At 49.7% G+C, this 144,179-nt stretch overlaps 4 protein-coding genes across 4 annotated transcripts in view; 3 read left to right on the top strand and 1 right to left on the bottom strand.

Moving 5' to 3' along the window:
- slc5a5 (solute carrier family 5 member 5) overlaps window positions 1-3,133 on the top strand; it is a 33,999-nt gene extending 30,866 nt beyond the window's left edge. Inside the window, exons 14-15 of the mRNA XM_055658681.1 lie at window positions 781-881; window positions 1,578-3,133. Coding sequence (XP_055514656.1) covers window positions 781-881; window positions 1,578-1,769 — 293 coding nt within the window. The 3' untranslated portion in view covers window positions 1,770-3,133. The remainder of the gene's footprint in view (window positions 1-780; window positions 882-1,577) is intronic.
- A 35,740-nt stretch (window positions 3,134-38,873) lies between these two features.
- Window positions 38,874-48,585, top strand: LOC129711206 (nuclear receptor subfamily 2 group F member 1-B-like). Its single transcript, XM_055658680.1, has 3 exons — window positions 38,874-39,276; window positions 45,174-45,695; window positions 46,601-48,585. The coding sequence occupies exons 1-3, from the start codon at window positions 38,877-38,879 to the stop codon at window positions 46,873-46,875; spliced, it is 1,197 nt and encodes a 398-aa protein (XP_055514655.1). The 5' UTR covers window positions 38,874-38,876; the 3' UTR covers window positions 46,876-48,585.
- A 6,973-nt stretch (window positions 48,586-55,558) lies between these two features.
- hapln4 (hyaluronan and proteoglycan link protein 4) lies at window positions 55,559-66,993 on the top strand. Its single transcript, XM_055658679.1, has 5 exons — window positions 55,559-55,761; window positions 58,739-58,832; window positions 62,986-63,348; window positions 64,320-64,619; window positions 66,700-66,993. The coding sequence occupies exons 1-5, from the start codon at window positions 55,759-55,761 to the stop codon at window positions 66,987-66,989; spliced, it is 1,050 nt and encodes a 349-aa protein (XP_055514654.1). The 5' UTR covers window positions 55,559-55,758; the 3' UTR covers window positions 66,990-66,993.
- A 5,579-nt stretch (window positions 66,994-72,572) lies between these two features.
- ncanb (neurocan b) lies at window positions 72,573-143,309 on the bottom strand. Its single transcript, XM_055658678.1, has 16 exons — window positions 143,040-143,309; window positions 136,860-136,939; window positions 132,990-133,391; window positions 122,943-123,117; window positions 116,850-116,977; window positions 115,644-115,937; window positions 104,804-105,393; window positions 104,704-104,743; window positions 100,446-102,314; window positions 89,159-89,275; window positions 82,641-82,754; window positions 80,648-80,806; window positions 79,670-79,752; window positions 77,654-77,798; window positions 76,605-76,787; window positions 72,573-75,613 (listed from the first exon to the last, which is right to left on the bottom strand). The coding sequence occupies exons 1-16, from the start codon at window positions 143,108-143,110 to the stop codon at window positions 75,498-75,500; spliced, it is 4,566 nt and encodes a 1,521-aa protein (XP_055514653.1). The 5' UTR covers window positions 143,111-143,309; the 3' UTR covers window positions 72,573-75,497.
- Between the last annotated feature and the right edge of the window lie 870 nt (window positions 143,310-144,179).

The following is a 144,179-nucleotide window of genomic DNA, read 5'->3' as shown; positions in this document are numbered from 1 at the left end:
AGACTGCGATGGAACACAGAGTGACCCTGGGTGGAACCATCAATGGGGCATGTGGGGGGCAACCAATGGGGTTCCCTGGGGTTCTGGTGTGAGAGGTGAGAGTTAGAGGGGCTGGGGTGTAGGAGGGGGGGGGGGGGGGGGCTTCAGTGGGGGTGGGATCAGTGAGGAGGTGTTGATGGGGTGTCTATGGGGGGGGGGGGGGTCCATAAGGAGGGTTAGGAGGGTCAGTGAGTGGGACTGGGGGGGTCAGTCAGTGGGCATCAGTGGAGGGGGGAGTATGCTCTGTAGAGGTCAGTGAGGGGTTCATGGGGGTCAGTGGGGGATGTAGGGGGGAGTCAGTGGTTCATGGAGGGTCAGTGGCGGTCAGTGGGGGGTGGAGTGGGGTCCATGTGGGGGGAGTGAGATCATGGGGTTCATGCGGTTCATGTGGGGGGGGTCAGGGGGGGTTCATGTGGGGGGGAGGGGGTGCATGGGGGGTATCAGTGGGGGGGGGAGGAGTGAGATCAGTGGGGGGGTCAGTGGGGGGAGTGGGGGAGACCATTTGGGATGTGGGGGGGTCAGTGCGGTTCATGGGGGGGTCAATGGGGGTTCATGGAGGTGGGGGGTCAGTGGGGGGTCATCAGGGGGGTTGGGGTCCATGTGGGGGGTCAGTGGGGGGGGGTATCATGTGGGGGGGTGGGGGGAGTGGGGTCAGTGGGCGAGTGGGGTCCATGTGGGGGGGTCAGTGGGGGGAGTCAATGGGACAGATGTGCCACACTTTACTCTTTCCCCTGCACCCAGGGCCAACGAGGAGGGAAGACATCGGCGCGGGCCTCCTCTGGTGGGATCTTTCCAAAGAGAAACCGTCCTGTGCAGAAACCAAGAAACTACAAGTGAAAAATGTGAGTTCAGCAGCTCCACTGTCGCCATCACATGGACTCCAGCCATTGCTCACACTTACCTGCTGCTCACACTCAGCCCATCATTCACGCTCAGCTCCTTGCGCACACTCTGTCAACTGCTCACAATCAGCCTACTCACAGTTAAGTGCTGCTCACTCTTACCTCCTGCAGACACACAGCTCATTCACACTTAGCCCATTCATATTCAGTCCACTGCTCACACTCATCACTGCTCACACCCAACCGCTACTCACACTCCCCACTTCTGACCCTCATCTGCTCACACTCAGCCCAATGCTCACTCTTCTTACTGGTCACAAGCAGTCCACTGCTCACACTTCTTACTGCTCGCACTCTTCACCGCTTAAATGCATTTCGTTGTCTCTGTACTGTACACTGACAATGACAATTAAAATTGAATCTAAAATTGAATCTGAATCTTACACTCCTCACCATTCACGCTCATCCCACTGCTCACTATCCTCACTGCTCACACCCACTTTCTTTGGACTGAAGAAGGGTCTCAACCCGAAACGTCACCTATTCCTTTTCTCCGGAGGTGCTGCCTGACCCACTGAGTTATTCCAGCTTTTTGTATCTATCTTCGGTTTAAACCGGCATCTGCAGTTCCTTCCTACACCTTGCGGCAGATGTGATCAGTGTACTCTTCTCATTGACTGCTCACCTTATCTGCAGGTAAAGCACGGTTCCTCACCAATGCAAAAACAATCGGCAGCGTCAACTCTTCCATATAAGGACGAGACGGACATCGATAAGCCAGGCTCACCGGCCAAGGAATGCTCGCAAAGGAATTCTATCACAGATGAAAGCAACTCCTTAGCCGAGGCAGAGGTTTACCTGCCCCCACTGGCGGAAACCTGTGTGTGAATCAGAAGCTAAGCTGTGGAGAGTTCACTGAGACCTTGCGGGTCTACCAGATGTATTAGTACCCACTTAGTGCCACCCTGCGGGGCACTTATTCCTCATGGCCCCCCTCGGTCCTCCAGTCTGAACACTACATGTCCCGTGCTCTTTAAGAAAGCTGCTTGGGTTGTTCAATGCTCTATTAAAGGATATAATTTACATAGTATTCAAAGTAAATGTACAGGAATGTTCGTCTCCAAGCCAGCAGGCTTTTGAGATTATTATCCCATCCAGGCTCATCTCAAAACTCATGGAACTTGGAGTCAGCACTCACCTCTGCAACTGGATCCTCAACTTCCTGACCAACAGACCACATTCAGTGAGGATAGGTGACGAATCATCCTCTACATTAATCCCCAATACTGGTGCCGCACAGCGATCCGTTCTCAGCCCCCTTCTCTACTCCTTATACACTCATAACTCTGCAGCCAAATACCAATACAACTCAATTTACACATTCGCAGACAACACCACCATTGTGGGCCAGATATCAACTAATGACGAGATGGAGTACAGGAAGGAGATTGAGAACGTCCTAACCTAATGCCAAGGCACAGTAGATTGTGATCAACTTCGGGAAGCAAAGTGGCACACTTAAACATTGGTGGTGCTGAATTAGAAATGGTTGGAAGCTTCAGGATTAAGACTATATATCACCAGCAATTTGTCCTGCACCTAGCCACAATAAAACAATGGCCAAGAAAGTACACCCACGTCTCTAATTCCTAAGAAGGCTTAGGAGGTTTGGCAACAAACATCACCAACTTCTACAGATGTGCCGCTGAAAGCATTTTAATCAGATGTATCACAGCCTGAATTGGGAAAAGCTCCATCCAAAACCACAAGACATTGCAGAGACTTATGGACATAGCCCAGACCATAACATCATCAAACGCCCTTCCATTGTCTCCCTTTATTCTTCACGCTGCCTAGACACCAGCATAATCCATTGTCTCACCTTGGTCACTCTCTCTTCTCCCCGCTCCCACCAAACAACAGGTGCAGAAGCTTGTGAACGCATACCTCCAGATTCAGGGACAGTTTCTTCCCTGCTGTTACCAGGCAACTGAATCGTCCTCTCACCAACTAGAGAGCAGTTCTACCCACCCGTCTACCTCATTGGAGACCTTCAAATGATCTTTAATCAGACTTTACTGGACTTTATGTTGCACAAAACGTTTATCCTGTACATTTATACCCGTTATCCTGTAGCCGTACACTGTGGATGGCTTGATAGTAAGCATGTATAGTCTTATCGCTGACTGGATAGCACACAACAAAAAGCTTTTCACTGCACCTTGGTACACATGTCATAAATAAACTCAACTTTAAATTCTAACTCTAAATATCAAGAACGATGCACTAAATGTATACAACTGCCATTATTATAGAGCCTGCAATATTTCTGATGCACCTCACCAAACACATTACCACAGTACACCTTTAGATATCAAAGTTCAGTGGGAGGTTATCACAATCTTGGCTGTGCTTCACATTCCAATCTACTAAACAATGCCCAATGTGGGATTGGAACCGCTCCCCTGCACTCACAATGCAGCCAGGGTTAGGTACATTTGGGCCCCATATCTGAGGAAGGATGTGCTGGCTCTGGAGAGGGTCCAGAGGAGGCTTACAAGAATGATTCCAGGAATGAATGGGTGAGCATACGATGAGCGTTTGATGGCACTTTGCCTGCACTCACTGGAGTTTAGAAGGTTGGGGGGGGGGGGGGGGGGGGGGGGGGGGGGGGGGGGGGGGGGGGGGGGGCGGGGGAGGGGTGGTGGGGGGGGGGGGGGGGGGGAGTGGAGGCTCATTGTAATGTACAGAATAATGAAAACACATAGATAGAGTGGATGTGGAAAGGATGTTTCCACTGATGGGAGAGTCTAGGACCAGAGGTCGTAGACTCTGAATTAAAGGGAGCTCTTTTGGAAAGGAGGTGAGAAGGAATTGCTTTAGTCAGAGGGTAGTTAACCTGTGGACACCATTGCCACAGAGGGCTGTGGAGGCCATGTCAGTGGATTTTTTTAAGGCAGAGATAGACAAATTCTTGATTAGAAGGATTATGGGGAGACGGCAAGAAAGCGGGATTAGGAGGCAGATATCTGCCATGATTGAATGGCAGAGTAGACTTGATGGGCGGAATTGCCTAATTCTACTCCTATAACTTGCGAACTTGTGAATTTGTGTGCGGAGATCCCAGGCTAGGCACTGCCCATCTTGGGAAGCAACCTTAGGCCAAGCCACATGAAAGCATCCTGACCACTGGTTAGACCAGGGTAGGAAGTAGAGGCCTTGCTTTCATTTGACCATTGACTCTCGCTGGATCATAAGCAGTATATTCTCAAATGCTTCTCAGCTTCCACAGACAAGGGAAGGGAATCAGGTTGTCTGTGTGGGAGTGTTAAGTTGATATGTCAATGATCACCTGGATGACGAGTGGATCTGCCCTGTTATGTTGCGTTCAAACAGATGCAGTTTCTTTTCAGCAGCAAGGGATAAGTTATTTGCAAATTACTTTGTGGCATAATCTTTTCACTTGCAGCGACACATTTCAGCCTTTATTTAACCCGCCAAAAAAATTCAAATGTACTACGTGAAATTACATAACAATGTGGTCTGATTTAGCCACTCAACAGTGTTGTCTATTGCAGCGAGAGTGTGTGATGCAACAGTGTAGAGGGAGCTTCACTCTGTATCTAATCCGTGCCCTGGGAATGTGTGATGGGACGGTGTGGGGGGAGGTCGTGATGACATTGACATAGGAGAATAGGCTCCCGTGAACATTCACCAGGCACGGTGGCGCAATGGTAGAGTTGCAGCCTTACAGTGCTTGCAGTGCCAGAAACTGGGTTCGATCCCGACTACAGGGGTGCTGTCTGTATGGAGTTTGTACATTTTCCCCATGACCGCATGGGTTTTCTCTGAGACCTTCCGTTTCCTCTCACACTCCAAAGACAAACAGATTTGTAGGTTAATTGGCTTAGGTTTGTATACTTGGTATAAGTGTAAATTGTCCCTAGCATGTGTAGGGTAGTGTTAATGTGTGGGGATTGCTAGTCGGCAAGGACTCGGTGGGCCGAAGGGCCTGTTTCTGCACTGTATAAACTAAACTAAACTAAACTAAACCAGCCATTGGAATGCACTCCTGGGTTTTATAGTCCTTGCCAACATTAGGGTGTGCAGGAGGCTTCAGAATGGGTTCGGGTCAGACTGTTCTTGAGAAGCATTTCACTGTTGCACAAGCTGCCAACATTTTGTCTTCTACACTGGCACATAAAGATGATTTGCTGGCTCAGGGAACAGCAAGTTGCAGGTCTGCTGCACTCAACGGGCATACGCAGCGCCTTGATGCCGGACGCAACGTCTTGACGCCATACGTCACGCGCGAACTTCCCGCGGACTTCGCCCGAACTTCACGTCACTCACTCGACCTCCGCGCAACCCCTGATTCTGTTTGGTCGCGCTCTCCGCATGCAGTCGCATGCTGGTGGGACCGGCCCTGTACGGGGATCACTCGACCTCCGCGCAACCCCCGCGCGGCCCCCGCTTCCGGTTTGGTCGCGCTTGCCGCACGCTGTCGCATGCTCGTGGGACTGGCCCTTCAAGGGCCTGCCCCACGAGCATGCGACTCCATGCGGCAAGCGCGACCTAAGCGACTCCATGCAGCAAGCGCCACCTAACCAGAAGCGGGGGCCGCGCGGAGGTCAAGTGAGTGACTTGAAGTGCGAGCGAAGTTCGCGGGAAGTTCGCGTGTGACGTACTGTGGCTGTGGGTCGGCAGGCCGTTGCCATGCGGAATTTTTGAACGCGGTAAGTTTTTCTGAGCACAATTCCATACGGCTCCGGCGATCGAAGTGGGACCGGCCCTGCGAGGTAGCGCTTGCCACATGGAGTCACTTAGGGTCGCGCTTGCCGCATGGAGTCGCATGTTTGTGGGACAGGCCCTTGACTTTTCCTGACCAATGTTAAGAACATTAAGCACACAACGTCTGTGCCAAACATAATGCCAAGCTAAACTAATCTAATCTGCCTGCACGTGAACTGTATACCTCCATTCCCTCTCATCCAAGTGCCTTTCTAATAGCCTCTTAAATACCACCAACATATCTGCCTCCACCACCATCCCTGACAGTGTGCTCCAGGCAACCACCACCCTCTGTAAAATGCTTGCCCCACACATCTTCACTGCTGCGCCACTTGCCTGCCCAAGATCCCGTGTGATCCAACCTTCCAGACCAGCCTACCAGGCACCAGCTCACCCAAGCCCGTCTCACGACGGTAGACCCAAGCAGTCTCACACTGCTCTATTTTTCTTACACCCATCTGCAATCTCCCCTTACATCTTCCCCAGTTCCCGACCATTCATGTCTTTGACCACGGGTTATTTTGATTCATTGTTGAATCAATGCCATTAAAATGCAAGTTGCAGTTGTCAATAGCAAGTGGGAGGGCTGCCAGGACAAGCTGGAAGGTAGCCAATGCGTTGCCAGTACCTGGCCAATCTCTCCATGAGTCAGTGCTAAGGCTAATCCTTTGCTGGAAAGGTTTAGCTTCCGGGAATGTGTCTCGGAGTAGGTGCTGCCCTGAACACAGGTTCACAGCCAAGGGATGACAGTGCAAAAACCTTTGAAGGGGCACTCCCACAGTGGGTATAGGGTGGAGATGGAGAGGCCCATATTCCTCTAAACCATTCCTATACACGTGCCGGTCTAAATGCCTAAGATATTATCTCCAACTTGTTAATATTAACTGCAAACAGCCATGGGCACAGCACCATTCCCTGAGGCACACCATTAGTCACAGGCCCCCAGGCTCTGCTTCCTTCCATGAAGCCAATTCCTGAGCTTTCTAACTTTCTAACTTTCCTGAGCTGCTCACTTGAGTACCTTTGTGCATATGTGTGTGTGAATGTGTGGATGAGGATCCATATGTAATCACCTGTGTGTGTGTGTCTGTGTGAATAAGTATGTGAGTGTGCGAATAATGTGTGTTTATGTGTGTGGATGAGTGCCTGTATGTACACGTGTGTGTGGGTGTGTGAATAGGTACCTGTATGTACCGTGTGTGTGGGTGTGTGAATAGGTACCACGTGTGTGTGGATGAGTGCCTGTAAGTACACATGTGTATGGATGTGTGCATTAGTGCCTGTATGTACACATGTGCATATGAATGTGCGGCTACCTGTATGTATACATGTGTGTGAGTGTGTGAATAAGTACCTGTATGCACACGTGTGTGTGTGTGTGTGTATGTATGAATAAATAACTGTATGTACACAGGTTTGTATGTACGTGGATGAGCACGTGCTGTGTGGCTCTACATGTGCGCCCGACTATTTGTAAGCGTTAATACCTGTACAGCACAGCCCAGAGTCTAGTTGCTTGAGAAAGTTGTGTGTGGGCACTGATGTGTATCATCTCGTCTACATACTGTAAGTAAACCATGCAGGGAACCTCTGCTCCACACTGTGGAGCCTGACACCAGCCAGCTCAGAACATGCTGGACAATCACAACAGCTCAGCTCCCCGTTGTAGCTGGGGAACTCCAACATCACTGCCCTGAGTGAGATACATCAGGCAGGAGACTCCCGGTTTACACAACAAGCTGGTGGTTCACTGCCTTCTAACTGCTCACAGTGTGAGCTTCACAGTCGAGGGTGAACTCATCTGGTGTCTCAGCTGCTCCCCCTGCAGGATTCCTGCACACCTCATCACTTTCAGTCTCACTCTAAAGCAGAACAAGTTGTATGAGAATATAGGTGGCATGATTAATAATTTTGTGGATAACACCAAATCGAGTGGTGAGGTGGGCAGTGAAGAATGCTGTCTGAGGTTACAATAGGATCTAGATCAACTTGGAAAGTGGGGCAAGGACTGGAAGGTGATATTTAATTCAGAGAAGTGTGAGGTGGTGGATTTTTGGAGGTTGAACCAGGGTAGGACATACAATGTGAATGGCAGGGCCCAGGGGGGTGTTGTAGAGCAAAGATACCAAGGGGTACCAAAACAAAGTTCTTCAACAGTGGTGACACAGATGGACAGGGTGTGAGGAAGGTGTTTGGCACACCTGCCCTTCTTTGGTCAAGGCATTGCGTGTAAGAGTTGAAGCACCGTGTTAAAGCTGTACAAGTTGAGGGTGAGAGCATAATTGGTGTTTTGTGTAGAGTTCTGGTTGTCCAGCTGTAGGAAAGATGTAATTAAGATAGAGAAGTTGCAGAAGAGATTCACAAGGGTGTTATGGTGTTTGAAGGGCTAAGTTGTACGAAGAGTTATAACTGGGTATAATTGGGTGATTATAGACATTTTCAAGTCCATATGTCCCTGAAAGTGGTAACACAAATGGATAGTAGTCAAGAAAGTATATGATATGTTTGCTTCAATTGGTCACATCAATGAGTACAAGAGTCCTAATGTCCTGTTGCAGCTTTATAGAACTTTGGTCACGCTGCTTTTGGAATATTGCGTGCATTTCCGGTCGTTCCATTTCAGGACAAATTGTAAAGGATGCAAAGAAAGTTGACCAGAATGATGCCAGGATTAGGGGGCATTTAGCTACAAGTAAGTAAGTAAGTAAGTAAGTAAGTTTTATTTATATAGCACGTTTTAAGTCAACTCGCATTGACACCAAAGTGCTTTACATAAAATAGATAATAAGTTTCCATACAAACCATAGAAAAAAGGTTAAAAAAAGAAAGAAAATTGACACAACACACTATAGAGACTCAACACAAACGTCCCCCCAAAGCAGAATCAAAAATTTTCACTGTGGGGAAAGGCACCAGAAAGTTAAGTCCTTTTCCTCTGTGAAACACCTGAGGTCGGGGCCCATTTGTGGCCTTGCAGCCAGTCCGATAATTTTCAGGGCCCTCTTGCCGTAAAGATGGAACTCCGGCGTCGGGTGAAACATTCCTCAGCGGCTTGGAAAGTCTGGAGCGGCTGCCTCCTCCCCGGAGACCGGAGACCGGAGCACTCGTAGCCCTTCAGGCCGCGCTGGTTGGAGCTCCGATCACGGCGAACTCGATCCCAGGCTCCGCGGTGCTCCAAATCCAGCGCCGCCCATGGCCGGACACCCGCAGCCACAGCTCCGCGATGTTGGGATTCGGTGACCACAGCTCTCTGGCGACCCGTGCGGTAAGGAGAGGTTGGACAGATGCGGATTATTATCTCTGGAATTCCGGAGGTTGCCCTTGGTTAAATTTGATAAGACTAGGGGAAAATTTATTGAACATTTTCATACAACATAAATTGCTCCCTCTTTAACCGTTATAAAAATTATTTTACCTCGATAGGGTGGAATGGACTTGACGACAAACAGACTTATATTGTTGAAATTCTCAGTTCAGATTCGGTTTTGCTTTGCTTTGTTTTTTAATCTATTTTATTTTTATGCGTATTTTATTATCAATAATTCTCTTTTTTTCTTTCTTTAGTTTAGGGGGGTTTTGTTTTTTTCCTATTCTTTTTCTTTTTGTCTTTTTATCTTTGTGCTTTTTTTGGGTTTTTTTTACATTTATGTTTCCTTTTAAAGATTTAACTATATTTACATAGAGACCAGGAGGTCTATATTCATTGTGTATTTTGACACTGGTCTCATATTAGGTTATACCTGTTATTAATGTAATCCTGATCCCTATGTATCAATATCATTGTTATGTTTATCATTATTCTTTTTGCTCTGTTTTTTATGTTTTATTTTTGCTTTTTTTGGAAAAAAAACAATAAAAAGATTTTAAAAGAAAGAAGTATATTAAATGATGAGAGGCTCAGGCAAGGTAGCCAGTCGGTACCATTTTCCTAGCATTAAAAAAAATCAAATACTAGTTGGCATAGCTTTAAAATGAGAGGGGCAAAGATTAAAGGAGATGTGCAGGGCAAGTTTTTTACATAAAAGATGGTCAGTGCCTGGAACTTGCTGCTCGGGGTGGTGGTGGTGGCAGATAAGATAGTGACATGTAAGAGACTTTTGGATAGGCACATAGATATGCAGGGAATGGATATGCACCATGTGCAGGCAGAGCAGATTAATTTATGTTGGTATCATGTTCAGCATTGGACATTGTGGGCCATAGACTGTTCCTATGCTGTACTGTTCTATGTTCTATGAGAGGCTGAATAGGCTGGAAACCTTTTTTCCATGGAGCTCAGAAAGCTGAGGGTGACCTTATAGAGGTTTATAAAATCAAGAGGAGCATAGATAAAGCGGGCAGCCACTGTTGGTTTCCCTCGAGTTGGGGAGGCTAACCCAGGGGGCACAAAGGAAAGATGTGAAAGGGGGTCTTATAGAAACTTACACAATTCTTAAGGGGTTGGACAGGCTAGATGCAGGAAGATTGTTCTCGATGTTGGGGAAGTCCAGAACAAGGGGTCACAGTTTAAGGATAAGGGGGAAATCTTTTAGGACTGAGATGAGAAAAACATTTTTCACACCGAGAGTGGTGAATCTCTGGAATTCTCTGCCACAGAATATAGTTGAGGCCAGTTCATTGGCTATATTTAAGAGGGAGTTAGATGTGGCCCTTGTGGCTAAAGGGATCAGGGGGTATGGAGAGAAGGCAGGTACAGGATACTGAGTTGGATGATCAGCCATGATCATATTGAATGGCGGTGCAGGCTCGAAGGGCCGAATGGCCTACTCCTGCACCTATTTTCTATGTTTCTATGAAAGGGACACAAGGGGCGCTGTTCTCTCAGAGAGGATGGTGTGGTATTTGGAATGAGCTGCCAGATGGGCCTCATACCTCCTCCAAAAGAAGGGAGTGATTGATGGACGCAGAGGAGAGGCCAGAAAGCTGCAAAGGGGAATGTTTCTCTGGGTTACTGAAAGAGGACAAGATGTGACTGCTGGTGGAAATGCACTGTGGATGGAGGCCATTGTGAAGGATGAGGCATTGAATTTTCAGAGGTGGGACGCATTATTTATTCAGAAGAAGAAAGGTTGGTGACTCTGCCATTCCTCACCTCTCTCATTTTCTCTAGCTACCTATTCACCCCATTCACTCCCCTGCCTCACCCCAGGTCCCCAGGCGTAAATGATTGATGCAGGGGCAGGTAAGGATGGGAGGGGTTCACCGGAGCTTCAGTCTGAAGCTAAGTCCACACAGGAGTTGACGTGGAGCTGAGCTGGGTGGGGGGGGGGGGGGGGGGGGGGGGGGGGGGGATTGATCCGTCTGCGATCCTGTCTGTGCTCCCCTGACACTATTGCATGGTGCAGACCAGATGTCAATGCAGCCACCTACCATGGCTTGGAGTTAGCAGTTCGAGAATCAATACAAAGGGCAGGCTGTTACTGCAATGCAGCCCTGAGGGAGCCGTGCAGCAGCAGAGGTGTCGTCTTGCCGATGGGATGTTGATCCGATGTCTGTCGGCCCATTCCCGATGGGCGTAACAACCCACCACATGCTACAAGGGGTGCGGGGAATTCTCGCTGGATCCCTGCACTGGTCCTCCCTCCATCGCACTGTTCCATGGGGCCATTGCAGTTCTGCTCTCCTGATCAAGTGAAAAGTTCAGCAAACACACAAGTTCTTTCCACACAGCTCTGCTCGGTGAGCTGAGCCAAATCAAATGAGCAGTGAATGCCAATATTGTTAGTGTTTAAAAACCCAAGAGAGGGGAATTGTTGATGGTCGGTGGTAATGCAAATAAGACCAAAAAAGATGTGATTAATATCGATGAGATAAATCGACAGAAGAGACTATACTCTTAAATAATATCTCGTGATTATTCAGGTGAATATTCATCCGATTGATCGGACTATTGAATACACATCTGTGCTGGTGGGCATTGGAAAGCAGCTCCCATTTTTCATCTGAAAGACAAAAGAATGGAGGGGTCAAAGGTGCATCAGGAAAGACTGAGATGATTAAAGTCCAGATATCGCCAAAGCTATTAAATGGCTAGACAGCCTCTAATTCATTTAACCCTCAACAAATGACTGCTCTTGATCCCGGCGAGGTCAAGTGTCAGAGCTCAAATGTCAAAGAGTGAGTGACCAAGGTCACCGCCTTTAACATCTCAATTACAAAGCTCAGCTGGCGAGGCCCATGGTGTCCGTGCTGAGCTTTGCTCTGTGATTACTACTGCATGTTTGCAAACAAGTAGACAATTGATTCCAAAATAACCACCACGAAACACCAAAAAATCAAATGTCGAGGCATGGTTTAAAACGATAACTCAGTTCATAGTCTCTCATCGCACAGCGACCTAGATTCTGGTACAGAGGGAGCACAGTTAACCCATCGTGTTACATATCATGCTTTTGTGGAAAGAACATCCTGTTTGTCCCGCCCTTCCCCGTCGTTTCACAAAGCTCTGTATGCGTCTCCTTCCCTGTATCTCTCCAAGATCATCCCACTCCTCCGATTGCAGCCTCTGACACATCCCTGATTTCTGTTTCTCCACCACTGTTGGTTTGAGGCCCGAGCTCTGGAATCCCCTCCCATGTTGCTCCCTTCTTTCACCTCTCTTTAAAATGTTCCTTCAGTCATACCCTTTTAAAGGAAACAACAGCTAATAGTAAGATTAAACGGGAACTTACCAGTTTGAAGTTTGATCTGTATTTTATGAGGAGTTACGATGAGGGATTACGTGAAGAGCCCGCTCAGCATGCATGCGCGACATACTTCAAAGCAGCGGTGTGGAATCACAGGTAGACACAGGTATTGAAATAAAAATAGTAAAGAAAAGGAGACCTCAGTTATCAGTTTGACCCATATTATTGAGGGAGCGGAGGGCACGTAATCCCTCATCGTAACTCCTCATAAAATACAGATGAAACTTCAAACTGGTAAGTTCTCGTTTAATCTTACTATTTTATTTCGGAGTCGCGTGAATGACTACGTGAAGATTTTAAAGCTCTGTGATTTCAAACCGTGTAACAGTTCTTACTTCACTCACTGCCGAAGTCCTTGAGGGAGGAAGTGTGTTATCGTAATCAACCAATGAATCTGTTTGTAAAAACAACAACGGTCTTTATTAACAATAACAGCAAAGAAATTAAATTGCTCCCCTGGGCTTAAATTAAATATGTAAAACTGTAAAATTTTCTCTGCAAATAAAGCAGGTTTTGCCAACGGCTTATTATAGAAAGTTCGGAACGTTCTTTCCCCCGACCACCCTGCTGTAGCCAGGATGTGGTCTATAGACATGTCCATTCTTTTGGCCGTCGACGTGGATGCTGCCCTGGTGGAGTGAGATTTGTACATGTTAGTGTTTATACCAGCAGCTTTTAGCACCTGCTTGAGCCATCTCGAAATGGTTTGGCTCGTCACCCGACCATAAGGTTTTTTGTAACTGACCCATAAGGCTTTTTCACTCCCTCGAATTATTTGGGTTGTGTCTATGTAGGACAGTAGGTGGGTCATGGCACATAACCGTGGTTCTGGCGGGTAAGCCCGGAATTCCACGACTGGATTAGGTGTTCCTGGTCTGCTCTGTTTGATCAGTCCCTGGATAATGAAAGAGACCTGGTCTGGAGCTATGATCATGTTGTCCAGTCGCAAAAGGTGTAGTGACTGGACCCTCTGTGCAGATACAAGTGCCATCAGCATGATAGTCTTGAGCGTAGATTGTTCCAGGGTGAGGGACCTGGCTGGTGGCCATCCCGTGAGGTATGTCAGGACCACACTGACATCCCATATATGGGTGTACCTTGGTCTGGGGGGGGGGTTAGAGTTGTAAATTCCCTTCATTAGTTTGACCACCAGCGGGTGGGACCCCATGGCCTGATGTCCTGGTGCCTGAGTTAAATAGGCAGACAGAGCACTTCTAGCTGTGTTGATGGCACTGTAGCTGAGTCCTTCATCGTGGTGAAGGGCTGCCAGGAACTCCAGTACGTTGGTAACTGTTGCGGTTGAGTAGGTGGTCCCTGTATCCAAGCAGTACTTCTCCCACTTTTTGATGCTGGACAAGTACTGTTTTCTTGTGGATGTTCGGTGGGATGCTGACATGGTGTTGACGGTTTTTTCTGACAATCCCAGTCCCAGTAATGGTCTTTTCAAAATCTGCAACCCAGGAGTTTGATTTTATCATGGCATGGGTGGCTTATGCCAGATACTGGGTGGGTTAATAATTCTGGGTTACTGGGAAATATCATCGGGGTTTCAACAACCATGTCGTGGAGTAATGGGAACCATGGCTGTGTAGGCCAGTTGGGTACTATCAAAATACCTGAAGCAGAATCCATTTGTATTTTGCATAGTACCCGGCTGATGAGGCAGAAGGGAGGAAATGCATAGAAGAAGAAATTTCCCCAATCCAGCGCAAACGCATCTACCGCTGCTGCCTCAGGGTCTGGTTCCCAAGCGACATACATAGGTACCTGGTGATTTAGCCTTGACGCAAATAGGTCGATATCTGGCGTGCCATATTGCTTGATAATTTTAGCAAACACTTTGGGGTTTAACATCCATTCGGTGTTGTCATTAAATTTGCGTGACCTGGTGTCTGCCACTGTATTTAGCTTACCTGGCAGGTAAGTTGCTGATAGCCAAATATGTCTTTCGACACACCATTGCCAGATTGTGTTGACCAATTTGTCGCATGATATCGATTTTATGCCGCCCATGTGGTTAATATAGGCCACCACCGTAGTATTGTCTATTTGTAACCGAACATGCAAGTGATGCATATTTGATGCATATGCTTTTAAACCGTAAAAGGCACCCAACATCTCTAGATAGTTAATGCCCAGTGTAAGTAGTAACGATGACTCTGGGTTAGTCCATCTACCACCTGTGCTGGATATGGAGTTAGTTGCTCCCCAGCCTTGAGCACTGGCATCTGTTTGGATAGCTAAAGTAGGGTTAACGATGATGATAGGGCTGGAACGATGATGATAGGGCTGGAACTATGCCAAACATTTTCTGCCCACCACTGTAGCTCTGATATTGCCTCAGTGGGTAATTTCTTGATACAATCATAATGACCTGCATGTCGTTTTAGTGCCTGTACCGTTGCTCTTTGTAAGTTTTGATAGTGCAAAGGTCCAAATTGTGTAGCCGGAAATGCTGCTACCATTTTCCCAATTACTCTTGCCACTTGTCGAATAGTTGGTCGCTCGTTGACCATTAAATTGTTACATGATTGTGCCAATTCAGTTGTTTTGTCTTTTGGCAAAGTTACAGACATGTGGACTGAGTTAATAGTGAAGCCCAAGTAGTCCATGGTTGTGGATGGCTACAACTTAGATTTATCTGGATACAAGACAAATCCCAAGGTTTCAAACAATTGTTTGGTAGCTGACACAGCTGATATAGCCAATCCATGGTTTTGCCTACTATTAAGGTATTATCAAGATATGCCATGACAATATGTTTTTGTCTCCTTAATATTGCCAGGGCTTGTTTTAGTATCTTGGTGAATAATCTTGGGGCTGATGTTAACTCGTTGGGTAACGCTTTAAACTGCCAAAGTTGCCCCATCCAGGTAAATATCAGGTATATGCGATGATCCTTATGAATGGGTACTGAATAATAAGCATCTTTGAGGTCAATGCTTGCCATAAAGTATCCTTTGGAAATCAGTTGTTTGGCAGTAACAAACGTTTCCATTTTGAAATGTACATACTTAACAAACATATTTAGTGAAGTTAAGTCAATGATGATGCGACATCCACCATCTTTTTTAGTTTTAGTAAATATATTAGACACAAATTCCAAGGGTTCATGTTTTGTTTTTTCAATGATACCCTTAGTGATTAGTCTCACCAGTTCAGCCTGTCCCTCTCGTTTTTCTTTAACTGAGAGGGAAAAGCCCTCTGGGGTGAATGCTGAACTGGTGGCAATTTTTCTAGTGCAAACTGTATTTTGTATCCACGAATGCTATTGAGTATATACTTGTCACTCGTGATAGACTCCCATGCTTCCTTAAACAGATGTAATCTCCCCCCTGTTAGTATAGCGCCCCTACTTTCTATATGCTGGTAGGAACCAGACCCACCTACCTCCATGGTTATAGGTGTTTCTTCTGCTTCTTCGCAGGATGACGAATCTTGTGCGTTGTCTGACGTGTTGGTGAGGTTTGGGGTTGGCGCATTTTCCATGGGGTCTGCTCTGGGCCTTGGCCTAAAAAAGGCTTCCGGTGGTGATATGTGGCACTTTGAGCGATTCACAATTTTCAGAAGCCGTATATTGTTCTAAGACCTCATTAACCACCTGCTCCTGTAGGGGCCTGTTGGATAGGTGGTTAATGCTGGCCACTAGTTTTGGCTCTAATGGCTGTCCTTCACGTCGGGCTGTCACGTAGTGGTCCACCACACCCAGCAGCTCTTCCTGTTCCTGTACCCCTGACATACTCCCGACTTCTTCAGCCATTAACCCCTCATCTTGACCAGTCCAGCCCTGGTCGCCACAGCTGTCCTCGGATGAGGGGGAAGCGATGGTCAGTGCATGAGGCGCTTTGGAGGGAGTGCCTGAACTCCCCCTGCGAAAATGCTCCTCACGAATCACGTCTCGCTGGAGCATACACTCCACGAGCCGCTCCATGCGGCTCAGGCGGCTGTCTCTGCCCCCAGTGGGCGGTGAGACGTCCCCGTCCGACGAATCAGAAACCACCGGCCGGATGGTCTTCTTAGTGGCTTTACATCCAGTCCGCTGCTCAGGCGTTAGCAAGACTGGGCTCGGCTCGGTGTCGGGGATAGCAGAGCGCTGGGTTAACGGTCCTACCGCTCGTGCCCCCTGCTGATGGAACGCTCCTCCGTTGGAGTCGAACGGGGGGTCAGGCTTCTTGGAGAGCCTTGTTCTGCAGGAGAATGGGGTTGAGAGGGAAAGATAGATCAGCCATGCTCAAGTGGAGGATTAGACTCGATGGGCCGACTGGCCTAATTCTGGTCCAAGGACATGAATTTCTCGTGTCTTTCTCTGTCTGTGACAGTTCTACACCCTTGTTTTCCGGTTCCTGCTCCAAGCCATCTCTGAAGATCGATGTCCTACGAGGGTAAGGGTGTAAAGGATGGTGTGATATTTCCTGGGGCTAATTAGAGTGAGAGGCGATCTGATTGAAACATTGTTCTTCAGGGGTTGACTGGGTTGATGTGGCCCGGCATGGAGACCCTGGGGCTGGGAACTCGACATCACAGTAAGGGTTTGGAAGAGTAAAGCTGAGACAAGAGAAAGGCCTTCCTTCCATGTTTGAACCCCTCTGGTAGAGGGCAGCTGCCCAGTCACTGAGATTAAGGCTGTGGTCAGAGGGTGTTCGGATACAGAGTGAATCGAACGTTTCAGGTATAGGATCAGCTCTGGTCAATCGAGTGGTGGACCAGGGTCTGGGCTCTGTTTACTTGCTTATTATGTTACCTTTTTATTTCTTGTGTAACATTTAAAAGTACCGTATTTCCCAGCAATGAAGACGCACCTGCGTCTAAGACGCACCCCCATTTTGAGTTGCTAAATTTTGAATAAATGCTAGCGGGACAGATCAAGGGTTTGGTTTAGTCAGTAGAAAGGAAGATGTGAAACTCCTTCAAGGAGGCAATGAGAACCAGGGGAGCCTCCATCTTCGCCTGTCACACAATGCGCTGTGGGGTTCAGTTCTGAGGGACGGGGACTTCCAGGCTCAGGGAGATCACATAACGGGGAGAGAGAGAACCCGGGACGGAGCAGCCAGCCTTCCGCCCAGTAGCTACCCGCCAACCACCACCTCCACCGGTTGCACCTGTGCCGAAGGCTGGCGGGCGGGCGGGCAGAAGGCGCTGAGGTGACGGCCGGTTCCGCTGTTCGGTCCCGGCGGCTGCTCGCATCCAACCGAGCTACTTCTCTCCCCAGCCACAATGCGGCGGTTCTGTGCCTGGAGCGTTGCGGCAGCAGTAAGTGAGTGAGTTGCTGCCATGATCCACAACCCCCTCCTTCTCAATGCTCCTGCCCTCCCCGCAACTTTACCCCTGGTGGCCCAGCCAAGTTTACTACTTTGTGCAGGCCATGTTGACCCAGGCCAGATCCCCGCACGCTGTGATAGGAACTCTCTCCACCCCCCACCCCCCAGCGGCGCTGTCCTTTTGCAGCCGCCTCCCACTTCACAGCCGCTTCCCATCAGCTGCCAGCAATGAGGGATAGACTTGGCTATATCTCAGTGCAGCAACATCGTTCTTTATGTTGCTGTACTGAGGGATCGCCAAGTCTATCTTTCTTGGCTAACAACCTAACTTTCAACCTCCGACGCAGGTAAAATGTTGTGCCTTATTTTTGGGTAAAAAATAGCGTCTTCATAGCCAGGAAATATGGGTATGCACTTTCCTGCCTCCCTGTTTCCTCCATACACCCACAGCATTCCATGGCATAAGACATAGGAGCAGAATTAGGTCATTTGGCCCATCGAGTCTTCTCCACCATTCGATCATGGCTGATCTATTGCACCCTCTCAACCCCATTCTCCTGACTTCTGCCCGTAACCTTTGATGCCTTTAATAATCACGAACCGATCCAATGACTTGGTCTCCACTGCCGTCTGTGGCAATGATTTCCACAGATTCACCAACCAGATCGCATGGATTCACCATGGATTCACCGCCATCTTTCCCTGCTGCTCACTTTCCCTCAGATCCACTGTCGCTCGCCTCCACTGTGTCCCGTTACTGAAGTTGACGCCTCTGCTTCTGACTCGTGGCCTGTGGGAGTAATCCCACTAAATCACGAGCAGCTGAGAGGAAGGTCCTTGTCCCATCGTAAGGAATAAAGGATGGAGTATACGATGATCCGGGAGAGAGAGAGTACTGGCACAAATATATATAATGAGGCTTTAAGAAATATTGTGGAACATTCGGTCATTACCAGCTTAACAGATAGCCCAAGGAGTAACCCAAGGAGAAAGGAGGAATTTTCAGAAGGTAGACTAAAAGGCAAGATTTATTCACTGAAGCCTCTGGCAACAGACTTTCCCCCATCACTGGGACTATGTACTGGTTACACTGTGAAGCACCATGCACTCAGAGTGTTGGTGACAAGAAAGAGTTAACCTTCTCCAGCATTACTAAATGAACTGATGATTTCCATAAGGGAATCATGTTGTGCTAATCCTTTCCAATTTTTCACCTTTCTGATATGTTTCTCAGGGATTTGAGCTAATTGATTGAGTTGAAAAGCGGGTGTCTGTGTTGGCAGATGGAGTTTGCGTATGCTGATGATTAGAAGGATGTATATATGACTAAATGTGCTCGGCTTGATTGTACTCGTGTATGGCATTAGACTGGACAGCGCAGCACAAAGTTCCTCACTATCCCAGTGCACGTGACAATAATGAACCAAAGTAAGCAAAACCACTAACATCCTTTCCACTTATTTGAGTCCTATGATGCAATGTCCACTGTCTTCATTTTGAAAATTCCTATTAAAGGCTCACTGAATCTTACCACCACTATCACCAATAAGGCACTGGCCTGTCGGATTACTGATAGACTCACAGTTAATATATCATTGGGATATTCCCTCATCTGAAAGAATCAGTCTGTGCTCTCCCCACTCGGACAAGCAATAGCTTGGCCCTTAGTGTGGAAAGAGTCAGTGGGGCAGTCACTTTTCACACACACACACACGCGCATTACACAAATGCATTACACGCACACACACACACACACACACACACACACACACACACACACACACACACACACACACACACACACACTCACGCAAACACATGCACACACACACACACACACCCACACACACCCACACACATGCACGCACACACACACACACACACACACACACACACACACACACATGCACACGCACACGCACACATGCATACGTGTATACATGCACATGCACATACATATGCATGCAAACCCATACAAATGCACATGCACACTAATACACAGTGACACACATTTTCACAAATACATGCATACACACATACAAACACACACATGCACATACATGCACACACATATATACATGCAAACACACACACACACACGCACACACATGCGCACACACACACACACATACACACACACACACACATGCATATGCATGCACACATACTCACACACGCTCTCGCACATTCACACACACACATGAGGTTATATGCATGTGCATGTGTATGCATGCACATACACACACATATGCATACAGACTCGTACAAATGCACATGCACACTAATACACCGAGACACACATGCAAAAAACACACACGTGCGCACACACACACATGCGCTTGCATGCCCACACAAACACATGCACATTCATATACATATGAGCATACATATACATATGAGCATACACACACATACAGACAAATACACATACACACACAGAGATACATATTCACAAACACAGACGCACACATGGACAGACAAGGTACATGAGTACATACACAAACACACAGGCACACATACAGACACACAAAAACATTCATGCATATACACAGATGCACACACACATACATGCACACAGGCAAATACATATACAGACATAGAGACACACGTGAACTGCATACACAGGCACACACATCCATGTGCATGCACACATGAAAACACACACGTATGCACACATGCACATCTGGACATGTACACATGCACATGCACCCACATGCACACAGGCACACATACAGACACATATACCTGCGTTTGCACAGACACACACATACACATAAAAAGCACAGAGAGAATACAGAAACACATATATTCACGCACACAAAAAACCCCACACATACACAAATACATACAAACATGCCTGAGCTCATATGCAGGAAGATTCCTGATATCCAACAAGAACCAAATTTTAAAAGTGCAGATGTTGTAAACCCAAAATAAAGCAGAACATGCTTGGCAGATCAGGCAGCATCTGTGGAGAGAGAAACAGTTAATGCTTCAGTGCTCTCTGGAATTATCTGCTTTCCAGGCCCACCAGCCGTGTCCGCCTTGGGTACCATCCGCAAAGGTCACCACACTTGCTAATCCCGCCCTCATCCATACGTTTACAGCTGTGGATGACAGGAGGAGGTGTACACTCTCGCCTAACCCCCACCCCCACCTGCTGTCCTCCACCCCAATCAGCGATTTCCCCCATCCCCACCCCACCCTCACATTCACCTCCATCTGCCTTCCCCCTTATCAAATGAAGTTCATATGGACAATGTCTATGGTCTTGCCCTCACTAACCTTTTTGATCACTTCTTTAAAAAACATAATCAGATTAGTGAGACATGATCTCCCATGTATAAAACCATGCTGTCTATCCTTAATCAGTCCCTGTCTCTCCAAATGCATGCATATCTTATCCCTCAGAATAATCTGCAGTAAACTATCGACCACAGATGTTGGGCTCACTGGTCTAGAGTGGCGGAAAATAGAATATAATGGTGGCTCTTAAAGGTGGCGTTCCCATGCCAACCACATAAAGGCCGCTACGAAGAGACCATTGATTCAGGGACAAGAGAAGCAGCTCAAACACTCACTCGAGGAACGCAGAACTCAATGTCAGCAAGATACATTATGTTACAGTTGCACAAGATGTTGGTGAGGCCGCACCTGGAATAACATGTTCCGTTTTGGTCCGCCTGTTAAAGGAAATATGCCATAAGTGAAGATTTACAAGGATTTTGCCTGGGTTTAGTCTGAGCTATAGGGAGAAGTTCAGGGAGAAGAGGCTCAGATTTTATTTCATGGAACGCATGAAACGGCTGAGGGATGACCTTGTAGAGGTAGGTGTATAAGATCATGAGGGGAATAGATAGGGTAAATTTACAGGTCTTTTCCCATGGATCTTTCACCTTCAAGAACTAGACGGTATAGGTAGGTATCAGGCCTGATACCCAAATTAGTTGAATTCAGCATTGAGTCCCAGGACTGCAAGGTGGCAGACCGAAGATGATGTGCCAGTCACTGTGGTGAATGTTCATGTGAAAATGTGTTTTGGGTGTTCTGTTGCTTTTTGTTTGTATGCCTGACTTGGCAAATGAAATTCCTCGTAAAGAAAGTTCTCAGCAAATAAAGTGCTATTCTGATTCTGATTCTGATTCTCAAGCTTCTGTTGAAGCAGTGCCAGAGGCTGAAGTCATATAACAGCAATGACAGGATCGCCACCTCTTCATCATGGAGATCACCATGGTCCAGGATCCTAGAGAGAGTGGATCAGAGGCTGGGGATCTACAGCATGTGGTTTCTCACCTGAACCCCCAATGCTTCAATGGTACTTCATTGTCACATGCACCTAGGTTCAGTGAAATTCCTTTTTTTTGCATACAGATCAATCATTACTATATATTGGCACAATTATGCCCGTGTCCCACTTGGGAAACCTGAATGGAAACGAATGGAGACTTAGGTTTCCGTGTGGTTCCCGGAGGTTGCAGGTGGTTGCCAGAGGTTGCAGGTAGTGGAATCAGGTAGGAGACTGACAAAAACCTCCGGGAACCGCACGGAAACCTTGGGTGAGGCGCAAAGTCTCCAGAGATTTCCGTTCAGGTTTCATAAGTGGGACAGGGGCATTATACTCCAGTACAAGCATGTAAGAATAGTAGATGACACTGAGACAGAACACAAGGGCCACCATGCTTCCGGCACCATTTTGAATGATTCGTCCAAACTCCGCCTTAAAGGCTTGTTGTCCTGACTAGGCACTGGGTCAGAGTGGCAGGGGTCGGCCTGGCCTGGTGATGCTGCCAATGTCCCCCACCGCTGCTCCGCCGCTCCGTGCCACTGCAGGCTCCTGGCAACATCTCCATTCATCTTTCTGCACTCTTTCCAGCTTAACAACTTCTTATCTAGATAACTGTGTGACCAAAACTGAACACAATACTCTAAATTTAGCCTCGCCAATGTCTTGTTCAACTGTAATATGACCTCCTAACTTCTATACTCATTGGTACTCCAGCATTTTTTGTCATCTGCCAGAAGCATCTTTCTTCCTCTTCCCCATCTCCTGGTCAGGCACCAATCCCATTTGGAACTGTACTGCCAGTCCTTGGTGCCTATGGTCTAACTCCTGTGACTCACTCTCCCGCAGCCATGTGGGAGCACTAGCACCAGAAAAAGTGGGCAAGATCACAAAAGCAATCTCCCCCCCCCACCTATTAACGGGTAGGTAGTGGTGGACAATAAACGCTGGCCTCGTCAATGAGGTCCAGATCGAGTCAAAGTCATAGAGTCTTACAGTGTGGAAACAGACCCATCGGCCCAGATTACCCACAGCAACCACCATGTCCCATCTATACTAATCCCACCTGCCTGCGCTTGGCCCATATGCCTTCAAACATGTCCTACCCATGTACCTGTCTAATTGTTTCGCTAACGTTGCAATACTCCCTGCCCGAACTAACTCCTCCGGCAGCATGATCTGGAACTTTCGCACCTGTGTTCTGAGGGGACTGGGGCCACAGTTTTCCCTGATACTGGGATAATGAGCTCGTTCCTACAGTTACTGCCGGGTTGAATTGGGAACCGGGTGACTTGCTGCCTCGGCTCGGAATGCATCTTCGGGGATATTCTTATTTTTGTAAGACTGGAGTTACATCGATAGACCGGGTGGTTCATTAGAGCTTCTTCTCTGGAGATGAGTGGACCAAATTGAGTTTTTTCTCCAATCGCCGAGTTACACGGTCGTGAGACCAGCCATTTATTGCAGGTTATTTCGAGTGAGTTGGCTGCATGACTGGAGCTGAGCCTGTCAAAAGAAAAATTGATGATGTTGGAGGAGGGAACTGCAGATGTTGGTTGAAACTGAAGATGGACACAAAAAGCTGGAGTTAATTCGGCGGGTCAGAAGGAAAAGGAATAGGTGAGGTTTCGGGTCGCCGTCTGAAGAAGGGTCTCGACCCGAAACATCACCTATCCCTTCTCTCCAGAGATGCTGCCTTGCCCGCTGAGTTACACCAGCATTCTGTGTCTATCCGAGGATGTTGAATGTTGATCGGAGTTTTCGCGGCTGAGATGTTTGAGTTTTGCGGGATATCCCAGCCACGAAAGCTCCGATCAACATTCAGCATATATATAGTGTTAAAGAAGGAACTGCAGATGCTGGAAAATCGAATGTACACAAAAATGCTGGAGAAACTCAGCGGGTCTGTCTGAAGAAGGGTTTCGGCCCGAAACGTTTCCTATCTCCTTCGCTCCACAGATGCTGCTGCACCCGCTGAGTTTCTCCAGCATTTTTGTGTACCTTCAGCATATATGAAGTGCAGATCAACCACGCCGAACTGATGGAATGGGTTCGAGGGACTGAGTGGACTCAGTTGTAGGTGAAATGGAAAGAGGGATTAGACTGATGAAAGTTCACAGCCCTGGGCCAAGCAAGATTGCACCACACATTTGATTCTTGTTGCCAAGCAGTCCTTCCGTTGTGAATGCCACGCTATGCAAGGAGCTGGGATGTGTTCGGTCGCAGAGACACGGGCGTCGGTCGCTGTGGCAGCCGACCTTCAACGAACAGGTCGGCTCGAAACCCCTGGCCGAGGATTCCTGAGCAGCGAATCTCGGGACTCATGCCAGCACGCTTCCTCGTGAGTGCTCCTGGCTTCCTGCCGCATTCCCATCAAACGCCTTCTCCTGTTCCATTCAGATGCTGGGACATTCACACATTTCCTCACGCTGTTCCTCAGCTCTTTCTCTATGACACTCCCGCTTGGCTCAGCCGTGACTACATGCCGCTCAACCCTCTGTCGGTACAATCACACCCACCATCACAAAACAATCTGCAAAAGAGAAGCGATCACAAGCTCTGCTGAGGCGTTTTATATATAGACCTTCCTCCGTGTGGAAGGAAGGAAGCAAGGCTGCGTTTCTGAAGCACCTTGCTCATCCTTTCCAGGACATGAGTAATCTCTCTACTATCGCAGTGGGCCAGTTTCTGCACAGCAAGCTCCCACAAACACGTTTCCTCGTGTAACATATGATGAGCGTTTGACGGCACTGGGACTATACTCTTGGAGTTTAGAAGGACGAGGGGACCTCATTGAAACCTACTGAATAGTGAATAGAGTGGATGTGGAGAGGATGTTTCCACCAACAGGAGAGTCTTGGACTAGAGGACATAAGCTCGGAATTAAAGGGTGTTCCTTTAGGAAGAAGATCAGGAGGAATTTCTTTAGTCAGAGGGTGGTGAACCTGTGGAATTATTTGCCGCAGAAGGCTGTGGAGGCTAAGTCAATTGATATTTTTAAGGCATAGATAGATTCTTGATTAGTACAAGTGTCAGGGGTTATGGAGAGAAGGCAGGAGGATGGGGTTAGGAGGGTGAGATAGATCAGCCATGATTGAATGGCAGTGTGGACTTGATGGGCCAAATACATACACATAGAAACATAAAAACATAGAAAATAGGTGCAGGAGTAGGCTATTCGGCCCTTCGAGCCTGCACCACCATTCAATATGGTCATTGCTGATCATCCAACTCAGTATCCTGTACCTGCCTTCTCTCCATACCCCCTGATCCCTTTAGTCACAAGGGCCACATCTAACTCCCTCTTAAATGTAGCCAATGAACTGGCCTCAACTACCTTCTGTGGCAGAGAATTCCACAGATTCACCACTCTTTGTGTGAAAAATGTTTTTCTCACCTCGGGGTCCTAAAAGACAATGGAGGACAGCTAACACTGCCCCCCTTATCCTTAAACTGTGACCCCTTGTTCTGGACTTCCCCAACATCAGGAACAATCTTCCTGCATTTAGCCTGTCCAACCCCTTAAGAATTTTGTAAGTTTCTATAAGATCTCCCCTCAATTCTAGTGAGTACAAGCCGAGTCTATCCAGCCTTTCTTCATATGAAAGTCCTGCCATCCCAGGAATCAGTCTGGCGAACCTTATCTGTACTCCCTCTATGGCGAGAATGTCTTTCCTCAGATTAGGAGACCAAAACTGTACACAATACTCCAGGTGTGGTCTCACCAAGGCCCTGTACATCTGCTCCTATACTGAAATCCTTTTGCTATGAATGCTAACATACCATTCGCTTTCTTCACTGCCTGCTGCACCTGCATGCCTACTTTCAATGACTGGTGTACTATGACACCCAGGTCTCATTGCATCTCCCCTTTTCCTAATCGGCCACCATTCAAATAATAGTCTACTTTCCTGTTCTTGCCACCAAAGTGGATAAATTCACATTTATCCACATTATACTGTATCTGCCATGCATTTGCCCAATCACCCAACCTATCCAAGTCACCTTGCAGCCTCCTAACATCCTCCTCACTGCACAGCCCCCAGCTCCGCAAACTTGGAGATGTTGTATTCAATTCCCTCATCCAAATCATTAATATATATTGTAAATAGCTGGGGTCCCAGCACAGAGTCTTGCAGTACCCCACTAGTCACTGCCTGCCATTCTGAAAAGGACCCATTTACTCCTACTCTTTGCTTCCAGCCAGTTCTCTATCCACATCAATACTGAACCCCCAATACCGTGTGCTTTAAGTTTGCATACTAATCTCTTATGTGGGACCATGTCGAAAGCCTTCTGAAAGTCCAGATATAACACATCCACTGGTTCTCCCTTATCTACTCCACTACTGGCCTAATGCTGCTCCTATCACTTATAACCTTATGACAAACAGCACCATGGTTGTGTTCAAGTGACCTGTACATATTGTGAGGGACAATCCTACTCTTCCACTACCCTGTGTCTTTGTCGACCCTGAGAGAGGTGTGGGGGCAGAGACAGAGGCAGTTGGCCCAGGTTTGTGGAGCATCCCGGTTAATATCTCAACACAGGTAGAGGCTTGGTCATGGTAGACAGGAAGTCTGATGAAGGGTCTCAACCCGAAAGGTCGCCCATTCCTTTTCTCCAGCGATGCTGCCTGACCCGCTGAGTTACTCCAGCTTTTTCTGTCTATCTTCTGCGTAAACCAACATCTGCATTTCCTTTTTGAACAGGAAATTTAGACAAATCGGTCGGTTTCTGATGAGAAGCCACAACTAACGGACTGCTAGGGGAATTGTTGCTGGGTCTCAATGTTTTACAATATATATTCACATTTCTTTTCCAAAAAATATACTTTATTCATCTTGGACATTTATTATTCATTGTCCCAAACATATTGTTCTGTTTAGTGACAGTACCACTTTTCTAGTTTTCTCCCTTTTACCACAAGAAGGGCCCTAACCTGAAACATCACCTATCTATGTTCTCCAAAGATGCTGCCTGACCCACTGAGTTACTCCAGCACTTTGTGTTATTTGTGTGGTAAACCAGCATCTGCAGTGCCTTGTGTCTACACTGCACCCACATGACAGTGGTTGCACCAAGCTTCACCACAGCAAGTTCTCCAGCACCTTGGACTGTAGCAGATCTCAGTGGGAAGTGAGGAACATCCTTGTCCTGGAAGGCCAGTGTGTTCCATGGAGACCAATGTCCTTCACTGAGCTGATGGTCCAGCTGCAGATGGTAACAGCAGTCTCAGCATGAAGGACTATGGTCTACATTCCCCACATTATACCCCTTGTACCAAACCCTTGCCACATCACTGAATTCCCATATCCCTGAATCTCAAGTGTCAAGAATATTTAATTGTGATATATACCGAAAACAGAACAACAAAACTCTTTCTTGCAGCATGTGAGAGGTCTGTAAATAAAGTATTCCTAGATAACTTTACCAACAAAAAATGTTAATATATTTTTAAAAAATATCGGTGCAAAATAGCCTGAAGTCCCTAATGCAACCAAGACAGTGGTAGATTGTAACAGTGGGGAATGTGCAACATGAATTCACATTCATGTTGTAATAATAAATTCTATCAATCAATCAATCAATGCTTCCATAGGAATAATGGCTAATTGGTTAAATGTAGAGAGTCTCAGGCCCAGGGATTGGGACACACCCACACATCCAACTAAGGCTTGCCTTAAGGTGCCACCATATAATCAGAGTGGCAAAGAATGGTGCTGAGAATAGTCTTGATACAACTGTAATGTCGAGACCGCACCATGTCCACAGTGTGGGGCTCCTGCTTCAAGGAGGGCATTCATTGCTTTAGAAGCAGTGCACAGATGGTTCATTGGTCATTCCTGTGTTCTCGGGGTTACCCTCTGAGGGAAGATTAGACCAACGCTCCTTGGAGTTTAAATGAATGGGTGTTCTTTCTGAAACATTTACAATTCTGAGGGGACAGGACAAGGTGCGAAGATATCCTTCATGAGGGGACCAGTAATTTTCAGAGTTAGGCAGAAATGGTGAATTTCAGAATTTCTTCTCGTCGTGTTTTGAGATCAACCTGGCACATGGACTTGGCCAACGGGACCCCACCTTGGAACCCACCACTTCCAGTCACGTTTCATTCTGTCCGCGCTGACTAGAGTTTGTTAACATTGCACACAGAGTGTTCATCATTTGGAATCCAGGTGTGAGATGTTCCCTCTAGAATTCAGTGAGCTTACTTTTGATTCCATGGCACACACGGCACATTGGGGATCTGCAAAGACTCTGTAACAGATTACTGGTCTGATCTATAAATATGTTGAAGAATTACGAAACTATTTATAATCAATTGCACAGTTTCAGCTGTTTGGCTGTCAGCCTCAAGCTCGATGTGCGAGCTGTTGTTCCCTCACGGGTGCCAGCACGCAACCACTTGCCAAACTCAGTCAGCGCTCGCCGAGCTCGGAGGTCGAGCAGACACCTGAGCTCCGGGTGCCAGCCCCACGGAGCCCCACCGCAAAACACAGGAAGTAACAGAGATTAAAGGATAAAGAGCTGCAAGAATGGGAAGCCGAGGGAAGCTGAGGAATCTGACACATCCAAGCACAGATACCAGGGATTGAGTCACTGATCGATGATCATGTTTCAAGCACAACAGATGCCCGGAGTGGGCTGTAGACCGCATTTGTACTGAGAAGTTCAGGGGTTGAATGCAGAAATGCAGCTCCCCAAGAATTAGTTACAGGCTGGAATTGAATTGAAGGGGTTAGGGTGGGGGAGTGGAGTTAATACATGAACATACAGGTAGCCTGGAGTGAGTTAGAGCCAAGCACAATGAATGGGTAGCGGAAGGCCTGGATATAGTGGATGTGGAGAAGATGTTCCCATGAGCGGGAGAGTCTAGGACCAAAAGGCACAGCCTCCAAATAAAGGGACATACCTTTAGAGAGGAGATGTGGATAAATTTCTTCATTCAGAGGGTGCTGAATCTGTGGAATTCCTTGCCACAGATGTCGATGGAGGCCGTCATTGGGTATTTTACATGTTCATACGTTCTTGGAGCCGAATAAGGCCATTTGGCTAATCAAGTCTACTCTGCCATTCAATCATAGCTGATCTATCTCTTCCTCCTAACCCCATTCTCCTGCCTTTGCCCCCTAACCCCCGACATCCTTAAGGCAGAGATTGACATTTTCCGGATTAGTAATGGTGTCAAAGGTTATGGAGAGAAAGCAGGAGAATGGAGTTGGGAGGGAAAGAGAGATCAGTCATGATTGAATGGCGGAGTAGACTCGAAGGGCCGAATGGCCTAATTCTGTTCTTATGTCTTATGAACTTAACTATGAATTGTGGCAATGTTGCTGGTTCAAGAATTTGCACCTGTTAGATTGCATTGTTGTCCAAGCAAAGGTTAAAGACTGTGTTGCACAGTTCTGGTCACCACACCATCTGAAGATGTGGTTGTGCTGGAGAGAGTGTAGAAGAGCTTCTCACCCTTGTCTGTCTACAATGTGGGTGACTTTGTCACCATCTCACAGCAGCTCATCCAGCCCAAAAGTAATTTCTTAATTTTATAATAACAAACAAATTAAAATCAGGCAACTGCAGATGCTGGAAACACTCGGCAGGTCCAGCAGCGTCCGCAGAGGAAGAACTGAGTTGTCATTTCAGGTACAAGGTCTTTCCTCAGCACTAGAAATGTGAAAAAGAAGTCCTCGATTACTGTTCCTGATGTTTCTGGTCATGTATTGTATCTCACGTCAACAAACGACAAGGGCACTCCAGAACGTGTCGGTCAGCACAGACATGATGGGCCAAAGGGCCTGTTCCTCAGCTGCATCGTTCTATCTTCAATGTGCTCAAAATATCCTTGAACACCTGCAACCTTCCCACTGACTCCGGAGAACTCTGGTCCGTGACAACTCAGAGTGGGGAAGGACATTCAAGGCCACACCTCAGGAGCACCGAGAGCTCCTGCACCAGGAGGGACAGCTCCCCAAACACCCGGGCACCCACGTCCCTGCCACGGCCATCTATCTCTGGCGCACTCTGTGGATTGAAGACCAGCCTCATCATTCACCTCACAACACGGAGAGGACTGCCTCAGAATAGGGAATCTAATGGGGTGACACAGTGGCGCAGCAGTAGAGTTGCTGCTTTACAGTGCCAGAAACCCGGGTTCAATCTGTACGGTGGTATTACAATCTCCCGTGAACGCATGCGTTTTCTCCAGATGCTCCAGTTTCCGCACACATTCTAAAGAAGTACAGGTTTGTAGGTTAATTGACTTGGTATAATTGTAAATTGTCTATAGTATATGTAGGATAGGATGTGCAGGGATCGCTGGTTGACGCAGACTTGGTCGCCCGAAGGGCCAATTTCTGTGATGTATCACTAAACTAAACTAAATTTATCTGTGGTGTTACGGGAGGCGTGTCCATTATATATAGAACATTAGAGAGCTGGGGGTGAGTTACATCTTAGGGGAGTTCACACCACATAGAACTGCACAGCACAAGAACAGGCCCTCTGGCCCACAGTGTCTGTGCCGAACATGATACTAAGACCATTACTTATCTGCCAGCACAGAACCCATCCAACATTCCCTGCATATCCATATGCCTATCCTCTTAAATGCTATTCACATATCTGCTTCAACAACAACCCTAGCAGAGGGTTCCAGGTGCTCACCACTCCCCATGTAAAGAACTTAGCCCGCACATCTCCTTTAAACTTTGTCCCTCTCATCTCATCTAATATTTCATTTTTCCATCCTGGGAAAAAGATTCTGACTGTTTACCCTATCTATGCCTCTCATAGTTTTGTACACTTGTATCAGGTCTCCCCACGACCTCCAGTGTTTCAGAGAAAACAGTTCATGTCTGTCCAACCTCTCCCTGTAGCTAATACCATCATTCCGGTAAACCTCCTCTGTATCGTTTCGAAAGCCTCTACATCTATCCTGTGACCAGAACTGCACACAATACTCCACATACGGCTTAAACAAACTGCTATAAAGCTGCATCATGGCTTCTTGATTTATACTCAATCTATGAAAGCAAACATGCCATACAGAATATATTCTGTAAAGAATAACAGATCTCTGGAAGTGGGTTACAGGCTGGGATCCAACCCAGGGGTCTGATGGCTTCTATACAATAGCACAGACCCACAGGAGTGGTTCACGGGCTAGAATACTTTTGACTCAGTTGAGAGATCACAAAGGGGAACTTTTTCTGGCTACAAGCTCGTGGAGATCTGCTCACTGTGATAACTCTCTGCGAGGAGTGTCTCCGATTTACCACACCCCCATCGCCTGTGTCCTGGGGCTGGGGTGTTGGTACACTGGTTGGGGACGCTGGCCCACAAGCCTTCGGTCAGTTCAGCAAGTGTCCGGCTCGCATGGGTCACCCTCTCTGTGCCTCCCTCTAATGCAGTCGTCAGACTAAACACCGTCAAATGTTACCCCTGTGTCATGAGGGATCTCACGTACACAGCTCAGGGGTCACAGATGCCAAAGGTCTAAGGTGAAAGGTCACATCACCATTCCCCTCGCTGAGTAAACTTGCAGCGTGTCAAAAAACAAGTTTAGTTGAGGCAGATGTTGTAATTATTGGCGCAGGCTGCCGGAAGCATTTAACCCCTTGGAGTGGGGGTTGCAGCAGGAATGCAGGGGTCGGCAGGAGATCAGACAGCCCTGCTCTCACTGGCAAATTCCAGCGTCGTAGGGGAGAGGCCTGGGCAGTCGGAGTCAGAGCATGGTCAACTGTGGAAGACAGCACACACCAGGAGAACCGTCTCATCACCAGGGTCACCACACAGCCACGCACACAGTTACACAGTCATAAAGTCACATACACTCACACACAGTCAGTCACACATACAGTTGCACGCACAGTCACACACAGTCACGCAATCATACATTCACACATAGTCACACACAGTCACGCAATCATACATTCACACATACAGTCACACACAGTCACACACACAGTCACACACACTGCCACATAGTTACACAGTCATTCACTCAGTCACATAGTCACACACATAGTTACACAGTCACACACTGTCACACACAGTCACTCACAGTTACAGTCACACAATCACATACACACAGTAACACACATTATGTATCGCCAAATATCCTCCATCAAGCCCAAAGCTGAGCTGCCAGGACCAGCCTGGGACCGCCAGCACCCCCCCCCCCCCCCCCCCCCCCCCCCCCCTCGAGACAAGGGTGTATCACAAAGACAAGCCTGAGATCGCCATGCCTCTTTCGTTGAGACCAGGGCTGAGCTGTTGGGACAAGCCCGAGATTGCCAGCTCCCCTTTTCATGCGTACTGGCAATGAGGGATAGTGCCCCCATGTGGACCTGGACTCTCGTGCCTCTATAAATAAACCACGTTACGTGAGTTCACCCCACTACGAGTGTCGGTGTAGTCATTGTCGATCTGGCATCATCCATGGTGCTATACCGCTCCCCCCACGTCCCATCTTCTCCCTCCCTCTGCACCGCTCTCACTATGTCCCATCACCTCTCTCCCTGTGCACCACACACTCATAGAAACACAGGAACATAGAAAATAGGTGCAAGAATGCCCTTCGAGCCAGCACAGCCATTCAATACGATTATGGCTGATCATCCAAAATCAGTACACCCTTCCTGCTTTTTCCTAATTTCCCTTGATTCCGTTAGCCCTCAGAGCTATATTTACCTCTCGCTTGAAAACATCCAATGAATAGGCCTCCACTGCCTCCTGTGGCAGAGAATTCCACATATTCACAACTCTCTGGGCGTAAAAGTTTTTTCTCATCTCAGTCCTAAATAGCCGACCCATTATTCTTAAACTGTGACCCCCTGATTCTAGACTCCCCCATCATTGGGATTTTTTTTCCTGCAACATACAACACGGTCTGACTGCATGGTCATACAACACGGTCATACATGCAGTCACACTGCATGGTCATACAACGCGGTCACACTCACAGTCGCACATATGGTCACACCACAAGGTTACACCGAACGGTCATACAACAATAGACAATAGACAATAGGTGCAGGAGTAGGCCATTAGGCCCTTCGAGCCAGCACCGCCATTCAATGTGATCATGGCTGATCATCCCTAATCAGTATCCCGTTCTTGTCTCTCCCCATATCCCCTGACTCCGCCATTTTTAAGAGCCCTATCTAGCTCTCTCTTGAAAGCATCCAGAGAACCTGCCTCCACCGCTGAGGCAGAGAATTCCACAGACTCGCCACTCTCTGTGAAAAAAGTGTTTCCTCGTCTCCGTTCTAAATGGCTTACTCCTTATTCTTAAACGGTGGCCCCTGATTTTGGACTCCCCCAACATCGGGAACAACATGGTCTCACATACACGGACCATACACGCATGGTCACTCTGCAAGGTCATACAACATGGTCACACACATGCAGTCACACACACGGTCACACCACATAGCTACACCGCACGGTCACCAACATGTCACACCACATGTCCATACCACACGTCCATACCACTGATTCAGGATGGAGGGACAAGCTCTGTGTACACGGGGTCTGGCGTCTGGACAGAGGGACACGCTCTGCACACAGGGTCTGCACACAGAGATGGGTCTCTCTCTCGGACACCAAGGGTCCCAGCTGTTACCTAAACTGTTGTCCTGGAGTGGAAACTGTTTATGAAGTGGATCGCCTTCACAAGACTGATTGCAACAACATTTGCTGCCATGTTAAATGCGAGGCAAGCCACGAGTCTCTGTGGTAAGTGATCCCAGATGATCAGAGTGCTTTTGAAGTTCCCATGCAAGTATTCAGACATGTCGTCCCTCCACCCCCGCCCCCCGCCTGTGTCTGTCTGGGGTGGGGCCAACAACTCGATCGGCTTGTGGAGGCGTTTCCTCCAGCCCCATTCTCTCCTTTCTGCTTCAGTGACCTCTCTGCCGGCGACCACAGCCAACCCCTCTCCTGCCTTCTTTGCTGCCCCCATTAATCACTCGCTCACATCCCGCAGTCGGAGCAGTCGAGCAGGAGCCGGCCCTCCCCAGCTCCACGGTGACTTATGCTGGCAACTGCCTTCAACAGCACAGACCGTCCTCCCAACGAGGTGCCTGTCGCACTCCCCATCATCGACAACAACAGCTCTCAAAACAACTTTCTGGCTCCTCCAGCGGGAAATACATTCTTCCTTCATTCCTCCCCAATCCGTTCCCTCTCTCAGCACCTCCCCCACTACCAGCCCAAATGCCCCCCCCCCCCCCCCCCCCCAACCCCCATCATCCCTCTCTGCACCGCTCCTTCATCCTGCCCATACCCCCTATCTCCCATCACCTCCCTCCCTACATGCTGCTGCCTCATACGGTCACATCACCCTCTCTCTGTACCGCTCCCTCTACCAGACAAAAATCTCCCCCCCCCCCCCCATCCCCCCGCATCACCGCCCTGCCTCATCGTTCTCATCATCTCCCTCCCTCTGCACTACTTCCTCTACCTGACCAAATCCCCCGTGCCTCCCTCCCTCTGCACCGCTCCCTCATCCTGCCAACCCCCCCTCCCCCTCCTTCCCACGTCTCCCACATCCATCCCATCACCACTGCTCCTTCATTAGTATGAAGGCAAAAAAAATTGCACTACACTTCGGTACATGTTGCAATAAACTAAACTAAATTCAAACTCATATCATCGCCCCCCCCCCCCCCCCCACACACCCCCCTGCACTACTCCCTCAGGCTGCCCACACTTGCCTCTCCCCACACCACACCCTCCACCTGTCCTTCTCCTCACCATGCGCCTTGACTCTTCAGCATGCCTCCTGTTGTTGTGCTCTGCTCAGATGCTGCATCCAGACCTGATTCCCCATCTACCCCTGCCACCATCTCCCCACATGCATCACCCTGCCTTTAGACCAGGTCAGCCTCACTTTGCCCAGATTCCAGGGTTGTGCTCTAGGAGTATTTAACTCGGCTGCAGTGGGCTGCCTCAGAGGTTTATTTGATTCAGTCAGATCCCTCTCAATTTTCCAGATCGTAGAATCAGAAAGTTGTACAACATAGAAACAGGCCCTTCAGCTCACTGCATTCACGCTGACCATCATGACCAACTACAGTAACCCCACTCGCCTCTTCATTTAGTCCACATCACTCTGTGCCCTGCAAATTCTGGTACTTGTCCAGATACCTCATAAATTATGTTACTGTTCCTGCCTCCACCACCTCCTCTCACGGCTCAATCCAGATACCAACCAACTACCGTTCATGTGAGAAATATGGCTCTCAGATTCCCTTTAAACTGCCTCCTTCTAGTATGTCCACTAGTTTTTGAAATGCCTTCCATGGGAGACAGACTCTGACCATCTACCCCGTCCATGTCTCACATCATTTCATACAGAGACACAGAAATCTGCAGATGCTGAAAACCAGAACAAAACACAAAGTGCTAGCGGAACTCAGCAGGTCAGGCACAATCTATGTCACCCATCCTTTTTCGCCAGAGATGTTGCCTGACCTGCTGAGTTGTTCCAGCACTTTGTGTCTATCTCTGGACAGAAGATGCTTCAGGTAGAAATATTAACTGAAATGTTGATGTCCATTTCTTTCTACAGATGCTCCCTTACACACTGAGTTCTTCCAGCACTTTGGTTTTTGCTCCGTAATTTGACATCCCTTCATCATAAGACCATAGGATATAGAAGCAGATTTACACCATTCAGGCCATCGAGTCGGCTCCCATGTTACCTCTCAGTCTCTTATCACTCCAGAGAAAATAAGCCCAGCCTATCCAATCTCTGCTTATAACTCTTGCGTTCATTCCAAGCAATATCCGTGTGAATCTTTTCTGCTCCCTTCCCAGCCTAGTCACGTTCTCTCTGTAATGTGGTGCCCAGAACTGCACACAATCTAACAAGTGTGGTATAACCAACGTTATGTACCACTGTAACCTGACGTCCCAATTCATGTACTCAGTGCATCAGCTGATGAAGGCCAGGATGCCAACACCTCCCTCACCGCCCCTTCTGCCTGTCACCACATCAGAAACTGTGCACTGTTCCATTCAGCCCGGTCCCTGCTTTTGTCAGTCAACTAAACCTCAAATCATGTTCCTATTTCACTCTTCACATACCTAGCCCTTACACCGCATACTAACCTTCTATATTGAACCCTATCTAATGCCATTGGAAAATACAAATTCTCCTCCTTGAATAGTTTTCATTTATCCACTCTGTTAGTTAAATCTTGAGTATAAGAGTGTGCGGGAGCATGATTAGCAGAGAGCAGTGAGTATTGTGTGAATGAGTGTGGTGTGAGTTTGGGAGGGGGCATTGATTATGCGAAAGTACATGAGTGAGAGTATGTGAGAGAGGATGGTGTGTGTGAGTGTGGCATGAGTGTGAGAAAGAGCATTGTGTGAGAGAGTGCGTGAGTGAGGTGTGAGTGAGTGTGTGGTGTGAGTGTGGGAGAGTGCTTGAGTGTGAGAGAGTGTGGAGTGTGTGCAAGAGAGTGGTGTGGGTGAGTGTGGCATGAGTGTGAGAGTGTGGTGCCAGTGTGAGAGAATGCTGTGTGTAGGAAAGACCAGTGAGTAAGAGAGAGTAGTGAGTGAGAGTAGTGTGAACATAAGTGAGTGCAGTGTGAGCATGTGTGATATGAAGAGTGCAAGTTAAATGTTCCATTTGAGTGCATTAGTGAGTTGAGTAGAAGTTAGTGGATTGAGAGTTTAACAGTTTGTTCAGCTGTGATGCCTTCTCCGACTGAATTTCATACATCTAGTACTGAGGAAGTATGTGAGTGTGTGTACCGTGGGTGTGCATGAGTATGTATGCATCAGACTAGGTTGGTGTGTGTTTGTGTATAGGTGAGTGAGTGTGTATGTGTGAAGGTTTGTGTGTGTGTGTGTGTGTGATTGTGTGCCTGCATGAATGTGTGACCCTGTGCGTGTTTGTGCATATATGCATGAGCGTGTGAGCCTATGTGTATGTATATAAGTGTGTGAGACCGTGTGTGACTGTGTGTATACAAGTGTGTATACAAATCTGTGAGGACATGTGTGTATGTGCCTGTGTGTATGTGTCTGTATGAGCCTGGGTGTGTGTGTGTGTGTGTGTCTCTCTCTCTCTCTGTCTATGCATGTCTGTGTTGGTGTGGACCTGGATGAGTGGGTATCTGTGTGTGTGTCTGTATGTGTGTGACTGTGTGTGTGGGTGAGCTTGGATGAGCGTGTGTGTGTGTCTCTGTGTCTGACTATGTGTGTCTGTGAGCCTGTGAGTGTGTGTGTCTGTGTATGTCTGTTAATCTGCATGAGTGTATGTGTGTCTATGAGTGTGTATGTATCTGTGTGTGTATGTGTCTGTGTATGTTTGTGTGTATCTGTGTGTCTGTCTATGTGTGCTTCTCTGTGTGTGTGTGTGAGCCTCCATGAGAGTGTGAGCCTGGGATTTCTGGCCCAATCTCTGGCCCCCTCCAGCCACACACATACCCAGTGTCCGTCCAGAACCTGTTGCTAGGGCTCTGCCGTCTATTGAAGTGACTTTGTGAAGTTTGTGCAGTTGGCTGCACTCCCCCTCCCCTCACCTTTATTTTCTCGCTGGGAACACAGTGAGCTCGGCGGCGGAATCCCATTGTGGACAACACGCTTGGCTCCTTCACACCCCACTCCTTATAAGGCAACCGTCTCCCTGGCAACAGTCCGGCTTCGAGAGGACTGTCAAATCCCTGCACACGCACTCACTCACTCTGATCTCCTGTTTTATTCACAAAAATCACCCTCGTAACCTTTCGTGGCCCTGCATCCCCTCCTCTGCTGCCTCTCTCTCAGGATCCCCCTCCCGCAGCCGGGACGCTCCGCTCACCCCCGCCACTCCTGGCCGCCTCTGCTCGCTGCAGGTCGCTCAGCGGAGGAGTCACGGACTCGGGAGGAGCGAGCAAGCAAGCGGGCGGGCTTGAAACTTTGGGAGTTTCGCCGGAGCCAGAGTGAGCAGCACTTTTGTCTGCGAGCACAAGTTCGGCGGGGAGTTGTGTGCGGCGGCGGGGAGTGAAGCGGGAATGAACCCGACCGCGGATGTGAAGTAGTGGAGTGACTGCGGTTTGTTTACACATGACTCGTTCCGGGCCTCCCTTCTGCCCGACTCGGACCTCCGCGATCCCGGGAAAGGCAGCGTCCTGCTCCGTCTGAGTATGCCGACCATGTCTCCTGAAATCGCCCTGCCTTCACAGCTCAGCCACGGCCACACGCAGCCCACCGCTACCTCTGCTCTTTGACTGTCGCCGTTCACAAGACTCGCTGCCCGCCGCTCCAGTCTCCACGACCTTCCTGAGTGCGAACAGGTTGCAGGCGAGAGGGGGATAGGAGGCGAGGGAGGGGAGGACGGAGGAAGAGAGGGAGGGTGGGACGAGGTGAGGGAAGGGAGGATAGGCGGGGGTGGGAGGGACAGGGGATAGGAGGTGAGAGAGGGAGCGAGGAGAGAGGGAGGATACGAGGCAAGGAAGGGAGGGAGCGAGAACCAGGCCAGGGAGTTAAACGGGGAGCAAGGGCAGGAAGGAAGGAGAGAGGAGAGGTGGCACAGAGAGGAGCGAGGGAGATAGACAATAGACAATAGGTGCAGGAGTAGGCCATTCGGCCCTTCGAGCCAGAGAGGGAGGGGGGGAGGGAGGAAGTGAGATAGGGGGCAGGGGGTGTGGGTAAGGGGTGAGGGGGGGGGACAGGACAAGGCAGGGAGTGAGTGAGGGGAGAGAGGCAGGGAGTGAGCCAGGGGACAGGGCGAGGGAGGTAGTGAGGATACGGGTGAGTGAGGAACGAGAGAGTGAGGGGGTGAGTGAGGGAGGGGACGAGGTGAGGGAGAGATCGAGGGAAAGTAAGAGGTGAGGGAGAAAGCCAGGCAGGGAGGCAGTGAGGATACCGGTGAGCGAGCGAGAGTGTGAGGGGGCGAAGGAGGGGGCGAGGGAGGGGGGGAGAACGAGGCAGGGAGGGAGCAAGGTGAGTGGGAGGGGAGGGGGCTGTGGGCAGCTGGATGAGTTGGGGGTCCAGTGGCGGAGAGATGTCCACCACTGCCGCTGACTGGCGGGACCCACAGGAGGACTCCAAGCCCTACAGTCACAACGGCGCGGAGGAGTCGCTGGAGAGTCCGGCTGCATCCTCGTCACAGACAGGGGGCAGCGACGTGGAACAGGGTGAGCCAGAACGGCCAGCCGTGCAGGTGGACTGTGTGGTGTGTGGGGACCGGGCCAGTGGCAAGCACTACGGGCAGTTCACCTGCGAGGGATGCAAGAGCTTCTTCAAGCGCAGCATCCGCCGCAACCTCTCCTACATCTGCCGCTCCGGCCGTGACTGCCACATCGACCAGTTCCACCGTAACCAGTGCCAGTACTGTCGGCTGCGCAAGTGCTTCAAGGTCGGCATGAAACGAGAAGGTAGGCGCAGTGCCAATGCCCAGCGTCGGGCACAGGGGGACCCTGGCATCCAGGACACAGACAACGCCCCACTCCCCCGGCTGGGTCAGTGACAATACCCCACCCTCCCCCGGCTCTTTCACTGCCAATGCCCAGTGCAGGATCAGGGGGGACCCTAGCATTCGGGACACCAGAAACCCCCTCTCCCCCCCCGGCTGGGTCAGTGCCAATGCCGCAATATTGGGCACAGGGGGACCCTGGCATCCGGGACACAGATATCCCCCCCCCACCCCCACCCCCTCAGTTAGGTCACTGCGTGGTGGCTGGGGCAGAAAGCCCGCGTGGGTGAATGTTTGTGAATGCACACGTATCTACACGTGTATATATGCTTGTATGTATGTGCCGAGGTATGTACGTGTCCTCATATGTGCGATTAAAAAAACCCTGCAGATTCTGGTTCATACCAAAGGTAGATAGAAAATACTGAAGTAACTCAGCGGGATAGGCAGCATATAGGAGAAAACGAGTTCCGACCCAAAACATCACCGATCCATTTTTTCCAGAGACTGAATGTTGCCTGACCCGCTGAGTTACTCCAGCATTTTGTGTCTATCCTCATATTTGTGTGTGTTACAATCATGTGTGCATGTGTGTGATTCTGTGTGTGTGTGCATGTGAGTGTAATTATATGTAGATGCAAGCGTAAGAGTGTACATGCATGTCCTTCTATACATGTATATATGTGTGTGGTTTTGTATGTAGATATATGAGGGGTTGTGTGTTTGTGGGTATGAGTATGTGTGTTTATACATAAACATGTGTTTGTGTGTCCGCTTGTGCATGTGTGAGTGTGTGTATCTGAGTGTGCGAGTGTGTGTGTGTGAGAATATGTGTTGTGTGCTCTTGTGTGTGTGAGTGCACTCGTGTGAGTATTTGTGTGCGTGGGTGTCAGTGTGTGAGTGTGACTGTGTTTGTGTATGTGTGTGCATGTGACTGTGTGTGTGTGTCAGTGTGTGTGTGACACAGTGACCAGTGTGGCTGACCCTCTCACTGCTGAGTTAACCCACTGCATCAACCACTCCAGTACAGATTCAGCATGTCGCTCCGTGCCCCTCACTGCAGGCATATCGAGGGTTAGCCGACTCGTCAGGGCTGTGTCTGATCACAGGGCGGCAGGTCTGTGAGCCTACATCAGCTGAGGGTCTCCAGGAGTAGGGACTTTGGTTCAATCCCCACCTTTTGCCCCCCACCTTGCTCCCTTCCTCACTCCTTTCTTCCTTCCCCTCTCCCCTCCATCCCATTCCCCATCCTCCTCACTCACCTTCTCTCTGCCCCTCTACTTCCATTATCTCTCCTTATCTCCCTCTCCCATGGTTTATCGCACTCTCTTTCTCATGTCACCCACTTTGTTTTCTGTTCATTTCTTAACCATATCTTTCCAGCTCCCTCTCTCCCATTTACACTCCCTGTCCCTATCCCTTTTTCCTACTCTGTTCTTCTTGCTCTGGCTCCCCCTCACTCCCACTCCCTCTCCCTCTCCCTCTCTCCCCACCCTCCCTAGCCCTACCTTGCACTCTCTCCTCCCCTCTTGCTCCTCATTCCTCACCCTTCCACCCTCTCTCTACCCCCTCTCTCTGCCGAGCCCTCCCATTCCCTCCCCCTTTCACCCTCTCCTCAGCTCTCTATCCCCGCTCCTCAGCCCTCCTCCCTCTTCTCAGCCACCCTCTCTTACCCACTCTCCTCAGCCACCCCCCTCTCGCTACTCTTATCCCTCTCCCTAGCCCCCCCCCCCCAGCCCCCCCCCTCCTCAACTCTGCACTTCTCAGCCCTTACCCCTCTCTCCCTTCTCCCCAGCCTTCCTCTCTGTCCCCAATCCTCCCCCTCCTATCCTTGCCTTTTCTCCGCACTCCTCAGACCACCCCCCCCCCCCCTCTCTCCTGGACAGGGGGGAAGGTTGCAGTGCTATCGAGGTTGTGTGACATGGGCAGCAGTGCTGGTGTGTGACTGGTGCCCCCAGGGTGGGTGTGTAATCAGTGACGCCAGCTGCCACCACACTGTGCCCGTCGCCCCAATCCAGCAGCCAGCACCATCCCTCCAGCCAGGGACATGGGCACTCCCTCAAGGACAGAACACCGTTGATGCTGCAAACATGAAGTAAAACACAAGGTGCTGGAAACACTCAACAGGTCGGGCAGCATGAGCAGCGGGCAACAGAGATGGTGTTCACAGTGAGCAAAGAGTCACTGATGTGAAACATTGACTGTTTCTCTCTCCACTGCTGCTGCCTGACCGGCTGAGTGTCACCTGCACATTCTGTTTTTCTTTGTGCCAACAGATTTCAGTGGTGGAGTCAGGTGCATGGACCATCTCTGGACAACGTGCATAGGTGTCGTTTTGGGCTGAGGCACTTCTTCAGACTGATTGGCATCATTTTTGTAAACCTCTTTGGCAGCCTTTGACATATCCTTGAGTTGGAGGCTGGGGAGAGACTGGGGAAAGTTAATGAGTCTGAAGAAGGGTCTTGACTTGAATAATTCTTGTTCTCCAGAGATGCTGCCTGACCACCTGAGTTACTTCAGCTTTTTGTGCCTATCTTTGATGAGAATAAAATGGGTTGGGATAGGATCAATGTAAATGGGAAGATGGTCATTGTGGACTCGATGGGCCGAAGGGCCATTCTCAGTTATGTATGCCCCTGTGACTCTGAGTACGTCGCAACCAACCATCAGCTTGCCAAGCACTAGTGCCAACTCGAGACGTCGCTTGGACTTTCCCTGTTCCTGCATCTTGTGTCCACTATCCAGAACTGGTGTGTACTGTATGCACAGGCGGGAGTAGGCAGCTGAGTGGCGTGGGAAGAAGATGGGTTTTATCAGGATTTTAGCCCCCAAACTGTGTTACAAACTTACCCTGATCGCTAGACTGTCTGCGATATTCATTGCACGTCTGTGATATTCATTGCACGTCTGTGTGCGTGTGCGTGAGTGTTTGTATGTATGTGTACGTGTGTGTGTTTGTGTGTGTTTATGTGTGAGAGTGTGTTCACCGTATGTGTGTAAATGTGCATGTATATGTGTGTATGTGTCAGTGTGTGTGAGCTTGTGTGTGAATCAGTGTGTGTGTGTATTTATGTAAGAGTGTGTTCATCCATGTGAATGGGTGTGTCAGTATGTATGTGAATGGGTGTGTCAGTATGTATGTGAGTGTACATGTATGTGTGTGTGTGTGTGTGTGTGTGTGTGCGTGTGAGTGTGTGTGAGTGTGCATGTGTGTGAGTGTGCATGTGAGAGTGTGTGTGAGTGGGTGGTTTGGGGTGGGGCAGGGGAGGTACGGGGTGTCGAGGCAGAGGATTGGAGAAGAAGGGAGGGGGGTGTTGAGGCTGGGTGAGGGAGGGGGGTTAGTGTGTAGGCTGGGCAGTGAGGAGGGGGGAGCTGTTGTGATGAATAGAGATTGTCAATGGATGTTTTAATCAATTTTTAAGGCAAAGAGAAGTAGATTCTTTATTAGTACAGTGTCCGGGGTTATGGGGAGAAGGCAGGTGGATGGGGTTAGGAGGGAGAGATAGATCAGCCATGATTGAAGGGAGGAGTAGACTTCATGGGCCGAATTACCTAATTCTGTTCCTACCACTTAAGACCTTATGATGTTGGGAGGGTTGAGATGGGAGGGTTGCTGAGAGGGACAGCACCCGGGAGGGGCAATGAGGAGTGGCCACTGATGGGTTCTGCTGGCGTGTGAGTCCGTGGTTTGTCTGAGGGACTGACCAGTGGCCCAGTTTTGGTGCCAATCCCACCTCTGGCACCACCATCAGCAGGTGACCACCTGAAGCTCACAAGCAAATGACAGTCGTGTTTTCACCCAGGCCCCGCAGCTGGGAAACAGGCCCTTTGGCCCACCTAGTCTGGGGGCTGCCCATCCAGCAGCAGGCTGCCTCAGTGGGGCACAGACCCATGCAGCCCAGTGGACAGTGAGTGAAGCCCTGATCTCACTCCTTCCGCCCACATCCCGTCACCACCCCCCACCCACACAAGTCTCCCACACACCAGGCCTAACTCACCCACTGCATCTTTGAAGCGAGGGAGGCAACAGAACACCTAGGGAAGACCCACAAGGTCGCAGGGAGAACGCGCAAACTCCGCACAGACAGTACCCGAGGTTAGGATCGAACCTGGGTCTCTGGTGTTGGGAGTGGACGGGACTGATCACTTCCCATCAGCTGTCTGGTGGAGGAGTGGGTGCCACAGAGCAGTGGGTCAGGGGTCATGAGCTGTGAACACATGGTACAGGCTGGCACAGGGAGGAGGGTGCATGGTGCACTGGTCAGGGGTTGTGAGCCCTGAGGGCACGGTCAGACTGACCCTGGGTGAGATGTTGACCCCATGACCCACACTTGCACCAACGTGAGATGCCTGAGGGTCCAGTCAACCATTGACATGGGAATGTTAGTGCAATTTATTGGGGCTAGCTGTGCATGAACCAGCAGCTATGTTTCAGCAAGGGCAGAGGATGATCCACTGGAGCGATCTACTGGGAGTGATCCACTGGGAGTGATCCATGATTGGTGATCCACCGGGTAATCTACTGGTGTAATCGATTGGGAGTAAGCGTGACCCACTGGGTGATGGTCCATCTGAAATGATCCACTAGGGGCGATCCTCTGTGGATCCTCCAGGAATGATCTACTGTGTGATCTGCTGAGAGTGATCCATTGGGTGAATCACCGGGGTGGCCCACTGAGAGTGATCCAGTGACGGGTGTCCACTGGGAGTTTTCCACTGGGAGCGAACGGCTGGGGTGACCCTCTGAGTGGATCTGCTGGGTGCTATCCAATTCGGGTGATCCATTGGGTGATCCAGTGGGGAGTGATCCAGTGGACGTGTGTGTGTGGAGTCTGGGGGGGGGGGGGGGGGGGGGGGGGGGGGGGGGGAAGAGTGTGGATCTGCTGGTCTCCAGGTGCAGGGGCTACGCTGCCTATGCAGGGATAAGTGGGTCATCTGTCCCCAGGTATAGGAAAGTGCCTGGTGTGGATCACATGTCCATAGGTGTAGGGACATGTTGCACTGTACAACTGTTGCTTTGCAAGATGACAATAAAGGTTGATTGACTGATTGATTGATTGATTGATTGACTGATGCCCAGTGTGGATCACATGTCCATAGGTGTAGGGACTGATGACCACTGCCGCAAGTCAAGTCAAGTTTATTTGTCACGTAGGCATAGGAGATGTGCAGTGAAATGAAAAGTGGCAATGCCTGCGGAATTGCCACTTTACAAAACAGAATAGAACAGAATCAGTAATTACATATTGTTGAGAACCCCCCCCCAGCAATTAAAAAAAGGCACAACAGTAGTTTGGTACAGTAAGGTAGTCCCTAGTATAGATAAGAGTTTACAGTCCTAGTGGCATCTGGGAAGTGTAGGAACTAACACCTGGTGTGAATCGCCATGTCCCAAAGAGAGTTGGAGTCAGCGGTCGGGTGGGTTAAAGCTCGGGGCTATCGAGGGAGCGGAGTAAATGCAGCCTCGACAGCCAGTCCCAGATCAAGGGCGAACGCTCACAGCTGCAACTCCTTGGCAGAGGCAGGAGCGCTGCTGCATCGCTCAGAACGGGTATTTTGCCGTTGACTGCCTCCTCCTGCCCTCTGTGTGGCGCAGCGGTAGAGTTGCTGCCTTTCAGCACCAGAGACCCCGGGTTCGATCCTGACTATGGGTGCTGTCTGCACGGAGTTTGTCCGTTCTCCCCGTGTCCGTGCTCCCCACGCTGGGACTGTCTGTCAAGGCTGCATTTACGATGTACAAGTTTGTAGGTTAATTGGCTTTGGTTAAAATTGTAAATTGTCCCTAATGTGTGTAGAATGGTGCTAGTGTTTCCGCGCTCTCACTCTAAACTTTGTCCTCTGTCTCTGCCCCTGCTACAGCGGTCCAGCGAGGGAGGATCCCGGCCCCTCAGCCCAGCCCGGGCGATCTCTCCCTCTCGGCCCGGGACCATCTGAACGGGGGCAACATCTCAGGACTCATCTCGCTGCTGCTACGCGCGGAGCCCTACCCCAGCTCCCGCCTCAGCTCGCAGTGCAGCCAGTACAACCTGATGACCATCGACAGCATCTGCGAGCTGGCGGCGCGGCTGCTCTTCTCGGCCGTGGAGTGGGCTCGCAACATCCCCTTCTTCCCCGAGCTGCAGGTCTCCGACCAGGTGGCGCTGCTGCGGCTGAGCTGGAGTGAGCTGTTCGTGCTCAACGCGGCGCAGTCCTCTCTGCCCCTCCACATGGCTCCGCTCCTGGCCGCTGCCGGCCTGCACTCTGCACACATGTCCGCCGACAGGGTGGTCTCCTTCATGGACCAAATCCGCGCCTTCCAGGACCAGGTGGAGAAGCTGAAGCTGCTGCAGGTGGACTGCGCGGAGTACAGCTGTCTTAAAGCCATCGCCCTCTACACGCCAGGTTAGTGCGCTAGCAGCACTGGACGGGCCGAGTAGTCTGTGTGAGTGCTGCCCCTCTCACGGGCAGCAACTACCTGACCGGTCTCTTGGTGTTTCCGATGTTCAAATCGTTTAAACTGAATTCTGCACTTTTTAGTTTAGTTTAGAATTACAGCGCGGAAACAGGCCCTTCGGCCCACCGAGTCCGCGCCGACCTGCGATCACCCTGCACACCAACACTATCCCACACACACTGGGGACAAGTTTACCAAGTCAATTAACCGACAAACCTGTGGGAGGAAACCGGAGCCCCCGGAGAAAACCCACGCGGGTCACAAAGAGAACGTGCAAACTCCATACCGACAGCATCCGTAATCAGGATGGACTTGGCGCTGTGAGGCCACCGTGCCGATTTGACCGATAAAGAGGCTGATTACAGGTCCTCAACCTGAACCATTACCTCTGCTTCCATCTTCACAGATGCTGCCTGACCTAATAGAGTCATAAGTAGGCCCAACTTGCCCATGCTCCATCTACATTGGTCCCACCTGCCTGCGTTTTGGCCCATATCCCTCTAAACATCCTATCCATGTACCTGTCCAAATGTTTCATTAACATTGTGACAGTGCCTGCATCAACTACCTCCTCCGGCAGCTCGTTCCATACATCCACTACCCTTTGTGTAAGGAAACACTGATCTGCTCACTGTTTCCAGTGCAATATTGATTTATTTGGAATTAGTAAGAATTCCCTTTATAACTGATGTCCTGGTACAGGGAGGGAAGGGAAACACCAACAAAGATAGCAAGTCTTCATGGGAAAGTCGGCCAGGTGATTCACAAAGTCCTTGCTGTCTGAACTAGTGTAGGAGGATGCTCGCTGTTTCTGCGATGAATGAGATGTTTTCTTGTCCTTTCCCCTCCACAGACGCCTCCGGTCTCTCTGAACCCGCCCACGTCGAGAGCTTGCAAGAGAAGGTGCAGGAGTGTCTGGCTGAGTACGTGCGATGCCAGTACCCACCACAGCCCCAGCGCTTTGGCAAGCTGCTCCTGAGACTGCCCGCACTCCGGGCAGTGCCCGCCTCACTCATTGGCCAACTCTTCTTCATGAGGCTGGTGGGCAAGACCCCCATCGAGACCCTGATCAGAGACATGCTTCTGTCCGGAGGGTCCTTCAACTGGCCCTATATGCCGACTCAATGAAAGGCCAGACTCCATCTATTCAAAGCCCTGGCTGGGCACTGCCACTAATGCCAGCTGTCACCTATGATCTATGGGACTGTTTGAACTGAAGCACTGGATGGGTTGCAGTATTTAAATTAGCACAGATGTGTGTATTTCCTGTGTTTATCGGGCTGTAATTTAGGAACATCTGGTCAGATTGATTACTTGTTCACCTGGCCGATGGGAAATGGTGGTGCAGAGACTGGGAGAAGGTGCGCTGGTGGGGGGCACACCCATTCCTCACCCACCCTCACCCCTGCTCTACTTTTGTCCCAGTCCCCCTCTCTTCCACCTCATTCCCCACTCCCTCTTCTGCCCCACTATCGCCCATGTCCCACTCCCATCTCGACCGCTGCCCTCTCCCGCTCTTGTCCCTTACCCTCCCCCTCTCCCTGCCCCAGCTCCCCGCCCTTCCTCCCCACTCCCCCTTCTGCCCCATGATTGCCCCTTCCCCCACCTGCCCCATCTCCCCCCCCCCTGCCCCACTCCCATACCTGCCCATGCCCTCACCGTTCCTGTCCCTGCACCGTCATACCCCGCACCATCACTCTCCTCCGCTCCTCCCCTTCCTCCCTCACACTCCGCCTCCTGCCCCACTATTGCACCTGCCCCTCCCATCCTACCCCACTCCCATCCCTGCCACTGCTCTTTCCCATCTCTCTCCACTCCAGTTCTGTCTCTGCACCTGTTCCTGCTCCTTCCCCATTTCCACTCCTTCCCCTGCCTCTCCCGCTCCCTCCTCCCCCACCCCTGTCCCGGCCCCCATTCTCACTCCCGTTCTTACCCCTGCCACACCCCTGCTCCCTTAACATAAGCTGGCCCCTTGCATCCATAGGTGGGGAGCACTTCTGTGGGCACAGGATGACCAGGCAACCGATGCCACCCTTACTGATTCCCACACAGAGGTCTGGGGCAGGTGTTGATGGAGGCCACTAATACCCTGGACACATCAACAAGAACCGTCCAGTCTCAGAGAGATGCCAACATTGAACAGAATGCAATTGTGTGGGTTTGGACCAAAATATGATGATGCCCATGTTGATGGGGTCACCACTATGTCTCTGTCTGGCTTCACCTGTGCTGAGACAGAGGGTCTGTGTTTAACTCAGCACCATTCTGATGTAGACCTTTTCAGTTGGTGTGGAGCGTGGGGATTGACTGTGTGGCCACATTATTCCAGTCAATGCTCTCAGCCACTGAGTGGGTGGACCTTACACCTTTCCCTATATTGTTCCATCAGCAAGCCTGACAATTCTAACCTTGAAAAGCACTTCACCAGTCACCAAGAACATGAGGTTTTCACACAAAGGGTGAGTAGAACAGGAACCCTCGTCACATGGACAAAAGAGCTATCAGGTTCAAAAAGCATTTGAAGAAATGTTCACAAAGCAGCACTGGCAAGGGGAGGTGGGGTGGAACAATCTATCGGCCAGCACCCGCTCTATGTGGTGGGACAAGTGGTTCCCTTCTGCATTGCCGCTCTCACAATGCCTGGCCGTCCTTAGTTCAGCACTGTAAGGCAAGAGTCACACTAAACACAAACCTAGTCTTGATGTTGTTAGTAACACTACATTCTTGGCAATTGGATCAATGTGATGTATCTTGTAACTGTGCTTTCTAGCTTGTGGTGTAGTTATTCCTGACCTTCTGCGTGAAATGTTGCAATAAATATCCTTATTTTCTTCTTGATATTTTTCGATCACAACAGAAGGATGTGGAGGGACCTTCACTGCCTGTCTGCAGATAACAGAGGCCAATAGTAAATAATTTCCACATAGAGTCATAGTCATAGAGTGATACAGTGTGGAAACAGGCCGTCTGGCCCAACTTGCCCACACCGGCCATCATGTCCCAGTTACACGAGTCCCACCTGCCGGCATTTGGCCCATATCCCTCTAACCCTATCCTATCCTATCCATGTACTTGCCTAACTGTTTCTTAAATGTTGTATGGTCCTTGCCTCAACTACTTCCTCTGGCAGCTTGTTTCATACCCCCACCACTCTTTGTGTGAAAAAGGTACCCCCAGACGCTTAATAAATCTTTTCCCCGTTCACCTTAAACCTACATTCTCTTATCCTCGATTCGCCTACCCTGGCCAGGTGACTCTGTGCATTTACCAGATCTGTTTCTCTCATGATTTTATACACTTGTATCACGACACTGACCATGGGAAGTCCAAACCTATGTGGAACAATCCTATAACCCATGGGAAGTCAAGATCCACCACTGATATTGCTGTCACAATTTGGTAGGAGAGAAACATTAGCCTCAATTTCGCTCAGAGTAAAATACAGTCAATGGTTCTTTATTATCACATGTACAGTGACATTTATTTTGCATACAATTCAGCTGACTGAAGCTCAGGAGTGAGGAGGGTGGGGAAATTCACCAGGGATGAACTGCATAAAGAGTGTGTAGAAGGGAAATTCAGCTGCTGGTATATACTGAAGATAGACGCATCGTGCTGGAGTAACTGAGCGGGTCAGGCAGCATCTCCGGAGGAAAAGGGTGGGTGATGTTTCTGGGTCATGACCCTTCTTTAGACCTTTCTTCAACCAGCGTGAAGAAAGGTCCCGACCCGAAACGTCACCCATCCTTTTTTTCCAGAGATGCTGTCTGAGTCATTGAGTTACTCCAGCATTTCATATGAGGAGTGAAATCCATCAGGACTGTGATCCATTGGGGCTGAACTGTGCAAAGACTTGCATCACAGTCACAAGGCAGGGGTAAAGGCCCTTTGGCCCACCACATCCATGCTGACCATCATACACATCCATTATAATCCATTATAATAATGATGTGAGTTCCTACCTCCACCAACCATTCAGCAATGCATTTCATATTTCAGCCATCTTCTTGGTGAAAATATTATTTCTTAAATCCCCACCAAATCTCCTACCCTCTCCCTGAAACATCTGTCCTTGAGTCAGGGACATTTCCAATAAGAGGAGAGATTTCTCACTGCTTTCCCTGTCTATGCCTCCCATTATTTTGCATCTTTCCATCATGTCTCCTCCCAGCCTCCTCCACTTCAAAGAAAACAAGTCAAGCCCATCCAGTCTCCCCTCATAAAATAAATTATCAATCACTGACACACTCCGGAGAATCTCTTGTCTATTCTCTCCAGTACAATCCTTTCCTTCCTATAGTGTGGTGACCAGAATTGCACCCAGCTCTGTAGCTAAGACCAGAATGACATTTTATATGTTGGACCATAACTTTCCTGCTGATACATTCAGTGCCCCATAGATGAAAGCAAGTATATTGAATGCCTTCTTCACCACCTTATCAAGTGCGGCTCTCCGGAACAGGAATTTATTAGAGTCAGGTTTACAGGTGAAATCCAGAACAAGTGATATTCACCAGCAATGCGATACGTTCATACAGAAATTAATCAGATTGAGCAACACAAGGAGTAACCTTCACCGGCACTGAGGCCCGCCGGAATTGGCATTCGCTGGACAAAAATCACAAAATAATAATTCCCCAGCTGCGGGATACTGCCAGAATGTAATTTACAAGAAATGAAATATATTGGTACCAATGTGCCAATAATAAGACGCATTCTGAGTGAAATATATCAGTTGTGTGATACGTTAGAATTGAACATTGCTTAGAATGTGATTATATTATGACTGATGTGCGCCCAGTGAGAGATCCATTAATAGTGACGTTAAATGCATTTGATGTGAAATTTGCAAGGCTATTTATTGGAACACAAATTTTTCTTGGGCTGAGAAACGTTAGGAGTGAGATTTGTTATTAATGGAGTACCTTAAAAGTAAGACACTTTCTTACAGAGTGAGGTTTTTCAATGAAATCAACAGTGAACTATTACAGGATTGGTTTGCCTGGGGTGTGATACTTCATTACAGAGTAACATTCTGAAGCAAACCTGCAGAGTTGAGTCACATCACTGAATTCACTGGCTGCAGTATACCTGGATGAGATACATTCAAAATGAAACAGGACAGATGTGTTCCAGTAAGGAGGAAGGATAATGATTGCAATGTAAGGGCACCTTGGGTGACCAGAGAGGTTCGAAATTCAGTCAAAAGAAAAAGGAACCTTATGTAAGTTTTAAGAAGATGAAATCAGACCGGGATTTTGAGGAAAATAAAACAAGTAGAAAAGAACTGAAGCAGGGAAATGGAAGTTGCCACAAAGGGTCATGAAATGTATTTGGCAAGTTGCATTAAAAAAAATCTTAAAGCCTTTTAAATAAGAAATAAAATCAAGATGGAAACCAAGGGAAAGATAGGGCCATTCAAGGATAAGGGAAATAATTTGTGCTTGGAGATGTGGGCGAATTCTCTGTTTTCGCCAAGGAGAGGGACGTGGAGGACAGTAAGGTCGTGTGGGAAGTACTAATATGCAAAGGTATTTTGATATCAAGAAAGAGAAATTGTTTGGTTTCAAGAAAACCATTAAGGTGGATAAATCCCCAGGACCTAATGGGATCTATCCTGGGTATTGAGAGAGGCAACAGAGGAGATTGTGGGAAGTTTGATGAAGATCTTTATATCCTCTCTAGTCACAAGTAATGTCGTGGATGAATGAAGAGTGGCCAATGTTGTTCCTTTGTTTAATAAGGAAAGTAGAGATAATCCAGGAAATTACAGACCAGTGAGCCAAACTATTTGAGAGAATTAAGCGGGATTTACTCCCATTTAGAAGCTAATGGGTTATTTAGGGACAGTCATCATGGCTTTGTACACAGCCAGGCATGTCTTACTAAGCGAGTTCGGAATTCCGACTGCGCATGCTCAGGTCATAGGTCACTCGCCATAAACATTGGGCGAGGATCTGCTGTGTGTTATCAGACCTTTGTTTCATCCGCATTTTCCAGCTTTGATTCTTTTAGGTAAGAAAATACTGCAAATAGTTGTGTTTAATGTTCCTTAGTGTAAAGCTACGATGATTTTGTCGTTTTTATTGCTGCATGCTTCAGTGAGTGAGCGAGAATGTGCTGCTGCATGTTGTTGGGGTGGTGGTCCGTGGTCGGGGTCGTGCCCGGGTCTCCGGCGCTGTTGAGTTGCTGCTGGGCCGTCCCCGCCCCCCCGCCGGGACTTGCAGACGGCGCGGGGGAGAGGCGCTGGCTCCGGCTCGGCTCTGCTCCGGCTCCGGCTCCCGGGGGGGGGGGGGGGGCATTCCCCGGCGAGCCGGGGACCGTCGGCTGCGCCTCTCTCCTCGTCCAGTAGCTGTCGGTTGCCCCCCTCGGTGCCGGCGTGGGCCGAGCGCCGGTCATCGGCGGGGATGCACACGGAGTGCTGCGGTGGCTCGGCGGGTCAGGCAACATCTCTGGAGAAGGGGATGAGGGTTTTTAAACTTGCACTTTAGATGTTATAATATAAAACTGGAGTAACCAGGCAGAAAGTCCCAAGGACCCGCCGGTTTCTGACCTGATTCAAAGCTGCTCCGGTCCATGTTTTGTGTTCTGCCCAGTGGAGGGAGATCAAGGAATTCAGAGATATCCTGAGCGGCAGGGAAGAGAATGTTCCTTCAAGTAGCAGACCAGAGGTCAAAAGAAAATTGTTCACACAGCATGTTGGAGAGGCTGTGAGTGTGTGTTAGCCCGCATGTAATACAGCATGGAAACATTGGGGCGGAGCACCCGCACTGCAAGAGGAACCCTCTCACTGTGGAATGGAGCTCCTTCACAGCGAGGAGAGACCCCTCACTGCGGAGTGGAAGCTTCCTTGCACCGTGCCAGAGCTCCCTCACTGCGGTGTGAAGCTCCCTCAATGCAGATGGGGGCCCTCGCTGTAAAGAAGCTCCCTCCAGTGCTGACTGCGCGGAGTTCGCAAGTTCTCCATATGACCACGTGGGTTTCCCCGGGTGCACCAATTTCCTGCCACATCCCAAGGACCAGCGGATTGCAGGTTAATAGGCCTCTGTAAATTGGCCGCAACTTCTTCAGGCTGATTATGGTGGTGGGGGTAGCTGGAAGTGAGGAGGAGCAGGGCAAAGCCTGGCAAATGATACGTGAATATAAGTGAGAGGAGGCGGGGGAGTGGCGGATACGTAGATGAAGAGATTAAAAGACTAGGGATAGAAGGGTTATGAATTGTGAAGCCAGAGAAAGGAATGTAGGTGGAAAAGGGAGGGATGAAATAAGCGGCCCGGGTGGGGCACTGAGAAGAGAGGGATGTGGAAAATGTTGATCATTTACCTAAAGTTTGAGAATTCAATGTACATACCACTAGGAGGTGAGATATCCAAGTAGAATATGAGGTGCTGTTCCTCCGGTTTGGGTGTTGCCTCACTGGCCGCCCTGGCCCATGTCTCCTTTTTCCTGGCCAGGTCCTCAGTTTCACTCGACATCCAGGGTCCTTTCCCTTCAACTACTTCGCCCTTGACTCTAACAGGTGCAGGGTACATGTCAGAGAAATGTCATACAAACCAGGTTACAGAGTACTGGGGAATATCAATTCTTCAAATATTAACTGCGATCGCTCACGGATCCGGAAGAATTGAACTTTTGAGGTACGAACTTGGGGAGATTTTTGAGTTTAGAGTTTAGAGATACAGCGTGGAAACGGGCCATTCAGCCCACGGGAGTTCACGCTGACCATTGTTCACCTGTTCACACTGGGTCTACGTTATCTCACTTTCTCATCCACTCCCTACACAGTCGGGGCAATTTATAGAGGTTAATTTCCCTACAAGCCTGCACGTCTTTGGGGTGTGGGAGGAAACCCATGCGGTCACAGAGTGAACGTGCAAACTCCACACATACAGCACCCGAGGCCAGGACCAAACCCGGGTCTCTGGCGCTGTGAGACAGCGGCACTACCTTGTGTTTCTTTGTGTTTCTATAGACCAATGAGGGAGGGGCGGTTACTGGTCCTTCTCTTGGGAATGCAGTTGGTCAGATGGTTGTTTGCACTGCTATGAGAATTCACTTCCCATCTGAAACAATGACATAACTTTGCAAGGTGTTTCGTCAGCTGCCGAGAACCCCACAACGTCCTGACATCAGGTTAAGGTTAGTCTGAAGAATGGACTCGTGCAGAAAGGCCACCTATCAATGTTTTCCAGAGATGCTGCCTGACCCCGCTGAGTTTCTCCAGCACGTTTGTGTCCTGACACCAGGCCTGCTCTGTGAAGTGCCGTTCCATCGCTCCACCAGCGGATGGTGGTAGTGAGCCACCTCGGCCTTATCCTCAGCCAGACAGCGGCACTGGACTGGGGAAGTGAGGCTACAGTAGTTGTATAAGAAGGAAATGCAGATGCTGGAGAATCGAAGGTACACAAAAAAGCTGGAGAAACTCAGCGGGTGCAGCAGCATCTATGGAGCGAAGGGTTTCGGCCCGAAACGTTGCTGTGTGGATAGTTGGTAGCCACTCTGGGAAGGACGTGGTTGTGCTGGAGAGAGTGCAGAGGAGATTCGCCAGAATGTTGTGTTTAAGAAGGAACTGCAGATGCTGGAAAATCGAAGGTACACAAAAAAATGCTATGGAGCGAAGGAAATAGGCAACGTTTCGGCCCGAAACGTTGCCTATTCCCTTCGCTCCATCGATGCTGCTGCACCCGCTGAGTTTCTCCAGCATTTTTTTGTGTACCTTCGCCAGAATGTTGTCTCCATTGACGGCTGCCAGTTATGGGAAGAGATTAGACAGGCTAGGCCTGGGGCAAGGGTGCTGATGGCTGTCCCAATGGAAGTATATAACATTATAATCTTTAATGCATGGCTATGATGTCAGAATCAAAAGGCCATAGGTTTACGGCGAGGAGGAGTTTTGAAGAGAATCTAGGGGGGGAATGGCTGATATCTGAACCAGGCTGCCAGAGGAGATGGCGTGGTCAAATATAATCACTGTTTGAGGCATTTAGTTTAGTTTAGTTCAATTTAAAGATACAGCGTGGGAACAGGCCCTTTGGCCGACCGAGTCCGCGCCGGCCAGGGATCCTCCTACTACACTAGCACACTATCCTACACACTATGGACAATGTACATTGTATTTTATTAACCCACAAACTTGTAGGTCTTTAGGGTGTGGGGAAAGCGGCGCGGAACGCGGAAAGCGGAGAGAAAGTCGAACAAACAGCACCCGTAGTCAGGATACCCGAGTCTCCAGTACTGTGTGTAAGGCAGTAACTCTAGCGCTGCGCCACTGTGCCGCCCGGGTCTCATCTGTCCTTTTGGAGTATCCCGGTCGGAAGCCTGGAAGGAACTCTGTCGTCCCCTGGGTAAGGAGTTTAAAAGCACAAAGTGCGTCAGGCGTGTGCTCGCCACACCGGCACGACCATGACCGAACCTCCCGGCGTCTCAATCCCAGTCCCAGTGGCATCGCCCCTCGTGCCACGACCCTCGCCCCGGCCCACCGCTTACTGACACTGATACTGTACACACGGAGTTCTAGACTCCGCTGCCCGCACTATCTCTACTCCCGTAACATCAGGTCGGGACATGTGAAGGCGATGCTGCGTGGCTCGCTGTGTTACTCCAGTACTTTGTATCTTTCTTTGTAAACCAGCACCTGCAGTTCCCTGCATCTCCAGATAACATCTCCGATAGCAGAGCTGACAGTCACCAAGTCCTCAGGACGTCACCCCCGTCTCCCTCCTATTGCCGAGAGTGTCTCCGGTTTACGGTGGGTCTCTGTCACCGGGAGGAGCACCGCCCGTTCCCTCACACGCCCCCCCGCCCCCCCCCCCCCCCCCCCCCACACGCAGCGTTTCCGCGTCGGACCGGGAGCCGAGCAGGACCGAGACCGGGAGAGGACCGGGATAGAGAGCGGAGGGGAACCAGAAGCGGACTCGGAGCGGGAGCGGAGCGGGAGAGCAGGACCGGGTGCGATCCGGGAGCGGTTGCCTCAGCCCCACTTCCTCTCTGCGAGCGACCGCCGGCGAAGAGATGGTGAGTCCCCGGTCCGGTGCCGCAGCGATGCGGGAAGAGGGAGTGGGGAGCCGGCGGGTACAGCCCGGGGCCGGCAGCTCCAGTCCATGCAGATAGTGAATGGGAACTGAGGGGGGGGCAGTGCATGGGGTAACTTGGCTAACAGTATATGGGGTAACTGTGGGCAACAGTATACGAGGTAATTGGGGTAACGGTACATGGAACTGGGGCAGAAGTACATGGGGTAATTGAGGGTAACAGTAAATGGGGAACTGTGGGCTACTTGTACTCTCAGTCCGAAGAAGGGTCTCGATCCGAAACGTCGCGTACTTTTTTTCTCCAGAGATGCTGCCTGAGCCGTTATGTTACTCCAGCATTTTGTGTCTGTCTTGGGGGATAACAGAACATGGTGAACTGGGGGTTACAGTGCATGGGGAACTGGGGGATTAGTAAATGGGGAACTGGGGAAGGGCGAGTAAATGGGGAGGGGATCAATAAATGGGGAACTAAGGGGAAATAATAAATTAGAACTGGGGGGTGGGGGGCAGTAAATGGGGGGGGGGGGGAGCGCCGCACTACGCTCCCACTACAACAGGGGTGTTACCGAGGGAGCACAGCGAGGTGGGAGGGGCGGTTGAGAGGGAGCGCCGCACTGTGGGAGTGGGCTACTGAGGGGAGCGCCGAATTTCAGCTAAAGGACAGGCCCTGTGAAATATCTGCGTGTGTATGTGGTCCTCGCAGAACGGTAGGAGTGAATGGGACCGCCGCTGACTCAGGCCGATGTGGCAGCTCACACACACACACACTGATTCCCGGAGATAGAGACTGCGGCGGATGCTGGCGGACTGCGCTACCCGCCAGCGGTGACTGAGCCGCAGCTGGCGCGCTGCCAGTTGTGTGCGGTGGCGCAGTGCTGGGTCCCCTCTGACCGGTTGCCCCCTTCCCTAGCAGATCAAATCACCCCCCCCCCCCCCCCCCCCCCCCTCCCCCCCCCCCCCCCCCCCCCCCCCCCCCTCCCTCCCTCCCTCCACCCCCCTCCATCAACGCCTCTGCACATTGTATGCAGGGACCTCGCAGCTTGTGTAACCAGAGCAAACTCCGCAACAGGAATAGAGTAGAAACAGTTGCGCGAAGCTGGCATCTGCACCAAAACCGCTGGAAGACTCAGCATTGCGACTAAACGGCGGGAGCACTGCGGGTCTCGGCGGCTTCAGCATCAACTGAGGACCGTTTCTCAGCTCCCTGAAGCCAAGAGAGGGGTTGGTAGAGCAGGAAAGACCCCGAGGATAATGCACAGAGCCCAACAGACAGAGGAAGTCATGAAGAAACTTTGGTAAGGCCATTGTGTTCACTTTCAGTCACCCTGCTGCTATGGGAAAGATGAAAATGATGCAGAGAAGATTTGCGAGGATGTTCACTGAACTCAGAGGCCTGGGCTATATGGAGAGGATGAGCAGGGGGGTAGTGTATTATTTGTAGCGCGCGGGGGGGGGGGGGGAGGGGTGAGGGGTGATTTTACAGAGTTCCACAGAGGGGTCTGGGGGCGCTACTTTTCACGTTGTACATTAATGATCTGGATGAGGGATTTGAAGGCTTTGTGGCCGTTTGCAGATGATACGAAGATAGGTGGAGGGGAAAGATGTGTAGAGAAAGCAGGGACTCTGTAGAAGGATTTGGACAGGTTGAGAGAGTGGACAGAGAAGTGCAAATTGAATACAAAATTGAGTCATGCATTTTGGTAGTAGGAATAAAGGTGTATGATTTGGGCGGGAGAATTCAGAAATCTGAGCAAATGAAATGGGAGTGCGGGGTTCAGGATTCCCAGTTAAAAGTTAATTTACAAGTCGAATCGGTAGTAAGAAATGCAAACGCAATCTAGCATTTATTTCCAGAGGTATATTATTTCGAGAGGAATGTCGTAATGACTAGTGGTGTGCCTGCCGCAAGGCAGTATTGTGTGCAGTTTTGGTCTCCTAATTTCAAGAAGGACATTATTGCTATTGAGGGGGTGCGGCGTTTGGTTCACGGGGATGGCGGGACTGACATATGATGAAAGAATGGGTCGACTGGGCTTGTATTCACTGGAATTTAGAAGGATGAGCGGGGATCTTATAGAAACATACCCAATTCTTAAAGACTTGGGCAGGCTAAATGCAGGAAAAGTGTTCCCGATGCTGGGGGAGTCCAGAACCAGGTGGTCACAGTTTAAGAATAAGGGCTAAGCCATTTAGGACTGAGACGAGGAAACACTTTTTCACCCAAAGAATTGTGAATCCGTGGAATTATCTGCCACTGGATGTTTTCCAGCGAGAGTTAGAATTAGCTTTTAGCACTAAATGAATCAAGGGATATGGGGGGGGGGGGGGGGGGGGACGGCAGGAACGGGGTACTGATTTTAGATAATCAGCCATGATCATATTGAATAGCGGTGCTGGCTCGAAGGATCGAATGGCCTACTCCGCACCTATTTTCAATGTTTCCATGTTGCTAGGACTAGAATACAAAACAGGGATGTAAAGAAGCCTGACATGCATTTTTTTCACATAAAGGGTGGTGGGATATGGTACGAGCTGCCAGAGGCGGTATGTGTAGGGAGGAACAGCAGACGCTGGTTTACACCGAAGATAGACACAAAATGCTGGAGTAACTCAGTAGAACAAGCAGCATCTCTGGATGACATTTAGGGTCAAACTCCTTCGTCAAATGTCTCCAGGGATACACCTGTTCTGCTGAGTTATTTCTGCATTTTGAGTTTATCTTCTGCCAGAGGAGGTTGTTGAGCCGGGTACTATAACATCATTTAAAAGACACTTGGAGATATACATGGGTAGGAAAGGTTTAGAGGGGTGTGAGCAGGTGGGACTCGTGTAGATGGGGCATCTTGGTCGTCGTGTGTGCTTTACTGATCAAAGTGGGCAGGTGGGAGCAACCTTATGGGGAGATGACCGCTTGCCTGACCCACTGCCTCTGGTTAAAATCGTGTCTCTTGCCTCTCCAGCTCTGCGGCAGAACCGTCCCCGACCCCAGCTTCCTTCTCCTGGCCATTTACACTGTAGCCCTGCTCGCTGGGACCAGGAGTGTCCATGTGTCAGGTGAGATGTCGATCTGTTAACAAATACCCAAGGTGAGGATCTCTCTTCCGATCGGAGGCTAAAACTGCAGGACATGAGTCTGGAAGTTCTCTGATCAGAAATTGTTCTTCATGGTTGTCCCAGGTTGCCTACTTATCTCAGGGCTGTGTTAGAGCATAGAGTGCCAGAACAGCCCACTTTGCCACAGGCTGGTGTTTCTGATACACACGGTGATGGGCTGAATGGCCTATGTCCGCGCTGTGCAACTATCCACCCTCTGCCATAACTTCACCTCCTTCCCATCACCATCTCGTTCTGTCCTCTCGCACTATCCTGAGCTAGAGGCGTGCTCTTCAATGTATCTCCGAGATTCCAGGAGACACAAGGAACTGCAGATGCTGGAATCTTGATTAAAAAAACCATGGGCAGAGGACGGGTTTCGCTACCTCGGCGTCTTTATTACAACACCTATATCTGATATGTTCCGCACAAACTTTCTGCCTCTAGTTGAGAAAGCTGAGAGAGATTTTGACCGCTGGTCAGTTTTAGCGCTATCCATCGTGGGCCAGATAAATCTGGTCATGATGGTCGTCCTACACAAATTCCTGTATCTTTTCCAGCACGTCCCTATACTTATCACAAAATCTTTTTTTGATAAATTAGAAAGGACAATATCTAAATTTTTATGGGGTAGCAAACCGGCCAGAATCCGAAAGGCGATACTGCAGTCTCCTAAGAGTGACGGCGGTTTGGCACTTCCTGACTTTAGGCGATACTATTGAGCAGCTAACTTGCAAAAACTCTTGTATTGGATGAATGATGATTGCGACCACCTACCGACCTGGGTACACATGGAAAAGGCGAGTTCACATCTCCCGTTGCGGTCTGTCCTATGCTCCCAACTCCCCCTTTCTATAACATCTGTGGGTGCAGGCCCAATTGCGTCCCTCTCGCTCAAGATATGGAGTCAACTCAGGAAAACCTTCGGTTTACAAGGCCCTTCCATCTTGACCCCACTGCTTAAAAATCACATCTTTAAACCTTCAAGTACAGACCACGCATTCAAAACCTGACATAGCAACGTTATCAGTAGTATCAAAAACCTATACAAGGATGGCATCTTTTCGTCTTTTGCGGAGTTGTCGTCCAACTATAGCCTCCCAAACTCCCACCTTTTTCGTTATTTCCAGATTAGGGATTTTGTGAAGAAGACATTCCCCCATTTCCCAAATTGCCCCCCTGAAACCCTGACCGATACCATCTTAGCTTTAGATCCCAACTGGAAGAAATGCATCTCTGTTTTGTATAACTTGTTAGGGTCGGTTATATTGAAATCTCATACCTCATTAAAAGCTGTGTGGAAGGGTGAGCTGAATACGAAACTAACAGACCAGCAATGGGACTCTGCCTTGGATTTGATCCATTCTTCCTCCATATGTGCCCGTCATGGCCTAATCCAATGCAAAGTCCTTCACAAAGTCCAGTACACAAATGCAAGATTATCTAGAATTTACCCCACTGTTAGGGACACCTGCAACAGATGTAATCAATCTCCTGCCAACCATAGCCATATGTTTTAGTCTTGCCCTAAGCTAGCAACCTTTTGGAGGAGTGCTTTCAACTAGATAAGCAGAGCCTACGGCCAGACTATTCCTCCAAACTCACTGTCAGCCATTTTCGGTAACCCTCCCAACACCAACCTCTCTGTTGCGGTGAAACGGGTTCTAGCTTTTACAACCTTGTTAGCCCGGAGACTGATCTTGCTTAACTGGAGGCTCACCTGTCCCCCGATACACACCCGCTGGATTAAGGAGGTGCTTTACAATTTAAAGCTTGAAAAACTTAGGTTCTCTCTCAAAGGGACATTCTTAGGTACATGGAACCCTTTCTTGGAACTTGTTAACTCTCTCAACTTGTCCTCGGAAGAGGACTGAGTGCTCTCCACCATTGTTCTGCTCTACTGCAGCTGCTCTCCCCTTAACCCTTAACCCCCCCCCCCCCCCCCTCAACCACACTTATTTATTTAATTACTTACTTATTTACTGTTATTAGTGATACCCTTTTTTTCTTTTTCCTTTTTTTTGTACTTTTTGTTTCGTTTATCTTACCATATTTGTGTGGATGTGTATGTATGTGAGTGTTGTTTGTCCCCGTTTGGTTCCGACCTGATTCGGGTGGGTTGAAGGTGGGTAAGGGTAAGGGCTTTGAGGGTCACTTACATACTGTTGCACAATTATGCCTTGACTGTCACTGTCTGTTATCATTGTATGTATGCAAATTGCTGTGAAATTCAAATAAAAAGATTTAAATTATTATTATTTTTTTAAAAACAAAGTGCTGGAGTAATTCAGTAGGTCGGGCGGCATCTTTGGAGGGAAATGGACAGACATAGCTCTGAGTTGGGACACTTCTCCAGACAGTCTTGACCTGAAACTTCATCAGCCTATTTCCCTCCACAGTTGCTGCCTGTAAATTTCCTCCACAACTTTGTTATATTTAGCTCTGACATTCATGGACATGATACTGCTTAGCTGCCGTGATCAATGCCACATCTGCAGAACTCATTGGAGCTCAACCTTTGTGTATTTCTGAGGCTGAAATCTCAGCTGAGGAATCTGACGATGGCTTCAAGTAGCTTGATCTTGCCGTTGTTAATTTATGACAGGCTATTAACCCTATAACAAGATTGTTGCCTCATAATCGCTCTTGTGTCTGTATCATTATCAGATTAAACAAGGAACTTGATGTAAAACTCACAATATGCTGTGCAGCGCCAATGGGATCTGTCCATGAGGCCTGGTATCCGGCCAAGTTGGCAGAGATTGCTGAGATAAATGATAAAGTCAGTGATCTCCACTCTGCAGAGTACAGCAACGCGCTTTCACCGAAACAAACAATTCATTGCGGCAAAGGTCTGCATTTCTCTCACGCTTTTCATGAGCCAAGGACACCCCAAAACACTATAGAGAGAGTGCAGTCATTTGTAACGTGGTACAGCATTGCGATAAGGTGGGCTGAGAGGGACTTTACTTGGAGTTAAATATTGGTTAGAGAATAGGGAGAAAAATTATTTCAGAGCGGGACCACACAAGATACCACTCCCAGTCGATCTAGACCAGCCTAAAGAGCCAGTGACATTCAGTGAACGTAGAATGTAAAAAGTACAGCACAGGGACAGGCCCTTTGGCCCACATTATCTGTGTCGAACATGATGCCAAGTGAAACTAAACTCCTTTGTCTATACATGATCCATATCCCCCCTATCCTGCATATCCATCTGCCTATCTAAAAGTCTCTTATATGCAATTATCGTATCTGCCTCCACCAACCACCCCAGGCAGCGTGTTCCAGCCCCCCACTACTCGCTGTGTAAAAATACTTACCCCACATATCTCCTTTTAAACGTGGCCCTTCTCGCTTTAATGCGATACCTCTAGTCTGTGACATTTCCACTTTTAGAAAAAGGTTCTGACTGTCTACCTTATCTTTGTCTCCCATAATTTGGGATATTTCTATAAGGCCTTTCCTCAGCCACTGGCGTCCCAGCGAAAATAATCCAAGTTTGTCCAACCTCGTCTTGTAGCTAACACAGTCTGAACCTCAGCATTCTGTACCCATTCTGAAACCAGTCTACATCATTCCTGTAATGGAGCAATTAGAACCACACACAATACTCCACACGTGGCCTAAGCAAACTCTTCTAGAGCTGCATTATGCATATACTCTTATACTTGCTGTCCATTGAACGCAAGGATACCATACTCCGTTTTTTTGTATCACTCCCTCTACTTGTGTTGCCACTTCCTGGGTGCTACAGTAATGGACTCTGAGATCCCTCTTCACATCAATGCTGGAAAGAGTCTTGGCATCATCTGTGTACGTTCCCTTTACATTTCAGCTTCCAGACTGCAACACCTCACACTTGCTTGGATTAACTTCAACTAGATCGCTGTCACAAGTTCAATGAAATGGAATGTGTGGATCCCTGGCCCCCCCCTGCGAGGGTGAATGGGTCACTGATTTAACGTCTCACCCTGACCTCCGGCACCCTGGGTAATGTCCCACTCCCTCAGTTCGTCAGCCGTGGTGTCGTGGGCTTGGGTGTGGTCGCTGCTCTTTGATATCTGATCTTCCTTCCCGACCCACCCCTAGTTCTCTTCTCCCGCTGCTGCAGATGCCGAGGGGGGATCTGTGGTGGTCCACACTGCCCCAGAAAAGATTCGCACTCACCGAGGGTCTTCCGTCACCCTGCCCTGCCGGTACCACAGCGATGCCGGGAGCGGGCAGCAGCGTGGCATCCGTATCAAGTGGAGCAAGGATTCGGAGAGTCTGCAGAGCACCGACGTCCTGGTGGCCCTGGGCGAGGTGCAGAAGGTGTTCGGGGAGTTTGGGGGGAGAGTGCAACTGCGGGAAGACACGGAGGGAGACGCCTCGCTGATCATGCGTAATCTCACACTGCAGGATGACGGCAGATACCGGTGTGAGGTCACGGACGGACTGCAGGATGCACAAGGAATCGTCACGCTGAGCCTGGAAGGTACTCGCTCTGACTGGGGCTTTCATTGGGTTTGGTCTTCCCGCCCAGACCAGACTAGACACCCACTCCCGGCCCATGCTCCACGTTCATCCCATACACCTGGGCCCTCTGCTGCTGTGGGCTCCAGCCTTTTGTCCTCAACAATGAGCTTTCATTCATGTTATCATAGATATAGAAAAGACCAAGAATGCCATTGGTAGTTTGCAAATAACAATCAAACATTGCAATAACAATCAAATTACAGTGTAGTCAACCTTATCCACAATACTCTCAACCCCTCCCCCCCCCCCATCCCCCACCCCCGTACTCTGGCAGAACCCTCGACTGCCCGCTGCCTGGACCCGTGAATGGCCGTCCTGGCCGGGCTCAGGAGCAAACCTATTGGGAGATGTGGGATCCATCCTGGTTGTGTGGGTCGGTGAAGACTCTGGTCTTATTGGTACCACCAGCATAGTGACCCCCCCACACACACTCTGTCTCGTTCTGTAACCACAGACAGCTGGACACTGTCTCCCCCACCCAAGAGATGGCGAGGATAGGTTCATCAGTTGAGTGATGGTGAGCTGACGGACTACCTACCCGTGGGGAAGAGGCAGGGATGAAAGTCTCCATCACAGGGGGGCGTAGCCCCTAGTGTTCGAGTGAATGATCCAACCTGGCCCAGCACTCACAACACTATATCCAGTTTATTTTGTATCTATTATCAGAATCAAGCCATCCCCGATTGCCCTTGAGAAGGCGCCTCTGACCCACTGCAGGCCTCTTGGTGAACGGTTGTCACTGCTGTTGGCGAGGGTTCCAGGGTTTAGATCAGACGGCAATGCAGGTCCAGCGATGGTGTGTGACATTAATGGGGCCACACGCGTGGCGTTCCCCATGTCCCGTCTAGTGGTGGGGCCTGTGGGTTTTGGGAGACGGTGCTGCAGATTCCCCAGGGCTAACGCTGCCTCTAATTCCATTGTAACACCAAGGTGTGGTCTTCCCCTACCACCCGCGCCAGGGGCAGCAGACGCTGAGGTTTGCAGATGCCAAGGCAGCGTGTGCGGGGCAGGACGCGACGCTGGCCTCCTACCAGCAGCTGCAGCGGGCGTGGGAGCAGGGCTTGCACTGGTGTACAGCGGGCTGGCTGAGCGACGGCTCGGTTCATATCCCCGACCCCTCGCCACAGCACAAATGCGGCACATCCGAGCACACCGGCATCAGGAACTACGGATACCAACACAAAGACGACCAGCGATACGATGCATTCTGCTTCACCTCCACCCTGAAAGGTGAGCGCACCCTAAAGCCCTGTCCCACTGTACGAATTCATTCAAAGAGTTATCTCGAGTTTGCCCTGATTCGAACTCGGAGATTTACGGTAATGGCCGCTCGCAGGTACTCGGGGTTCTCGTGGACATTTTTCAACATGTTGAAAAATCTTCACGAGTCTTCCCGAGCTTACCGCGTTTCCCGAGTACCTGCCGTTAGCGATACGTGTCGCTAAGAGATGTTCCCGAGCTCCGACGTACCCGCTACGTTCATTCTACGTGCTTACCACGAGTTTGTTTATTATTTAAACTCGGGAGAGCACTTGAATGAACTCGTACAGTGGGACAGTGACTGTGACAAACCCGGGGGGCTCAGGCCGTGGGAAGCGCTTGATAAAATCCCTTAGTTTTTAGGCATACAGTCCTAAATCGGAGAAGACCTCGGAGAATTTACAAACTCCGTACAGCCAAGCACCCGTAGTCGGGATCGAACACGCGTCTGTGGCGCTGTAGGGGCAGCAACTCCTTGTCGGAATGTTTGTCCTGAGATTAGCTGAACATAGTTGGCAGATGGGTCCATGAGAGATAAGATGAGGGATCAGCCCAAACTGGGCTGTGAGTCACATACTCGTCTCTATGTTACAAAGGTTAGTTGCTTGGCAACAGTTGATGCTGTATCCAGGCCGAATTCCCACATTATGGGGCGGCACAGTGGTGGAGTTGCTGCCTTACAGCGCCAGACACCCGGGTTCGGTCCTGTCTGTACGGAGTTTGTACGTTCTCCCTGTGACCGTGTGGGTTTTCTCCGGGAGCTCCGGTTTACTCCCACACTCCAAAGACGTACTGGTTTGTAGATTAATTGGCTTCTGCAAAAAGTGTAAACGGTCCCTAGCTCGTGTACCGAGTGATCAGTCGTCGGCGTGGACTCGGTAGGCAGAAGGGCCTGTTTCCACGTGGTATCTCTAAAGTCTAAAGGGCAGAGGATGTACACACAGTACAGTACAGCACAGGAACAGACCCTTCGGCCACAATGTCTGTGCCGAACATGATGTAAACTAAGCTCATCTGCCTGCACATAATTCATATCCCTCCCCATTTCCTGCGTGTTCATGTATCTATCAAAAAGCCACTTAAATGCCACCACCTCCATCCCTGGCAGCACGTTCGAGGCACCTACCATTATCTGTGTAATAAAAACGTGGCCCGCACATCTTTACACTTTGCCTTTCTCACCTTAATAGTATACCCTATCGTGTTTGTCATTCCCACCTTGGAGGGGGGGGGGGGGAGGGGGGGGGGGGGGGGGGGGGGGGGGAGGGTCGCACAATCTACCCTATCTGTTTCACGTCAGTTTATAAACGTCTATCAAATCTCTCCTCAGCTTCTGACACTCCAGAGGAAACAATTCAAATTTGTCTAATCTCTCTTTATAGCTAATATTCTCTAATCTAGGCAGCACCTTGTGAATCTCTTCCGCACCCTCCCCAAAGCCTTCACGTCCTTCGGCAACGGGGCAACCACAATTGCACACAATACTCCAAAGCGCAGTCTATTCAATCGAAACTATTGATTAAGGCATCAAGACCAAACCTTATCTGCTCCCACATAATCCATAACTCTTCATTCTCTGCACATCTATCCGAATATCCAGAAGTCTCTGAAATGCCATTATTTAATCTATCTCCACCACCACCTATGGCAGCGCTTTCCAGGCACCCACCACTGTGTAAAAAAAAAACTTCCCTTGCTCTTCCTTTGAACTTTGGCCCCTGCCCCGCCCTCACCTTAAAGCTCTAATCTCTAGTACGGTTTTTTTTCACCATGAGGAAAGGCTTCTGTCTCCCCTACCCACGTCTCCCTTAATTGTAGATAATGCTGGAGTAACTCAGCGGTACAGGCAGCATCTCTGGATAGAAGGAATGGGTGACGTTTCAGGTCGAGACCCTTCTTCAGACTGTCAGGGGAGAGGGAGATCCAGAGATAATTGTATTTGTTTTTATATAAATGTTCATTGGTTGTCCCTGTAGGTTGGGGGGGGGGGGGGGGGGAGGGTCAGCGCGGGTTATTGCTACACTGAATGACTCTGTCCTTTCTCCCCCAGGGAAAGTTTATTTCCTGAAGACATTACGGAAGCTGAGCTACGGTGATGCGGTGAGGGCGTGCGAGAGGCAGGCTTCCAGCATCGCCAAGGTCGGGCAGCTGTACGCGGCCTGGAGGCTGCAGAGACTGGAGCAGTGCCGGCCCGGCTGGCTGGCGGACGGCAGCGTCCGCTACCCCATCGTCAGACCCAGGGCCAGATGCGGGGGCAGCGAGCCCGGGGTCCGCAGCTTCGGCTTCCCCGACAGGAGGCACCGCCTGTACGGAGTCTACTGCTTCAGGAAGAGGGAATGATGGAGGGGAGAGGAAGGGGAGGGAGAGGAGAGAGAGAGAGATGGGGAGAGAGAGGGGGAGAGAGAGAGATGGGGAGAGAGAGAGATGGGGAGAGAGAGAGAGGATGGAGAGAGAGAGAGGGAGAGAGAGAGAAGGAGAGAGAGAGATGGGGAGGGGGGGGAACACGGGGACGGAGGAGACGTGTAGAGAGGGGGATGGGGAGGAGGGAGGCGAGGGGGAGGAGAGTGAAGGGGAGAGTGAAGGGGAAGGGGGTGGGGAGCGAGACAAAGGAGGGAAGAGATGGGAGTGAGAGCGATTGGGGGACAGAGAGGGAGAATGGACGGGGGCAGAGAGAGATCTAAAAGAGACGGATGGCTGAGCCCAGGGGGGGGAGAAGCGGAGGGCTAAATAGACGGGGAGGAGAGGGGGTGGGGGAGACGGCGGAGGGACGAACATGGGCCAACGTTCAGATTGGGGTTCAGCATTTCTCTGCAAAACACCGCACCCCCAGATCTAATACCTCCCCGCATGGCTGAGCCCAGCGACCCAACAACCAGCTAATTTACCCACGGACAGGGTAACGTTGCCTATTTCCTTCGCTCCATAGATGCTGCTGCACCCGCTGAGTTTCTCCAGCATTTTTGTCTACCTACTTTGCGCCGTTGGTTTAGGTCTCAGGGACAGAATGAAGGGCAGCGCGCGTGCGGATTGTGCACCCTGATAAAAAAAAACACAAGACACAACGTGCTGCAGTAACTCAGCGGCTCAGGCAACATCCATGTCCTCCAGAGATGCTGCCTGGCACGGTGAGTTACTCCAGCACTTTGTGGCTTTGTTTCGTAAACCAGCATCTTCAGTTGCTTGTGTCCACATTGTTCTGCTTCACTATGAAATCTCCTCAAGGTATGCCTACTCTGAAGAGCTTCTCTTCCTCGCTCCAACGGGAGTTCCATGAGACCTTCGCAGTTCTTGTTTTTTTTCCGACCGTGACAGTCGGCCCTGCTCCCCCACACCTGCCCCCCACCCTCACACGCCAACCAGCCCCTCACACCCCCCACACGCCACACGCCAACCAGCCCCCCCCCCACACCTCCCCCACCCTCACAGCATCTTCCCTACCCCGCGCTCAGACAAACCTTTACAAATGCAAAGTCACACGGCCCCCCTTACACCCTTCCCAATTCATTTCTCCTCTATTCCCCCTCTTAACCCACCCACCGTTTCACTCAGTTTATGCCCCCCACCCCCTTTCCAAACCCCGCCACAATGCCGTACACTCGGCAATTTATCAAATGCTTTCCAAATGCCCCACGGTCATTACTGCGCCCATCTCTGCAGCTCGTTACAACCTTAAGAAGCGAATCAAGCACGCCTTCATTTCCATGAACCCAACTTGAATCCGGCTAATCATGGGATGATGCTCCTAGCGCCCTGCTACCACCACTGGGGGAAGGAATGGGGCCGTGAAGGAGTGCGAGGGGGGTAACAAGGCAGTCAGCAACAACCGTGCTGTGGGGAAATTGGAGCGGGAGTGGGGCATGATTGGGAATCGTTTAACCTATTCGGTCGGGAAGGGTTTAGTTTAGAGTTTAGAGATGCAGCGTGGAAACATGCCCTTAGGCCCACCAACCTGTCCATCAACTGTTCACACTAGTTAAGGTGAAAGGGAAAAGATTCAATAGGAATCTGAGGGGTAACGTTTTCACACTAGCCCCTAAAGCTCTATCTAACTCTCTTATATCCATCCAGTGAATTGGCCTCCACTGCCCTCTGTGGCAGGGAATTCCATAAATGTCTACTCTCTGGGTGAAAATGTATTTTCTCACCTCAGTCTTAAATGACCTCCCCTTTATTCTAAGACTGTGGCCCCCGGTTCTGGAACTGTGCCCCCTGGTTCTGGATAGAAAGATAGGTGTAGGCCATTCGGCCCTTCGAGCCAGCACCGCCATTCAATATGACCATGGTTGATCATCTAAAATCAGTACCCCGTCCGCATATCCATTGATCCCTTTAGCCCTAACATAAATCCTACCGTTTATGAGCTTTTGTCCGTTCTGAATGGATCCTTTACTACTTCTCTCAGATGCACTGATGTTGTACGATGTACGTGTAGCATCTTTCATTTCACTGTATATATCTAAATAGTTGGGCGGAAGGGCCTGATTCCACACTGTATCACGCGACCACTATGATTAGTTCTATATCCTCCCACTTTCGCATCCTACAAGCTGGGGGCAATTTACAGAAGCCAATTAATCTACAACTCGGCACGTCTTTGAGATGTGAGAGGTAACCAGATGACCCGGAGGAAACCCACGCGGTCACATGGAGAACGTGCAAACTCAGCATAGACAGTACCCGAGGTCAGGATCGAATACGGGTCTCTGGCGCTGTGAGGAAACAGTTCTACTGATGTCCCACTGTGCCGCAGTAACGCAGAGTGTGTATAGTGTTCAGAAGTGAGGAGCAGTACTTTAATCGGCCCGAACTGGCTTAGATTGGATTTAGATCGCATGCACAAGTTCACCGCACAAGGTGAACCTTTTATCCCAGGTCTGGCGAATCTGTCCGAGAACAAGTGGGGCATGAAGATATACCGCCGCGAACCAGCTCCGCGCGTGTAGCCGCCTGATAGCGCCCTGTATACAAGCGCTTGAATTCTGAACACAAACCTGGCTTTGTTATCTTACAGCCTTGGATACTATATGCATTATTCAGCATTTGACTCAGCAACGGGGCTCGAACATTAAAGTTTTGGCACTTTAGAAACTGCTCATTTCATGACTCATCTGATTCCTGCAGGGGTAATGATCGGGTGAAGGGGGCTCAACGCCTTTTACTTGCGGCAAATCCAATTGCAACTCTTTCAGGCACCAGCAGCTAATTGGTTGCAATGAACTCTCTCGGCAGTTGCTTGGTGTTGAGGTGATAATTTATGCGCATACATTTGCACTGACAGGGTTGCAGCTCCGGGAAGGTGCAGCGGCTCTGCAGTTTATCAATATTTAATGCATTATAATTCAGCATCTTTCGCTGCTGTCAGTGAAAGCTCGCAGAGCTCACTAATAGCGGTCTTCTAGGACCAGAGGGCGCAGTCTCAGAATAAAAGGACGTATCTTGAGAATGGAGAAAGGAAGCTACATTTTTCTTCAGAGGATGGCGAATCTGTGGAATTCATTGTCACAGGCATGTTCATAAATTCTAAGAGCAGAATTAGGCCATTCGGCCCATCAAGTCTTCGCCATTCAATCACGGCTGATCTATCCCAGAGGTTTTTAGGTTTCATTAATTAAATCACAATGTACCTGACTGGGGTGAGTTTACAGACTCTCACCAGCAAAGCACCGCAGGATACCACGGGCCTGCCCAGTGTCCACAGCACCACTCAAACCAGCCCACCAACCTTAGTGACTATGAGATCGTGCATTGCTCTCACCCACACCCCGCCCGCCCCCATCCATGCAACAGTGTCCACCCTGCACCATTTGTGAAGGCAACTGGTAGCCATTCCTGCAATGGGTGACCATGGTGGGGCTGGATTTCAAGGTGCTGAGGGTGGAGATGGAAGTAAGGGGTAGGAGGAAGGTGGAAGGAGTGGGATAGGGTGGAGATGGGAGAGGAAGGTGGTTGGGGGTGAGGTGTGGTATGGACAGGATGGAGGTGGGTGGGGTTGGATGAATGTGGGGTTGGGGTCGGTATGAAGAAATTAAGACTGGGGAACTTGGGACAGTTAATGGAAGTGGCTTGAGGACAGCCTGTGTTATGGTCGAGGAGGTGTTGAACGGCGGCTGATCAGATATATCCAAGAACACCATGGAAATCTAGAGAATAAATTGCAGTTGCCTTGGCTTAGATACATGAATCATCATTAGATGTGGGTGAGGTGCCGGGATACCGGAGGGTGGCTAATGCTGTGCCTCTATTTAAGAAGGGCTGTAAGGAAAAGCCTTAGATCTATAAACCAGTGAGCCTATCATATGTGGTAGGGAAGTTACTGTAGAGTATTCGGACTGATAAGACATTGGGATAGACGGGCTGATTAAGGATAATCAGCATGGTTTTGTATATGGACGACCATGTCGCACAAGGATAGCATGTAACGGGGTCAAGGAAAGAGCGTTCACGTCATGGCCCTGTTCCACCACCACGCACAAGAAGCGCAAGAAAAACACCATCGTATGCAAATGCTGAGAAGTGTGTTCAGGTCTGGCTGGACAACTAATCTTGTGTGTAGACTCGATAAGAAGAAGATAGCATGCAACAAAAGCTTTTCACTGTGCCTCGGTACATGTGACTATAAACAATAAACTAAACTAAACCTGATTGAGTTTTTGAAGAAATATCCAAGAAGATTGATGAGCAGAAAGCCATAGATATTGTCCACGTGGACTTCAGCAAGCCATTTGATAAGGTTCCACAAGGTAGGCTGTTTTGAAAGGTTGGGTTGCATGGGAACCAGGGAGAGCTAGCCGAATGGATAAAGAATTGGCTTCATGGAATGAAGCAGAGGGTGATGATTGTTTTTTGGACTGGAGACCTGTGACTAGTGGTGTGCCTCAAGGATCAGTTCTGGGCTCTTTGTTCTTCATAGTTTATATATTCAATTTGGATGAAAATGTACACATGATGAGTAAGTTTGCAGATGAGACGAAAGTGGGTAGTATTGTAGATAGTGAAGATGGTTATCAAAATTCACAGCAGGATCTTCATCAGTTGAACGGTGGGCTGAGGGATGGTTAATAGATGGTTCCCATTTAAAAAATCCTTTATTCTAACAGCCAATGTCCAGTACATAAAAACACAGGGTTTGCGGAATGCATATTATTCACAGCACACTGATTAAATACAGACACACTTGGAAATATTAACAATTCACACGACAACACTACAAAAGTAACAGAAATGAGATCAATTGTTTCCCGATTCCAACCAGCTTCTGAAACATGATTCTGGACCTCTCCGTCCTGGAAAGCAAGCACAGTAATCAACTGTGGACTGTGTGCAGAGTCCCCATCCCATACATAGTGAGCCCTGCCACCCCCCCCCCCCCCCCCCCCCCCCCCCCCCCCCACCCCCCCCCCCCCCCTCCCCCCACCCCCTCCCCAACCACACTGCAGCAGTTCAAGAAGCATACCTTTCTTGAGGGCAAAGAGGGGTGGGCAATAACTGCTGACCTGACCAGTGATGTCCTTGTGGTGGGAGTGAAGCTGCACTGGTGTAGCGCACTCACTGCTCAGCCCAAGGTTGAAGAACACCATCAGTCCTGGCTCCACCATGACAGACTTGAACAGGGACTTCCCGACAATCACGCCTCCTGGTGCAAACCTGCAGGGTAACTTGTCCGGAAACCAAGTGCTAGAGGAACTCAGCGGGTCAGGCAGCATCCGTGGAGGAGATGGACAGACGATCCTTCTACAGACCGAGTTCCTCCAGCACTTTGTTTATTGCCCGAGATTCCAGCATCTGTCGCAACCTGTATACCTGGTTTAATTTGCCTGATCTCTCCCCCCCCCCTCCCCTCTCCCTCTCCACCTCCCTCTCCCTCTCCCTCCCCTCCCTCTCCCTCTCACTCCACACTCTCTGGTTGACAGTGGGGGGAGGGGGGGAGGGGGGGGGTCTTGAAAACAGGCAGAGCCAGTATGGGTGCTTGAGACACAGTGATGGAGGGGCTGGAGATGGGAGCTGGAGGGGGGAAGAGCTGGAGAGGTGGGGGCTAGAGAGGGAGGGGAGGGGGACTGGAAGGTGGTAGAGGGTGAGACTGCAGAAATAAGGACTAGAGAGGGGATGGACTGGAGGAATGCGGGGGGGGGGTATTGACAGAGGGGGATTGGACAGGGGGGCCTGGAAAGAGGGAAGACAAGAGGTGAGGGGACTTCAGGTTGGAGAGGTAGGAGGAGAAGGGGTTGGCAGAAGAGGTGGGGGACTTCAGGCTAAGTGATAAGACCACACAATGAAGCAAAGACGAGAGCACCCCTTAACGCTTTGCTTCAAAGGCACAACGAACAACCATAACATTCTCTCCTTGCTTCAGAGAAAGTTCAACAACATCACAGGTGAAAGCTGCAGCAGTGCTGGGCTCCATACCCCCCCCCCTTCCCCCTCAGGCTGCAGGGACAAAGCAGGAGCCATGAGGGAAATGACTGATGTGAGAATTAAGGGACAATCTCATCGAGAAATTCCTTTGGTTGCTCAGGGGGATGCCACAGAGATAATGAGATCCTGGAAATCCCACAGCCCCACTCTGGACTCACTGACTGTGAGTTACGAGACTGAGATAGGTCTTTTCTAGGAGATGAGACGGTGTAGCAGCAATGAGGTAACTGGTGGAAAGGGGGCCGAGTGGTCGCCTCCAAATCTGTGGCCCGAGGATCTGAGCATCAATTCTTTGTCAGGAACGGCTGCTGAATTGTCTGTAGTAAATAAACAGTAAATTGAACCTAATGGTAGAATATCTCCACTGATGTTAGTCCAGCTCCCTCACACCATCCCTTAATGAGCCTCATCCCTCAGTGCCCTGTGGCACTGACACTGACACTATCCCCATTGATGTTAATCCATCTTCCTCCTACTATCCCTCAGTGACCCTTCTCCCCCAGTTCTCGTTCACAGACTGTGACCCCTAACACTCTGTATCGTTGACTGTATTCCCACTGGCGTTAATCCTGCTCCCTAACACTGTCCCTCAGTTACCCCTCCCTCTCAGCACTCGGTGTCACTGACTGTGTCTGCACTGATGTTAATACATCTCCCTCCAATGTTCATCAGTGACCCCTCTCATCAGCACCCTGTGTCACTGACCGTAACCCCATTGACGGGGGGGTATAATCAGAAGCACATCTTCCAAAGCCCCAGTCAGGCGGTTGTTTATATGGTTATTGTGTCGCCTCAGTGAGTTCGCATATTACAGTCCAACCTATTACCGACAAATTGTGAATTAAACTCATTTCATTCCACCTCCAGCAATTGAGAAAATTGTATTGTTTTTGTGTAAAACACTCTGTAAAATTTCATTCCAATTATCTTTGACCCAAGTCTGCTGCGACTTGGTGTGGCTAAATCAGGAAGTGAAACCTTCCCCAGTCAGAGATGATCGGATGCCAATTTGAATTCCTTAAATGGATATCTCTGACCATTTCTTGGATTCTTCCCATGTCTGGGAATTCTTTCCACTTTCAGGAACTTGGGTGTTACTGATCTGGGTGGGTGAAGCACTGGCTGTATCCCCACTGCCATTAATGCAACTTCCTCACACTGTCCCTCAGTGAAGAGGGAACACATTGTTAAGCAGAGTGTAAGACACGGGCTGGACCAGAGTCCCATCACAGGTGATGTTAGTATCCCTGGCATCTCCACGCCAGTCTGGTCCCTTCTCCACATTTGGGTTTCAGTCGAGATTTATTCCATTGAAATTAAACTCCCCATTCCCCCGGGATGGTACAATTGGATTCCTGTCCCTGGATCATTGTAGTAAAACAAACATGCGTCAGATGTTGGAAATCCTCAAAAGAGTCAAGGTGGTTGGAGAGGTCAGACTGACCAGTGAGGTTGCGATTCAGGTGAGTGAGATCCCACCCAGTGCAAGGCCACTGTTGTGCGACCACTGCCTGAGCTACTGTGTGTGTGTTCCTCTGACCGGGAAGGACCCCTACCCGAAATGTCACCTATTCCTTTATCTCCAGGGATGCTGCCTGACCCCACTGAGTTACTCCAGCACTTTGCGCTTGTCTTCGGGACAATCTCAGGGTTGGTTCTTGGGTTTAGCCAAGTTAACCAAAGTGTAACTAGTAGTGTGTTCCTGGGCTCAAAGCGAGTCCTCAAGTCTGCACTACTAACCACACACAAACCCCCCCTGAGCGTGAGGTGTTGGCGTGAACAAAGGGACTTACTTGTTTGTAAAATATTGCCCTCGCCTCCCCAGCAAAACCAAGCCGTTGTGTTAAGCTGTGAAAAGTCCCTGCAGGTTTTACTGAAATGTTTGGGTTGCAAACATGCTGGCAATATAACGAGGAACAAAACTCATTAACTGTATTCCCACAGTCATGTATTAACCTGCCTTTAATTAATAGGTTTAACGAGTTAAAAAACAACAAGTGCTGCATTAATGGGAATGTTACTGGTCAGGGGCAGTACTCTAGCTGGGATCTGTGTGACCAGGCTCCGTGACTAATCACTCAAGCATCTATTTTTAAACCAGCCTCATCTATAATCCATCAGTTTAAAAAAAAATTAATGATTGTGCCTTTTTTGAAAGGATTATTGGCTAGTCTTCATTCACATTTCGAGACCGAACACTTGTAGCGGGGACGAGCCTGTGAACCGCTTTAATCTCCAACACCTACTGATTATCGATCAACACGTTTACCTTAAAGTTCCACAATTATTTCTTAGAAAAATACGTGACATAACTCTCGCAAACTAAAAACAACCCTTTCACACCCCGACGAGGGGTGCTCGAAACAAAACATCTTGTTGAGTGTCAGTGTCGTGTACTTGCGGCGCGACGGCCTCCCCTCCGCAGGGTACCTCTGCTCAGTAGAAGTGCTTCATCTCCCTCCGGGGCGACTCCGTGCGCTTTTTGTGCTTTCGCTTCTCTTTCCTGCTGCCTTTGTGCTGGTGCCTTCGTGACCTGCGGTTTCCAGCTGATCCTGAACAGAGAGAGAGAGAGGGAGAGTGGAGAGAGGAGAGTGGAGAAGAGAGAGGAGAAGAGAGACAGAGAGGGGAGGGGAGGGGAGAGAGACGGGGGAGAAGGGGGAAGAGACAGAGAGGAGAGAGACAGAGAGGGGAGAGGAGAGAGACAGAGAGGGGAGAGGAGAGAGACAGAGAGGGGAGATGAGAGAGACAGAGGAGAAGGGAGAGAGGGGGGTGAGGGGGGAGAGAGAGAGGGGAGAGGAGAGGGGGAGGGAGGAAGGCGAGGAGGGGGAGAGAGGAGGGAGGAAAGGAAAGGAGAACGAGAGAAAACACGCAGACATTGTTCATGACATGTATTTTAATTTTAATTGCTATTTATTTTGTAACGAAAACTGAATGGACACTGGTTGAGAAACGTTTTTTTGTTTCCTCTGAGTATGCGAATACTCAGGAAATGACAATAAAGATTTACAATTACAAAATTACATGGTCAGTTACTGTGATATCCCCGGCCGGATGCACCTCACTCTCCCCGCACGGCACTCCGAACTCTGCATTTCTACTGTTGGGTGCCTAGACTTGGCCATTGAACTGAGTCAGAAGTGTTTAATTGTCATATGTACCAACCAAGTGTGGCCCTGGAGGTTTCATCCCACTGGTTGAGGGAGTCACTGTGTGCGTCGCCCCCACCACTCTCCAGCCCTCCCGCACCGTGTATCCCACCCCTCACCACACTAGCCCCACCCACCCACCCACCATGTACTCTCTCCCCTCACCACCTCACCGTGTCCCCAACACTGTGCCTCTCCGGACGACTCCAAGCCCCTCCACCACACCTGTGCCCTCCACCATCACTGCCCTCACCTTGTGTACTCCCCCCACCCACCCCCACCACGTTGCATCACCGCTCCGCCCCCTAAGTGTGCCCCCCCCCCCCCCCCCCTCCACTCTCGCCGTCCCTCCCCCCACTGTGCCCCTTCCCCGTCTCCCCGGAACGGTTGCACTCACGGCTGAGGCACAGGACCTTGGGCCGGTCCCACTTGCCGCTGGCGTGGCACCTGATGGTGGGGACGTGGCGCTGGGTGAAGCCGTCCTGGCACCGGTAGCGGACCAGCGAGTGGATGGGGTATCGGAGCTTCCTCCTGCCCATCACCGTGGCATGGGGCACGGGAGGAGGAGTCCCGCACAGCACTGGGGGGGAGGCAGGGAGGGGGGGAGAGTTACATTGTCTGCAGCCGTAGTGTCTGTCCAGACTATCGCCCACTTCACTGCCCCCCCCCCCAACATCACCGTCCCTCCTCACTACCCGCCCACCTCACCGTACCCACCCTCACTGACTCCCCCCCCCCGCCCCAACCTCAACGTACCCACCCTCACTGACTCCCCCCCCAACCTCAACGTACCCACCCTCACTGACTCCCCCCCCAACCTCACCGTACCCACCCTCACTGACTCCCCCCCCCGCCCAACCTCAACGTACCCACCCTGACAACATCCCCACATTGCTCCACCCACCTCAACCCCCCCCTCACCCCCCACCCTCACCAACCCACCTTGACCATCATCCCACTCACCTCCCCCCTCAAACCCACCGTCCCCCACCACGCTGTCACCCCTTTACCACCCGCTGCTCTGACCAACCCCAATGCTCACCACCCCCTAAACCTCACCGTCTACCCATCCACACCGTTCCCCACCCTCACCTTCTCTCTCCTCCCGCCCACACCATCAACCGCCCAGACACAGACCATCCCCTGCCCTCACCCTTCCTCAAAAGGTAGGGAAGGGAGGAGTGGGAGGAAAGGGAGGAGACAGGTAGTGAGCGAAGGATAGAGAGCAAAGGGGAAGGAAGGGAGACTTACAACCTGATCCCACTAAATCCCATCACCCTGACAGCACCCACCCCTCACCACTGTCTCCAAAGCCACCTCCTCATTGGCCTTGCGGCTCGGGCGGATCGACAACCGTTTGGCCGACGTGAGGTTGATCCCATCACCCAGCAGCCAATCATGGGATGGCCCAGCCCGTGCCTTCAACCAATGTAGCTGCCGCTTTACCTGTGCCCTTCTTGCAGATGTAGGGCAGGTTGTAGTTACACGGTACATCGTTCCACTTCCCATTCTCATGCCTGATGGAGACAACACAGTCCTCCCCTCCAGCGAAGAAGCTGTCGGGCTGGTTTATCCGCCAGTTTTCGTATTGCTTGAGGGAACAAGATCAGGGCGTTAAAGGCTGTGACCTGCGCTGTCATGGTGCCTCATTGCAAGGTGACCCGTCCGACCCATGGCCCCCGATGTCCAGCACTGCTCCAGGCATCCACTGTTGACTTGTCCCGTTCCACTGCATGGTTGCAGGCTCAGTGCACCTTCGCAGATGCCACCACCATTGCAGTGGATAGTTGGACAACATGGACCCTCTCCTTCCCAAGGTGGGAACGCTAATTCATAAAATCCACCCAGAACTATTCAATGGACCGGCTCAGGTGCGTACAGAATATGGCCTCAGAGGATGAGGGAGCATTCGGCATTTGTTGTTGAGAGGGAATCACAACTTGCTGACAGAATAATGGATGTGGTGGGACGTTAGGTTTACAGATTTGGTGGCTGAGAGCAGATGGTCCCAGACATTGAAGCAGCAATGCAGCGTAGGTTCATGAGGCTAATTCCCAGGATGGTGGGACTGTCATACGTTGATAGAATGAAGCGGCTGGGCTTGTATACTCTGGAATTTAGAAGGATGAGAGGATATCTTATTGAAACGTATACGATGATTAAGGGATTGGACACGGTAAACGTTCCCGATGTTGGGGGAGTCAAGAACCAGGGGCCACAGTTTACGAATAAGGGGTAGGCAATTTAGAACGTAGATGAGGAAAAACTTTGGAGGCCAATTCTCTGGATGCTTTCAAGAAAGAGTTGGAAAGAGGTCTTAAAGTTAGCAGAGTCAGGAGATGTGGGGAAAAGGCCGGAATGGGGTACTGATTGTGGATGATCAGCCATGATCACACTGAATGGCAGTGCTGGCTCGAAGGGCCGAATGGCCTAATCCTGCACCTATTGCCTATTGTCTACAATAAGCATTTCCCCTTCTACAGCCCAACAGAATCTCAGGACATGCAAAGCTTTCCAGATGACGAAGAGTTTTGTAGAAATGCAGAAGACCTGGCAGCCGCTCTCTACACAGCAGGATCCCACATGGCGGGCGATGGTGAGCAGCTGGCTGTGTTGTCATCAGTTATAGGAGCAGAATTAGGTCATCCGGCCCATCAAGTCTACTCCACCATTCAATTATGGCTGATCTATCTTTCCGTCTCAAACCCATTCTCCTGCCCTCTGCATAACCCCTGACCTCCGTACAAATCAATGTATTTCTATTTAATGTATTACTGTGTTTTAGCTGAGCATAGGGATGGGCTTTCACCGTCTGCATTGCCCGAGAGATGGGCAACCTCCTGAAGTGACCCAAACGTTCCCTGACCCTCCATCCTCATGCAGCCATTTGCTTCTTGCACACTGCTCCTTCCACATTACTGCACTGCCTCTGTGTTCACCCACAAGTCTGACCCCCAGCTTTGCTTCGACAGTTTACAGCAGGAGAGGAACCCTGAAACGGTGAGATCCTGGTCCCATCAGAGTGAGAGAAAGTGAGGAGACACAGATCACCAACACCGCCGGTGGGAGAAAGTAGCCATCTTCTAAATGACTGGACTTTAGAGATACAGAACGAAACAGGCCCTTCAGCCCATCGAGTTTGTACCAACCACCCTGCCCACCAGCGCTATCCTACACTAGGGACAATTTACAATTTACAAAAGCCAATTAACGTACAAACCTGCACGTCTTTGGAATGTGGAAGGAATGTGGAACGAGCACTCAGCAAAAACCCACGTGGTTACGGGGGGAACTTACAAACTCCATACAACCAGCACCCGCAGTTAGGATCAAACCCAGGTCTCCGGTGCTGTGAGGCAGCGACTCTACCATAGCGCCACTGTGCCACCCCACACTTTGCTGCGCTGGTATTGAAGCAGCCTCGCCAGCACAAGACATGTGCCAGCTCATATCAAAACTCACCAAGGGAGTGCCATCTGTCCACTGGAAGTCCTCCTCGATCGTCCTGTCGTTCAGACCGATCCAGGCGTATTCCCGACTCAGACCTGGATCAGGAACAGGCAGAGCAACCCAACACCTCAAACTCCCAGTCTGATAACCATTCCCAATCCTTTCCTATCTTTCCCATCCCCACCACACTCCACCTCTGACACGGAGTCTGAAGAAGGGTCTCGAACCAAAACATCACCCACCTCTGACACTGTCCCATCAAAACTCAGCATCATCTCAGGAGCAGCAACTCACTGTCCCATTGAGCACTGACGAGACATCAAACCAGAAAATGCCATCTCCATTTTCCACCTTTGTGTGTTCCACCCATTTCTCCCCAGTTCCTCCTCGCATAGTTCTCCCTGCTGTGAACAAATCTTCCCAAACTTCTACCTGAGAACAGAACGTGACTGTTGTTGCCTCTTCTCCCCCACCCCACTTCCCCTCTATCTTGGATTATCTGCATTGGCCACATCTGGTGATGGTGCCTGAGGTTCCGACCCCCTTTTTTTCCCCAAGGTGGAAACCTTCAACACTTGTGGCCTTAGCTCTAAGGTGAGAAGGGAAATGATTAATGGAGGCAAGTTATTTTATTCAGAGAGTGGTGGGTGCCTGGAGTGTATTGCCAGGGGTGATGGTGAAGGCAGATGCGATAGTGGCATTTAAGAGGCTTTTAGGTAGGCACATGGAAGTGCCGGGAATGGAGGGATATGGATTATGTACAGGCAGATTAAATCAGTTGAACTTGGCATCATGTTCGGCGCAAACATTGTGGGCCGAAGGGCCCGTTCCTGTACTGTACTGTGTTCTACAAAAAGGTTGATTGGAGCAGATTCCGTAAAGGAAGTGTTTGCTGATTGTGGGACTGAGTGGGGAGTGAGGACTGACGGGGTATCCCAAACCAGTCCGGGCTCAGAATAGGCTTTACATTGTAATATTCCAAGGTCTCACCGTTCAGGAACTCCTTCTCCTCCACGGAGTGAATGCTCGCCAGGTGAGCTCCGTGACTCCGGCAGTCCTTCTCTGCGTTTTCCCACAAGCGTCGGTGGGAAAAGTATCGGTAGCAGTGGCCCAGGAACTTCTGCCAGTTGTGATCACATCCCTCCGTATCTGGGGACAAGGGGAGACTTGAACGTTACCGCCACCAGGCAGGGTGTGACCTCGCCTCTGTGGCCTCATTGCCTTGACAACATCAATGGGAGTACGCCCAAGTACAGATTCACCCACCAGCCACCGGCTCACACAGCTTAATGCAAGGTCCCAACACATTATCACCCCTGGCACGTGTTGGCATGGCAACTGTACCGAGATACAGCAACAAACTTGGTTTCCCATGCTATGCATTCAAATCCTATTGTACACGTGCACATCAGGTATTGCAAGAGAGAAAATAGACAAGAGTGCAGAATATAGTCTTACAGACCATTGCCTCAGCATAGTTCATCAAGTAGCCATCTACACTGATCCGACCGACATCCATTGTAATAAATCCCAGCTGTCAGTAGCCTTCTAAACATTGTCAATTCAGCTGCTCGTCCGAATTCTTCTCAGCTGCTGTGAGAGTCTTTGCCTCCACTATCAAGTCAATGGTGCATTCAATTTGTTGACTTGCTTATATCCCTCGATATCCAGGGTTCCCTGCCTTTTACCCAGACTGGAACATGTAGGCTCCAAACTCTTTCTATTTTTTATTTTGGTTGCTTCCCACGGAACAGAAGTAGATGTACCACAAGTCAATGCTCTCTGTCTTAGAATTAGGCGATTCAGACCATCGAGTTTACGTTCATGGCTGGTCTATTTTTCTCTCTCAATCCTGCCATCTCCCCGTAACCTTTAAGGTCCTTACTAATTAAGAATCAAGACACGAATCAATGTCCACTTTAAGAATACTCAATGAATTGGCCTCCACTGCCGTCCGTGGCAATGAATTCCACAGATTGTGGAAGACAATCTGGCACAAGAAATTCCTTGACTAGGCCCTTCCTTATGTTAATGAAACCTATATATCCCCAATTTGTAACCCATCTCTAAACTGCCTCGATGTCTCTTGTCACCCAGAGGCCCCACTCCTGCCAGCCTTGCCCTTCAATCACGGCTGATCCATCTTTCCCTCTCAACCCCATTCTCCTGCCTTCTCCCCATAGACCCTGACGCCTGTGCTAATCACAATTTTTTTATCTTTCTCTGCCTTAAAAATATCCAATGACCTGGCCTCCACAGCCCTTCACTGGCACTGAACTGCTCCGTCACGTTTAAAAACCTTCCATTTACCAGATGTCCCTTCACCTGCAAACAGGCTCCCCAAATCAACTTCTGAAAGCTCTAGACCAGCTAAAGACAGCAGGTGTGCCTCTCCACAAGGTAATTTTAATGACATTGAACCTAATGTACAAATTTATTGTGGATATATTGATCTGAATGGGTTAAAATTCCCCAATGCTGGTGGATTGAGATGTATAGTGATACCTGGGCCCCTAGATCAATGCTTCAGGCCCACAAACACTTTGCTCTCACGCTCATCGTTCGGTGTTTCCCTGGGGTTGGGATGGGTGGGGAAGGAATGGAGTGAGGTCAGGGTGTGTTGAGGTGGGGTCAGTACAGCGTGCACTTGGGTCGGCTGGAGTCAGGCTGGGCTGGGTGATTGATGTCGGTTGGGCTAGTGGGTGTCAGAGTGGAAAGGGGTCAGGATGGGATAGGGTGGGGTCAGGGTGTGTTGAGATGGGGGTCATGACAGGACGGGGTGGGTCAGGGATGGGGTCATGATGTGTTAGGCTGGGGTCAGGGTGGGGATGGGGTCAGGGTGTGTTGAGGTGGGATCAGGGTGGGTTGTGTGGGGTTGAGTCAAGCTGGGGTAAAAGTGGTGTCAGGCTGGGTTGGGTCAGGCTGGGCTGGGTGACTGATCACCATTGTGCTGGGTATCTGTGAGTCGAGCTGCCCGCCTCACCTTCCTCACACAGGCTGCCGGTGTAGCTGGGCAGACAGAGGCAGGTGAAGGAATTGATCCCGTCCACACAAGTCGCTCCGTTCTCACATGGGCTGGAGTGGCACTCGTCGATGTCTGGGGCAAAATCAAAGAAAGAATCTTTATCCATTGGTTGGTTAAAAACAACAAGGAACGACATAGTATTATCTCAAGATTTACCGGCCCTCGGAGGAGTGTTGGGACTCTCGAACTGCCCATTGCAGCAAAAATATCACAGGAACCACCCTCATCCCTCCAGCCCAACCCTCCACCAACCTCTCAGCATCACACCCCCATCCCTGCAGCTCAACAACCCCCCAACCCCCACCACCCCTCTCGCCTTACACCCCATCTATCCAAACCTCTCCAGAGCATTCCCTGTATTCCCACCCAGCTGTGTTTTCCATCGGCCCACTCCCAACATGTTCCACCATCGAGCTCAAAACCCTGGAACTACTCCTTCATTCATCAACACCCGTGCCTCCCACCCCTGTGGTACACAAACACAGTGGGTGGATGCTTTTGCATTGTGAGACTAATGAGAGGCAACAGTCATTTGCGCTGCTCCTGGAGCAGTTAATGGGGTTTAATAGCCTGAACGTGGACCATTTAACAGCTGCAGAGAGCACAAAGCCGCTGATTAAGTGCACAGATTATCTCCTGCAATTACAGAACAGAGGCACTTGTACATAGTGTGCCTCACTCAGCCTGCAGTCCACTGGGTGAGTAGCTACTCACAGATACAATAGCCTTGTGGATTGTTGCTGCCCAGTCAACCTCCATCCATGGGAGATGAAGCAGTCAGGTGATACTGCAGCAGAGTGTAGTCCAAGCAATGGTACAACAGGATCCAATCACATTGCCCAGACATCACTGTCCACTGTGGATATACAAAGTCTGGTGGAGATGTTGACAGCGTGGACAGTATCTGAGGCTAAAGGCTGATATCAATGCCTTGGGGAGATGGGCAGAAAAGTTGCAAATGAAGTTTAATCATTTCGGGAGTGAGTATTAATGAGGCTTGGACACACACCATAAAGATAAGACCGTCCGATACTGACAGACAGAGGGACCTTTGTGGGCACATCCAAAGATCTTTGAAGGTATCAAGCAGGTAGAAAACCTGGTTAAGAAGGCAATGTGTCTAGAACATGCTGCTAGGGGTAGTGGTGGAAGCAAGTACGATAATGGCTTTTAAAATGATTTTGGATAGGCATGTGATCATGCAGGGAGTGGAGTTCCCTGCATCACATGTAGGCAGAAGAGCTGCCTGCTCCCCAGAGGAGCTGCCTGCCTTCTCCGATAGGAGTCATGTTCAGCACAGATTGTGGGCTGAAGGGCCTGTTCCTTGTGCCATGTTCTATGGTCGCTGGCTTTCTTTGGTCGAGGTAATGAATGCAAGAGCTGGGAGGTTATGCTCAAGTGTGATCAGACCTCAGCTGGAGTAATGCGAGCAGTTCTGGTCATCACACTACAGGTAGGAAGTGATAGCACTGGGGTGGGTGCTGGAGGGATTCACCAGGGCGTTGTCTGAATGGAGCGGGTCAGTTATGTGGAGGGCCTGTCGGGGCTGGGTCTCTACACCCTGGTGCGGAGGAGATTGAGGTATAAATTCATTAAAAATAGGGGTGCAGAAGTTTGCCATTCCGCCCATCACACCTACTCTGCCATTCAATGATGGCAGATCTATCTATCCCTCATACGCATTCTCTGGCCTTCTCTCCATAACCCCCTGACAACCTTAAGAATCAAAAATCTGTCAAAAATCTCCGCCTTACAAATATCCATTGACATGGCTCCACAGCCAGCTGTGGCAATGAATTCCTCAGATTCACCACCCTCTGACTAAAGAAATAAAGGATATCAGATTAGAGGGATGTAGACGGGATACACTACAGGAATAATTTCCCATTGACAGAGGTGACTCGAGTAAATAGATTTAGGATTAAGGGTAAAATAGATTTATAGGGGACCTGAGGGGATGGTTTCTCACCCAAAGTGTGGTGACTGCCTATAATACAGTGTTGGAGTGAGTGGTGGTAGCAGTCACTGACAGTGTTTGGGAAGAGTCTGGGCGAGCAGGTAATGGTCCAGTCATTAATGCTACAAGCCAAGTGCTGGAAAATGGAATCACAGTGGATGGGTGCCCACTAGTAGGTAGGTGTGGGCGTGGTGAGATTTGTTTCCCTGCTGTGGGTCTCTGACTCGAGGTATGAGGATGTACATTCATTATGAGATACATGGAGAAGAACAGAGACAGGAGACAAAGGGTATAGCCCTCCAAACAAAAGGAAGGCCTCTCATCATTGTATCCACTTCTATCTGGTTTCCCCTCAGCCTCCGATGCAGGGTAGGTGAAGTGTTGTGACAGCAACCTTTAAACTTTACCTTAAAGGTGCAGCATGGAAACGGGCCCTTGGGCACCAACTAGCGAACACCCTGTACATTAGCACTATTCGACACACTAGGGACAATTTACACTCTACTACAGAAGGGCAAGGGGTCACAGGGAGAACGTACAAATTCTGCACAGACAGTACCCATATTCATGATCGAACCCGGGGTTTCTGGCGCTGTAAGTAGACAGCAACTCGACTGCTGTGCCACCGTGCTGCCCCAGGGTGTGGAAGCTGGGGATGGTCTCTGCGATCCATCACTCCCATGTAGTACATTTCTGCAGCCTCACGAACCTTAGCTCAGAAACCTTTAACTGGGGGTTGAGGAACTGGGAGGTGAGATCTGGACAGTGCAATGCATCAGAGAGGGAGGAAGATGACCTTCCTCCATAAGGCTGTCACACCTCTCAGATTGGGACAGAAATATGTGGTTACATACAAAGGAGGTAACCTCAGCCCTACAAAGGAGGTAACCTCAGCCCCAGCCCTGCTCAAGGTCCCCTACACTGTGGACTGCAGGATGGGCATGTAGACTGAGCGAGCAGCATGCTGTGGGTGAGTGGAGAGGAATGACTTTACTTTAGAGATACAGCATTGAAAAAGGCTCTTCGACCCACCAAGTCCACACCGACCAGTGATGGAATCATAACATTAGCACTATTCTACACACAAGGGACAATTTACACTTTACAGAAGCCAATTAACCAACAAACCTGTACATCTTTGGAATGTGGGAGGAAACCGGAGCACCCGGAGAAATCCCCCGCGGTCACAGGGAGAACGGACAAACTCCGTACAGACAGCACCCATAGTCAAGATCGAACCCGGGTCTCTGGCAGTGTAAGGCAGCAATTCTACCGCTGCACCAGCGTGCTGCACCAATGGAACCACAGAATGACGTAATGAGAGAGGACATTATAGTTCGGGGGATAGATACTGCTCTGTGTACAAGAGGAACCGGTGCATAGGCTGTTTTAGCATTAAGGATATCTCCTTGGAGCTGTGGAGGAATTTGGAGAGAGAGGGAAAAAAATATCCAACTGTTGTCCTTGTGGGAATCCAATGACATGGACAGGACAAAGGAGCTCTGTGGAAGAAGTCAGTGCTGCTACAGTGCGCATTACAAAGCAGACCCACAAAGGTAGCAATCACTGCCTATCAACAAAGCCATGTACAGGCTGGCTTCAGGCCAACACATCAGAGAATTGAATGAGGAGCACACAGAGACTGATGTGGGAGAAATGGGCTTCCGTTCACAAGGCAATCACGCCATCAATGGAGAAAGAGAGAGCTGTACTCCATTGGACGGCTTCACTTCAATAGGGCTGGGACCACTTTGGTGGCAAATCGAATGAATGGGGTTCCGGAGAGGGCTTTTACTAAGCAGGGAGGGAAGGGGGGGGGGGTTCAGCTGAGGTTTAGAAAGTTTAAGCTAAAGGACCAAAGGCATTGAAGTACTACAGTGACCAGTGAGGGGGGGGGGGGGGGGGGGGGGGGGGGGAGGGTAATGCACACTCCACTGAACAGTCGAAGCAGGGAACACATGCCGGCAAAATTAACCTGACAGATTGGCTGACTGCACCTGGGCTAGGTCTTCGGGACCTATGAGAAGTGTCTGCAGGAATAGTGAATGTACCAATTGTGATCATCCAAAGTCCTTTAGTATCAAGAAGGGTCCCATAAATGTGAAAGAAATCAGCATTCAACAGAGTGAGAACAAGCAATAAAGGATTTGTTACAATTGATAACAATCTGCAGACCTGGTTAAACTGGGATTTTATCCAGGGAGGTGAATGGAAAGGTAGTCAAGTGGGAACGGAGGAGCATATTTTATGGATTCCAGTGAACGAAAGTGACTCCGTGCATTGTGTTAATGGGAGTAAGTGGGGTCCTGTGGGAGTGAGGTGTGATTCGATGCACTGTTGCGAGTGAATGAGAGGTGTTACATAAATGCTGGAAACACTCAGCAGTTCAGGCAGCATCTGTGGAGAGAGAAACAGAGTTGACGTTACAGGTTCAAAATCCTTTGTCAGAATAGGAAGGAGTTTGGGTTGCTGTAAGGTGCAGTGTGAGGGGTGGGGCACTGGTTCACTGTGAGGGGTGGGTGCATTAAGTAGGGTGGGTGCACTGGGTCACTGTGAGGGTGAGTCCACTGGGTCACTGTGAGGAGTTGGTGCATTGGGTCACAGGGAGGGATGGGTGCTGGGTCACTGAGGGGTGGGTACACTGGGATAGTAGGAGAAATGGTGCACTGGGTAACTGTGAGGAGTGGATCGTTGGGTCACTGTGAGGGGTGTGTTACTGGGTCGCTGGTTCACGGTGAGGGTGGGATGGCAGGGTCTAGTTACATCCATGCTGACCTCAGCTACACAAAAGTTGGAACCTGATCATGCTTTTATTTCACCTGTTCTTCTGTGGGTTGGTGAAATATTTGGTCTTATTAGGCATATCCTGTGGGCGGCCTGACACAGTCTGGGCCGGGTTACAGCTCCCTGCTAATGTAGCGGTTACAGTAAGAGGCCGACAAGCACCACTGCAGCTCCCTGTGTCAATGTCCATGTTAGGAACCGTGGGGAGATTATTCGGCCCACGCTGCACTGACCCACACTCCGCCGGCCGGGGCACAAACCCTCAGTCGCCAATTGAGCATGTGGTGGTCCGTGAGTCACAGGAGGGTCTCCAGCAGCTGGAACAGGCCAGCTGGTTCTGCCCTCGCTGCGTTATTCTCCTGAGGAGGTGAAGCTCGTGCTCAATGGTGGCATCAGGAGGGAGTTACTCACCACAGAAGGATCCCCCCCACCCCACCTCACTCCAGGGGTTTCAGTCACCCAGTTGTGTCTGAGTTTCTGTAGTGCTGATGTACAGCAGACACTGCTCCATAATATCCCTTCACTGAGCATGGCTTTGGGCAATGCGGTAACTGCCCACACATGCGGCCGTGGGCAAGGAAGCCTTGAGGCCCTGGCAATGCCCATACATTAATGCCCATACACAAAATGCCCACACATCAAACACCCACACATCAACACCTCAGCTCATGAGATTGTGGTGGTCAGGAGCTGAGATGAATCAGCTTCCCGATATCAATCTCAGCCCAAGACGCATTAACGACTTCAATGCCAGCATAGGATGTGTGATTAGTTAGTGTGCAGTCGACACAAAGGTTGGTGGCCATGTGGACAGTGAGGAGGTTAGGCTTGGCCTTAGGAATGAGATTGGTCAGTTGGTAAAATGGCAGCAACAATAGGAATTAAATCCTGTTGTTGTGAGGTGATGCCAAAGAAGGAGACAGCATTTTAAGTGAATGGTGTTGCCCGAGGGAGTGTCGATGCACACAAGGACCTTGCCTTACAAGTCCGTGGCTCCTTGAAGGCCGCAGCAGAGATAGACGTGCTAAAGAAGGTGCTTGGGATACTGGCCTTCCTCGGATGGGCAACAGGATCTAAGACCAGAGAGGTCATGGCTGGAGTTTATAAATTATTGATTACACCACAGATGGAGCAGTGTGCATTTCTGCTCACACTATAGCAAGGGCATGCTGGCACTGGGGAGGGTGCAGCGAGATGTTACATGGGACAGAGCACTGCAATTAGGAGGAGAAACTGGATCGAATGAGTTTATTTTCCTGAGGCATGGGAGCCTGAGAGGGGTGGGGCACGATGGAACGATGAGGGCCTCAAAGCTATCCTCCTGCACCGCCCCCTTGTCTCTGCTTCCCTCAATGGGGAATCAGAAACCTCTCCATCTTTGAGTGACCTCAAAGCCCAATTTGTAGAAGCACTGTCCATCAAGTGAAGGGTATTTCCTCATTTAGGAACAATGGTTCAAGGGTTCGATGGTACTTTACTTGCCACATGTACTAAGGTACAGTGAAATTCACTTTTGTATGCAGTTCAGTAGAAGCATCACTATACATAAGCACTTAGAACCATTCACTCTGAGCTGGGTGACAGAGAGGGATGACATCAGCAATTCACCGTTATCTTTCTCAAGTTCACCAGGTACCTCAGGCTATGAGTTGGTGAACATTGGCAATGCAGAAGCTGTGGGGAATGGCGACATTTAACAGCGGGTTCTGTTTGCTAATCCACGATGACACCTTACCTATCTCGCAGTTCTCTCCCGCAAAGCCAGCCACACAGTTGCACGTGTAGATGGTGCTATTGGATAAGCAGCTTCCCTCATGGAGGCAGGGGTTCATCTGGCAAGGGTCTGGTTCCCCTGAACAGAAGCAAAGCACAGGAAACTAGACAGAGCAAGGTCGCTGGAAGCTTTGAGATATGGAGAGGCCAGGCTTTGGAGAGGGATCTGTCCAAAGTGCATCCTGCCATTGACCAATATCATGTCCAAATTTGGACTCTTAGTGTCATACAGCAAAGAAACCGGCCCATCGGCCCAAATTCCCCCCACACTGACCAACAAGCCCCAGCAGCACTGGTCTCACCGACCTGCGCTTGACCCGTATCCCTCTAAACCTATCCTATCCATGTACATGTTGCTGTCTCCAAATTGTCAGCTGGTGTATTGGTGTTACACAATCCCGGGGACTGACATGAGTTGGCTAAATGTCTGAAAAGCAAGAATGACAAAGCTGTTGGTGAGGGCGAGGAGTGGGACCGCTGGATCACTCTTGTCCGGGGCCAAGAGGGACTCGATGGGCTGAAGTCCCTTGTGATTAGTTTAGAGATGCAGAATTGGACAGGCCCTTTGCCCCATCAAGTTTGCTCTGACCATTGATCACCCGTTCACACTAGTTTTGTGTTATTCCACTTTCTCATCCATTCCAGATACATGTGTTTTTATTCATGAAAATACAATGGTCAGCATGGCCATGTTGGGCTGAAGGGCCTGTTTCAATTATGTACAATCCTGTATCCATTTGACTCATGTGCTGCCCAACGTCGAATGGCACCAGTAATTTAGTTCAGTTTAGAGATACAGCGTAGAAACAGGCCTTTGGCCCACCAGCGATCCCCGCATACTAACACTATCCTACACATACTATGGACAATTTTACAATTTACCAAACCTACAAGCCTGTATGTCTTTGGAATGTGGGAGGAAACCGGAGCTCCTGGAGAAATCCCATGCAGATCACAGGGAGAACGTACTGACTTCGTACAGACAGGAGCCGTAGCCAGGATCGGGCTTGGGTCTCTGGCACTGTAAAGCAGCAACTGCACCACTGGGCCGCCTATGTTCAGAATGTTCTGCTCTATGACATGTTTGACTTTGGGGCTTCACACCAATCCCACCTGCATGCTAATTCCTTTTGACAACCCCTATTTCAGGAAGGTCTGCTTAAGGCTGGGTTTTAAAAACTCAGAGATGGAGAGAGGACAGTAAAGGAAATGTCAGAGCAGAAGATGGAGAGGCAGGGATTGCAGTGGGAAGGCGGGAGTACAGAGGTACCACTGACCATGAATAAATGCATAAACACTCGTAAATGGTCACGAGCGATGTGGAATGTATGCAGTTCAAACATTCATTAATGCTACTGGAAATGAAGTGATTAAATGTAATGCATTTAGTATTGATTAAAGTATAAGTGAATCAACTGATGATGAAGAAAATTTCTCTGTAGAAGCGATTAACCATATTATTATCAAATTATGACAACTGCAATTAATACCCCGGTATTCTGAATACAGTCAAAAGTTAAACAGAGAGTCGATGCTGCCGACTCAGTGCTTTCACTTCAGTACTGGTGGCCCACTGATATCCTACACACAATAGAAAAGTTTGCACATTTTTATTTAAAATCCTCATCGCTTCACCCCTCCCCCGTCTCTCCAATATTTTCCAGTTATACCATCCTCCATGATCTCTACGCTACTCCAACATCAGTGTTTAAGAAGGAACTGCAGATGCTGGAAAATCGAAGGTACACAAAAATGCTGGAGAAACTCAGCGGGTGCAGCAGCATCTATGGAGCGAAGGAAATAGGCAACATTTTGGGCCGAAATGTCTGAAGAAGGTTTTCAGCCCGAAACGTTGCCAATTTCCTTCGCTCCATATACAGTGGCTTGCAAAAGCATTCATACCCCTTGAACTTTTCCACATTTTGTCACGGTACAACCACAAACGTAAATTTATTTTATTGGGGTTTTATGCGATAGACCAACAGAAAGTGGCGCATAATTGTGAAGTGGAAGGAAAATGATACATGGTTTTCAAATTTTTTTACAAATAAAAAACTGAAAAGTGTGGCGTGCAAAAGTATTCAGCCCCCATTACTCTGATACCCCTAAATAAAATCCAGTGCAACCAATTGCCTTCAGAAGTCACCTAATTAGTAAATAGAGTCCACTTGTGTGTAATCTCATCTCAGTATAAATACAGCTGTTCTGTGAAGGCCTCAGAGGTTTGTTAGAGAACATTAGTGAACAAACAGCATCATGAAGCCCAAAGAACACACCAGACAGGTCAGGGATAAAGTTGTGGAGAAGTTTAAAGCAGGGTTAGGTTATAAAAAAATATCCCAAGCTTTGAACATCTCACGGAGCACTGTTCAATCCATCATCCGAAAATGGAAAGAGTATGGCACAACTGCAAACCTACCAAGACAACCCACCTAAACTGACCGGCCGGGCAAGGAGAGCATTGGTCAGAGAAGCAGCTAAGAGGCCCATGGTAACTCTGGAAGAGCTGCAGAGATCCACAGCTCAGGTGGGAGAATCTGTCCACAGGACAACTATTAGTCGTGCACTCCACAAATCGGGCCTTTATGGAAGAGTGGCAAGAAGAAAGCCATTGTTGAAAAAAAGCCATAAGAAGTCCTGTTTGCAGTTTGCCACAAGCCATGTGGGGGACACAGCAAACATGTGGAGGAAGGTGCTCTGGCCAGATGAGACCAAAATTGAAGTTTTTGGCCTAAATGCAAAACGCTATGTGTGGCGGAAAACCAACACTGCACATCACCCTGAGCACACCATCCCCACTGTGAAACTGGTGGTGGCAGTCATAGATAGATATGCATTTATTGTCACTATACATGTACAGTGAAAACTGAAAGCTGCTCGTACTCAGTGCGTACATACAATTTAGCACAAAAAACAAGAAACAGAAAAAACAAAAAACAGAAGGGAGATGGGGGGGGGGGAATAGGTGCACAAATTCTGCGGCGCTACATACATATATACATATATACAGATGGAAGTCCGTGTTGGGCGGTGTAGTCAGTGCATGTGTGAATTTGAATTTATAGTAGTTATAATTCTCGGAAAGCAACTATTCCTGAGTCTGTTTGTCCTGGATTTGATGCACCTATAGCGCCTTCCAGAGGGCAGCAGGTCGAACAGTCCAAACGCAGGATGGGAGCTGTCTTTGATGATCTTCTTTGCCCTGCTAAGGCAGCGGGAGGTGTAGATGTCCATCAGGGAGGGGAGAGGGCAGCCAATGATCCTCTGCGCTGTCCTGGTTACCCTCTGAAGCCTCTCCCTGTCTGCCATGGTGCAGCTGCCATACCATGCTGTAATGCAGTATGTCAGCAGGCTCTCGATGGACGAGCGGTAGAAGGTCAGCAGCAGGTTAGAGTCCAGGCTGTGCTTCCTGAGGACCCTCAGGAAGTGCAGCCGCTGCTGAGCCTTCTTGATGACCGCTGTCGTGTTGTCCGTCCAGGAGATGTCAGCAGCGATATGGACGCCGAGAAACCGGAAGGTGTTGACCCTCTCCACACACTCGCCGTTGATGTGTAGGGGGGCTAAGTCGGTGCTGTGCCTCCTGAAGTCGACAATGAGCTCTTTTGTTTTCCTGGTGTTCAGAGCCAGATTGTTTTCTGAGCACCAGGTTCTCAACTTCAGGACTTCCTCTCTGTAGGCTGCCTCGTCTCCCTTTGAAATAAGTCCGACCACAGTAGTGTCGTCAGCAAATTTGACGATGCGGTTGTTGTTGTGGGCCGGACTACAGTCGTAGGTGTAGAGACAGTATAAGAGGGGGCTTAGCATCATGCTGTGGGGATGCTTTTCTTCAGCAGGGACAGGGAAGCTGGTCAGAGTTGATGGGAAGATGGATGGAGCCAAATACAGGGCAATCTTGGAAGAAAACCTGTTAGAGTCTGCAAAAGACTTGAGACTGGGGCGGAGGTTCACCTTCCAGCAGGACAACGACCCTAAACATACAGCCAGAGCTACAATGGAATGGTTTAGATCAAAGCATATTCATGTGTTACAATGGCCCAGTCAAAGTCCAGACCTAAATCCAATTGAGAATCTCTGGCAAGACTTGAAAATTGCTGTTCACAGACGCTCTCTATCCAACCTGACTGAGCTTGAGCTATTTTGCAAAGAAGAATGGGCAAAAATTTCAGTCTCTAGATGTGCAAAGCTGGTAGAGACATACCCCAAAATATTTTCAGCTGTAATTGCAGCGAAAGGTGGTTCTACAAAGTATTGACTCAGGGGGGCTGAATACTTTTGCACGCCACACTTTTCAGTTTTTTATTTGTAAACAAATTTGAAAACCATGTATCATTTTCCTTCCACTTCACAATTATGCACCACTCTGTGTTGGTCTATCACATAAAATCCCAATAAAATACATTTACGTTTGTGGTTGTAATGTGACAAAATGTGGAAAAGTTCAAGGGGTATGAATACTTTTGCAAGCCACTGTATGCTGCTGCACCCGCTGAGTTTCTCCAGCATTTTTGTGTCCCTCCGACATCAGTCACTGATACACTCCACCAACTCTATGCTTGGTCACCTGTCCCATGTCTCAGTATCTCGTAAACTCTTTTGCATCTTCTCTTCTCACCTCCTTAAAACCTACCTCTGATGGAGCTTTTTGTTAATATGCCTTTACGAGCATTGGTCTAATATTTTGCTTATCTCTGCTGGTGCTGGGTGGACTCATGTTCGAGGTCCCAGCCAAGACTGTGTCCATGTTCATCTCTCCACAGCACAATGTCACCTCCACCACCCCAGATGGGCATGTTGCTTTTTATGTCTACGGCACCAGTGATTTTGTTACCATCTCATTCTATATCTTCATTACCATTTTCTTACATGCACTTTGGGACAGTTTACTTTGTTAAAGGTCCCATGGAGATGCACACTTCCTTTGATGCAGTAATTTGGAGGAAGGTCGGCATTGTCAGTGTTCTGCCAACGTTCAAGACCGTTACGACGGGGAAGGACAACGATTAGTTGAGGCAAGACTGCACCTCGATGGAGATGCCTTTGGCTTGGTGTAATGGGAATGGCTAATTAGGATGAGGAGCGGAACCAGAGGTACAGGTTCACCTCTTCACACTTAGTACACTCCAATTTCAACTCCCAAATCAATGAATGAATACAGGCAGTAAGGAACACTGCCACCTGCAGGTTCCCCTTCAAATAACACACCCTCCCAAAATGGAAGTACATCTTTGTTCATTCATTGTCATTGGGTCCAAATCCTTGAATTCCTCCAGAGCTCCAGTTTATCATCAATCCATTTGATTCAGCCAGAGACTCAACAACACAAATCAGCAGAGGTTGGATCAGAAATAAAAGCAAGAGATTGTGGAAGAACCAACAGGTCAGGTAGTGTCTGCACAGAGAAATAGGGTGACTAATTAGCTTCAGTAAGCTGTAACATTGTCTATAGTGTAGGATAGTGTTAGTGTATGGGGTGATCGTCGGTCAGCATGGATATGGTGGGCCGAAGGGCCTGTTTCCGCACTATATCTCTAAAGTATAAATACCGACCTAATGTTTGCGCCGTTTTCCATTTCTCGGCCAGTGGAGTTGGACACATCTGCGAGGACAATGATCCAGCAACACTAATTATTTATGTAGGGAACTCAGTTTAGTTTAGAGGTACAGGCCCACCGTGTCCGCGCCGACCAGCGATCACCCTGCACCCTAGCCCCATCTAACACACGAGGAAACATTTGCAATTTATTTTACTGAAGCCAATTAACCTACAAATCTGTACATCTTTGGAATGTTGGAGGAAACCAGAGAACCCCATGTTAAAGGGAGAATGTACAAACTCCATATAGACAGCACCTATAGTCAGGATCAAACCTGGGTCTCCGGCACTGTAAGGAAGCAACTCCAGGATTTACACCCAATGACAACAACCCAGCCAATGCTGGCTCTTTAACTGCCAGCAAGGTTTGGAAAAGATGTGAAGTGAGGCTTTCACACTGAGAGATTTGATGTCAGCAGACTGCGAGACAGAGGGTTTATGTGTTTAACAAGGTTTGGAAATTAAAGGCAGCCTTGGAGAATAAGACCGTAAAATCTTGACATAGGAGCAGAAATTAGGCCATTTGGCCCATCGAGTCTACTCCGCATTCAATCACAGCTGATCTATTTCTCCTGCTCAAGCCCTTTTTCCTGCATTCTCCCCGTAACATTTCATGCCCTCACTAATCGAGAACTTCTCAATCTACGCTCTAAAAAGACCCAATGATTTGGCCACCAACGCCGTCTGCGGCCACGAATCCCATGGATTCACCTCCCTCTGACTAAAGAGATTCCTCTTCAGCTTCATTCTAAAGGTGCGTCCTTTTATTCTGAGGCTGTGCCCTCTGGATCTGGACCCTCCCATCGCAGGAAATCTTTTCCACGTCCATTCTATCTATGCCTTTCATTAACCGAGCTGGTTGTGGCTGGGGCAGTGAGGGGTCATCCACTGTACAGTGTATCAGAAGACAGATGAGGCACCTCTGGTGACCTATTAGTACCCACGGACTTCAATCATTATTTCCCAGGAACTGGACAGGCAATTACAGCAGGAGGAAGAAAAAAGATCATTTTTTTTTTTAAATGTATAAAATGATTTGTTGCCGTTTTGTGAAGAGAACCGTGCATGGAAATGATTTATAATTACTGTAGCCTGTGCAGCCATCGCAATCCCAACCATCTGCATTTAATTTTCAAACAATTAGTCACATCTTATTAGTTGGAAATGGATGTGTTACAAAGCCATCTGTTACCCCGGTGACAGGCTGCTCTCAGCTGGCAAGTTAAATGCTCCTCACTACACCTTGAGCCGTTGGCTGCCAGGTTCTGACACAGGATGTCACTGCCTGCACACTGAGTGTGGCAACGCGTGCTGGTGGGCCCCAGCGACAGCAGAGGCAACCATTGACCAGCAGAAAGAAACCAGACCAGCCAGCCAGACGAGCAATGTCATCTACTCCGATCCATCGCTCTCAGCTGTGTGTCCGAGACTCTTGTACGTTGTGGCGAGCACATAGATGTGTGACTTGGTTGAATGGAGTTACAGATGGATAGCATCCTATCTAAAAACAGATGGATAGCATCCTAACTAAACTACCAACCCAACCTCCCCCACTCCATGTGTAGGAAGGAACTGGTTGCTGGTTTACACCGAAGGTAGACCCAAAAAACCTGGAGTAACTCAGCAGGTCAGACACCATCTCCGGAGAAAAGGAATAGGTGGCATTTCGGGTCAAGACCCTTCTTCAGACTGATGAAGGATCTCCACCCGAAAGGTCACCAATTCCTTTTCTCCAGAGATGCTGCCTGACCTGCTGAGTTACTCCAGCTTTTTTGGGTCTATCTTCCCCCCACTCCATCAGTGTCTGTAGCTCAGTGGGCAGCACAAGTCTGTCCGGAGAGTTTCCAACTGTCCCACCCCAGACACAGCAAATAAACAACCTGAGCCTTCCATCCACAACTGAGGGAGAGTCACACTGGCAGGGTGTTATTGGACAGTGACACAAACTTGGAGCATCACAATGACTTGGGGCCATATTCACCCCCAATCAATCAACGTCATCAAATAGATTTGGCCAATATCACTGCTATAGTGGTATCCTCCTGTACGCAACGTGGCTGGATTATTTCCTGCGCCGCAATAATAACTGCACTTCACATCTGGGAGACACTTCACATTTGGGACATTCTGAAGGAACGTGAATGAAAAGTGAATCTTCCTTTCTTCTTCTTAACCTTAAAATTTCTTGAGCCACCACCCACCCATCCCTATTAGCCTGGCAACCCTCCAACCTCCTAACTACCCTGCAATCTCCTACCCCACTCCTGGTGCAAACTAAACTTATCTCTTCAGGCTCATTTCCCAGCACAGGATCCAGTATGGCCCCTCCTCGAGTTGGACTATCCACATCCTCTCAGTCTGAAGAAGGGTCTCGACCCGAAATGTCCCTTATTCCTTTTCGCCAGAGATGCTGCCTGACCTGCCGAGTTACTCCAGCATTTGTGTCTATCCACGTGCAGTTTCAGGTACCCCTCTTGAATACATCTAACAAATTCTGCCCCATCTAAGCTGCTTACGCTACGGAGGTCCCAGTCAATGTCGGGGAAGTTGGTCGCCCACTACGACAACTATGTTGCTTTTGCATCTTTTCATTATCTTGCAGTTGGACTGCATTGTCCCAGTGGCCTCTTCTGGCTCATTAATGTACCTGAATCATTGTTTGAGGAACTGAGTTGAAAGTTGATATTCACAAGCCCCACAACTGCACAATCCAGTCCTGAATATCTCAGCAAGAAACTTCCAGCCAGAGCCAGTGGGGAAGGGTTGGGAGCTATAAGTCCAGTATCTAAGATCATGTGCTAGTCACTGGCTCCAGTCTGGAATTATTTCCACATTGGCCCCCATGTGGTTAGGTGGTTATAAGCAGGAGAAACTCAGGAGACTTTGTTATAGTCAACCGTTAGCCCTCTAAAGCATCCAACTCACTGAGATCTCCTCAGAACTCCACTTCTCATCTTGTTTCTTCATCCTACTGCTCGTGACAGCACCCAAAGTCAAGATCGAACCCGGGTCAATGGTCGACCATGCTGTCCCTTTTGCTTTAAACAATTCCTTGTGATACAGACCCACTGCCAAGGGAATCTAAAGGAGTGTTGCTGAACACTGAGGACAAACACTGGGACGGAAATCCCAGTCAATGTCCAAGGATTGCAATCCCAAGGCAAGCTCCAGTGGCACAAGTATCCATCTATAAATGGCACCCCAGAGTTGTTTTTACACATGGCCAGTGTGTAGAGGCCAGTTGGCCATTAAATGCTCCAGGTCCTTCTGAGACTCTCCGTGAAACCCTGACTGATGGAGCGCAATTGTGATGTTAATCAAGAGCAGTAACAGTTTAAATTGGGGTGAGAAGTATACACAATACTTCCATAAGCCTTTGCACCAATCTCCACCTGGATCTCTGCTGAACAATCTATTTCTTCCTATTGTCCTCCGGAATGCAATAAATCCACCTGTGACTTGGCACCCACAGAACAGAACAAGAAACCGGAACTATCTTATCACTGACACAAGAAAGGGATTTAATTATCAGTGTCTGACGCCTTGATCTGCTGATAGGAAATTGATGTCAGAGGGGAACTCACCCCATTGTGAATGTACAGCAGGCAGTCTCCCGCTCACTGCAGGTACTAGATACACTGTGAAACACAGACTTCTAGCATAGAGCAGAGCAGAGCGATGCCAGGGAGCAAAGATCAGCCATCCCATCCCTACTCTCCCCCATGCCCCACAAGGATTCCCACTCTTTTCTCCCACAATCTATCCCCCCTCTCACCCCACCCCCCCCCCCCCCCCCCCCCCCCCCCCCTCCCCCCCCCCCCAACCCATCCTGCCACAAATAGCCCCTCTGGTTTCACATCTCAACCCATCATAGAAATTAGGTGCACAGTAGGCCATTCGGCCCTTCGAGCCTGCACCGCCATTCTCATGGCTGATCATCCAACTTCCCGTACCATCTCACATCTCACATCTTGTCTCTCCCTATCTCACAGCATTTTGCGTTTCCATCTATGACCATTGTCCAACCATCTTCCAACCAACCCCCAACTGCTCACCTACATCCACAACTCACCTGGCCTGCATAACTTTTATGTTAGACTTTACTTCAGAGATACATCGTGCCAAATGCCTGGATTGTTGTTGAGAGACGGGTTTAACATCACTCGTCCCCATGAAGCATGTCCCAGGGAGGAACCTGCAGAGTCATTATCTGACCATTATCTTTCTTTCCCTTACACTCACAGCACCACTACTAGAGCAGTGGACAACTTGTGGTTTTGTTTATAAAATGAGGGATAAACCAATTAATTCATGAGCGGTTAGTTCAACTTTGATGTTCCCAGTACTGGAACAAGTTCTCATGAAGGATGTGAACCTTGATTTGGAAAGGCAGAGATTAATTGAGAGTTAATCCCATTGAGTTACTCCAGCACTATGTGGGGTTTTTTTTGTTGTAAACCAGCATCTGTGGCTCCTCGGGTCCATGATTAACTGAAGGTAGTCGGATAGACTGGTCAATTGGAGTCCTGTGTAGGAAGGATGCTGGTTTAGACCCAAAACATCACCTATTCCTTTTGTCCAAAGATGCTTGGGTCTGAGCTATAGGTAGAGGTTAAGTTGGCTGGGACTATTCCCTGGAGCGCAGGAGGATGAGGGGTGATCTTATAGAGAAATGAGAGGAATAGATCGGCCTAATGCACAGTCTCTTGCCAAGAGTAGGTGAATCAAGAACCAGAGGACATAGGATTAAGGTGAAGGGGAAAAAATATGATGGGTATATTTTTCACACAAAAGGTGGTGGGTGTATGGAACAAACTGCCAGAGGAGGTAGTTGAGGCAGGGACTATCCCAACATTGAAGAAATAGTTAGACAGGTACATGGATAGGACAGATTTGGAGGGATATGGACCAAATGCGTGCAAGTGGGACTAGTGTAGCTGGAACATGTTGGCCAGTGTGAGCAAGTTGGGCTGAAGGGCCTGTGTCCACACTGTATTAATACATAACTACATGACTCTATGCTACTGACCAGCTGAGTTACTCTAGCACTTGGTGTCTATCGTCAATGGAAGGTCCCGTCTGTCTCACCTGATTGATCTCAATCTACATAAAACATTATCTGAACTTCCCACATCTCGTTTACCACTGTGAGAATATCAACCGTTAACCCTGTTCTATGGCCGTGAAAATTCCACGGATTTGATTCCTTCCCATCTACTGGCTTTTCCCTGGACTCCCACGCCTGAAAGCCCATCCCTTGTACAGAATCTCCACTGGCTAGACCCCGAGCGTGAACAAAGCCCCAGACTGTGGTGTGGAACTGGGCAGGAGTCCAGCTGTGATCTAATGTGGATGTGTAGATCCTAGACAGTGTTCTCTCCATTAGTAGCACCTGTCAATAAATGATCTCATGTGGAAACAAGGAACAGCAGATGCTCGTTTGTACCAAAGATAGACGCAAACTGCAAGGAGTAACTCGGCGGGTCTGGCAACATCTCTGGAGAAAAAAGCATGGGTGACATTTCGGATCTGAGAAGGGTCCCGACCATAACGTCACCCATTCCCTTTTCTCCACAGATGTTGCCCGACCCGCTGAGTTACTCTTGCCCTTTATGTCTATCAGTAAATGATTTCACTGAATGAAATGGCCTCTCACCTGCTGCAACAAAGACGGAATCCTCTTCAGAGTCGTTGAAGCTGACCGCGCCCGGCGTGGCGGCCCATCCGTCTGCGCCTTGCCCCGAGGCAGGGTTGAGGAGGTCCTTGGTCGTCTGGTCCAGGAGAGTGGAACCCTCGCCTTCATCGTCAGCTGTCGCCAGCTTGGCTTCGGTGGAGGAGAGCAGCGGGGGGCGGCGTGGTGCCGCACTGTCCACGCTGCCCGCTGCTTCCGCCTCGGGTTCAGGGCGAGAGGACTCTGTGTGGTGGGACAAGGTGGGAAGCGGGAGGAACGTGAAGATCTCGGGACCTTCCTTGGAAGCGGAGCCCTCGTCTTCCAAGTCCGGCCGCTCCACACTGGGCAACGCGTCCTCCTCTGCTGTGCCCGCCGTCACTGCTACCGGCGACCAGTCTGTGGTAGCCCCCTTGGCCGAGGTTGGTGGAGATTCAGATTGTGCATTGGTGTTGGCATCAGTGAATGGTCCAATCGTCCCCTTCCTTTCCTTGACAGCGTGTGCGTTCAACGCGGTTGCTGGGGTCGTGCCGGAGATTTCTACAGTGTCCGTGTGTCCCTTCTCTCCCGCACTAGTCACAATTGGCCAAGCCACATTTGAATCGTGTTGGGTCGGTCCCCGTTCGGCCAAGGTGGGTGCGTTTGCAAGCAGTGTCCTGGCCGAAGCCGGGGTGCCCAGCTCCGCCTGATGGGTGGGGTTGTCCGGAGCGGTACCGGCCCCCTCGGTGTGTGGCGACCACGCGGCTCCTGAGCCACCCGTGGATATGTTATCCTCCCAGATGCCAGCAGCCGCTCGGCCCGTCGATCCCACCGCAGCCGCGGCCGCAGGTGTGCTGGAGGGTGGCGGGGAAGGTGCTTCAGTCTCCGTCTCTCCCGTTGGCATCGCGGCCACTGGCGACGCCGGGCCCGGCATTAGTGTAGCCACCGGGGCATCCCTCACGTCCGGCTGGCTGCCGCCCAGTTCCTCCGGGGACCCGGATTCCCTCTCCAACTTCATGAGGCGAAACTCCTGCAACGTCACCGTCACCCGCTGCGGCTGCTCGGCGCGGACCGTGCTGCTAATCCCTTCCCTGGCGAGGAGAGGGGGCGAGGTCGCACTTCTAACCCCCTCGGACGCAGGCAGTGTGGGGAGGGGCGGTCGATGCTCAGAGTCCGTGCGAGCGAACAGGCTCCTAGTGGTGGCGGAGAACGCGCGGCTCGCTCGCCCCTGCACGACACGGGATCCGTCCGCACCGGTCGGTGTGCGCGTCTCCTGCCGAGAACTAAGTGTCCAATGTGCGGGTCGCGGGGTCCAGGAGACGGTGAGGTGGCTCGGGTCCCCGCTGGCATCGTCTCCACCGTCCGGAGCCAGTACCGGGAGGGGCCGAGCGGTCTCCTGCCTCCCATCGCCCACCGTGCTCTGCCTCTCCCCGGGATCCCCACCCTCACTGCTCCCGGGAGATGTGGGTATGTGGGTCGGCTCCGTCTCTGCCTCTCCTCCGAGGTAGACCAAACGAGCGCTGTTTCCCGTCCCCGTGTTGGGAGAGGCCGATAGGTATTCCGGGTCATCTTTAGGAGCGGTCTCTCCAGAGGCCTCTATGCCCGCTTCCAGCGGCGTGCCGGGCGTGTGGCTGGTGCTCTCCGCTGGCCCGTGGTCTCCGTCCCCATCCCCGGCCCCGGCCTCGGTCAGTAAAGGCTCGCTAGCCCCGCTCCCCGTGCCGGTCTCCGCCGTCGCGTCTGTCCACGCCACATCCCCTCCCGTCCGATTCTCCTCACCGGCTCTTTTGATCTTGGCGCCGTCTATTTTCTCCTCGCTGCTCGACCTGTTGGCCTCGGCAGCAGCCGGCTCTGCGGTGCCGGACTGTGCCCCACTCCGCTCTGTAGGGGAGAGATGGACAGCACGTTAGATACCACAGGGCCACAGATATATCGGACAGCATCAGCAGCTGGCCTCAGCACCACAACACAGCCTGAAACAAAACACGGGGGGAGGAGGTAAAACCCCCTCCTCCCCTCCTTCCTGGGGAGGTTTCGGGCCGGAACGCGTCCTCAGACTGAAAAGTAGATCGGGTTTTTTTTTTGGGGGGGGGGGGGGGGGGGTGAAGGTGAAGGCGAGGAAAGACCAGGACCAAAAAGGGCGGCTACTCATGCCCTTAAGCAGAGCGGTGCCTGGTAAACCCATTGTTGGCTAAGGACGGTATGATCTCAAGAGTGATACAATGTGGAGAACTGTGTAGGAAGGAACTTGTAGATGCTGGTTTACACTGAAGATCAACGCAAAATGCTGGAATAAGAGCGGGTCAGGCAGCGGGAGTTAAACTGGTCAAACGACTAGGTGGGGGAGGGGAGTGTTACTTAAAATTAGAGGCTTTATCCTTCATACCGTTGAGTTCTGAGCTACCGAAGCGAAATGTGCGGTGCTGTTCCTCCAATCTGGGTGTGGCCTACCCCTGGCAATTGGAGGATGTAAAGGTCAGTATGGGGGTGGGAGGGAAAACTGATTTTTTTTGGCAACCGGGAGTTCTCGGAGGCTTCGGCTGATCGAGCACAAGTGTGTTCAGCGAAACGGTCGCCAGGTCTACTTGGTCTCGCCAATGTACAGGAGCCCACATCGGGAACACCGCCTGCACTAGATGATGCTAGTGGACTTCTGCTCACCTGGGGTGCTGGGGTCGTAGATGGGGGGCGAGTGAGGGAGTGAGGGAGTGTTGGGACAGGTGTTACATCTCATGCGGTTGCAGGAGAAAGTCTGAGACGGGTCCTGGCCGAAACGTCATTCAGTCTATTTCTCCAGCTACTCCAGTCGTGTCTATCACTATCGCTGGTATAAACCTGCCTAACTTGAAAATACTTATCCTTTCCTTCATCGTTAATGAATCATGGAACTCCTTCCACAGCAGCGCGGAAGAATATATTTGAGAGGGAGTTAGATGTGGCCCTTGTGGCTAAAGGGATCAGGGGGTATGGAGAGAAGGCAGGTACGAGATACTGAGTTGGATGTTCAGCCATGATCATATTGAATGGCGGTGCAGGCTCGAAGGGCCGAATGGCCTACTCCTGCACCTATTTTCTATGTATCTATGTATCTAAGAAAGATACTTGCCCCTGGACCGCTCCGTTTGTTTCAATGTCTCTGGGTATCCTTGTCTCTTTGATGCAGTACTGGGAAAGCATCGCACTGTTGGAGGCGGTTACTGAGAGAGCGCCTCACTGTTGGAGGGCGGTACTGAGGGAAGCAGCATCGCTGGGGGGGGGGGGCATGTCTTTGCGGAAACTGATCATCCGGAGGAAACCCACGCGGTTACAGGGAAACTCCACACAGGCAGCAGCCGAGGTCAGGATCGAACCTGGGTCACTGGCGCCTGGAGACAGTGTCTCTACCAGCTGCGCCACTGAACAGTCCCTAGATTCACATATCTCTATGTGCCTGATGGATCCTTTTAATCTTCATTTTCACAAAGCCCAACGGACAATTCATTATTAAATACAATACTTTCATTTTCCTAATTGAAGATTAGGCAGTTTCTCTTTCAACGGTAATGTCTTAATTTGTTAAATACAAGGTCTTAAAAGTGTTTGACAACGGAATCGTCTGCTCGGAATGTAGGTTACAGATAGGACAAAGGGAAATTATTAATGTGGCATCCCGCTCCCTCTGTGTATTCCCGATTACGCGGAGGTTATTCATCACACGCTTCTCTCAGCCAGCGTTTAACTCCATGGGCGGGCTCGAAGCCGGATCCCTCTCCACGTGAATTACTGGAACCACCGCCGGCTCGTCCAGTCCGGAGATGACGGTCAGCCTTTGGTGACCAGAACTCACGGCCAGGTGAATTAACACTAGCAATGGCAGCACGGCATGCCCGGCCTGCCAGTGAGGGGAAGGGGCGGCGATGGGATTTTTTCACACAAGAGAGTGGTGAATCGCTGGAATTCTCTGCCACAGAAGGTAGTTGAGGCTAGTTCATTGGCTATATTTAAGAGGGAGTTAGATGAGGCCATTGTGGCTAAAGGGATCAGGGGGTATGGAGAGAAGGCAGGTACAGGATACTGAGTTGGATGATCAGCCATGATCATATTGAATGGCTGTGCAGGCTCGAAGGGCCGAATGGCCTACTCCTGCACCTATTTTATATGTTTCTATTTGTCTATGGGAATGGGGGGAAGGGGGCAGGAGGGGAAGGGAGAGGGGAGACAGAAGAACAGGGACATGAGGAGATTGATCGACAGGAGGGAGGATGGGAGGGGCGGGGGATGGGGCGCCCACCTGTCGCGGTCTCTGGTTCCATGAAGGTAGCTGGCTCGGGCTCCGTGACGATAGCTGGCTCCGTGACGATAGCTGGCTCCTAGGCTCCGTGCTCCATAACGATAGCTGGCTCCGTGAAGGTAGCTGGCTCGGAGCTGTCTCCCATCCTCCCGACGTTGTGCAGTCGGCCCGAACCCTGGGTCTCTCCCGGTGCCGGGCGGCTGGTGCCCGAACCCTGGGTCTCTCCCGGTGTAGGGCTGCTCGGGTCCGTGGGGTCCGCAAGATTTCCGCTCTCCGCTCTGGTCAATGGCGGCGCCTGAATCTGCTCCCAGCCCTGGACCAGTCCGTTGCCAGCGGCGGGCGGGCGCTCCGACTCGGGCAGTTCGTTGGTTTCCACCATGCCCGGTGTCTCCGGGGTGTGAAGGCCGGCGGCTGTGGGGTCCGGCGGTCGTGGGCTGGGCACCGGGATGAGACGGTCCCTCTCGCCCGGAGCCGGCCTCTCTGTGCCGGAGTGGCCAGGCCTGTGCGGAGCAGGCTGCCCGCGGCCTAGGTGTTGCTGCTGCTGATGCCGAGTGGGGAGCTCCAGGTACAGCGACCAGTCGCTCAGCGGGATCTCCGGAGACGAGGGCTCCCCGCCACTGCCCTCTTCCCCCGTGTCCAGCTCTCCGCTCTCCGCCGCAACGCTACTCGGAACTCCGGCCACACCACCCGCTGTGGAAGACAAGAACACGTGGATCGAGTAGCTGGAACATAGAACAGTACAGCACAGGAACGGCCCTTCGCCTCACAACGTCCGGGCCGAACCTGATACCAAGGTCAACTCTTATGTGCCTGGGCATGATCCATATCCTCCAATTCCCTTCACTTCCACGTGTCTCCAAAAGGCTGCAATGTTAAAGGTGGACCCAGATGGAGGAGAGGATGATGAGCAGAATAGGTGTACACCAGCACTATCTTACACACTGGGGTCAATTTACAATAGACATAAGCCAATTTACCTACAAACATCAACCTCTTTTTAGTGTGGGAGGAAACTGGAAACCCCACGCCCTCCACCCAGAGAGAACGTACAAAAACATACAGACAACATAACACAGACGGGATGGAACCCAGATCTCTGGCGCTGTGAGGCAACTCTACCGCTTCCCAAGGGTTTCTCCAAGGCCACTTCAATCACTTGCCTGTCCTCATTACATCAGCAACAATCCAGTACAGCCCACGCACACAAGATACTTTATTTCATCTCAATAATCTCTTTGGTGCATTTGAGGAATTGCTCCTCATCTTAGACCCTTGTACTAAGGCAACCCCAGTCAGTATGAGGATGGTCAGCGGCCCCTATGTAGAACATAGAATAGTATAGCACAGGAACCGGCCCTTTGACAATGTCTGTGTCAAACATATTGCCAAGCCCGACTCTTATTTATCTGCACGTAATCCATATCGTTCCATTCCCTGCATATCCAAAGTCTCTTAAATGCCACTATTGTATCAGCCTCAACCACCACATCTAGCACCACATCTACCACCACATCTGGCAGACACCCACTACCCTCTGTGTAAAAATCTTGCCCTGTAAATCTCCTTAAAACTTTGCCCTCCCACTGAGCCCCCTAGTCTTTGATTTTTGTTTCTACTCTGGGGGAAAGAAAGGTTTGACTCTCTACTCTGCATATATGCCTTTCATAATTTTGTATACTTCTATCTGGTCTCCCTACAACTTCCAGCATTCCAAACAAAACAATCCAAATCTGTCCAACCTCTCCCTAGCTAATACCCCCTAATCCAAGCATCATTGTGGTAAACTTCCCTTGCACCCTTTCGAAAGCCTCCACGGAGTGACCAGAACCGCACACAATGCTACAAATGCAACTGAACCAAAGTCCTATGAAGCTGCATCATGACTTCCTGATTCCTACACTTCATGGCCAGACCTTGAAAGCAAGCATATCATATGACTTCTTTAACACTCTGTCTACTCGTGTCACGACTTTCAGGAGGTTTTGGGCTTGTACACCAATATAATAACCTTTCCAGAATCAAAATGCTGCAAATGCTGGAAAATCTGAAGTAAAATCTGCCACCACTGGAAATACTCAGCTGTCAGGCAGCTTCTGTGGAGAAGCAGAGTTATCGTCAGGTCAATAATCTGTCTGCAAAACCACTCTGGTAACAAGTTTCACAAGAGCCCTTCCTGAACCAGAGCAGAATGGGCAAGAATGGCAGGTACGGGATACTGAGTTGGATGATCAGCCATGATCATATTGAATGGCGGTGCAGGCTCGAAGGGCCGAATGACCTACTGCTGCACCTATTTTCTGTGTTTCGATGTTTCTACATCCCGGATGAACTGATATTCCCTTCGGACCTGTGACTGTAATCCCAGTTGTCGACGACATCTCAGCAAAGAACAACAAGTGCCTCACTAATCTGCAATTAAACTAACTCCAGAAATAGTTTTGCAAAGCTTCCTTCGTCTTTAGTTTCACACAAACGTCATTCTCGAGATGAGGTTAGTGCGAACCAAAAATAACCCAAACCAAACAGCAACTCAAGAGACAGGGAAATCTCAGGGAACCACTCCTGGCAGAAGATCAGGTGATGCTCCTAGACCATTGGTCCAGGACAGGCCAGTCAGGCCCTGAGCCGGTCTCATTGTTGACAACATGGTCTCTCCATATCTTGACTCTACGCCATGGACTAGGGTGCACCTCACACCTATTCCTCCCAGCTCCCTGCCCTTCCACCAATGCCCCTATCTTTAGCCTCACACTTTGCAACTCTGCATTTCTTTTGTCTCACGCCTTCTGCCGTATCATCTCCGGCTTCTGTCCAATACCTGTCTATCAAAATCCTCCTTACCTGTTACTTGGAGGTACACAAAAATGCTGGAGAAACTCAGCGGGTGCAGCAGCATCTATGGAGCGAAGGAGATAGGCAACGTTTCGGCTTGAAACGTTGCCTATCTCCTTCGCTCCATAGATGCTGCTGCACCCGCTGAGTTTCTCCAGCATTTTTGTGTACCTTCGATTTTCCAGCATCTGCAGTTCCTTTTTAAACACTCTACCAATTACTTGCCAGGCTTTGTTTTGCCCCTCCTCTCTTCCAGCTTTATTCCCGCCACCCACCACCGCAATCAGTCTGAAGAAAGGTCCCGAACCGAAATGTCCCCTGTCCATGTTCCCCAGAGATTTTTAGTTTAGTTTTAGTCTTGAGATACAGCATGGATAAAGGTCCTTCAGCCCACCGAGTCCACACCAACCAGTGATCCCTGCACACGAGCACTATCCTACACACACTGGGGACAACTTTACAATTATAAAATTACATCAAGCCAATGAACCTACAAACCTGTACATCTTTGGAGCCTGTGAGGAAGCCGGAGATCCCAGAAAAAACCCACGCAGCTCATGGGGGGGGGAATGTACAAACTCTGGATAGACAGCACCCTTAGTCAGGATCAAACTCAGATCGCAGGCACTGTAAGGCAACCTATCTACTGATGGTGCCTAACTCGCTGAGTAACTCCAGCACTTTGTATCGTATTTTGTAAACCAGCATCTGCAGTTCCTTGTGTCAACATCCTAGTGCATCTCCAGCTTCCCTTCAGTGCAACCACAATGTTCCTATAATGTGGCGTCCGGAACTGTGCACTACATTCGAAGTGCGGTGTAACAAGTGTTTTAAGATATTGCAAAATGAGATTCCAACCCTTACATTCTGAGCCCTGAGCTGTGAAAGCAAGCATGCCAGAAGCCTTCATCGCTACCCTATCTACAGTGTTGTCACTTTCAGGGAACCATAGACTTGAACACCAAAGTCTCTCTGATCATCAGCATTCCACTCTAGTAGTTACTACCCCAATATGACTTCTGAAAATGCACCATAGCACACTTTTCAAATTTAAATTACATCTGCCAATGCTCAGCCTAAATTTCCATCTGATCTATCACTTGCCGTAGACAATCTTCAACCACCATCCATCAATGTTTATGCCATCTTCAAACTTACCAATAATTCCTCCTCCATTCCTATCCAAGTGGTTAATATACCAACAGTGTGAATGGGTGATTGATGGTTATGAAGCCCAGCACTGGTCCTTATGGTACTGGTCATTGACTTTCAATTAGATAAGCATCTTTCAACCACTATGTAGAAAAAGGGTTTCAACCTGAAACGTTACCTATCCATGTTCTCTAGAAATGCTGCCTGAACCTGCTGTGTTACTCCAGCACTTTGTTTCCTCCCACCACTGAACTCTGTCTCCTATCACCAATCCAATTTGCATGCTTATCTTGGATTCCATGTGCTTTAAACTTCTGAAAACATTCCCCTAGTGCGACCATCTTCCGAGTCTTGCTAAAGTCCATATCAGCAAAGTCAACCACTCTATCTTCACCAATCCTCCTGGTTATCTCCTTAAAAACTCAATCAAATCTGACCTTGGACTCAACCCAACATTTCTAGGTAAACCCTTTGGATGTCCACAGCCCCTCAGGTGTCCTCTACACTGGGCCAGGGAGAGGGGGCAGAGGAACTGCATGTCCTGAGTCGGTTCATCAGGAAACTTCCAGGAGCATCCCTTCCACCTTTCCCACCCACCTGATCGATCAGTGCACAGAGATCACAGTTTTGGTACATATGACAATTAAACACTCTCGTCTCTTTCCTCCTTTCGTTTCACCAAGGTAACTCAATGCTTTCTGTATTTTCATGGGAACTCCAGCTTGTCGAAGATCCAACATTTTAGGAGAAGCAAGAGGATTGGGCAGGGTGGGGGTGGAGTGGGAATGAAGAATGAAGTGGGGGTACAGTTTGCTTTTCTGGGTCATCATGCAGCTTCTGGCAAGCTTTAGTCCATGTGTTTACGAGTAAGTCAACACCAGCAACAGAACAAAGGCATTGCCAATTAAAACAGCTAATCTTTCTGGCAGCGTGCTGTCTAATCAAAGCAGGTTTCCCCTAACCCAGAGGCAAGTGGGTTTACAAGTGACAGAAGTTTCCTTTCAACTGTTCCCTGAAGTGATTTTAATGCATTTTATTCTGTGGCTGTGCCCGCTGTTCTGTAACATCTTTACCACGTAATATCCATCGGTCTTGACTTTGGATTTTTTTAAACTGAAATATACAGCATAGAAGCGAGCCTTTTGCCCCATAGAGCCCGCGCAGACCATCAATCACCCATTCACACTAGGTCTATGTTAGCCCACTTTCTCATCCACAGCTAGAAGCTGCACGATGGCCATGAAATGCAAGCCATACACTACGGAGTTTAATGTTTAAAAACATTTTGGACAGGTACATGGATAGGATAGGTTTAGAGGGATTTGGGCCAGACACAGGCAGGCAGGCTCGGCCTCTGACCAAGTGTCATTTGTGCAGATCTCTGCCCATCCCCACTGGCAATGTCCAAACTATGTTCCAAGGTACGGCATGGCAGGCAATTTGCTCTGAGCTAGCAGCAGCTCCCAATGTGTGGGACACTTGGTTCGGGGGGAGGGGGAGAGGTGATGCTCCAGGGATGCGGCTGTGACTCTTTCTCAGCTCCAGGGGATTTGTTGCTATTGCACTTCAGGATGACCCAGCCAATGACATACTCTGTTGAGCAGTTGGGAAGTTGGCAGCGAAATAGTTCACAGCAATCTCCTGCACCATATGATGGCCAGATCATCTGGTACTTCCCAACGTTGGTTAGGGATGTAAACGTGGACAGGTTGATTAGTAAGTTGGCAGATGACACCAAGCTTGCTGGAATCATGGACTGTATACAGCGGGATATGGATCAGCTACAGAAGTGAGTGGAGAAATAGAATCTGTATTTAATCGGAGTAAGTGTGAGGTGTTGCGCTCGCATGGTCAAAAGTAAAAGGAAAGTAGACTGTTAATGGCATGACCCTTAGCATTGATGTGCAGAGGGACCTTGGGAACCAAATCCACAGCTCTCTGAAAATGGCAACACAAGTAGTTCGAGTGGTAAAGAAGGCATATGGTATGTTTGCCTTCATTGGTTGGGGCATTGAGTATGAGTTAAAAAGTCAAGAGATACGAATCTGGAGCCAGATACAATAGCAGTAATTAAGCTTTAGGATAGGCACATGGGAATGGAGGGATATGGATCATATGTAGGCAGAGGAGATTAGTTTATCTTGGCATCAAGTTCAGCACAGATATTGGGGCGCCGAAGGATAACTATTACGTGCTGTGTTCTAAGGAATAGGTATCAGCTGTAAGATTTGGGAAGGACTTGCAATTACTGCTGGGTGATCTTTACGTTCCAAGTGCACACCCAATTATGAAAATACAGTGCAATCTTTTACATGCACACAACCTTTCAGTTTAACCAGTCTGGATGGCCAGTCTAGAGTACATGCATATCACCAGGAGGAGCCTGACCTCAGAGGCAAGCAGTCACCCAGAAGCCCGGCCAACACCAGAACATTATTCAATCCCCTTAGCCAAGGTGTTGACTCAATTGTTCAGACCCTGGCGATGCAGAGCGATTCTAATTAAACGGAACGGAGGTCAGTCATCCGAACAACTTGACTTTCATGCTGTATAACCATAACGGTTCATGTTAATTTTAATATTTGTCAGCAGATTCAAACCAAGTATGAAATATTATATTCAGTTTGTTCCATTTCATCTACTCATCCAAATTAAACAGTTTTGAAATATTGTGCAGACAAAACTTAATGGAGTATGAAAGATACTTAATGGGAGCAAAGAAAATCGACTCAAACCAATGAATTGTCATGCTACATGATGTCGACTGCACGCTGCTTGCTGCTTCATGTCTGTAAGCTCTTAACCTGGAGCCCAGGTGGGGATTTTCGATTTCTCCAGATACACCCCACAAGACTGCACAGCAATTGGAAGAATGTTTGTATGGAATTAGGCAGAGGTGCTGACTTTGCCTCTGCAGGTTTGGGTTTCAAACAACAAAGTATCCCTATCTAAAGAAGCTGAAATTGTGGGAGAGCACAGGCAGGTACATCAATAGACAATAAACAATAGGTGCAGGAGTAGGCCATTCGGCACTTCAAGTCAGCACCGCCATTCAATGTGATCATGGCTGATCATCCCCAATCAGTACCCTGTTCCTGCCTTCTCCCCATATACCTTGACTCCGCTATTTTTAAGAGCCCTATCTAGCTCTCTCTTGAAAGCATCCAAAGAACCTGCCTCCACCACCCTCTGAAGCAGAGAATTCCACAGACTCACCAATCCCTGTGTGAAAAAGTGTTTCCTCGTCTCCATTCTAAGCTACATCACGGTAGCTTGACCAACAAAACCCACACGGTCTTCATGAACGGAGGGGAGGGGGGGAGGTGATGGGGGGGGGGGGGGGGGGGGTATGAAGATGGGGAGCAATGGTCAGATGGGAAGGGAAGAGGGAGACGGGGAGGGGAGACAAGGGAGGGGAGATGGGGAATGGGAGACGGAGAAGGGTGATGCAGAGGGGCGACAGAGAGGGGGAGACGGAGAGGAGAGACAGAGAGACGGAGAGGGGGAGCGAGGAGGAGGGTGGATGGGAAGGGAGTTGGAGAAGGGAGACGGAGAGGGGGAAGATAGGTAGGGGAGTTAAGGAGGGGAGACGGAGAGAGGAGCTGGAGGGAGAGGGAGAGGAGATTGGGCTGAGGGACGTCAGGGCCCTGACTGGAGAAAGTTGGGCTGCTGATGGCAGGTCACAGATCCCGGTGTGGGGAGATGTTGGAAGGGTTCTAGCACTGGAGGGGATTGCAGGGACAGGGACGGTGAAATTGCTGTAAGATTGGAAAACAAGAATTGGAATTTTAAAACTGACATGTTGCTCAACGTGCCATGGGGACAGGTTAGAGAACAAGGGTTTGGACATGATCCTCCTTTGTACGTGTGGGTTTTCTCCGGGTTCTCCGGTTTCCCCCCATATTCCAAAGACATGCAGGTTTGTCAGGTAATTGGCCTCTGAAGTCTGCCCGTAGTGTGTAGGACGTGGAACGTTCGTGTGATGGGTGATCACTGGTCAGTGTGGACTCAATGGGCCGAAGGTCCTGTTTCCACGCTGTTGTATCCCTAAAGCTAAAACTAAAAGATGGGGGATTGAAATCAATGAGAAAAGAAAAGGTAGAGTTTGATGACAGAGGGTGTCTATTTCACGGAGTTAGGACAAAGGCTTTTGCCACCGACATGAAGACCAGACTCTACCTCCTGGAGTGAGCATGAAGGAGACAATTCCTCATGGAGTGTTGAGGAAGGAAGTCACGGTGAGTATTGAGACTCTGCAGAGTGGCACCTGAAAGCAGGCTACAGAGATAGCACAAAGGCTTGGGCTGAAGGGTCTGTTTCCATGCTGTACGACCAGATGCAAGGGGAGTAGGTTGCCCCCACCAGGACCTTTAGGCAAGGCAGAGACACGATGATTGTTGACCTCAATCAAGGGATGTCTGAAAAGGGTCCTGACCGGAAACGTCACATCCATTTTCTCCTGATTCTCTGCCTGACCTACTGAGCTACTTCAGCACGTTGTGTCTTCTGCGGTCTAGGAATAGTGCAATGTCTGGAGATACATCTGAAGGTGTCATCCTTAGCACCCTGCAGATCAGCCTCTCCCACCTTAGAATACCCCAGCCTTTACACTGCACAGCTTTCACACAGCTGATTAGAACAGATACGCTCTTAATTATCCAAACAGACGTTATCCTTGTAAAGCCTCCAATATTATGATAACTAATACATGTTCAATTACAATGGAAGGAATCAGCTGCCCCATGCCCCCTTTAATTTTCTCCCTGAGTCACTCACAGCTGCTCTCAGAGTGATATTTAATCCCGGAGCACCCTGGGGCGATCAGTAGGCTGGCTACCTCTCTCCGCCTGAAATACATCAAGCTCCAGGCTTTTGTTTGTTGCCGCTAGGGTTTTATATCATAGGCTGAAAGCATTGTTTTGAGCAAATGACACTCACTCATTGAGGTACCAGCTTGATCTACCACTGTACACAAAGCACAGCTGGATTCAAAGGCCAAGTTGCCCTGAGTTTGAGTTTGCGTTTAGTTTATTGTCGTATGTACTGAAATACAGTGATAGGCTTTTGTTGCGTGCTAACCAGTCAGCGGAAAGACTGCAGTCTGAAGAAGGGTTTCGACCCGAAACGTCGCCTATTTCCTTCGCTCCATAGATGCTGCTGCACCCGCTGAGTTTCTCCAGCTTTTTTGTGTACCAGCGGAAAGACAGTACATGATTACAATCGAGCCGTCCACAGTGTACATGATAAAGGGAATAAAGTGAATAATGTTTAGTGCAAGATAAAGTCCAGAAAAGTCCAATCAAAGATAGTCCAAGGGTCTCCAATGAGGTGAATAGTAGCTCAGGTCTGCTCTCTAGTTGTTGGAAGGATGGTTCAGTTGCCTTTTAACAGCTGGGAAGAAACTGTCCATGCTTCTGGAGGTGTGCATTTTCATACTTCTATACCTTGAACCCGATGGAAGAGGGGAGAAGAGGGAGTGGTCAGGGGCAAGGCAGATGTGACTTGTCCTTGGTTATGCTGGTGGTCTTGCCAAGGCAGCGTGAGATGTAAATAGAGTCAATGGAAGGGAGTTTGGTTTGTGTGATGGCCTGGGGTCTGTCCACAATTCTCTGCAATTTCTTGCCATTCTTGGATGGAGCTGTTCCTAAACCATGCTGTGATGCGTCTCAATAAAATGACTTCTAACATGCGGTAAAATGCTTTCTGGCCCCGCTGGCGTGGAACGTGCCCTGTGCCCTGGACCCCGGCTAACGGGCGGATACAGACTTCCAGCAATAGTCGTTCATTATAAAGCACCGGGGTGGAGGATTGCAACCTTCACGTGGTCCGCCCTGTTTCGACTAATGCAATCAACTCGACGTGCACAAACGGAAGATCAAATGGAACAAGTTGTCCAACAACTTTAGGCTGTGCACGCCACATGAAAGAAGAAGAAGGAGACTACAAAACACCGATGTCTCTAAGGAGAGAATACTCACTCGACATAAAGGACTCGGTAATAGAACAGCTCTGTCATCCCTTCACTTCTGAAGCTGGATCAGACAGAAATCCTATATGTTGCAAGTCCTGAACACACTCAGAATTAGCCACACGACCACAGGCAAAAGAGACTTACACCAAGAGAACGTCCTCTGGCAGCTCGTTCAATATACCCACCACCCTTTGTATTAAAAAGTTGCCCTTCAGGTTCCTATTAATTCTTTCCCCCATCACCTATCTTCGCTGGTTCTTGATTCACTAACTCTGGGTAAAAGACTGTGTGTTTTCAACGATCGAAGTCCTTATGATCTTATGCGCCTCTTTCCCCTCATCCTCCTACGTTCCAACGAATAAAGTCATAGCCGGCTCAACCTCTCCCTGTAGCACAGGCTCAAAAGTCCTGGCAACATCCTCATAGGTCTTCTCTGCACCCTTTCCAGCTTAACAACATCTGAGTCTGAAGTAGGGTCTCAACCTGAAACGTCACCCATTCCTTTTCTCCAAAGATGCTGACTGATCTTCTGAGTCACTCCAGCAATTTGTGTTTATCTTTGGTGTAAACCAATATCTGCAGTTCCTTACAAAACATCTTTCCTATAACAGGGTGACCAAAAGTGAGCACAATACTCCAAATGTGGCCTCACTGGCTGATGTTTTATACAACTGCATCATAACCTCCCAGCTTTTTCACTCACTCTGAAGGCCGACTGATGAAGGCCGACATATCAAGAGCCTTCTTGAGCACCCTGTCTACCTGTGATGCTACTTTCAAGGAACTATGTACCTGCACTTCTAGATCCCTCCACTGTGCAACACTAAACAACACTACCTCCCCAGGGCCAATGTATATTCTGGACCACAACACACAGGCAAATAAACCTTTAGATGAGAATGGCAATGTTCTGGTTAAATCAGCCCCATTCCTGCTCTCTCCACATTGACATAATAACAGTGATCAGTGAACGCTGAGAGCTCACCTCTGAAGCAGTAGGCATCATACTTTGAACCAGGGTCAGGAAAGCCCGTCCTGTTTGCGAGCTGATAGATGGTCCTGACCCCGGGCACATCTCCACCACAGTTCCTGCGCGGGACATTGATTGGGTAACGCACGCTGCCGTCGGCCAGCCAGCCCGCGTCACAGCGGTCCAAGCCCCGGCTCCAGGCCAGGAACAGGTGGCCAGCGGTGGCCAGTTCCGCCCCCTGGGTCCGGCAGTGGTGCAGAGCCTCGGTCAGGTTCAACTTGCTTGTTGTTGACTGGTGAAACACGGTGCCTGTGAACAAAGAAAGCCAGGCTCTCGGTCAGTGCCAAGGCTGTAGGTGAGCAGGCAGGAGGGCCGAGCTCTCCATCCCGCCCAGAGTCACCCAGTGTCCCCATCCAGCCTGTCCAACCTCAGCTGTTGTGCATGGACCCTATGTGGAACCACAATGTAACGTTGCTCAGCCAGAGCAAGAGAGGGTTCCTGTTCACTCACTGATCAGAGAGCCTTTTTGACTGCTTACCCCATTATCACTCAGTTTTACCCCTTGAGAGAAACCCCCTCCGCCACCTTCCCTGCACCTCGTAGATTCTCCTTTAACACCTTTCCAATTTTGTTGAAGGTTCTTTAAGATGAGGGAGGAAAGATTTAATAGGAACCTGAGGGCCAACTTTTTTTACACAATGGGTGGTAGGTATATGGAACAAGCTGCCAGAGGAGATAGCTGAGGCAGGTACTATCATGTTTAAGAAACCTTTAGACAGTCACATGGATAGGAAAGGTTTAGAAGAGGGACATGGGCCAAACACAGTCAGGCGGGATCAGTGTAGGTGGGGCATGTTGGTCGGAGTTGGTAAGTTGGGCTGAACGGCCTGTTTCCAGGGCTGGAAACCTCAGTGGGTCAGGTAGCATATGTGGAGGGCCAGGCAAAGGTTCGAAGCAATGACTTTTCATCAGATCCGAATCAGCTGGTTTGCAGGGCTGCTATATCACGTGAAACAGTAAACAATCTGAAGAAGAGTCCCGACCCGAAACATTGCCCAGTCTGAAGAAACGTCACCTATCCATGTCCTCTGGAGATGCTGCCTAAATTACTCCAGCACTTAGAGTCCTTCACATGAAGCCCCAGAGTCAGAGGTGGTGCCCATTGTGCAGGCTCATTGCCCTGCTCCTCCTCCCATCTACACCAAGCCAATCCCCACTTGCCTTTCTGCTCCGCGATGTAACAGTAGACGTCATACTGCTCATCAGGATCCCGAACACCATAGGTTCTGATGCCTGGGTATTCAAACTTATCTCCATAGCAACCAGGTCTCGGTGTTCTGATTGGATACCTGTCAAAAAAAATAACCATTCGGATTTATTTTCATTATTCAGTGGAATATTTATTACTATTTATTTGCAGCTTTTTCCTCATCAATATGACATAAAAATCATCAGCTTGTACAAGAAGAGCTGAAGGATCTTCACAAGCACTGAGACTAATCCTGGGAATAATTCAACACTGTCCCAGCTTTCTACACTGGTCTATTCATCTCATGACTTCATACACCTCTATAAGATCACCCCTCATCCTCTTGCGCTCCAGGGAATAGAGTCCCAGCCTACTCAACCTCTCCCTATAGCTCAGACCGTCTAGTTCTGGCAACATCCTCGTAAATCTACTCTGTACCCTTTCCAGCTTGACAACATCTTTCCTATAACATGGTGCCTAGAACTGAATTCAATGCTCTAAATGAGATCTCACCAACATCTTATACAACTGCAACATGATCTCCCAGCTTCTATACTCAATACTCTGATTGATGAAGGCCAATACTGACTGATGAAGGTATAGGGATGTGTTACATCTCCTGCGGTTGCAGATGAAAGCACCTGGGAAGGGGGGTGGTTTTGGTAGGAAGGGTTTTAGTGAACCCAGGAATTACAGAGGGAACGGTCTCTGCAGAAGGCGGAAAGGGGTGGAAATGGGAAGATGTGACTGGTGGTGGGATCATGTTTGGAGGTGTCGGAACTGTCGGAGGATGATGTGTTGGATGTGGAGATTGGTGCAGTAAAAGGTGAGGACCAGGGCAAAGCTGGGGGGAAACCATGTTTACTAAAGTAAGAGAACATCTCAGAGGTCCTAGAATGGAAAGCTTGGGAGCAGATGTGGTGGAATCGAAGGAATTGAGAGTAGGGAATAGTATCTTTGAAAGGTACTATTTTAACTTCAAGTAACCCTTGCTTTTCCCTCTCTCTCCTTTCCCATTATTCTACCAGTCTTAGTGTCTCCGACTACATTTTATCTCTGTTTTCTTCGTCGTTACCTTCTCCCAACTAACAGTGATCTATTCTACATCTTCCTTGACCTTTATTCCCTTTGTCCTGTTTCACACCTTGCACTTCCTTATCTATATACTTCCTTATCTATGTACTGTCCACCCCCACTGACATCAGTCTGAAGAAGGGTCTCGCCCCGAAACGTCACCCATTCCTTCTCTTCAGAGACGCTGCCTGTCCTGCTGAGTTACTCCAGCATTTTATGTCGATCAGAATCTTTGCTAGAGGCAGCATGGGAGGAAGTGTAGTCCAGATAAACATGGGAAAGTGGCAGGATAGTGGTAGACATCAGTCGATAGACTGTCCCCTGTAATGGAGACAGAAAGATCAAGAAAGGAGAGAGGTGTCGAAGAGAGTCCAGGTGAATGTGAGGGCAGGTTTGAATTTAGTGGAGAAGTTAATGCAATCAGCGCATTCTGCACAGGTGCAGGAGGTAGCTCAATGCAATCGTCGTTGTAGCAGAGAAGGAGCTTGGAGGATAGGGCCAGTGTTCGCCTGAAACAAGGGCTGTTCGACACAACCAACAAAAAGGCAGGCATAGCTGGGGCCCATGCGAGTGCCCACGGCTACATCTTTAACTTGGAGAAAGTGAAAAGAGAATGTGATATGTGAGAGCAGATCTCCAGGGAGCGTGTCACCTTTGAAACTTGAGACAACAGGAGAATTATTAATGTACAAAGGGAAAATGTTTCACAGATGGAATAACTGTGTGTGGGGGAGGGAGTTGTATTCACATGAATAACAAGGTTTTATGATGAAATTAAATTATCTGACAATTCAAATCCCAATGCTCCTATTAATTTTAAGTAATCACTGCCTTTAAAGCTAGCTCTATTTTGAAGTAAATATTGAGACGGGAAGACAATTTGGCTTGGGTTAAAAGCCTTTTTGTTAGAGAAGCTAAGAGAAGCTGAATGCGGGTGAAGCTCTCTCTGAAATGACAGCGCCGTGTACAGGAGTTGCAGCACAATTCCCCAGAGCTCTGGCCCCACTATCTTCACTTGCAGGCCTCCCCCTGGTCTCCCTCAACCCACACAGTCCCCTCGCTGGTGAAAGACAAAGTGGCCACTGATCTGATCAAACTATTCCCTGCACAAGTCTGGGAGACCTCTGGGTTCATCAGGCTCTTTTCAGATTCTCTAATTCACTGAGACCATGTCTGACCAGGGACCCAACTCCATTGCTCATCTTTTTGATGTCTCAGTCGATTAGCTTAATACAAAATGTCACCAGGCGTTGGTGATAGTCCAAAGGAGGTTTACAAGAATGATCCCAGGAATTATCGGGTTAACGAGTTATGAGTGTTTGATGCCTCTGGGCCAGTGCTCACTGGAGTTTAGACGGATGAGGGGGAAATATTGAACTATTAAATAATGAAAGGCCTGGATAGAGTTGATATGGAGAGGATGTATCCACTGGTGCAAGAGTCTAGGACCAGAGGGCACAGCCTCAGAATTAAAGGACGTACCTTTAAAAAGGAGATGAGGAGAATTTTCTTTAGCCAGAGGGTGGTGAATCTGTGGAATTCATTGCCACAGATGGCTATGGAGGCCAAGTCATCAGGTATTTTTAAAGCACATTTTGACGTGCTCTTGCTTAGTGTCAAAGGTTATGGGGAGAAGGCAGGATAATGGGGTTGAGAGAGAAAGTAAGATCAGCCATGATTGAAGGGCATAGTCTCGATGGGTCGAATGGCCTACCTCTGCTCCTGTGCCTCATGAACTTATGAGAAGCATACAGTAGGTAAGGTAAACTGTCAGGACCTTATTCCCAGCATGGAAATGTCCAACACTAGAGGGCATAGCTATAAGGCGAGAGGGGGAAAGTTTAATGCCGAGTTATTTTACACAGAGAGTAGTGGGGGCCTGGAATGCATTGCCGGGGTTGTGGTGGAGGCAGATATGATAGTGGCATTTAAGAAGCAATTAGATAGGCACGTGGAATTGCAGAGAATAGAGGGATATGAATCATGTACTGGCAGATGAGATCAGTTTTGTGGGCTGAAGACCCCGTTCCCGTTCTATGTTCCATGATCCTTCCAACTCCCTCCCAACCCGACACTGTACAGAGATCCCTCACCTCACTCCTGAACCCTTCAATTCCAAATACCCCAATCTCTCCACCAGCCCCCTAGACCCAACCTTGAATGGGGTCGGCCGTGAGGAGAATACAGGGAGGGCTCAGAGGAATAGAGAGGAAAGATGGGATGTTGCCCAAGAGTGCAGCACTCCCTCAGTATCACAATGCAGGGCTGCGAGATCCCTGGACCCCACAGTCTCCGCACCAGACTATCCTGATCGGAGATAGTAATACCCCTGTCCCACTTAGGAAACCTGAATGGAAACCTCTGGAGACTTTGCGCCCCACCCAAGGTTTCCATGCAGTTCCCGCAGGTTGCAGGTGGTTGCCGGAGGATGTAGGTAGTGGAAGCAGGTACGGAGAATGACAAAAACCTCCGGGAACCGCACGGAAACCTTGGGTAGGGTGCAAAGTCTCCAGAGGTTTCCGTTCAGGTTTCCTTAGTGAGACAGGGGCATAAGAGTGTATCTGGCATCTAGCAGGGCAGGTCTCCAGAGAGCGCTTCTAACCTCTGAATCTGGTACACATCCGCTGCCTGCACTTCGTCACCTTTACGGTTAACATTTCATTTGTCACAGATTTATTCATGCACGCAATCTATTATTATCTCAGTGACATTTGTTGTTCACCAACATTGCTATCAGTTCGGCCTCTCTCCGAGTGATGACAGACGTGGATAAGTGGCTTTCCATCACATCATCAAAGGCATCTGTAAAACAGAGGAGCTGCAGATGCTGGAATCCTGAGCAAAAACACAAAGTGCTGGAGGAATTCAGCGGGTCAGACAGCATCTTTAGACTTTAGATTTTAGGGTTTAGAGATACAGTGCAGGAACACAGGCCCATCAGCCCTCCGAGCCCACGTGGCCGTATATCTCTAAAGTCTAAAGATATGTGAAGCATTACACCAGGCAGAGGGACGAGTGTGAGCTGACGGGTCCACGGACTGCCTCAGGTGGAGCAACATGTCATGTGCTGCCTGCCCGTGGAGTGACAGCTGAGCAGAGGCCAGTGAGGGAGAACCTTGGCCTCTCCTTCAGCAGATCACCTCTCACAAGTTCCACCAACGCCAATGAGATTCCCCATCCACGCAGCAACCCTGGCCTCACCCAGCCACCCATCCCCATGCATTCTGCAACTCAAAACTCTGTATTTTCTCCCTTTCCCTGTTCTGACAAAGACTCGCAACGTGAAGTCTGATCCTCTCTCCACAGATGCTGCCTGACCTGATGGGTGTTTCCAGCATTTTCAGTTTTTTTTAAAAAAAGAGTGAGGGGTGGTTGGAGAGAGTGATGAGGAGAAAGAAAGCACGAGTGAGAGAAGGGGAGGCAGAGGGAAGGGGAGTGGGGAAAAGGAGAGTGAGGGGAGGGACAAAGAAAGGGAGGAAAAACTAAGAGAGAAAGAGGGTGTGGAGTGTGGTTTAGAGAAACAGGTGGGGAGCAAGAGAAAGGGAGATGAAGAAGGGAGAGAGAGGGAAGGACAGTGATAGGATGGGGTGGAAGAGAGGGGTTGGGGAGGAAGCGAAACAGGCTGATAATCGTCAGCTAAAACACAACTGAACATGAAAAAAAATCAAATAAATTAACTCTCGACCAACTAATTAAAAGGAAATGCAAATAGGTCATGATAGCAACCAGAAATCCACTGCCGTGAGGATAGGTGGCTCCTGATTGGATTTTATTAAAGGGTAAATGACTGTGTTCTGTCAATTAGTTTTGTTAAGTAGGGCGCTGTGTAAAGTTTATATTTTAATTAGAATTCCCGGCTGGCTGTGGGTCCCTCTGGATGCTCCTACACTGCCTGAACACAACCACTTGGAGAAGAAGGAAATGGAGCAGAAGTTGCCATTCAGCCCCTCGATCCTATCCCACCATTGGCTGGAAGTATGGCTGGTTCCATGCCTTCTCCATGTTGTACCCAATCCCCACTCCAACTCTCACTGTTCCAACATCTGTAATCCGAGACATTGTATCCCTGGCACAACGGAGACAGAATCCCAAATATTCCCAACACTGAGTGGAGAAATCCCTCCTCATTACGTTCAGACATGGCTTCCCCCTGAGCATGAGACTGTGCCCCTAGTTCTAATCTCCAGCCGGATACATAACACCTTTCCGTCCACTCTGCCAATCCACCTCAAACACCGGCATCTCCAACAGATCACCTTTCACTCTTCAGAATGTCGGTGACAATGAATCCCCACCCAGGGCACCTTCTGTGCCTCCGCATGTTTGTACCACAGGAAGAGAGCAAAACAGTGCACCTGAGTATGTCTGTGTGACTGTGTGTGTGTATGTCTGTCTGTGCAGTGTGTGTGTGCATGTATTTGTACATGTGTGTGTGCTGTGTGTGTGTGTGTGTGTGTGTGTGTGTGTGTGTGTGTGTGTGTGTGTGTGTGTGTGTGTGTGTGTGTGTGTGTGTGTGTGTGTGTGTGTGTGTGCGTGCGTATGTGTGCTTGTGTGTGTGTGCATGTGTGTGTACATGTGTGTGCTCTGTGTGTGTGTGCATGTGTGTGTGCGTGTGTTTGTACATGTGTGTGCTCTGTGTGTGTGCGTGTGTGCATGTGTGTGCTCTGTGTATGTGTGTGTGTGTGTGTGTGTGTGCATGTGTGTGTGTTTGTACATGTGTGTGTGTGTGTGTGCATGTGTGTACATGTGTGCGCTCTGTGTATGTTCTGCCTGTGTATTCTATGTTTGTATTCTGTCTGTTCGTTTCCTGAGTGTGTGCATTCTGTGTGTACGGTTACGGTTGTGCGTGTTTTGTGTGTGTCATGCACATGTGTGTGTGCCTGTGTCTGTGTGTCTATTGTGCACACATGTGTGTGTGCCTGGGTCTGTGTGTCCTGTGTGCAGCCGTGTGTGTACCTATGCCCGTGTGCGTGCGTTATCACATGCCTCACCTGACGGTTTGGTCGGACAGCCAGCCAGCGTCACAGTGATTGAAGCCGTCCTGGAAGGCAGCCAGCAGCTGTTGGGGTGTGGCGATCCTGGCCGCGTTCTGCCCACAGGCGTGTGTGGCTTCCTCGAACGTGAGCGTGTACCTGCTGTTGCCGGTGCGGTAGTGGAACACAGTCCCTGCAACAGGGCAAGAAACCAAAGGCACAGGTCAGCAAACAAACCCTGACTCCGACTATCCGAGCACCAACTCATCTCACTCTGCACGTTTCTGAGCGTGTGGGATCGGTCTCTGCGCTTCAAGGTGGCGGACACCGTATGCAAGGTTTCCTCAGAATGATACACCCAGCTGCAGTGCTGAACCATACCAAACATTTACAGCCCATCAGACCCCTCTGTTCCAAGGAAACCTCTCTATCACTTCTCCTTCCACTCCTCCCTCCTAGAGTCACAGAGTCATAGAGTCGTAAAACACAAAAACAGGCCCTTCGACCTAACTTGCACATGCCGACCAAGATTCACTCCTCCGTGTGTGCATTTGGCCCACATCCCTCTAAACCTTTCATATCTATGAACCTGTCCAAATGTCTCTTAAATGTTTTTATAGAACCTGCCTCAACTATCTCCTCTGGCAGCTCATTCCTTATATCTGTGTGAAAATGTTGCCCCTCAGGTTCCTATTAAATCTTTTCCCTCTCACCTTAAATCTCTATGCTCTAGTTCTTGATTCCCCTCCTCTGGGTTTTAGGTCAACCATGGTCACTCCTTGTGGGGGCAAGCTCCACACATCCCCCTCAGCTTTTGAAGATTCAACCGAATCTAAATCAACTGGCCCGTCGGGCCAAGGAATGGCGGATGGAGTCTAATTCAGATAAAATGTGAGGCATTGCAATTTGGTAGAACAAACATAGGCAAGGCTTACCCAGTAAATAGTTGGGCCCTGGAGAGTATTGTAGAACAGAGAGACCTAGGACTACAGGTAGCTGGTTCCATGAAAGTGGGAATTTTGTGCACTTCTATAAGGTCTCTTCTCATCCTCTAACACCCCAAAGAAAGCATTTGAAGAATGTTCAATTTTCCCTTATTGCTAATGCCCTCTAATCCAGGCAACATTCTGGTAAGTCTCTTCTGCACCCTCACCAAAGCCTCTATCTACATCCTTCCTGTGTTGGGGCAACTTGAATTTCACACAATACTCCAAATATGGCCGAATGAAAGTCCTATAAAGCTGCAACCAATGAAAGCAAGCACACCAGACGCCTTCTTTAACACTCGATCTACTTCTGTTGCCACTTTCAGGGAGTTATGCACTTGGACCTCAACACCCCTCAGTACTTCAATGCTCTTAAGGATATCGCCGTTAACTGTTTACTTTCTCTTTACATTCAACCTCCAACAGTGCAACACCAGACACTTGCTCGGAATAAACTCCACCTGCCGTTTCTCTGCCCATTTCTGTATCTGGTCTATATCCCGTTGTATATTTTGACAGCCTTCTTCACAATCCCTCCTCACTCTACTTCGCTTCTTAAATAAAGGAGCTCTTCATTCCTCCGGGCACTCACCTGTGGCTGGCGAAGATACGAAGTTCTTCGTCAAGCCTCCCGCAATCTCTTCCCTTGCCTCTCTCAATAAATCCTGTCGGGGATTTATCGAGCTTAATGCCCCTCAAGCATCCCAACACCTCCTCCTTTTTGATCTCAAGCTCCCCTTGCATATTAGTATTCCACACACTGATCACACTGTCCTTCTCCATGGTGAAAAGGACTTGTTTAATAATTGCGCACATTCCCCCGACTTCAAGCATAATTCCCTCCTTTATCCTTGAGCAATCCTACTTTCTCCCTGGTTACCCTCTTGTTCTTAATGTATGTATAAAAAGCCGTAGGATTTTCTTTAATCAGACTCACCAAAGCCATTTTGGCCCTTATAATTGCCCACGAGTTCTTTCCTTCTTGCTTAATATTCCTCAAATGTCATGACTGATTTCATCTTTTCTAAACCTTTCATGCTTCCTTTTTCTTTTTGATCACATGTGCAGCCCCTTTGGTCATCCAAGGTTCTCTTACTTTGCCTTCATTATCCCTCCTCCTCACTGGAACATGCTGAACCTAAATTCTGATCAGCTGACCCTGAAACAACACTCACATGTCAGATGTGGAGTCCCACAACTATTCCATCTTTGGTGCAAACCAGCATCTGCACTTCCTTCCTACATATGATCCCAGTTTACCTTCCCTTGCTTCTGTCTAAGAATGTTGCAATCTGTTTTACCCCAATTTGGTACCTTCCCCAAAGGTTGAACTTATCCTTATTGCTAACTGATGTAAGTTACTAACTTACTGAGTTGTGATCACTGCTCCAAAATACTCTTCCACTGAAACATCAGTCACCTGGCCAGGCTCGTTTCCCAATGCAACGTCGAGTATGTACCCTTCTCGTTTTGGACTATCCACATAATGTTTCAAGAAAACCTCTTGGATACACCCAACAAGTTCTGCCCCCGTCTAAACCTTTAGCAGTTTGCAGGTCCCAGGCAGTATTGGGGAAATTACTGTAAAGTCTCTGACTAAGACGAACCTGTTGCTTGTGCATCTCTTGGTTGTCAGTCTACATATCTTAGTTTTAGTTTTAGTTTTAGAGATACAGTAGGGGAACAGGCCCTTCAGCCCACTGAACCTTCACCGGCCAACAATCACCCCGTACACTAGTTCAATCCTACACTCTAGGGCCAACTCACAGAAGCCATTAACCTGCAAACCTGCGCGTCTTTGGAATGTGGGAGGAATCTGGAGCACCCAGAGAAAACCCACACGGTCACAGGAAAAATGTGCAAGCTTTGTAAAGATACTACCCGTGGTCAGAATCGAACTTGGGTCTCTGGTACAGTAAGGCAGCAACTCTACCACCGTGTTACCGTGCAGCCCACTGCCCACTGCGTTGCCTATCTGTTCCTCTAAATCCCACTGTCTACTGGGCACCTATAGTACAATCCCATTAGAATGCTTGAACCTTTCTTATTTCTAAGCTCTACCCATATCGCCTCAGTTGGATGAACCCTCCTGTACGTCCTCTCTGAGTGCCACTATGATGGTCTCCCTGATTAGTGATTTAAGAGGGAGTTAGATGTGGCCCTTGTGGCCAAGGGGATCAGAGGGTATGGAGAGAAGGCAGGTACGGGATACTGAGTTGGATGATCAGCCATGATCATATTGAATGGCGGTGCAGGCTCGAAGGGCCGAAAGGCCTACTCCTGCACCTAATTTCTATGTTTCTATGTTTCTATGTAGTACAACTCTTTTCCCTCCCTCTCTAACACATCTAAAAATGGCGGAACAGGTTGTCCCTCCAACAATGGTCACAAATGGTCCACCGATCCAGGCTCTGTTCATCTGCTGTGCTCACCATGCTCCTTGCATTGTAATAAACACTTTGGATATGACTCACTGCCTATGAGGTGTATGGGACCCTGCACTGGTTGGTTCCCACCCATCCTGAGCCAAGCAGTGCAGAGCCCACTGGCACCCTTCCAGCCACCTCAGTTGGACTCCGTGCTGCCTGGGCATCCATGATTCCTCTGACACTTCTGTATTCAGTGCCTTCCAGTGTTCCTCTGAACAAGATTGATGGAAGTTGCTGGCAGCTGAGAGCCAGAAACCTCTTCTGGATCAGATCCAGGGTGCAGAAACCCTTTCAAACAATCACTGATCATTACTGCATTACTGCATGGAAAGAGGACATTCAGCCCATTGTGTCGAAGAGAACCAGGGTGGCACAGTGGCTCACCAGAGACCAAGGTTTGACCCTTACAAAGGGTGCTGTCTGTACACAGTTTGTATGCTCTCCCTGTGACCTCATGGATTTTCTTAGGGTGCTCCGGATTCCTCCCACGCTCCGAAGATGTACTGATTTATAGGTTCATTGGCTTCTGCTTAATATAAATTGTCCCTAGTGTGTAGGATAGTACTAGTGTAGACAGTGATCGCTGGTCGGCGTGGACTCGGTGGGCTGAAGGGCCTTTTTCCACGTTGTATCTCTTAAGTCTAAAGTAACATGGAAGACCAACTCAGTCATTGCCATTTCCAAGCCAGGGCTGGACTGGACAGTGAACGGCAGAGGTGCAGCGGGTAGTGTGAACTAGCTACACAGAGACGCCTCTGAACTTGATCTCACCAGTCTGCTGAAGTACCAGTCTATGATAACCTCGTTGGAGCGACCTGCACCCACCCCATGTGGAGACAAGTTCCCATCACACACCCTCCATGCGCTCTCTTAAAAGCATCTCAAATGGTTTAGAAGTGGCAGCTCTTGGCTAGGAATCAATGAGGCAGCAGCAGCGGAACTGTTCACCACTATCCCTGGCCCCACATATCCCACACTACACTCTTCCATTAAACCAAGGGAACACCCTGGTGCAGTGAGCCCAGAGAGTTACAGTGAGCTTCCCCAATGTCCAGAAACAAGGTGCCCGCTGGGGGTCACGTGCAAACAGCAGAAACAGCAAGCAAGAGACAGCACCGACACACCCTCAATAAGTCAGGCCTGGGTTGGTGTTGGATAATAAACCAACAAACACCAGCCATATCGAAACAATGGCCACACCATGAAATGACCACCACGAAAGCACACCAAACGCCTGTACTTCCTCAACAGCGCTAACACCAACCCCACATGTCCCCAACAACCCTTGCCAATTTCTACCGATGGATCTTAGAAAGCATTTTATCGGGATGCATCGCAGCATGGTTTAGGAACAGCTCCGTCCAAGACCTCAATAAATTGCAGAGGGGTGGGAAAGTAGCGTAGACCATCACACAAGCCAACCCCCGTTCCATTGACTCCATCTACATTTCACGCTGCCTCGGCAACACCACCAGCATAATCAAGGACCAGTCTCACCCCAGTCACTCCTCTTTTACCCTCCCCCTTCAGCCAAGAGGTACAGAAGTTTGAAAATGCATACCTCTAGATTCAGGGACAGTTTCTTCCCAGCTGTCATTAGGCAACTGAACTTCCCTCTCACTAACTGGAGAGCAATCCTGACCTCCTAACTACCTCATTGGAGACCTTCAAACTATCTTTAATCAGACATTACTGGACGAGGACTTTATTCCTTGGAGTGTAGGAGGATGAGAGGTGATCTTACGGAGGTGAATAAAATCATGAAGGGAATAGATAGGGTGAATGCACAGTCTTTTATCCTGAGTAGGGAATCAAGAACCCGAGGACATGGGTTTAAAATGAGAAGGAAAAGATTAAATAGGAACCAGAGGGACAACTTTGTCACACAGAGGGTGGTAGGAATATGGAATGAGCTACCAGAGAAGGAAGTTCAGGCAGGTACTATAACAACATTTAGAAGACCTTTGGATAGGTACATAGATTGGAAATATTTAGAGGGATAAGGGCCAAATGTGGGCGGGTGTGACTAGTGTAGATGGGACATCATTGTCGACATATGCAAGTTGGGTCATGTTGTATGACTCAATCACTATGGCAAGCACTGGCAACTGAAGCACAAATGGCACAAATTAATTAAAGTATATATCTGGCCACATTAGCTAACATCGTCTCAATTCCCTGTTTGTTTGTTTATAGGCTGGCTGCGAAGATCATTTCTCACCGAAGGCATGTTAAGCAATGAGCTGCTGATGTGAACCATATTATTTGCATCTCGGCTGACAGCTTGTTCTCAGCTCAGGCATCGCTCCTGCAGATGGGTGGAAGACCAGCGAGGGCTGGGCAGGCAGTGAGAGGGGGTGACAGAGATTCCCAACACAGCAAGGATAGTGAAGGCAAATCCTGGCCTCACTGTGTGTGCTGGTAGAGCAGCAGATAAGACTGATGCAAATGGGATGATGAGAGGGACGGCTCTGGGAATGCCGGCCTGGTGGCCGACCTGACCTTGCAATCAATGTTCTCCTGTGTGTCTGAGAAAAGGCAGGTCAGAGCAAACAGATTTACCCCTTCAGTGAGGAGCTGAACTGAGGAGTTATAGAGAGAGCAGGGTGAAGGAGGGAAGGAACTGAGTAGCGGTAGAGCTGCTGCCTCACAGCACCAAGACCCGGGTTCAATCCAGACTATGGGTGCTGTCTGTGTGGAGTTTGCACATTTAGACTTTAGACTTTAGAGATACAGCATGGAAACGGGCCCTTCGCCCCAACTAGTCTGTGCCGACCAGCGGTCATCCACATACTAACACTATCCTAAGCAATAGGGACAATTTAAAACTTACAAAAAACAATTTACCTTCAAGCCTGTATGTCTTTGTAGAATGTGAGAGGAAACTGGAGCACCTGGAGGAAACCCACATGGTCACAGGGAGAATGCACTAACTCCAGCACTTGTAGTCAGGATCGAACCCTGGCGCTGTAGGACAGCCAATCTGCCGCTGCACCACCATGCCGCCCATGTTCTCCCTGTGACCGTGTAGGTTTTCTCCGGCTGCTCCGGTTTCCATCCAAATTCCAAAGACGTGCAGGCTTATAGGTTAATTGGCTTCTGTGAGTTGTCCCTAATGTGTAGTATATGGAACTAGTGTACAGGTCGGTGTGGACTCGGTGGTTGAAGGGCCTGTTTCCACGCTCTAACAATAAACCAAACTAAAAGTACTATCAAACTAGAGCACGGGACAAAAAACTGGGAAGGAGGGAGGGAAAAGGACTGAGAAACTGGAGGGGAACAATGGTCAGGAAAATAACAAAAATGAAGCCAGGCTGTGCTCAGTACATTCCACAGTGTATAGATGGTAGTGACCACACGGACATACCAAGGTAGCTCCAGGCTACCTGCAGCTCAACGTTACAGACCGTACAGACACACGGATTAATGATGAGCAAATCAGACTGCTTCATGTCTGATCAATGGGGGTTCAGACAAGGTGGAGACCGTAATGAAAAAGGAGAGAGGTGAATGTGGGAATATTGTTCAAAGAAGCAACGGCTGAGGGAAGTGATAATGTTTTAGACAACATGAAATGAGGGTCACAAAAGCAATTACCCCTCCGGGGGCAGTGATAGTGAGTGATATCAATTACTTCCCATGGAGGCTGTGATAGTGGGCATTTCAACCGCTATTTGTGTCCACCCCTGCCTGTGTCCACCCCTGCCTGTGTCCACTCCTGCCTGTGTCCACCCCTGCCTGTGTCCACCCTGCCTGTGTCCACCCTGCCTGTGTCCCCCTGCCTGTGTCCACTCCTGCCTGTGTCCACTCCTGCCTGTGTCCACTCCTGCCTGTGTCCACCCCTGCCTGTGTCCACCCTGCCTGTGTCCACCCCTGCCTGTGTCCACTCCTGCCTGTGTCCACCCCTGCCTGTGTCCACCCCTGCCTGTGTCCACCCCTGCCTGTGTCCACACTCCTGCCTGTGTCCACTCCTGCCTGTGTCCACCCCTGCCTGTGTCCACCCCTGCCTGTGTCCACCCCTGCCTGTGTCCATCCCTGCCTGTGTCCACTCCTGCCTGTGTCCACTCCTGCCTGTGTCCATCCCTGCCTGTGTCCAAGCCTGCCTGTGTCCACTCCTGTCTGTGTACACTCCTGCCTGTGTCCATCCCTGCCTGTGTCCACTCCTGTCTGTGTACACTCCTGCCTGTGTCCACCCCTGCCTGTGTCCACCCCTGCCTGTGTCCACCCCTGCCTGTGTCCACCCCTGCCTGTGTCCACCCCTGCCTGTGTACACTCCTGCCTGTGTCCATCCCTGCCTGTGCACATTCCTGCCTGTGTCCACTCCTGCCTGTGTCCGCTCCACCCCTGCCTGTGTCCGCGCCCGCCTGTGTCCACTCCTGCCTGTGTACACACCTGTCTGTGTCCACCCCTGCCCGTGTATACCCCGCTTGTGTCCAACGCTGCGTGTGTGCACCTCTGTCTGTGCACACTCCTGCCTGTGTTCAGACCTGTCCAGATCCATCATTGTCTGTTGACTTTAAGCAGGGTGGGCTGTATCCAGGAAACAGGGGGTACAATCTGCATTCCACATTCTCACTCTGTACACAGTGATTGCAGTATACACCACTAATAAAATGCCCTGGATTGTACAGTCACAGGCAGCCTGAACGGCACCCCTGCAGTGCTATGGATGGGGCATGTTCTACAGATAGCGGTGCACACAGACAGGGCCGTACACGGGAGGGATGTACACTGAGGTTTTATGCTGTACCTCAGTGTGAGTGGTCATCATTAGACCGCGTGTACAATCACGGATCGGTGTGGTGCTGCTGGTAATCCATGTACCTCTGGGTCACACGGGGTGATGCCACCCATCGCCAGTCATGCCACGGTGTGAAGACCCTGGCAGGCTCTGTCAGCTGTGTGGACTGGTGCCGTGGAGAGAGACACGCAACCAGCTACAAGGTCAGAGGCTGCAGCGAGCGGCGTTTCACGGCCAGACCCTGTGCGAGATGTCAGAAACCCGGCCCTTCCCCGGGAATATCGACCCAGTACACACATCCTTTACTCGAATGCTGGTTGCCAAGAGCTGCTGTAGCTGGTTGCCGCGGTTACCAGAGAACAGTTTTTCACCCCTCTGACGTGGCGTCCTCTGCAGCATGTGTTGCACTGAGGGGCTGCGCCGGTGAAAATGCAACTGCCCGCGTTGCATTCACATGCGCCGTGGGGTCGCTGGAAACAACGGGCCAGCTTCCAGTGGATGGAGAGGGGTTGCGGGCTGGAGAAGGGTTCCCCACAGAGGGAGGGACGGCCATACTGTAGCAGAACAACATCCAGCAAGCAATGCACTGGGGGGTGGGATGTGGGTGCGGGGCGGGCAGTGGCAGTGGGGAGCGGGGTCGGCGTGGCAGGGGGTGAAAAGCCGCATTATGGTGCATCATGAATCATATGCGTTATAAGTCCTCACATCAGTGATAGGGGAGATATTGCTGAGGATCTGTGGTGATAGGATTTACTCTGGAGGAGAATTGGTTAATTTAGAATGGAGAATGGGGCATTAACGCAGCACTTTGCTAAGGGTTTGGGGCTTAGTTTAGTTTACACAGTATTAGAGAAATAGACCCTTTGGCCCACCAAGACCACGCCGGCCAGCAATCACCCTTCCACTAGTTTATCCTGCACACTAGGGGCAATTAACCGATGAACCCACACAGGTCTTTGGAATGTGGGAGCAAACCGGAGGACCTGGAGAAAACTCACGCGGTCACAGGGAGAATGTATAAACTCTTTGCAAACAGCACCGTAGATGGGACTAGGGGAAAATAAGTGTTCGGCACTGACTGGAATGGCCGAGATGGCCTGTTTTCCGTGCTGGAATTGTTATACGGTTATATGGTTATAGCACCTGTAGTCAAAAGGTTTTTAAGTTGTAAGCCAGCAACTCTACCGCTGCGCCACCCTGCTGCCCTGTGGGCTTGCTGTGTCACCCGAGCTCCTGACCATACACCGGCACCAGAGTTGGCCGTGAGACTTTGCGGGGCCTCTGGGTGTGAGGATTGTCACAATTAAGCCATTCGGCCCATCGAGTCTACTCTGCCATTCAATCACGACTGATCTATCTTTCCCTCTCATCCCCATTCCCCTGCCTTCTCCCCATAATCTTGCCACATTGATTAACCAAGAATCTGTCAATCATCGCCTTAAAAAATATCCAATGTCTTGTAAGGCCCTCTGCATATTGCTGAGGACACTAGGCGGCTGCGGTGGCACCTGGACTTAGAGTTGTCGCCTCACAGCGCGGGAGACCGGGTTTGATCCTGACTAATGAGTGCTGTCTGTACACAGTTGGTACGTTCTCCTTGTGACCGCGTGGGTTTTCCCACGGTGCTCCGGTTTCCTCCCACATTCCAAAGGTTTGTAGGTTAATCAGCTTTGATAAAAAGTGTAAATTGTCCCTAATATGTAGGATGGTGCCAGTGTACAGGGATCGCTGGACCCACATCCGCGTTGTAACTAAACTACACGACTTGGCCTCCACAGCCCATCTTTGGCAATTAATTCCACACATTCACTACCCTCCGACTAAAGACATTCTTCCTCAGCTCCCAGCTCCTTTCTAAAGGTGCATCAGAAGGTCTCACAGCTCAGGCTGCTCTGCCCCAGACACTCACCGGTAACGTGCAGCGACACGGTATCCTGCTCATCGTCCATGCCCACCACCACCTCGCACTGATAGATGCCTGAGTCGCTGGCGCGGAGAGCCACCATCTCCAGGCTGGCGTTGTACTGGAGCGGCCCGTAGCCCGGCAGGCTGGCCCGGCCCCGGTAGGCAGGGTTGAGTTTCACCGTGTTGTTCTTGGCCACCAGGATGACGACTTCCTTCCTGCTACCGCCTTCCAGCGACACCTTGGTCCATTTGATCCGCGGGGAGTCGGGGAGCAGCGAGGGGTCGACGGGTGAACTTGGGAGCACAGAGAAAACGCAGGGCAGCAGCGCAGAGGACGCGAGTTCCCGGTGAACCGGCTGGTGGAGGTCCTTCTTGATGTTCACTGCCTTCTCATACCTCTTGCTTCCTGGGGAAGCGAGGCAGCAACACAGGGTTAAAGGTGGAAGGGAGGGCTCTTCAACGTATTACACCCCCCCCCCCCCCCCCCCCCCCCGCGCAGTTTATTCCCTACCCCCCCCCCCCCCCCCCCCCCCCCCCCCCCCCCCCCCCCCCCCCCCCCCCCCCCCCCCCCCCCCCCCCCCCCCCACCCACCCACGATGAAGATAACATTTCCAAAGTCTTCATTTTTATTGAAGGCAGGGCCCAACATTACTTTTAACGTGAAGATGGACACAAAAAGCTGGGGTAACTCAGCCGGTCAGGCAGCTTCTCCGGAGAAAAGTAATGGGTGATGTTTTGGGTCGAGACCCTTCAGCAGAAAGGGATGAGGCAGCAGAATGGGTTTGAGAGGGAAAGGTAGATCAGTCATGATTCAATGGTGGAATAGACTTGATGGGCCAAATGGCCTGGTTCTGCTCCTATGACTTGGAAAGCCTGACCAGCTGAGTTACTCCAGCCTCTTGTGTCTATTTTCAGTGTAAACCAGCATCTGCAGTTCATTCCAACACATCTTTTATAGTCCTCAGTAATGCCTCCAGCACCACTCCGGGGCACCCTTTCCAGTATCTTAGACCTTCCTGCACCACACTAAGTGGCTTCATTTGTGTAGCGCCTATGAGGGTTCATGTGACTCTGTTGGGACATTTGCAGTGATGAAGCCTGCAAGGTTGAATGAATGCCAGCATGGAGCTGCCTGGTGTGACGGCTGGCAGTTGGGGCAACCTACTGCCAGGACTGAAGGTAGGGTGTGAATTCAGTGAGGTTTCACCTATAAAGGACAAAGTGCAGGACATGGTAGGAGTGGCCAGAGTCCATTGAGAACTGCCTATGGAGAGTCTGATGTTCTTGCATGGAACAAAATTATCAGTCTCATTGAAAGGTCTTCTAATTAAATGAATTATTATGTTTAATACCAATCTTTCTCTCATTGAGTGGCATCAATGATGTGTCTACACCGTGTGGCTGTAGGATAATGACTGCAGCATTTATAGCTTTACACAACTTGTTACTCTGGCATTCGGAGGTTGACGGCAGGCCTGACAGACGTAATAATAAGGTTAGATAGAAACTTGTACAGTTGTCATGATGCAGGATTTTCATTTTCCCAATATAGACTGGGATTGTCATGGTGACAAGGGCTTAGATGGGGTGGGATTTGTCAAATGTGTTCAGGGCCCTATTATAGGCAGAGGGCAAAGCTTGATCAACTCTTTGGGAATTGGGAAGTGGCAAATGACTAAAATGAACTAGCCAACTGGATAGTGAATTGCTTTCATGGAAGGATACAGAAGGTAATGGTGGAAGTTTGTATCTCGGATTGGAGGCCTGTGATTAGTGATAGCCTGGGCCCATTGCTAGTTGTGGCTTATATCAATGATTTGGGTGGGTGTGTAGAAGACATAATTAGCAAGTTTGCAGACTAAAGTGTCATAGATAGTGAAGATAGTTATCAAAAATTACAGCAGGATCTTGATCGGTTGGGTAAGTGGGCTGAGGAATGGCTAACGGAGCTTAATGCATATAAGTACGAGGTTTTGCATTTTAGGAAGTGAAACCAGGGTGGGACCTTCACAGTGAATGGCAGGGACCCAGAGAGTATTGTAGAGCAGCGGGATCTCGGAATGTAGGTACATTGTTCTTTGAAAGTGGCGTCATAGTTCTTTAGGGTGATCAAAAAGGCTTTCAGTATTTTGGCTTCCATCAGACAGGGTATCACGTATAGACATTGGGTTGTTATATTAGAGTTTTATAAGATGTTGGTGAGACCACATTTGGAGTATTGTGTGCAGTTTTAGTCACCCTGCTATAGGATAGATATTGTTAAGCTGGAAAGAGTGCAGAGATGATTCACAAAGATATTGCCAGGACTTGAGGGATGAGCTATAGAGAGAGGATGGGCAGGCTAGGACTTTATAGTGGTATATACGATTGAGGGAAATAGATTCAGATTCAGATTCAAACTTTATTGTCATTGTGCAGTGTATAGTACAGAGACAATGAAATGCAGTTAGGGCAGATGCACAGAATTTTTTATCCAGAGTAGGGAAATCAAGAACCAGAGGACATTGGTTTAAGCTGAGAGAGGAAAGATTTAATAAGCATCTGAGCAGTGACATTTTCAGTTGGTGTGGGTATATGGAATGAGCTACAGATGGAGGTAGTTGAGGTAGGTCATATAACAACATTAAAAGGCATTTTAGGATAGTTATTTGGATAGGAAAGGTTTAGAGGGATGTGGGCCCAACTCAGACAGGTGGGACTAGTGTAGATGGGACATTTTGGTTGGCGTGGTCAGGTTGGACTGATCGGCCTGTTTCCACGCTGTATAACTTATGACTCCATGTATATAAAATTACATATGTTAAATTACAAATATATTAAATGTATATAAAACCCTTTTTCCCCAGGGCAGAAATATCAGAGACTGGAGGACATAGCTTTACGGTGAGTGGAGGGGGAAGGTGAGTTTAAAGATATGCGGGGACTGAGACTGGTGGATGTCTGGAGTGGGCTGCCAGGGGTGGTGATGGAGGCAGATACGAAAACGACATTTCAGAGGCTTTTAGATCAGCACATGGATATGCAAGAAATGGAGGGATATGAATCACGTGCAAGCAGAGGAGATTAGTTTAACTTGGCATCATTGTGGGAACTGTGGGCTCACTCCGGGGATCGCTCTTGGGGGTCACTGTGGGGTCACTGTGGGGTCACTGTAGGGTCACTGTAGGGTCACTGTAGGGTCACGCTGTGGGTCACTCGGGCACTGTGGGGTCACCCGGGCACTGTGGGGTCACTCTGTGTGTCACTGTGGGGTCACTGTGGGGGTTCAATGTGTGGGTCATTGTGTGGGTAACTGTAGGGTCACTCTGTGGTGTCACTGTGGGTTCACACTGTAGGTCACTGTGGGGTCACTCAGTCACTGTGGGGTCAATCTGTTGGTCACTGTGGGTTCACACTGTAGGTCACTGTGGGGTCACTCAGTCACTGTGGGGTCACTCTGTGGGTCACTGTGGGGTCACTCTATGGGGTCACTCTGTGGGGTCACTCAGTCACTGTGGGGTCAATCTGTGGGTCACTGTGGGGTCACTCTGTGGGGTCACTCAGTCACTGTGGGGTCACTCTGTGGGTCACTGTGGGGTCACACAGTCACTGTGGGTCACTTGGTCACTGTGGGGTCACTCTGTAGGTCACTGTGGGGTCACTGTGGGTCACTGTGGGGGTTTTCTGTGGGTCACTGTGGGGTCACTCAGACGCTGTGGGGTCACTCTGTGGGTCACTGTGGGTCACTCTGTGGGTCATAGTGGGGTTTTTCTGTGGGTCACTGTGGGGTCACTCCGGAGATCACGCTGGGGGTTACTGCTGCAGTCTTGGGACACACTGATCCCCCACACCCGCAGTCTCCTCGTATCTCCCCACCTGCACATTGAAAACCTACCTGTATCTGGCAGACCCGTGGCAGATGCCCAGCAGAGGCTGATCCAGGCGATGCAGAGCGATGCCTTCAGCATGCTTGTCCTGGAACAAGAGGAAGGAAATTGAAGTGTTTGCTGAAGGTTTAATTGGTTGTGTCTGACAGTAGTGAAGGAGCCCTGCCATCACTCATCTGCCCCAGGCAGCAGGCACCCATCATGACAGCATGACAGCCTGTAGCTGCTCCACCAGCATCCCAGCCGCTGCAAGCTGCAGGCAGCCGCGGGTAGGGGCACTGGGGCCAGGGCAGCACAGCGAGCTCCAGCCCCACTCACTCGTGTCACCTTGACAGCTGGGTCCTCTGACCTGGGTTACAGTGACCTCTGACCCCAGTCACCCTCCACAGCACCGGACCAGGGTCGATCACACCGGCACAGACACACTAACACACACAGGCATGTATAGTTATTTTAACAGAAGAAAACGTTGCTGACCACTTCACAGGATCATTTATCAGACCGACACTAACCACATCTGGGACTGATCCACACCTGGCACCCACCCACATCTGACACTGACCCATATCTCACACTGACCCACATTTTGTATTGACCCACATCAGACATTGACCCACATCTGGTGCAGACCCACATCTGGTGCAGACTCACATCTGGTGCAGACCCACATCTGGTGCAGACTCACATCTGGTGCAGACCCACATCTGGTACTGACCCACATCTGGTGCAGACCCACATCTGGTACTGACCCACATCTGGTGCAGACCCACATCTGGTGCAGACCCACATCTGGTACTGACCCACATCTGGTACAGACCCACATCTGGTACAGACCCACATCTGGTGCAGACCCACATCTGGTGCAGACCCACATCTGGTGCAGACTCACATCTGGTGCAGACCCACATCTGGTACTGACCTACATCTGGTGCAGACCCACATCTGGTACTGACCTACATCTGGTGCAGACACACATCTGGTGCAGACCCACATCTGGTGTTGTCACATCTGGCGCTGACCCACATCTGGCACTGATCCACATCTCACACTGACCCACATTTTGTACTGACCCACACCTGGTACTGACCCACATCTGGCACTGGCCCGCCTCTGGAGATATTGAACTGGTAACCAAAGTTCAGTAACGGAAATGAGAGTTTAAGGTGTGATGAGAGGGCCGGGAGGGTACATAGAACATAGATCAATACAACACAGACACAGGCTAGAGAGAAAACAATCCAACTGTCCAACCTCTCCCTGTAGTTAATACCCTCCAATCCAGGCAGCATTCTGGCAAAGTACTTCTGCACCCTCTCCAAGGCCTCCACATGTGGATAGGGCGACCAGAACCGCACACAAAACTCCAAATGTAGCCTAACTACATTTTTCTAAAGCTCAGTGCCCCAACCTATGAAGGTAAGCGTGCCATATGCCTTATTTACCACTTTATCTACTCGTGTTACCACTTTTCAGCAGTTATGGACTAGAACCCCCAAATCCCTCCGTAGATTAATACTGTTAAAAATCTTGGTATTAACTGGATAGTTTCTCTTTACTCTTTACTCTTGAAGTGCAGCAGATTACACTTGCTCAGGTAACGAGGAGATTCCTGAATCCAAGGTTGGGCAGCAGGTCACAGTGTGACGTATCCTGTATCCAGTGACTGCTGATCAATAAATGTTGAATCCCACTACAGTAGTTGGAGGCGTTGTGTACAAATGGTGACATTAAACTGGAACAGAAATCTTGTTTCAATGTGTTGCCAGTCTGTGTGTGAAAGTCACCTGGCTCATTGACGTCCTCCATGAGGGAATTTGTAATCTATCCCCAGCCTGACTGACAGCGACTGCGTGAGCAAGTAATGGAAGAGACCTTTGTTCACTCTCTGTGTTAGTTGAGCAACTCCTCAGATAAAGTGACATTGAGGGACGGGATTGCCAAGGTACAAGGAACAAGGAACAAGATGAGTAACTCTCAAATCACAGCCAGTGATAGAAATACATAGAACATAAACAGCACAGCACACAAACAGGCCCCGCGGGCCACAATGTCAGTGCCAAATATAATGCCAAGTCCATCACTTATCTTACTGCATATAATCCATATTCCTCCCTAGCCAAATATCTATCTTTGGATTCGGAGGGACATGGGTCGTGTGCAGTAACGTAAGTGCTGGAGTAACTCAGCGGATCAAGCACCATCCCTGGAGTAAAAGGATAGGTGACATTTCAGGTCTCTCCATATCCATCTACCTATCCAAACATCTTTTAAATGCCACATGTTTCTGTTTCAACCACCACCTTGGCAGTGTATTCCAGGCACTTGCCACCCTCTGTGTAAAAAAAAATGGCATCTCACATCTCCTTTAAACCTTATCCCTCTCACCTTAAACCTCTGCCCTTTTCCATCCTGGGAAAAAAAATATCTACCCTATATATGTCTCTCATAATTGTATCGACTTCTAACAGGTCTTCCCGCAACCTCCAGCATTCCAGAGAAAACAATCCCTCTGACCAACCTCTCCCTGTAGCTAATACCTCCTAATCCAGGCATCATTCTGTAAACCTCCTCTGTACCTTTTCCAAAGCCTTCACATCCTTCCTGTAATGAGGTGACGAGAACCGCACACAATATTCCAAATGCAGCCGAAACAAAATACTATACAGCTGCATCATGGCTTCCGGGCACTTATATTCAGTGGCTGTTGTGTATAGAATGGTAACTGTACTTTTAAGATGGCATGAGATGAATCATGTGATATATTCATATTTTATCAATTTTGTAAGTATGGGTCTGAGTATGTGCAGGGTACTTTTGTAAATGGTAATTGCTTAACTGAAACTTATGTTTGTTTCTGTCTACGGGCCACCACTGTAATATCAGTCTCCACTGTATGTTGCAGCAATCCCAGACTGTCTGACCTTTCCCCATAAAACATCCCTGCCTATTCCAGGTCTTAATCTGTTAAATTTACTCTGAACTATTTCCAACAAGTTAACATCCATCCTCGAAGGAGAGCAGTACTCCAGATGTGTTCTCACCAGACGTGGTCTCCAACAGAAGTATAACCTCTCTGCTCCAGGGTCCCAGCTTCACATCTCATTTGAATGGAGTATCTCACACCTGGCGTATAATCCAGAAAGACATCTTCTCCGCCACACTGTACGCCAACTACTTGGTGAAAGTAAGCTCCGTGGGAACTGGACAAATGCGGCTGCGTAGATTTTGTAAAACATAAACTTGGATAAAACTTCCATGGAAAGTTTGAAGGTAAAATTAAGCTGCTTGTCCAGCCTCAGGAGAACAGTGCCATTGCTGAATTGGAACACCCTAAACCAGTTTACAGATCCAAGCACAAAACAATCTATTTTTTTTAAAGTTCTTTGCTTAATGTATTGTCAGTGTCAGGATGTCATTCTTTAGACTTTAGACATTAGAGATACAGGGCGCAAACAGGGGCTTTAGCCTACCGAGTCCGCGCCGACCAGCGATCACCGTAGAATTGATTATCCAACACACTAGGGACAATTTACAATTGTATTGAAGCCAATTATACTACAAACCTGTACTTCTTTGGAGTGTGGGAGAAAACCGAAACATCTGGAGAAAACCCACGTGGTCACAGGGAGAACCTACTGTACAACCTTCATACAGAGAGCGCCCAAGGTCACGATCGAACCCAGGTCTCTGGCGCTGTTATGCCCCTTGTCCCACTTAGGAAACCTGAACGGAAACCTCTGGAGACTTTGGGCCCCACCCAAGGTTTCCGTGCAGTTCCCGGAGGTTTTTGTCAGTCTCCCTACCTGCTTCCACCACCCGCAACCTCCGGCAACCACCTGCAACCTCTGGGAACCGCACGGATACCTTAGGTGGGGCGCAAAGTCTCCAGAGGTTTCCGTTCAGGTTTCCTAAGTGGGACAGGGGCTTAAGTGGGACAGGGGCATAAGGCAGCAACTTTACCGCTGCGCCACCGTGTCACCCATCTTGGCCAACTGTGACTGCTTTGTGCTGAGGTTTTGTGAGGCCGTTTTAGAGTGCAGAGAGGGGCAGTTACATTGCCAGGCTGGGAAAGGGGCACCTTTGCTCCTGGGTATTAGTGAAACCGACTGGTTTTATGGAAATCAAAATGTGCAAATGCTGGAAACCTGAAGAAAAAAAACAGAAACTGCTGGAAACACTCAGCGGGTCAGGCAGCATCTGTGGAGGGAGAAACAGAGTGAACGACTCCAGTTCTGGCGAAGATTCTTTGAGGCAGATGCTGCCGGACCCACCGAGTGTTCATCACATGTTCATAGGTTCATAAGTTATAGGAGCAGAATTAGGCCATTCGGCCCATCAAGTCTACTCCGCCATTCAATCATGGCTGATCTCTCTTTCCTTCTCAACCCCATTCTCTTGCCTTCTCTCCATAACCCCTGACACCCATAACTAATCATGAATTTATCAATCTCCACCTTAAAAATATCCATTGATAGCCTCCATGGTTTTCTGTTGCAATGAATTCCACAGATTCATCACCCTCAATAAATTCCTCCTCATCTCCTTTCTAAAGGTATGTCCTTTTATTCTGAGGCTATGGCCTCTGGTCCGAGACTCACCCACTAGTGGAAACATCCTCTCCACATCCACTTTATCCAGTCCTTTCACTATTGGGTAAGTTGGTGTAAGTAATGTTCTGCTTTTATTTCTGTTCTGCGTTTATGCTAAACTGGCAGATTTTTGGCCACGTTTGATGGAGAGTTTTGGGGGTCTCTCTGAGGATTGTATGTATACACGGGGCATTAAGTCCCCAAGGCCCCCCAGACTGGTGATGAGACACCGTTCTCCTGACACTGACAGGGGGTTTAATCTCACCTTCCAAATTCTCCATGAAAGTTCCATCAAAGCCTATTTTATACAGCATTTACTCATCAGTAAGTGCCCAGTTCCCCCAGGGATGACTTTGCCAGCCTTCCACTGATCAAATGCATGCAGCGATGTAGAAAAGAGGCAGCGAGGAGAGAGATGACATTTTGATCGAAGACTTTTGGCAGAGGCTCATTTAGTCCTTGCAAGTGGACCGAGAGTCCAAGTGGACCACCCACTCACCAGGATCCACCGTATCACCAGTGCCTCCGAAAACCACCAGCTCTGGGGTAGCCCGCCCACCACCAAATCTGCCACTACATCACAGTATCTGCCCACCCCCCTCCATCCCCAGCAATAACCGCCCGTCAGGACCAGCACATGGACCACCCGCCCGCCAGGACTCACGGTTTCACCAGCGCCACCAGGAACCACTAGCAGCCCACCCCACCCCACCCCACAGGGACCAGCATGCTGCCTGCTGCCCACAGGGCACACTAGCCAGTCCCTGGGTCCAGCATGTGGACCACCCTCCCTGGGAACCACCTCTGCCCTGGTCCAGCCCACTCCCTGCCCGTCATGTTCTGATGTTTTGGCAACAAGACAACATTCCAATGAATCGAACAACAAATGGAGTGTTTTCAGAAGTGCTGGGTTTTTGTGAGGTCTGGGTTGGGATGTCCAGCTTGTCCCGAGCCCACGAGGTCGTGGGGGGGGGGGGGGGGGGGGGGGGTGCAGAAATCGACCCATCTCTCTGCTTCAGCAAGTAGTGTTCACATCTTCACGGCTGGATCGAGCCCGGACACAATAACCTCACCTGACATCAGCAAGACAAAATAATTGGTGGTTGATGCAAGGAAGGGAGGGGGTACACACTACCTGTCCTCATCAACACAGCTGCTGGTCTCTAGACATCCATATCACCAGCAACCTAACCTGGTCCCCTCACACCGACCCGGAGATTAGAAAGCTCATCAGCAAATGTCCCATTTTCACGACCTAATCCACAACCTTTTGTTAGTCGTGGACATTTTTCATCATGCTAGAAAAAAAGCCCCAACCTACTTGATGCCACGAGTACCTACGACTAGCATCACGGCCTGCTAAGACCTACCTACAACCTCGTGACGACCATGCTGCGAGTATGAGTCAAGGGCAAACTCGGCAGAGGTCGTGAATTAGGTCGTGAATGTGGGACAGGCGCCTGAGAAGATTCAACATGTCCATGAGAATTCTCTCAAACTTCTACAGATGTGCTACAGATGTGCTACAGATGTGCTATAGAAAGTATTCTGAAGGAATGCATCGCAGTCTGGTGTGGCAACTGCTCTGCTCCTGACCACCTGAACCTGCAGAGTGTGGTGAACGCAGCCCCGTCCATTACAGGATCCTCGTTCACTCCTATCCAGTCCATCTTCACGGTGCGTCGCCTCAGGAAGGCTGGAGGTATCGTCAAGGCTCCTTATAACACCCTGGCCATTCGCTTTTCTCTCTGGATGAGAGGACGATAAGCTAATGTGGTCTGATCATCGTTCCCCCGACATGGGATCTGTAGGGAACTCTCTGCCCTGGGTCCCCGCACCATCCCTACAGCACCCAGCCCACACTCACTGCATGAGTCTCTCCATCGATTATTGATGCCGGGCGCAACCCGATCCTCAGCCAGAACCTGGCAGCCAGCCCGACACCGACTCCTGTCTCCAAGCAGCAGGGAATGCTTGTTCCCTCTCAACCCTCCTCCAGCCCCGGCAACTTCCCTGTCCCTGTAACGCACTCTGGCCCCTACTCTCCTCCCCCATCCCCATCCCCATTCCTATAGCCCCCTCCAGCTCCTACACCCTTCCCTTTCCCTGTAACCCCCTCCGGCATTAACGGTCCCCGTCACTGTAACATCCTCTGGCCCCTACACCCCTCCCCATCCCTGTAACCCCATCCCTGTAACCCCATCCAACCCCTACACTCGTCCCCATCCCTTTAACTCCCTCCAGCTTTAACAACCCCCCTCTCTGTAACCCCCCTGGCTCCAACATCATCCCTATTTCTGTAACTCCCTTCAGAACCGACCTCCCAGTCTCCGCGCGTGTGTGTGTGTATGTGAGTACATGCATGTCCGTGTGCGTGTGTGAGATTTTGTATGTTTCTGGGTGAATACATGTGAGTGCATGCATGCACTTGTGCGTTTGGAGATACAGTGTAGAAATAGGCTCTTCTGCCCACTAACCGAGTCCTCGCTGGCCAATGTACACCCGTACACTAGTTCAATGCTATCCCAGTTTCACATCCACACATCTGGAGCAATCTATAGAAGCCAATTAACCTAAAAACCTGCATGTCTTTGGAATGTGAGAAGGAAATTGAGCACCCATAGGAAACCCACACGGTCACAGGGAGAACATACAGAGTCCACACAGACAGCACCCATAGTCAGCATTGAACCTGGGAATGGCAGCAACTCGACCGATGCGCCACTGTGTGTGTGTGTG

This window comes from Leucoraja erinacea, chromosome 29, assembly GCF_028641065.1.
Source record: "Leucoraja erinacea ecotype New England chromosome 29, Leri_hhj_1, whole genome shotgun sequence".
Classification (NCBI taxonomy): Eukaryota; Metazoa; Chordata; class Chondrichthyes; order Rajiformes; family Rajidae; genus Leucoraja; species Leucoraja erinaceus.
This window is presented reverse-complemented; position numbering and strand designations above follow the sequence as displayed.

Excerpts from the sequence above, each read along its gene's own strand:
- LOC129711206 (XM_055658680.1), top strand. The coding sequence starts at position 38,877 with ATGAGTTGGGGGTCCAGTGGCGGAGAGATGTCCACCACTGCCGCTGAC. Across the intron at positions 39,277-45,173 it reads GGTCGGCATGAAACGAGAAG|CGGTCCAGCGAGGGAGGATC; the intron begins GTAGGCGCAGTG and ends CCCCTGCTACAG. Across the intron at positions 45,696-46,600 it reads CATCGCCCTCTACACGCCAG|ACGCCTCCGGTCTCTCTGAA; the intron begins GTTAGTGCGCTA and ends TCCCCTCCACAG.
- hapln4 (XM_055658679.1), top strand. Across the intron at positions 58,833-62,985 it reads CAGGAGTGTCCATGTGTCAG|ATGCCGAGGGGGGATCTGTG; the intron begins GTGAGATGTCGA and ends CCGCTGCTGCAG. Across the intron at positions 63,349-64,319 it reads CGTCACGCTGAGCCTGGAAG|GTGTGGTCTTCCCCTACCAC; the intron begins GTACTCGCTCTG and ends TGTAACACCAAG.
- ncanb (XM_055658678.1), bottom strand. The coding sequence starts at position 143,110 with ATGGACTGGATAGGAGTGAACGAGGATCCTGTAATGGACGGGGCTGCG. Across the intron at positions 123,118-132,989 it reads CGTGTCGCTGCACGTTACCG|GGACTGTGTTCCACTACCGC; the intron begins GTGAGTGTCTGG and ends GCCCTGTTGCAG. Across the intron at positions 79,753-80,647 it reads GGAGAAGGAGTTCCTGAACG|GTCTGAGTCGGGAATACGCC; the intron begins GTGAGACCTTGG and ends TTCCTGATCCAG.